The sequence below is a fragment of the Lissotriton helveticus genome, chromosome 1_1, assembly GCF_964261635.1.
Source record: "Lissotriton helveticus chromosome 1_1, aLisHel1.1, whole genome shotgun sequence".
Taxonomy (NCBI): Eukaryota; Metazoa; Chordata; class Amphibia; order Caudata; family Salamandridae; genus Lissotriton; species Lissotriton helveticus.
Window position 1 is genome coordinate 1,372,715,044 of NC_136057.1, and position 144,179 is coordinate 1,372,859,222.

The 144,179-nt window shown below is 45.3% G+C and overlaps 1 protein-coding gene across 1 annotated transcript; it reads left to right on the forward strand.

Annotated features, from left to right (window-relative positions):
- Positions 1-45,274: 45,274 nt before the first annotated feature.
- On the forward strand, positions 45,275-102,228 carry SLC16A8 (solute carrier family 16 member 8). Its single transcript, XM_078657729.1, has 4 exons — positions 45,275-45,503; positions 94,419-94,562; positions 95,362-96,231; positions 101,641-102,228. The coding sequence occupies exons 1-4, from the start codon at positions 45,275-45,277 to the stop codon at positions 102,204-102,206; spliced, it is 1,809 nt and encodes a 602-aa protein (XP_078513855.1). The 3' UTR covers positions 102,207-102,228.
- The last annotated feature ends 41,951 nt before the right edge of the window (positions 102,229-144,179 follow it).

Genomic DNA, 144,179 nt, shown 5'->3' on the forward strand with positions numbered 1-144,179 from the left:
TTCAATTGTTTGAGGATTGGTTTTAAGTATAGCCTCCTTGGTATAAGATAAAAAGGGCAGATAAATAAAAAGTGTGCCAGATCTTGCGGAGACTTTTCGTCGCAGCCGCAAGGTGGCAACACTTGGCCTCGACGGGCCCCTCTAGGTGTGGCCAATAGAAGATGAGATAAATCAAGACGAAACCTCGAAAGCAGAAAGCGATCATAGCCCGTCATGGGCCATGACAGGTACGGTTCCATTTGCAAACTGGTTTTTAATAGCATATGTTTCAGGACACTGTCTTTTTTTAATTCAGTCTCCTCACGGGCTAAACACCTAGAGGCTAAGAAGGTCTTCTTTACATAGACGACGTCAGATTTAGTAATTCGGTCTGGAGATGCGAAAAGGTCTGGGCGTCCTAGATCAGATAAACATTTACTGATATATCTGAGCCAGGGAACCCTAAGACCATTTTCCCATAATAATGCTTCTTTCAGAATTTGTTGGGTAAGGGGTATTTCAGTATTTGTCCAACATTTCAGCCAACAGAGTATGGGGTTAACGGCTATTCTGTCGCTCAAGTAGGGCATACCCAATTCTTCATGAACAGAGAAATTACCTGTGCCCATTGGTACCCTCAAAACCTGTTTTAAAAAGCTATTTTCTGCGACCTCTAGCCCTTTAAGGGAAGTGAACCCCCATAGGTCGCTTCCATAGCATGCAATAGATACACTTTTTGCTTGGTAGAGTTGGAGCAATGCGGCCACTGGGCTATTTCCCATTTTTCTGGCGAAATCATGTATTGCTGCATTGGCCCTAATTACCTCACCGGTTTTCCTCTGTAATGCTGGTCCCCAATTCAGCGGATGGTCAAAAAGGACTCCCAAATAAGAAAATGTCTTTGCAGCGGGGATTTTCTCTCCATTAATGTAAAAGGAGTTTGGCTTTTTACACCCCAGGCCTACCTTCATGACATAGGATTTTGAGTTGTTAATACTCAGATCCCGCGACTCCATAAAATCATGAAACGCTTGTAACAAAATTTGTAGGCCTGTTGCAGTCCTGGATATCAGGACTGCATCGTCCGCATAAAGCAGTACCGGCAGTCCTTTCCTCCCAACATAGGGGTAATCAACTCCAGTGCTCAGAAGACACTCCTCAAGATCATTGATATACAAGTTAAACAGGAATGGGGCTAGGATACACCCTTGGCGAACGCCCCGGTGTATTCCAAAGTTCCTAGTCACTTTCATGTCTTGTGTATATCTGACATTTGCTCTTGTATCAGAGTGCAAGTCTGCTAAAAAATTAATTAGGTTTTGTTCTATACCCATTTTCGCCAGGACATCCCATAGTCTACCTCGGTCCACACAGTCGAAAGCCGACGATAGATCCATGAATGCCATGTGAATTGTACCTTTCTTGGCCATGGTATATTTCCCCAGGATCATATATAGGTTCAGACACTGGGTGATTGTTGAATGACCTGGCCTGAATCCATATTGGATTGGGGAAATGACATTTTTTTCATCTGCCCAGGCTGTTAATCTATTTAAAATTACACCCCCAACTACTTTAGCTACAGAATTAATTAAAGATATGGGCCTGTAGCAAAGTGGACTATTGCGGTCTCCTTTTTTAAATATGGGAACTATAGTGGAAGTTCCCCACGATTTGGGACAACCAGAGGCTGCCGCAGCGTTAATTACTGCAGTAAGGACTGGAGCCCATAGTGTTGGACGTGATTTGAAGAGATCTGGGGGGAGGCCATCAGGGCCAGGAGCCTTATTACAGGCTAGGTCTTGAATACCTTTTTCTACCTCATTTGTTGAAAATTGTAAAAAGTTCTCCATAGGAGTAATAGAATTATACACTGCCTGCGGCTTGTCACTTTTAAAAATAGTGCTAAAATGAATGACCCAGTCTTCTTCTGGGATGTTTGTGCCAAGGACTGTATTGCTTGGGTCGTCAAACAGAGGTTTGTTAATGATTTCCCAAAACCTTGCGCTATTGCCCAAGGTATTGGGATCCAAGAGGGACTCCCAGGTTTTTACCTTTATCTATTTTTTCCGTAGAGCAATAGCTTTTTTATATAGTGCACGCATGGCCTTAATACATACCAGATCTCTAGGTCTGGCTTTTAACGCTGTCTTGAGATCTCTGTTTGCTTTAGTGCAAGAATGGTCGAACCACTTTGGGTTCTTTCCAGCTTGCCCATTTGCTGGTAACGTCAGCAGGGACCCCACCTTATCTGTGATCCCCTCAAAGGCAGACAAAGTTTGGCCGGGAGATGATGTAGGAGACAAACAAATTGAGAGATCAGAACTGCAAAGATTGGTTATCAAGTTATATAGATTATCACAGTCCACCATTGTCCATTTTAGTCGACGTTTTCCATTAATGCACTTTGTAGATCCCCGGCCCTCGCTGCGTTTACGTAAGTCAAAAATGCCACCGCCCAAGACGATGGAAATCGGGTTATGATCACTAAGGGCATTTAATTGAATGCGAAAGTCCGAGGCAAAGTTAGCAAGGTCCGTAGATATCAAAATGTGGTCTATGTACGAGCCATTTATATTGCCTTTATATGTGGGAACTTGAAAGAGAATGTGCTCCGCCGTCATGGACATTGCAGAAAATAAGTTGTTTTTATCCATCAAATTGTTGAGCAGAGTTCCACGCCTGGAGTGGTCAAAGTGAAAACCGTTTAATCTGTTGCACCCTAGGTGTCCCATGGGCATCTCTCCTGGGTTCCCACATGGGTGGGCATTGAAATCACCGGCAATCAACAGTTTAGTCGACAGAGACCTTTCGTTATCTATAAGGGAGTCACTCAGGTTTGATAGATTGCATTCTCCGGACTGATTTACTGCGTTGTAAAAATTAATCAAGGTCAAAGTATATTTACCCCTTTTCAAGTCGAGAACTTGAATATTCCTATTTCATGTATATCGAATGTTTTATGGTGGGTAAGAGCCAGACTTATATATATTGCCAGGCCCCCTCTTGCTCTTCCACTGTTAGAGGGTTCAGCAGGGGTAAAAAAACATTGATATCCCTCGATGTGAGCAGTGTTACTATCTACCAGCCATGTTTCTTGCAGGCATATTATTGCATGTTGTTTGACAAAAGACAACCAGGAGGAGTCACAGACTTTGTCAGCCAGGCCTGCCGTATTCCAAGAAACCAGACTTGTGTTACAGGAGGAGCTGATATCTACTTCAGACTCGATGGCCATGATAACAGGATTGGCAGTTTTCAGATGGATAGTCTCTAGTCACTTGGCTACATGATCTTCAGTGAGGTTATGCTTAAATTCTGTATTAGTTGGATCACGAATAGGAGCCTCTAGATGGTATGCGAATAATTCGGTTCTAATTTGTAGAGGTGGGCTCGCTGATAGAGTACTTGTTTCTGGGCCCATCTGTTCGAGCAGTGAAAGACTCTCTATGATTTTAATGGCATTTGGATCCTTTGTGCCATCAATTTTGTCCGATGTTATCTCATGGTTGGCCTTGTCTTTGTATACAGAGGGGGTTCGTGGTTCGAATAGTCAATCAACCCCCTCCAAGTCGCACTGCTCATAGAAAGCGTTAAATCTATTTGAGATTGGGACGTTGTACTGATTATTCATAAATGAAGAAAGGGGATATTCCTGTTGGGGTACCTGGTATATACCTTCCCTCCCTGTATTGTAGTCAGTATAATTGCCTATGGTGTCCCAATTATAATGTTGGTTATTTTGAGGATAAAGCTCTCTCTGTTCCCCTAGAGAATGTAAAAACCTAGTATTTGACCCACGGCCATTAGAGGGATAGAAATATCTGAGATCCATTATGCGGATCAGACTGTTTATGGAACTGTCCCTCCAACTGGTAATGTAGCTTGCCACACGAGGGTTTTTAAATGTGACAATAATACAATCTCCTTCGGTGGACTTAAATCTATATCCCACCCAATCTACCCTCCTAACATGGGCTATACGACCGTCAAGATGTGGAGGAAGCGGTCTGTGTGTGGTTAGCCAATGGCTCACCTTGTTTTTTAATTCCCCATGTGTTTCTATTTTCTCCTTGCTCAACTTTGGGACGCCTATCATAACTATTGTAAATGGATGAGACTCAGGGGAAAGGTTAGTGTAAATTGTTTTTTTTGCGGGTTTCAGATTGGTTTTTTCTAGGAGATCGTTTGTAGGCATGTTTTTTAAAGCTATGTGCCCTGGGGGTCCATGCTGGACAACATGTTTTTCCGTGCTTAAGCCCTCTGCCGCCCATTCACTCTCGTCGATTTCAACTAGGAGGGACTCGGGATCAGCAATTGGATCTAAAACTATTGCAGCTGCAGTGTTATTTGATGCATTTAAATTTGCATTAGCGACATTTGGGGCTAAATCTATCAAAGGAAGGAGTGAGGGCTGTTTCTTATTGTCATTATGGGGGGAATTTTTAGGATAGACACTTTTATTATTAATCGATTTTGATAAACATTTGACTGATTTCTCTTTTGTTGATAGTGATCTAAGTGACTCTAGCACTAGGGCTATGTTCTTATTTTGTGTAGCCTCAGATTTCTCGAAAGATTCTTCCAGTTTAATTAATCTTTCTCGTATGGGTAACAAGAGAGACCTTATTAACTGGTCTAGTTGTGACAGAAGTATATTGTCGCCACTTACAGTTGAGAGATCAGTCTGACTCGACTGATCTATATTGCCAAGTGTATTAACTGGCTGTTTAAGTTCCATCAAGCTAGATAGTGATGTACTCTGATGGGTAAGTGTCTTATTTATCTGCTTGGTCAATCTAAAGGTAGACCAAATGTCCTTCCCTGACAACTTATATTTACAGGGAAAGTAATCTGCTTGGTTTTAATTTTTTCCTGTATCGACTTTTTGGTTTAGTTGACAAGCTGTCTTTTCCTTTTTCGCCCTCTGCGGAATTTAACGATGGTAAACCCTCCAGACGTTCCGCACACAGTGAGTTTGTAAGCGTAGTTTTGGGGGAAGATGAAAACGTCAATTGTACCTGTGGGCTGTAGGTCAGTGGTTTACTACCTACCCCACTATTGCAAATTATTGGTATACTTGTGTCTGCAGTCAATGTTTCTCTAGGTTGAGTACTTGGCAGTCCTGTGAAGGATTCCATTAGAAGCGAGTCCTGTGAATTTATTGTGATATCGAGAGTATTAATAGCAGCAGTGGTATGTAATGATAGGTCAGGAAAACATAGGTTGGGGGTTAATGAGAGGCGTCTCTCTGTGTTTTGAATTGCGTCTGCCACTACGCCTATAGTTTTTTGCAGCATTTTGTCTATTGCAGTAAAAGTAGGAAGGGGTGTGGTGGGGACCACTTTATTCCTTGTGGAGGATCTGGTAGCAATGGGAGTTTTTTTCACTTTCGTCATAATGTAATGTATTCTCCTAGAAGTTTTAAGTACATATATATAAAATTAGTTCCAGTACCTTGGCTCTGTATCTTAAATGTCAAGAAGTAAGGGATATGACGCTAATCAAATGGCCAAGGAATCAAAAGTGAATGAATAAATACCTTACGTCATATGTGATAAGGCGCTGGACCGAGTCGAAAGGGGGGTGGCCCGTCCCGTCCTCCTTGGGCCTCTGAGGGCCACAGAGGGCCCGCCCTTTGCCCGGGCTTAGCCCCGGGCTCTCCCGCGCGCTCCCGCGACGCTGGGGGCTCAGTGTCTTTAAGGCCCCTCCTGGCGCTCAAGGCGCATCAGGGCAGCGCGCAGCCGCAAAGGCTGCCGGGATACGTAGTCCCGGGGCGGCGGCGTGGTTTGTGGCGGTGGCGGTAGCTTGCAGCGCTCCTGCGCCCGTCCTGCAGCCAATGTGGCTCATGGATGGTGCAGGGCAATCTCTCTCCTCGTGACCCTGGTAAGTTTTAGGCACTCCCCCGCTCCACCGAGGGCTCAGTGTCTTTAAGGCCCCTCCTGGCGCTCAAGGCGCGTCAGGGCAGCGCGCCGCCGCAAAGGCTGCCGGGATACGTAGTCCCGGGGCGGCGGCGCGGTTTGTGGCGGTAGCTTGCAGCGCTCCCGCGCTCGTCCTGTAGCCAATGTGGCTCGTGGATGGTGCAGGGCAATCTCTCTCCTCGTGACGCTGGTAAGTTTTAGGCACTCCCCCGCTCCACCGAGGGCTCAGTGTCTTTAAGGCCCCTCCTGGCGCTCAAGGCGCGTCAGGGCAGCGCGCCGCCGCAAAGGCTGACGGGATACGTAGTCCCGGGGCGGCGGCGCGGTTTGTGGCGGTGGCGGTAGCTTGCAGCGCTCCTGCGCTCGTCCTGTAGTCAATGTGGCTCGTGGATGGTGCAGGGCAATCTCTCTCCTCGTGACCCTGGTAAGTTTTAGGCACTCCCCCGCTCCACCGAGGGCTCAGTGTCTTTAAGGCCCCTCCTGGCGTTCAAGGCGCGTCAGGGCAGCGCGCCGCCGCAAAGGCTGCCGGGATACGTAGTCCCGGGGCGGCGGCGCGGTTTGTGGTGGTGGCGGTAGCTTGCAGCGCTCCTGCGCTCGTCCTGTAGTTAATGTGGCTCGTGGATGGTGCAGGGCAATCTCTCTCCTCGTGACCCTGGTAAGTTTTAGTCACTTCTGTAGTGTTTTTATCGAAATAACGGATATATATTTATTCCCCCTGTAATGCAGGGCTCTTGCGTGGAAATATTTTTTCGGGGCCCGTAGTTGTGATCTTTTAATACACCAGCACAGCACTAGCTTTTGATAATTGTTAAACTTTTATTAATAAGCATCGACAAAGCCAATAGCCGTCCCCGACATTCAACGCCAGGCAGTCGCAGAGTTGCAGTGCATTTCTGCTCTGTCTCTGCCATATAGTGACTTCTCAGCCTTGATTGATAGCCGGCCAATGAGAGAGACTCTGAAGTCCGATAGACATGTTTTGTCGTTTTCATGCCCAGAGTTCATTTCCACATATGTTAAAAGGGGGAAGCGATTTGTGGTTCCATGCAGCACCTACACTGGACAGAAATTAATGCTTCACGAAGGAAAAAAACAACAATGCCATTTACAATGCCAACGGCTCAAAATAATGTCATTGCGAGACCTATTGCATTGTAAATGCTTGATCCTTTTCTGTGTGCTTGTATTGTCTTCCCCACCCTATTGCTCCGCCTCAAGCGTTGGTCTGCGCAGTCCTATAATGAAGCAGTCCATAACATTGCAGGAGTCCTATAATGAAGCATGCCACAATTCGTTGTGGGTGAGGGCAGTTTTTACAAGTATTGCTACACCTTTATCTTAGATTATCACTTAATAAAATGTGTGACTTCAGTAGCCTTACTTCTTTCTATGTGTTGATATGGCTGTTATGGACATGATGGGAGCATTCGATTGCGTTGCCCATTCTAAGCTGTGAACCGTTATGGAAGAAATGGGAACCGATATAAAGATGATTAATTTTATTTGTGGGATGTACGCTGAGGCTACCGCTTGTGTCAGGTATGGCATAGAGGGTGCGTACACGAGACACTTTAACATCACTCAGGGAGTAAGACTGGGATGCGTCCTTGCCCCTTTTTGTATTCGCCATAGAGCGGGCCCTATATGGATCCACTAGGGACGTTCCCATTGTCAACTCATCCCGTATTTCCATCCTGCTTTATGCAGATGATGCAGTGCTGTTGACACATACTGGCAACGCACTTCAAAACATTAGGGGAGTATACAACCTTTATGAGGAACTTGGCCCTAAAACTAAACAAATCAAAGTCCTTTTTTCTCGTGGCAGGCAAAAAGTTCAAGAAATATCCTAATATGCACCCTGAAGTCCGAATGCATGAGGTCGTGGATACTTTTAATTATCTGGGGGTCACCTTTGATAGGGAAAATAATTGGCAAAGTATGGTAATTAATAGGGCTATGCAAATGGAAAGAACTATCTGAGGGCTTTTTAGCTTTGTAAAAAAGCTTGGATCAAAACCAATCGACACTATAAAAAAGATTTGCCAGGAAAAGGTAGTGTCAGTCGCAATGTATGGAGCAGTTTTATGGGGTCCAATCGATATATCTAGGCTCCACGTTTTAGAGGACAGCTTTCTGAGGAGACTGGATTCTCTTCCACAAACTTATTCCTCATATAATGTCCACTGCAAACTTCAGCTTGCCTATGTCATGGACCAGATCTGAATTGCGAGCATCCTACTATGGCATTCAGTCTGGAAAAAAGAACCACTTAAATTAACCAGGGACATCGTAAAAGATTGCCTGAAACTAGATGGGGCATTAAGAATACGTTGGTTAAAATATACACAAAACCCAATTTAGAAGCTATCACCCTCGGGAATCTGTTTAAGACCCTGAATCATGCGTGACACTCCCCAAGACGGAGTTGAAATATAAACTATTGGACAGATTGATCAGAATAGATGGGAGAGGAACCGCAAAAGGTTTACGGTTAAGCAATACCTTTTCAAACAAACATAGATAATTCTGTGTTCTCATATTTAACACCAGTTTCCAACTATCAACACAGATATGCATTACTGCAATTCCGGTTGCAACATATTCCCTTGATGTTAGGCCACCCAGCCAACATATATTCTATCTATGCCCTCTCACCTTGTCCATATGGTGGTCAATCTCCCTTAAACAACCTCCTTTTCTTGTTCTTTCGTAACATATATGCGGACGAAAGGAACATATATATTTTGATACTGATGGGTAAACTTAATTTTAGCCAATGCTGCCCAGCGTTGTATTACCTCCAATCATTATCACACCCCTTTGTCTGTTATTCTGTAGCCTCATTCCTCCTGTCTGCCATAAGAAGAAGGAAATTAACAGTACATTAACTGTACAAGGATGACTGGTTGTTAACACATAGAGAGATGGAAAATGTAAAGGATGAACGTCCTAATGATGAGATCTATTTTATTGTTTGTATGATTTTACCACTTTTAACGCTTTTGTATATTCCTTGTTATTTTTAATATTACAATTTCAATTGATTGATTGTTTTTAGAATACGTTTTATGCCATATGTAGTGGTGAAATAAAGTTGTTATAATAATAATAATAATACTGCATTTTATAGAGCGCGAACAGCTACCTCACTAGGAGGTGTCCCCGCGCTAAAAGAACACCAAATGACCTAGAGAACGGGGGAGTGAGAGTTAGCGTGGTTGGTTGAAAAGCCAGGTCTTTAGCAGCTTCTTGAAGCAAGGTTCTGAGGGGGCTTGTTGGATTGCTGGTGGTAGTGCGTTCCATAGTGAGGTAACATTTGCCGAAAAGGATCGACCTCCTAGTCGAGCCCTTCTAGTTTGTGGGACAGTCAGTTGAACACGGCAATTGGAGCGCAACGCTCGGGCTTGGGAGTATCCCGGGAGCCGGCTTTTCAGGTACTCTGGGCAAGAGCCATGCAGCGATCTGAAGGCCAGCGTAAGTGCCTTAAATTTAATTCTGCTGGCAACTGGAAGCCAATGCAATGATCGTAAATGCGGAGAGACTGACTGCTTAAAAGGGATTCGCAGCAGCAGTCTCGCAGCTTCGTTTTGGACTCCCTGAAGTTTTTGTGTCAAGTATTTTGGTTGCCCTAGATATAGTCCGTTGGCGTAATCCAGCCTAGATGTAACAGTGGCATGGATTACTGATTTTCGGCAACTCTCCGGGAGGAGTCTCAGGATCTTGCGGAGGTTCCTCAGTTTACTCAAGCAACAGCCGGCAACCTGTTGGATGTGCGAGGTAAAGGACAAGCTATCGTCCCACCTCACTCCCAAATTTTTTGCCATACTACTGGGTAAGGGGGCTTGGCCCATCTCAGTAGGCCACCAAAGTTCTGAGGGAGGAGTGGGGCCTTTGCCAAAAAAGATTACTTCAGTCTTATTGGCATTTAATTTTAATTTGTTCATGTTCATCCAACAGGCTATATCTTGGAGACGTTGTTACAAAATAAGGGTTGACCCAATGGTGCTGGGACCTGGGTATTCAATGTTGTGTATAAAGTGGTCCCAGTCAAGAAAAGCTTCTGAACGCACAATTTTGTACAGTATATATAATAACTTTTCAGGACAAAATATTCTGAGCGATGTTATTTAATATACATCCTCAAATGTAGATCAGTTATCATAGCAATCAACAAGAACAATAATAAACATATAATCTTACTGCCCAAAGGGGGGGCGTGGGAAAGGAAGGACAGGTGAGGGAATGGACCGTGATCAGGATAGAAAAAGAATTAGGTAAGTTGTAAAGTAAATAACACGTGGTCTTATGTACATTTGAAGTTCAGTACCACATTGACCTATATACATCGTCATTCAAATAATTATACATTTGATATTCCTATCCCAAAAGTAGACTAACACAGCCACTTAATGTTCTGTTGTCAGATGGGTAGAAACCAAGAGAAAAGTGTGTCGACGTTTCGACCCCAAGGGGATGTGGGCTAAGTCCTGCCCTACTGCGGGGTCTTCTTCAGGACAGGTGAGGGGCGGGGTACCAGGGTGGTGAAGAAGGGCACCTAAGAATTAAAACAAACTAATCAATTTAAGAAAATCTAATTGTAATCCTAATATGTGCAGTGATAGTCACATCATATTACCTAAAAGCCACAGTCTATATCACGTGGCACCGTCTCCGGTAAATGATGGGCCGGAAGGCTCCAATAAAGAGGGAGAGCGCATAAACCTAAAAAGGAATTAGGCTACAGTTAGAAATGTGGGCAAATACAAAAGGCGTCCCACACTACAATTAATCATATTCATACAACATGCTTGAATTACAAAGCATCCAAACATACCCAGCCGGGTTAAAAACAGGGGAATTTTGTTATGTCGTACGTAGGAGGGTTAACCAACCAAAGGCTCACCGGGATAGAACCACATCGAATCGCCACATTCCAAACACCACACGGACGTGGAATCTGTGACCCTCCTACTCAGTCGTAGAGGGAAACTGAATTCACCAAGGAACTGTGGATCCTAGTCCACCTCACAGGCAAACGGGGTGTTGCTACTGGAATATACCTTGTGTTATCAATTCCATACAGCCATATCAGTAGTGGGATCTATGACCGTCCCTACCGATCTCTAAGGAAAATGGAGTTTTTTTGAACAAAAAGCGATATCAATCTCCACAATTGCTGTATATTACGTAATTACCTAAAGTTCATGAACTCGAACGGCCTTCAAGCGATGAATTCAGTGGGTAATCGTTTCCAGGATATACTTTATGGAATATCATTTGGCCTGTAAGGGATGGAGTAAGGGATTCAATTACGATAAAGTAAAGTGAAGCCCAGAGGAACCTCCATCTCTACAGACTATGTGGAATTTACCTGTGATGACGGGCAACTACAGGTGTGGAAATTGTAAAGCTTGTCCCATGGGTCTACAAACAAAACAGTTTGTTTACAAACATCACAGCATAAACCTGAAAACATTCACGAATTGCAATACAAACAATGTTATTTACTGTATTCTCTGCCCATGTGGCCTAGCCTACATAGGACAAACACAGCAGAAAGTCAAGGCACGCATCCTACAGCATCAGAGTAGGATCAGATGTGAGGTCATTGGGGCACCACTGGTAGACCACTACAGAAGGGCAGGCCACACTGTGGAAGAGATACAATGGGTGGTCCTCGAGAGAGTATCCCTAGGACCCAGGGGTGGTAACATCAGTGCCATTCTTGACCTAAGGGAAAGTAAATGGATGAACCGGCTAGATACTATACAACATGGGTTAAATGAACATGATACCAGCTATGCTCAGTTAGCATGTTTACACTAACTGTTTCCATGATATGCATATATCTTTCCCGGATGTATCCTCTCTTCTTTAGATGCTGTATAGAAGAATAGAATGACAATGTTTACCGGATGTATCTTCTTTTTTAGATTCTGTATAGAAGAATAGAATGATAATGTTTACAAATGTTTTTATGAAATGTCCCTCCTTCTTCTTTGTTCTGTTTGACTAGAATGGAGGAGTTGATTTGTAATATGTATCAATCTAATTGGTGTAACCTGACACAATGTGACGTTGGTACTACGAATACCTAGTATATATTATATGGTACTATAGTGTCCTTCATGAAAATGATTGCAACATATGCATTACACCGTCGGCCCTTGAATGTCATCCCTCAAGGTTCCCAATAACGTTTCATTAGCACTATATACAGTCACACAACCCTCTATGTCCAGGAAAACTGCATAGTTACCTAACAATGAAAGTAAACAAAATTTGTGATGTGTCAATCTTTTATAATAAATACGGGTGGCAATGCACAGACAATCTGTCTGATAAATTCCGCCTCATATTTACTCAAAAAGATCTGAGTTCCATGTAAAACACCGCCTCTCTTTTTTATCGATGGTGTGGGCCTCTCTTGAGCCGGCCCCGAAACTACAAGTCAATAGTCTCTTTTCTAAAACTACCAAAGATCTGCCATTGGCTGAATGAAGTGTAGCCATCCAGCTGCTGCACCAACACGCGCACGCCAGCTTTAAACAACCGCTATGCGGTGACCGCGGTTTTCATTTGATGTGAAGAAAGCCGGCAAGTCACTATGCCATAATTTCCCGAGATCTGTGATTTGGAATCAGACTCGTCTGATGGTGGAAGGTGACTTTGAATGCAAGCGTCTTAACTTGTTGTGGTAAGACAGGCAGATACACTGTTCGTGAAGGTTATTTGTTTTTTTGATTTATTCCTCTGGGCTTCACTTTACTTTATCGTAATTGAATCCCTTACTCCATCCCTTACAGGCCAAATGATATTCCATAAAGTATATCCTGGAAACGATTACCCGCTGAATTCATCGCTTGAAGGCCGTTCGAGTTCATGAACTTTAGGTAATTACGTAATATACAGCAATTGTGGAGATTGATATCGCTTTTTGTTCAAAAAAATTCCATTTTCCTTAGAGATCGGTAGGGACGGTCATAGATCCCACTACTGATATGGCTGTATGGAATTGATAACACAAGGTATATTCCAGTAGCAACACCCCGTTTGCCTGTGAGGTGGACTAGGATCCACAGTTCCTTGGTGAATTCAGTTTCCCTCTACGACTGAGTAGGAGGGTCACAGATTCCACGTCCGTGTGGTGTTTGGAATGTGGCGATTCGATGTGGTTCTATCCCGGTGAGCCTTTGGTTGGTTAACCCTCCTACGTACGACATAACAAAATTCCCCTGTTTTTAACCCGGCTGGGTATGTTTGGATGCTTTGTAAATCAAGCATGTTGTATGAATATGATTCATTGTAGTGTGGGACGCCTTTTGTATTTGCCCACATTTCTAACTGTAGCCTAATTCCTTTTTAGGTTTATGCGCTCTCCCTCTTTATTGGAGCCTTCCGGCCCATCATTTACCGGAGACGGTGCCACGTGATATAGACTGTGGCTTTTAGGTAATATGATGTGACTATCACTGCACATATTAGGATTACAATTAGATTTTCTTAAATTGATTAGTTTGTTTTAATTCTTAGGTGCCCTTCTTCACCACCCTGGTACCCCGCCCCTCACCTGTCCTGAAGAAGACCCCGCAGTAGGGTAGGACTTAGCCCACATCCCCTTGGGGTCGAAACGTCGACACACTTTTCTCTTGGTTTCTACCCATCTGACAACAGAACATTAAGTGGCTGTGTTAGTCTACTTTTGGGATAGGAATATCAAATGTATAATTATTTGAATGACGATGTATATAGGTCAATGTGGTACTGAACTTCAAATGTACATAAGACCACGTGTTATTTACTTTACAACCTACCTAATTCTTTTTCTATCCTGATCACGGTCCCTTCCCTCACCTGTCCTTCCTTTCCCACGCCCCCCCTTTGGGCAGTAAGATTATATGTTTATTATTGTTCTTGTTGATTGCTATGATAACTGATCTACATTTGAGGATGTATATTAAATAACATCGCTCAGAATATTTTGTCCTGAAAAGTTATTATATATACTGTACAAAATTGTGCGTTCAGAAGCTTGTCTTGACTGGGACCACTTTATACACAACATATATCTTGGAGACAGCCTTTGAAGTTAGAGAAGGACTCCTGCGACACCTCCGAATACGGGAATACCAACTGGGTGTCATCGGCATATGAAATTGCCTTGACACCCCAGTTGGCAATCAACGTAAAGAGAGGGGCAAGGTAGACGTTGAACAAAAGGGGGCTGAGTGCCGACCCTTGCGGGACTCCGCAACTGATGACTTTAGGCGCTGAAGAGGCCGTCCCAAGTTCCACCTTCTGTGTTCTCTGGGACAGATAGGAATGTATCCATCCCAGTGCTTTGTCACGGATAACTATCTCGGCCAGACGTCTCAGTAGTCTGGCGTGGTCCACCGTGTCGAAGGCGGCCGACAGATCCAGGAGTACCAGCATAGCTGAGTTACCTGCATCCATCGACCACCTTACTGACTGACTAACACTCTCCCTCAAAAATCCACACAACCCACATTAAGAAAGAAACATCCCTAAAAAACCGAAGTTAAGAGGAGTTAATGTTGGCTTATATGTTAACAGTGGCTTTGCCATACAAACTACAAAATCATGAAATTCATGAGTTAATTCACCTTCATGTCCCAACCGCAGTGTACTAGGTCAAACTTAGCTCAAATCTTTAGGATACAGTCTTCACAACATTACACTACTTTTAAACAGGTAGTGCACTATAAAACATCACTACCTATACCATATGCCAGCACTCCCGTCACATATCTATCTTTCTATATACATACATATACACATATATACACACACACATTATCTACATCATCACACCTACCATATATTGATGTAAACCCACCTTTATATGTGCATCCACACACCATCATATGACCATCCGTCGAGTATCATATATAGGGCTCCCGGTTTTATGGTATTTATTTTTTTGCCATTTCCGTCTGTATTTATCCATATTTCTTTTTTGGACATTTTTTCTGTATTTATCCACATTTATTTTTCCCACAAGTAAAAGACGACGCTGCAGCTAGTATTTTTCCACATTTATGTAAATTGACAATGCACACATGCACTTGTTTGTTATTGGTCAACACAATACAATACGTTCTTCTGAAAACTTTGCCATTCGCAGAATGTCCCAAATACGCCTAAAAGTGCTATCAAAAGTCATTTGTCTCAGAGCCTTGCAGTTTCTGCTTCGACACAGAGTGCCACATTCTCTCCAACACTGAACACTATACTGCCCCACTGAGAGAAACTCACACTGCCTTCAGATACAACCCAATTGTGCCCCACTATAAACACCTGGAAGCAACTCAATTCAAATTATGCACTAGACAAGAGTAATTTGCTGCCGGAAAAAGCATGTCTGTATGTGCCCTGCACTGCTTTCTAAACTGCATGTTATCATTTTTTAATTGTGAAAAAACTAATATCCCTAATAAAGGCCCACAGTGCAGAAATTGGAGCGGGAGGGGAGCAGGCCGAGTTCACGTGGTGACAGCTCTGCACTTCCTTCCAGAGCTGGGGCGTTGGGGGTGCACCGAAACCGTAAGCAAAAAACCTCCCCCCTTGGACAGAGGGAAGCTAGCCGGTCACGAAAGGCAATCACTCCATGAGAAGTGCGAATGGGGCTGATTTTACTGTCTCCCCGATTAAGGTTTAGACAGAGGTGTCAAGTTGAATTGTTAAATGCGTGATTGATGCAGTATCGCACCAGGAGGGAGACGGGAGGGGGGAATCTAGCACCAGCCCCGACTGGAGCATGCCCCAATTCTTGTTCACATTCAAACATTCTTAAATATACAGCAGGCCCGTTAACATTAAAATATAATCCTGCTGTGATTTAAAATAAGTTACGCTATTGAGCATCATAGTTTAGGACTGAGCCTTTTCTAACATTGAAATATATATTATTTCACTACTCTCCCCTTACGTACATTGTATTGAAGGCATTGACAAAAATACAGTTAGTGGGCGTTTGTTAATGCTTTATTTATTTGGACTGCACGAAAGGTGTTATGATAACATGCACATGATGTGCCCTACTTCATGTTGATAATTTTACAAACAACCCGCGCCCGATGCACTCAGCAAATTTCCGAACGCTTTGGGGCTTAGGGGGCTCTGAGCTCTGACTGTGCTCCACTCTGCCCTGACTCTTCCCTCACAGGAACTGGATGCGACATACTAATTAATCATTTTCTTTGGTAAAAACACCAGAGTACTTCACTGGTCTTTAAAAGACCATTCACTTCTTAACGAGGCCTTGTTGTTTCTTGCATGGCTTTGTATAACCCCATAAATACTGATAACACCAGATGCGATCTGTGAGGAATCACCATACCTGTTTTGCAACTCTGCTGGAGCAGGACAGCGCCACAAAATGTGCTTGTATTTTCCCGTTTTTACATATAAAAACAGACAAAGGAAAACTTGTTTTCCGTCTGTATTTATATGTAAAAATCCGTTTAAACGGTAAACCGGGAGCCCTAATCATATATGACCACACACCCATTATAAGTCTGCAAAGCCACCAGTTTACAACCACACATACCTCATCAGACACCCACCTATATACGTCCATACAAACACGCAAGTGCCAATATACTTACCTTCATACATTCAAACACCCAGTGTAGTACAAACTCACCATCATACACCCACACAGCTCCCTTCATATTCCAACTCATAACCAACAAGCACCCACCCAGCTACCAATAACCAGTGGTCTACTTTGTGACTCCAATAACTTATTCACACCATCACAAATTCTTTTACACACCTACGAACAATCAATGATTCTCTCAAACACATCTTATTTGAAGCTTTCTGAAGTACTAACTCACTATTGAACATTCAGACATCTGCTATAAAACACCCATTATCAAATGCCAACACACCGAAGATCATGCAGTGACATAGCCACCAAGTCAAAGTCAAGTCAAAATAACCTTTATTCGGATATTACATTATCCATAAAAGTGTGCACGTAATTACATACATGGTCAAATGCAAGATCACCATTAAGACAGCGACAATATATACATAGGGCATATATTTAACAACATATGCTAAACACGTATTTTCAAATGAACATAAAACGTACATCCTAATTATTAAACAATCTAAGTAAAAGGCGCAATGTGATAGTACCCAGGGATCAGAAGGTTAATTATTAACTATACCTCCATATTTACTACAATACTGACATATAAAGGATAATTCACATATTTACAAATAGCAGCATAGGTTTTAAAGTGCCGATATGCAAAAGTGCAGAATTCCAAAAGTGCCAGTGTGCAAAAAGTGCAAAGAGACCTCCTTCCAGTCTTGTTAAAATGGCATAGCAATATATACATAGAGCTTTTCTAACAGCATTATATTGAACACCAATTTTCTAAAGTGCATACGGCATACATCCAAGTTATAGGATTATCTTAATAAAGTGCATTGTGTAATAGCAGCCAGAGATCAAGAAATTAATTGATATCTATGTCTCTATATTACTACAGTACTGGCAAGAAAAAAGAGTGTTCATATATTTACAATAGCAACATCGACTTATAGGGGCCGATTAGGATGGCGGACGGACTTGCGTCCGTCCGCCACCCCTGAGTAGGAGGGACCGTCCGCATGGGCAGCGGCGGTCCCTCCATGGCAATTAGGATGTGACCGCCAGGGTGGCGGTCACATCCTCTATTTCTTACATTGCGGCGGGTGCAGCTTCAAGCTGCACCCGCCGCAATGTTAAAAATGCATGTGTTGCATTTACATGCACAAAGCGGCAGGCACCGCACGGTGCCTGCTGCTTTGTGTACGCAAATGCAGGGGGGTACCATAGGTACCCCCCATGTGCACCCCCCACCCCCCATTCACCCAGGGGGCCCGCAACGGGCCCCCAAAGTGAATGTCCGTATGCTTTTCCATGGCGGAAAAGCCGCCGTGGAAAAGCATATTTACACCAACATCATAATATGGCGGACGGTGTCTCATAGACACCGCCTGCCATGTTATAGCTTTTCCGCCGCGGTTGGAAGCCGACCGCGGCGGAAAAGCGGCGGACGGAATTCCAGACCCACCAGCCATCCTAATTTGGCGGTGGGTCTTTGGAGTCTCCGCCGCGGTTTTTCCGCATCCTCCAGGCCGGCGGACACTTCCGCCGGCCCGGAGGATGCGGAAAAACCGCCATCCTAATCGGCCCCATAGTGTGCAAATATGCGAATGTGCAAAGAAACATCCTCCCAGTCTGTTGGAATGACACCATTCATATAAAAATTAATTCATAGAAGTGCGCAATCGTACGTCCATTTTTAAAAAGGTACATACACAAAATGTTAATCCATCATCTTTAAGCTGTAAAACAGACTTATATGCCACATTAAAATCGTTTATGCCTTTAGCTCTAAAAAATGATATCAGGAGGGGCTTGCTGTATTTTTGATAATAGGAACAAAAGAACAAAAAATGCATTAGTGTTTGCTTTCCAGCATTCTGACACGGGCAAACCAAACTCTCGATGTTACAGTGATATCCCAAGGGAAAACACAATAAATGCGTTATAGATCCTGCTCTCAAGCGAAACAAAAGGCTACGCTCCCAGCATGTAATTTCTTTAAGGAGGTAGCCAGCTGGTGTAAGTGAGGTAAATACATTATCACCTTCTATTTGGATATAACGCTTTACAGAAGATTTCATTGATTCTGCATTGTATCTAGTTTCCCTATAATGCTTATAAAGGATGTTCCGTATTAACTTCACATTAGTCCCCTCTAGCCCATCTGGGTTATTAAATATGTGCCCGAGGTTGACTGCTGCCAGGCTTGCCTGAACTTTGGCAAGACATGGGATTTTGATACCCTGATCGCATTTTAGGCAGTCAGCCAAAATTTCTCTTGTCTGTGAAGCTTCGGGGTTTTTCCAGACCTTAATCAAGAACAGCGCAGGACGTGCCTTGATGTAATCCTCCAAATAGAACAATTTAAGTTCGTTATGGCATATAAAGGTGGAGGATGAAATTGGTAACCCCAGGAGCCTTCTGCAGAATCTATTTTCCTCTGCCTGGGTATTTTTTAGGTTTGAATATCCCCAGATTTTGGCCCCATATGTCATAACAGGGGCACATTGTATCTTATAAATTTTTAATAGGGGCTGGACCACCTCAGATCTCCTTGGCTTAGGAAGAGAAAGTACTGAGTTTATGGCCTTAATAAATTTAGTCCTGCCATATGCCAGGTGGGGGGACCAAGAGCCGTTGTCAGAGAATTGTAAGCCCAGATAGGGGAAAGTGCGAGTGCATAAAAGTGATCCCTGCTCACTAGCCAACATTTATCAATGGCCTTTAGTGATACTCCAAGAACTACGTCATACCATCATATAACATTTTAGATGGAATCAATTAATCTCTGACCCCAACTGGACCTTTAGCTGTTTCTGAGGAAGAGCAAACCTGGCCTTCGTCATTTATTATTCCTGAGTCATGTTTTCTCAAGGCCTTACCCTCTTATCTACCTTTTGCAGTAGTTATCAGTGTTATATAGATTTGTTAAACACACTTGTCACCCATGAGGGTATTCAGGCGCTGAGCAAGTAACTAGGATAAGCCTGTACCCGGCTGTGTTTTCGATGGCAGGCTACGCGTATGGTAGGGTGTCTGTGATGCCATACAATGCAACCTCATGGCACATACCAATATCTGCTGTGAGATCCACACATTGTAATTATGTTTATATAACGTTTCTGACCCCTGACAAGGCACCAAATCGATGTAGGAAATAAAGAATCAAAAGGGGGAGTGAAGAGGTAGTGCTATAAAGCACTCAGGTGGGCGCACCCTCCTCCAGTTAATGGTATAAATAAACAACAAGGTCCACCTCTAGAAGGTTTCCTGTGAGCCAGAGTATATCAGGCATACACAGAAGCCGCGGATGAGGGAGGATGCGAGGACTGCTCATGAACTAATGGAAGTTCCATGTACCCCTCTTCCAGACCGGCTCATGGGGCACTGACTCCTATTTATTCCAGCCCACAACTCAGAAATACTGACAGGGCTATAACTGTTCAAAATTGAATGCCATATTGCAGTTGTATTATAATCTATATTCTATTCACTTGTATATACACATAGCACACATTGTTGCCAACCTTAGTGAGTGACAGAGGGGTCTGACCCCGTCCTGACGAAGAGGCAGTCAGCCTCGAAACATGTAGACAACACCAGGAGAACTAGCCCATTGTTAAGTTAGATTGTCTCCGCCACACTATTTTTAACGATACCAGCCTATGACTAATAAATAATTTTTTGCTTTCATAAGGCCAGGTATTCTTTTAAATCTCACTTTTCCATATCACTCCTGACCCTACTCACACTCACTCAATACACTTCACATAGCACTTACAATATCTAAGTGCTCCAGCGTAGTCGCTAGTCGTAGCACGCCCCGTCCCGCAGCGGGGCGGGAAGACCCCGATGATGAAGCATGACACCAAGGGCCCTTTTGGTGTGTGAGGGTTATTTTAACAAATACTGTGTATGCCTGATATACTCTGGCTCACAGGAAACCTTCTAGAGGTGGACCTTGTTGTTTATTTATACCATTAACTGGAGGAGGGTGCGCCCACCTGAGTGCTTTCTAGCACTACCTCTTCACTCCCCCTTTTGATTGTTTATTTACCAAATCAAATTAGCCAACAGATTGCTCGCAATACCAAGGTAGGGATGGGGGCTTTGTAGGAAGAATTATGAATTGCAGGGTGGTCCCTGTAGGAAGATGTTTGGTGACAGACGCGAGTGACCATTGATGCTCATATGTTGTCTTAGGTCGCTGCATATAAGTGTGTGATGGAGGAAGAGAAGCGAGAGATAGAAAGCATGTAATTTACATTAGGTCATCAGTGACAGAGAAGTAGGACACTGCTATCATAGCCTATACTTCCTATATTCGTCCCAAAGCAACAGGTGAGGGACTTGTAGGCATGGACTGTACATAGAACCGTAGAGTGAAACCAACAGGCATGTGGATGCGAAATGTAATCCTAAGAGGGGCAATCCTCAGCAGTGCCCTGGTTTAAGGCAGCCAGGATAAGGGTTTGGCAGGTCCGTCTAAGAACGAAAGAGGAGAAGCACCTGGCAAACCCTACTCACAGGAATCCTGGCTCAGTGCCCAACAAGACCTGCTTAGGAGTGACTTAGAAGAGTACCTTGGTTGCAAACAGCCGGAGTAATGCCCAGTCGGGAGCACGAGGAGTCACAGGAGAGCAGCCCACAAGCCTTCACACCCTACACGTTCGTGGGATTGGCACCCTGCAGGCTAAACTGCAACTTATACAGAATACAGCTGCACAGCTAATTTATCATCTTCCCACACAGTCTTCATCTGCCCCTATCTTAAAAACCTTGCGTTGGCTTCCCATTAGGAAACGGGCAATCTTTAAGCTATGTTGCCTGACTCATAAGGCATTAAACAAGGCCCTTCCTGCCTATCTTCATTCTAGACGTTGCCGTTATCAGCCCACCAGACTGCTAAGGTCCACAAATAAAGCCCTTCTTCAGATCCCACGTACACGCACCTCCAGATTTGGTGGCAGATCCTTCTCGCATCTGGTCCCTTTTCATTGGAACAAACTTCCTTTTCATATCTGCTCTGATTTCACGAAATCCAAGACGCTGATGTTCTAAAGTGCACTAGTTCCTGAACAGTTAAAACCGGGATACTCCTTCAGGAGTGAGTTGCACGATATACCAAGTATAAATAGCATAACATAACATGCAGTGGATACAGTATTCATCATAAATGATGCAATGTGTCCATTAATGCTAAAGAGTAACATTCAGGCTTGCAGCTATAGTGAATGGTCTTTAAAAGCTACCCAGAAGTGTTGCATCAGTACTGTTACATCCTCTGTCATTCTTGTTTGTCAATCGGAGCGTCTATTTGTAACTGTATTGTCTAAATAAACTCAAAAAAGATATAGAGGGGGGGGGGGGAGCTACCCAGAAGCGATAGCGCGGCAATCCACAGCCGTGCACTGGTTTGTGATCCATGGATTATAGGCCATAGGCATGAAAGCCCACAAGGAATTTAAATCATGGGCACTCTCAAACGTTTCCCGGGCCGCAAAGTTTGGTCTACAGTGTGACCGAGGTCTGCACTGATGCCAGCGGGGGTGTAAAGTGGGTGTAGGGGAAGCAGAGCATGTATATCTAGTCGCGGTCTTTAAAAATTAAAGTTTTTCCTAAAGTTAAGGGCATAGCTACTTCCTTTCCCTAACTGCAACTAACCTTTAAATAAGTGCTTGCTGTATATTTAACATTTTTTTCCATGTTAGTGCTGAGTCGAGTAATCAGCAGCCCCAGTGCTGCTGCTGCCCAGGGGGCCGCATGTACAGGTCAGGAGGGCCACATGTAAAGGTCAGGAGGTCCGCATGCGGCCCCCGGGCCGTACTTTGAGTATTACTGATTTAGATAAACACGTATCAAAGTAAAAACTAAAGCAGCCCTGGCTTGATGACATAATTCGAGAAATAGCATTCACCCCTGTGGAGTCCATGAAAGAGTGGCTGAGGCAAGACCCAGGAAAACCTTAGGTGCCATAGCATTGGGTCTATAGCGCCACCAAGATGTGAATGAGGGAGACCAAAAGGACTACCAACGGAACCTCAGTAGAGGTGATGGTGCAACCCAAAAACACTTCAGGAAAGGGTCTATTTTGTACCCACAAGGTGGTGGAGGCAAGACCCAAAGAATAGGATACGTGAGTGGGTGTAGGAAGTCCCTGAGGTGCAGAGGTCACAGCTGTTACAACAGACACCTCAGTAACAGGCCCAAACATGGAAGCCACCAAAGGAAGACAGCCGCCCGTCCTTCACCTGGGCTGATCTCCCTGGGACCAGGAGTTAAACAGAGGAAGGCTCAGTATAAGGAGGGAGGCGAGAATACACTAGAAGATGGCCTCCGTGTAGCTCAGGGCCTGAGTCAGGGAGAGAAACAGATGGTCAGAGCCAACACAAGAGAGACGCTTGAAACACATGAAAATATGGCAGTATCAACCCAGAACCTAGTTCCCTCTCCGTTTGGCTTGTAAGGGCGGGGGTGAATGTAAAACAGCACACATACACAAACACAAATAGAGGTACACTATATGATGAGATATTATCAAAAACAAAGGAGCACTGTGAATGAGGTTTGAGATAAATGCATTATAAAATATAAAAGCAACAGGGGCACCATACAAATAAAATTGGTTTTCCGGAATAAATCAGTCTCCTCTAGACAGAGCAGAAGAGGAACCTTGAAGGACCCAACCACCCGAGAACGGTCCGCTGTGCCCTGGGCAGGTGGTCCATTCAAGGAGGGCCATAGAGTGGTATGAAGGCCCAGAAGAGGAAAAATCTGACCAGACCGGAGGTGAACTTCGGGTTGGGGGGAGAGGTGGGAACAAAGGATAGAATGTGATGGACAAATAAAGAGAGGAAGGATTTGCACAGACTCACACGGCTCCTGATCAAAGGCCGGAGCCAGGATGAGACGTGATTGGATAAAGATAAGGAATATGAACCAGCATGGGTTTAAGCATGTTAGTTTATGTCAAAATAATCTGCAGAGCTGCTTTAAGCCAGCAAAAAGCACCTGGATTCGGAAAATACAGTGGGTATTTTACTTACTTTGACTTCATAGCAACTTTTGTTATGGTTTGTTAAATGGTCCCTACTGCCAAATGAAGTTCCCATGCCACGCTACACATATTAGTACTTCTGAACTAGTCAGAAACCAGTGATCCATTTGTTAAAGGGACAGTATGTAGACGGTATGTTACTTGAGGCTCAATAAGCCAGTTTCTTTCTTTTCCTGTGGTAGGGCCGATTACAAGTGGAATACAATTTGTCTGGGTAATTCTGTAGGTCACAGTGTAGGAATAGTGCATATTCCACCAGGCTGAAACTGAGGTGCACTGGTGCGGCTGTGAGTGGATCCCAGTAGTTTTGAACATATGTGTAAATAAGGCAGGGCTGAGGTGCACTGGTGCTGCTGCGTGTGGATCCCAGGCTTGAACAGGTATATGCAATATCAGGCAGGGCTGAGGTGCACTGGTGTGGCTGTAATTGGATCCTAGTTTTGCACCGGTCTATGTGATATAAGGCATAGCTGAGGTGCAGAGGTGAGGCTGTGTGCGGATCTCAGTTTTGAACAGGTGAACTGACAGAGCTGACAGAGCTGATAGAGCCCGGGGCGGGGCCGAGCGTCCAGATCTCTCCAGGTCTCAACGGTGTGAAGTGCAGGGCGGCGGCGGCCCCAGACGAGAACGCGACCTGTGCAGTTACAGGCCCACCAACGACCTGCGGAGTAGAGGAGATCGGGGGATCGGACCGAGGTGGACCAGAGTGGGAGGAGAGAACCACTGACGGCGCTCCGAAGCGCCAGCGGCGCACCAGCACCGAAGCGGCTCGAGGCGCCGGAGAGGAGCCCCAGGATCTGGCGGACACCGAGGAAGGAGACAGACGGTTCGGGCGGCGGCCTCTGACAGAGGGACGGTGAGAGGGGCGCCTGGGTACGGGGAAGGGGGTGGTGGTGATTTGAGCGGTCAGCGCTGCCATTCCCCGCCCGGGTGACCCCCTCCAAGGAGCCCTGCGCCATCGAAGAGTGCCCACTCAACCATTTGTCTTACGCCTAGAGGGATTTTTGGCCCCTCTACACAGCCCACAAACTCGTCAGGTAACACGTGGGGCAACCCAAAACAAATACCCCTCCCGGGAAGGCGGAATAATTCCCGCCCCAAGACAAGGAAATGGCTTTCAAGAAACTGAGGTCACGAACCATTTTTATGAAACGAATGGGAACTGAAGAGGCAATTAGGAAGTCCACCAATAAAGCGGTGAAAAGTGGACGGATAATAAGGACCCCAGCAATAACCAACTATTTTTCCACACTTACCACCAATGACCTAATAGAAAGTCAACCGCTAATCGAAGGAATCAAACCCGAGATGAAGGAGGGTGGAGAAAACATATCGGGAGCCTCACAGTACCAAACAGGTGATCAAAACCTAACAAACCCAGAATTTGATCCTGAACAAAAAATCAGTCCATCAATAATAGAGGAATCCCCCATGGACTCCGACTTATTCGGCCCAATTACCTCTAGTCCATTAAACATCCAACGCAGTACTGACTGTAACAACTCATGTATAGAAATAATCGTCATGGAGGACGATAAGAAGCCCGAAACGCAAATAAGGCCTGAGGAGACACTTACCAGCATACTACAAAAATCCCTGGTTGATCTACTCACCAGACCTCCACTTGTTTAAATCTTCCAGCTTAACTAATCACAACACACCAGTGTCTAAGTCACTTCTCATCCTGCAAGAAATCTTAGAGTCTGTTCTTTCATTCTTAGGCCACATTCTGGAGAATTCAGATCAAACCCTAGATGTCCAAATAGGAATCCTAAAATTCCTAGTAGAAGAAAAAAGAAAAAAAGACCACACCGAGTCCATAACAACACAAGAAACCCCAGTAACTACTCAAGAGGCAACAAGCAATAACAACATCAACAACACGCTACAGGACCAGGGAAAAAGCGACATCGGTACTCAAACAAAAGGAACATCAAACAAGGGATCTCAGAATAACCACCAGGAGACAATCACATATTCTCTAAAGAAACTCTTCAGCGAAGACGCAATTAACGTTCACAACCAATATCCCATCTTTGCAAACACCAAAAACAACCCAACAACATCCAACTCGGTGACTGATCTAGAAAAGAAGGCTAACACCATTCTCGACGGAAAACAAGCGAGGGACACACAAAAAAACAAGAAGAATCAAGAAGGAGCCTGGAAAAAAAGAGGAAAACCGCAAAGAAGAATCAAAAAGAAGAAAGCGCGTAGACTCAAATTTCAAAAAGCAATAACCCCCCCTGCATCCCAGCACGAGGACGAAGACAGCACGAAAACACTGACTCCCATCAAGGGAACAAATCGAAACGCGGCAGCAAACGCAGACATAAACATTTTTCAACAAAATACCATTTTAAATCCAAGAGCCGAAAAATTTCACCCCAATCAAACAACCCCAGGGACAAGGGAGCCCTTCAAAGGGCCAGAAGATTATGACAAAAAAGCCCCATCCGGGGAAGAAACTCTGACAAAATATTTACAAATAACAGGGCTTTTTCCCACAGATAGTGTCCCACTAAATCGAGGTAGATTAGTCAATCTATTCCAACGTATTACTTCGTTACACACTTTAACAAGTAAAGAAATTGACTTAGTAATATTCCCAGATAAAGAAAACACCAAAACCGCGGTGGTAGTATTCTGGTCACCGGTGTTACCAGGGATCATTTTAAGAGAACAGGAAACCTTACAAAAATTTGGCTATGATCTGATCCCAACACAGGAAATCACAGTCAACAATCCGAAAAAATGGATTAAAGGAGCCTTATGGGTAAACCCCCATATTCACACCAAAAGTACCAATAGCACTGATGACTCAATAACTAACTCAAACCCAAATCAAAATCTAAGGATTTCAGTAAAGAACAGAGAAAGAGAAGTTTGGAGCCAAGACGCGGAAGCAAAGGAAGCAGCAAAAATACTTCAGTCATGGTCATGGATTTCTGAGTCACTGAACGGAGGGAAAAGTGCGAAGTATTCAACCCAGTCCGTTTAGCAACGGCCTTTCGATATCATCTTGGAACATGGCAGGGAAAACCATAGATAAAATGACGGAAGTCACAAAAAATCAACTGGATATACTGGCATTACAGGAAACCTGGTCATTAAAAACTTTTAACCAGGATGGTTATTTTGTTTACGACACCCCTGCACAGGAAGCCAAACGGGGACACGCAAAGGGAGGGATAGCTATCCTACTAAGGGATGAGTATCTCTGGGCCCAAGAGATTCTTGACACCAATTCTAAGCAATTCCAGTGTATAAAGATCAGGATGGAGACTCATTCCTCAGACCCACAAAAAGGTCTACTACTTTTTAACGTATATGGCCCCCCAGGATCAAAGAACGACATCCAATTTGAGGAAACCCTTGACGCCATTCAGCAAATAATCGAGGCCCAATCTTACCCACCATACCTTATCATGGGTGATCTCAACGGTAAAATATCAAATACCGAAATCTCCAACTGGGCGAACTGGTATAAAGATGAAGCTCTAGAAATACCGGTGCCGACATTCCCGATCAGAAGCAGGTCCGATAAAAGGGGGAAAATGCTACTAGGGTCACTTCCAACACTAAACGGAATTATATTGAACGGGAATGTGGAGGGAGACATCCCTGCATCCCACACAAGACAGGGAAATGGCACCCCTTCAATCCTAGATTACATGATCAGTAGCATGGAGGTGTTTGAGACCGCTTCACATCTTCGCACCTACTTCTCTGAAGAGAGTGACCATGCAATCCTGCTACTACACATGCAATGGAAAATAAGCACCTGCTCACCTAGTCAAATCATGTATAAACATAGCACAGTAGAGTCAAAAATAAACCAAAGACGGATCTACTGGAACTCAACCACGTTAGACAAAATAACAACCTTAATTGACACAAACCATCTTCTATCCATGGAATACTCCGCTGACCTAATAACGAACTTTGAATCCCTTATCGAGAATCTAAAGCAAGTCTTTCAAAACAAATTGCAACAAGCTGCACCAGTAATAAACAAAAACAGAAATTAAATCTTGAATTCTGCAACTGCAAAAAGACTAAACAAACTTATTAGAGCCCAATACGTGGACCGCACAATTCCAAGGCAGGCAGAAATTAATAAACTGAAAAATCAACTCAAGCGGGAAAGGCGTTGTCTAAAAAGAATAGCGCAGGACAAAAATTGGATCGATTTACAAATTGCGGCAAAAAGCGCAACCAACGATCATACTGGTCATTAATTGAAAAGGAAACCGGGACAAAAAAGGCCCTGCATTCCATCCCAGTCCCACCCCAAGACTGGGAAATCTACCTGACAGCTTTATACAAAGAAAACACGAGTATCGAAGCGGCCGAAAACACAGGGAACAATAGTGAAGGAAACAACGTTCCGATCGGACACGCTTCTCCGTTCTCAATAGAAATGCATATTCGAAAGGCGAGATCTACAGGAGCCTCCGGCCCAGACCAAATACCAATCAAGGTCCTACAGACAGACCCAAAGGGTTGGAGTAAGTTGCTCTCTCCCCTCTTTAACTACATCCTTAAAACAGGAATAGTGCCAAAATCCTGGAAGGGGAGTATTATAATACCGATCTTTAAAAAAGGATCAAGACATCAGGCTGGCAACTATCGCCAAATAGCATTACTAGATGCTACGGGGAAAATCTTTGCCGCTGAAGTGTTGGACCAACTCAAAAACTGGGCATTTTCACAGGATCTAATTCCCCTATATCAGGCTGGTTTCAGGCCAAAGCACTCGGTTATTGATAACATCGCGATATTACAAACAATCCTCGACAAATATGTAGTGGGAAAATCCCAACCGGTATATGCAGCCTTTATCGATTTTTCTACTGCATTTGATCGAGTAGACAGACCATCTCTCTGGAAAAAACTGAGGAAGCTAAGAATTCCCGAACAATTATTGAAAATCATAATTACACTACATTCGCACACGTGGTGCCAAGTGCAAATGGGGCGCGATAAGGGCCTGACCAACATAATTCCAACAGCAAATGGACTAAAGCAAGGGTGTCTCTTAGCCCCCTTGTTATTCTCACTATACCTTAGTGATTTGCCTCAGCATCTGCAACAAGTGCCCAGTCTGCCACCAAAGATCGCTGCCCAAAACGTTCACGTCCTCTTATACGCAGACGATATTGTAGTGTTAGATCTTACGCCCTTTGCTCTGCAAAGACTTTTAGACACTTTGAACAAATACGCTCAGGAAAACTTTTTAATTCCAAATCTCACAAAGACAAAAATAGTTTCCTTCTCAGGAAGAAAAAGAAGTACCAAATTTCGCTGGAGACTCGGCGCTGGAACAATAGAAGAGACAGACGAATACACCTACTTGGGTAGGATTTTTACTAAGACATTAAAAAACAATTCACATGTTAACAACCTGACAAAGAAATCTGAGGTACATGCTGGAGCCCTTCAAAGACTATACACGGCTTCAGGTAACAGACATTTTTCATCCCTTCTCAAAGTTTACAGTACAAAGATACCTCCAGTTCTATCATTTGCTTTGGAACACATCCCAATAAAACAGTGGTCATTTCTGGACCAAAAAGAAGGGAAGATATTGAGGAAAATGCTGAAGGTATCACAATCCATTCCAGTGCAAGCTCTCCGCCTCGAATTCTCAATCACCAGTTCATTTTCAAGAGCCATTGCAAACGTCATCAGGTGGGCATATAACCTGCTGCACGCAAAGGACGGAACCCTCCGCTCGCTGCTCAAGGCCGAGACCTTCGGCTGTGATGCTTCGAAACAAGTATTCCTCAGCAACATGTCCACCGCATTTAAACTAGCTGAGATCAATGTTAACCTGCTGCTTACATGGACTCCATCACAACTGAAACTATTTTTAAAATGTCTAACCCCCAGACTCAGTTACGATCTCGATTTTTCACACTGCGCCAAACTGTCTCTGTATAAAAACTTTGCGGAAACAATTGCACCTAAGCAAGTGCAACAATACATAGACTTTAATCTTTCGCACGGCGCTAGGAGAACCATCACCCTGTTACGGCTTGGCATTCTACCAACACTAACTCTAACATCAAGATGGAATTTAAATGGTTCTTCATTATGTAACCTCTGCTACGGAGGGGAGCAGGACATAGAACATCTTCTATTCACATGCCCAAATCCAAAACTAGTGGCAGCGAGGACAAAACATCTGAATCATATATATATTAACTGCCGTATCACTACTGTAAAGGACTTGATCATAGTATGTAAATATCCCCTCAACACATTAGTTTGTTTTAACTTTTATAAATTTTTAAAACCTTTTTTAGCTTTGTATTCGTATGAAATTCTAAAAGTATCTGTAATTGAACTTTATCGTATAAAATTTGTGGTCCTCAGTAGAGTACCAAAACAAATAAAATAAACTTGAAACTTGAACAGGTGTATGTAATAAAAGGCAGGGCTGAGGTGCACAGGTTAGGCTGTGTGCGGATCTCAGTTTTGAACAGGTGTATGTGATATAAGGCAGGGTTGAGGTGCACCGGTGGGGATGTATGTGGATCTCAGTTTTGAACAGGTGTATATGATATAAGGCAGGGTTGAGGTGCACCGGTGGGGATGTGTGCGGATCTCAGTTTTGAACAGGTGTATGTGATAAAAAGCAGGGTTGAGGTGCACCAGTGGGGATGTATGTGGATCTCAGTTTTGAACAGGTGTATGTGATATAAGGCAGGGTTGAGGTGCACCGGTGGTGATGTGTGTGGATCTCAGTTTTGAACAGGTGTATGTGAGAAAAGGCAGGGTTGAGGTGCACCAGTGGGGAAGTGTGTGGATCCCAGTTTTGAACAGGTGTGTATGTGATATAAGGCAGGAGTGAGGTGCACCATTGGGGCTGGGCGTGGATCCCAGTTTTTAACAGGACAGGGGTATGTGATATAAGGCAGGGCTGAGGTGCACCGGTGGGGCTGGGTGTAGATCCTGGTTTTGAACAGGGGTATGTGATATAAGGAAGGGCTGATGTGCACCGTTGGGGCAGGGCGTGGATGCCAGTTTTGAACAGGGGGTATGTGATATAAGGCAGGGCTGAGATGCACCGTTGGGGCTGGGTGTGGATTCCAGTTTTGAACAGGGGTATGTGATATAAGGCAGGGCTGTGGTGCACTGGTACGGCAGTGATTGGATCCTAGTTTTGAACAGGTCTATATGATATAAGGTATGGCTGAGGTGCACAGGTGAGGCTGTGCGCGTATCTCAGTTTTGAACAGGTGTATGTGATAAAAAGCAGGGTTGAGGTGCACCTGTGGTGATGTTTGCGGATCTCAGTTTTGAACAGGTGTATGTGATAAAAGGCAGGGTTGAGGTGCACCAGTGGGGATGTGTGTGGATCCCAGTTTTGAACAGGTTTTTGTGATATAAGGCAGGGCTGAGGTGCACAGGTGCGGCTGAGTGTGGATCCTAGTTTTGAACAGGTGTTTGTGATATAAGGCAGGGCTGAGGTGCACTAGTGCGGCAGTGATCGGATCCTAGTTTTGAACAGGTATATGTGATATAAGGCAGGGCTCTGGTGCACAGGTGCGGCTGAGTGTGGATCCTAGTTTTGAACAGGTGTTTGTGATATAACGCAGGGCTGAGGTGCACTAGTGCGGCAGTGATCGGATCCTAGTTTTGAACAGGTATATGTGATATAAGGCAGGACTCTGGTGCACAGGTGAGGCTGTGTGTGGGACCCAGTTTTGTGCAGGTGTATGCGATATAAGGCAGGAGTGAGGTGCACCGGTGGGGCTGGGCGTGGAGCCCAGTTTAAAACAGGGGTATGTGATATAAGGCAAGGTTGTGGTGCACTGGTGCAGCTGCGAGTAGATCCCAGTTTTGAACAGGTGTGCATTTGATATAAGGTTTTATACAGGTGTATATGTGCTAAAAAGAAGTGCTGATGTGCATCGGTGCGACTGTGTGTGAATCCCAGGCTTGAACATCAGGTTATAATTGGGGTGTGTTGGCAGAGCTGTGCGTGTTGAAGAGCAGGAATAGCAGGGGGCACATCAGGTGAGGTTTGAGCTGCCCTGGCAGAGCTGCATGCGAGTCTCAGTGGGCTATTGGAGAAGTGGAGAGTGGAGAAGTGTGGCTCAATGGTTAGAGCGGCAGACCCTGATGCAGAGGTCTAGCCCGGGACCAGGGTTCAATTCCCCGCCTCGGCGGGTCTGGGGCTCAAAATTCCACGGACCTGATAATTCTCGCCTCGGTGCCTATTCCAATCATGGAGTCTTACTCTGCAACTCTGGGCAATAGCTTGCTTAATCTCCACAATGGAGTGGACACCTCACAGGGAAAGCCAGGATGGGTTCCACAGCGGTATTCGTACAAGCGCCTTGAGACCCTTGCGGGTGAGTAGTGCGCTATACAAGTATCAATTTTTTACTATTAGTAGGTTGTGCTGCAGGGCAAGGGTGACCTACACCAGCAGGGCCAATGTCGGATTGGTAAGGCGGACACTCGGGCAATGGCCAAGGGGGCGGTACCAAGTTCCAGCTGTGGGCCACTTTTTTGGGCAGCCTGGGCTGTATCTGTGATGTTTGGATGCCGCCAGCAGCCCAGTGGGTGCATGAGTTGTCTTTCTAGAGGGAGATGGGCCTCTATTACCTCCCTTTTACCAACGGGGCAGAGGTGTCACTCCTTTTCTCTCACTGGGTTTGGCCCATTAGTGTATGCAGATTGAGTGGGGTAGGGAGCCTGAGCCGAATTGGCCTCACTCGTATTCAGGTGTGGTTCACCAGTGTGAACTAATCTATGCCTTTATTTTATCTAAGTGGATTTATCAAAACATGCCTCTGTCAGAGACCTCACCTTCTTTTTTCCTTAAAACTTCCCTTGAAGCAGTGTTTTGCGAAAGGCAAAATGCAAATGTGGGCACTTTTTTTCTTTTTTTAAAGCAGATTTATATAGCGCGAACTCGACCCGAAGGTATTGGAGCGCTTTACATAAGCACCGGTTCCGTTACACAAGGACACATTCATTCAGGCACCGGGAGATTAATCGATTTGCCCGAGGCTCGAACCTTGGTTTCCAGCACCATTGCCTTCGGTCTTAGCCTCTCTTCTCTTTTACCTCTGCATTACCCACCCTTCCCCTCTCTCGTCTGCCCCCACTGTTTCCTCTTCTAAACCACCTTCTTCCCTTCCTGCTCTCCCGCCTGATCCTTCCCTCCTGCAGATCCTTACCTCTTTGCCACCTTCCATTCCTTTCCTCACGACTGCCTACTCACTCACCCTTCTGCCTCTCTACCAGCCCTCCTGAACATATCTTACTTACCACGCTCTCTCCCGCCCCCCTCCTTCCATTTTTCCAGGCGCCCAGGTCATGAGAGCGCAATGAGAGGTCATGAGAGCGCGCATAGGTACTGAACGCGCATGCGCAGTGCGTGGAGAGCAGGTTCGGGCTTGGTCGGGTGGATGGCAAGGACAGCGGAACGCAACTAACAGCCTCTGCCCTGTAGGTGGCGGTGTGGTACCTCGGTGTCGCGTGCAACCCTTTATGTTTGGACATTTCTCTGTAAATATTGATTTCTGGAGAGACAGACCCATGAAGGGGGACTGTCTACTCACCTCCCCACCCCACATACCCGAATCCAGGCGATATAAGAACAACAGAGCTCCAGGTACTGGTGGACGCACGGTGCGAAACTGTAACTGGGCTAAAACAACAGTAGTAATTTGATGGCAAATACTATTATTATTTTTTGAGGGTGAAGGGAGGGGCAATGACAAGTTAGAAGAAAAAACGTGGAGGGTATGTAAAAGGGACGTGACCTGTGTAATTAAGGGTGTGGCTTTCACATGTACACTACATTTCTCAGATTCCCATACACTGCCACCCGACTGGTATTTTGGTGGCTCTCTGAGCTTTCTGATGGGGCATCCAGATATATTATAAAACAAATACACCACCTAAAACTAGCCAGGACAGTTGGCTTTGTTAGTGGTTGTTAGCTGTTTAAGGTACATGAGTAACAATGATGATGTAAATAATTAATAAACAGTTAATTGTGAGACCGTGACTCAAACATTACTGAGACTGTGACTCAAACATTACTGAGGCCTGTGGAAGGGCTGGTAGTCTTCACAGTGCCTCAACTGCTCCCTTTATGTTAACCCCATGTTAGGCAGGCATGGCCCTTTTGTCTCTACATTTACTTCAGCTGCATATCTCACACCTCATCTTCTTTTTCAGCGCTCTCCTCTCTCCTGAATGCACGTCCTCACATCTCCTTCACTCCGTCTCCCAAACACACACAACGCACCCACTCACCTGTAAGCACTGCCTTTTCTTATACTTTCACCTTGTCAATATTTTGACAACTGCTTACTGTAGGAGAGTAGGGTCTGCTTCCTATGGTCACCCCCACTTTTTGCTGTGATTCTCTGGTTTTTCGAATTTAGTGTGGCTGTGGGCCTGCTAATCAGACCCACAGCCCAACTGTTCTCTCTCTAAATTGATACATTGTACTTTAAGTACATACCTAATTGGGAATTGGGTGACGTTTGCGAGCCCCTGTATAGTGTACCATAGGTACCCTGGGCATAGGTGCAGGGCATAGGTGCATCCAAGGCCTACCAGGGGCTTCAGCATGTATTATGCCACCCCTGGCTGGCCATCCAAACTGACACCACAGGCTGATCACTCAGCTTGGGCAAGGTGGTGTAATCACCCCATGCTTAGATATAGTATACCTATATCTACCCTTATATATAGACACATATGTACCTATAAGCCACTCCTATGGCAGGCCTTCACAATCCTGAAGGCAGAGTGCTTGGTTTTATGTGAGAGGGTGCTCTAGCATGAGCTGAGCCCTTCTGCAGCTTTCGGAACCATGTCCTTATAGCTGTTCTATGATATAGCCATACCATATACTCTTAAGTGCATTATAATCCTCGTGGTAAATGCGAACTTTGGTTTGGCTTTATCAAAACATGTCGTGTAAGGTGTCAAACACTTTGGAATACTACCCCCCGTGAGTTCTGGCGGCGGGGGTAGCATTGGATATATGATCTTACAACGCGATCAAAAAGATCGCGGTACACCACAACTTGCACTGTAGGGTGCTGGACTTAGGAATAGTAAGATTTACTATTCCAATTCCAGTCTACGTAGAGTAGTGAATGTGTTGGAATCGTAAATCTACTATTCCTTAGTCTAGAGCGCCCTCCAGCGCAAGTCGTGGTAACGACTTGCATTGTAAAAGACGCGTCGTAATGGCACCGCGGTGTTTTGACCGTGTTGTGAAGGATGTTTAAGGGGGAGAAGACATGTAGTTACTGCTTTACCCGGTTAAAGTTAAACAGAGCCTCAGCATCACAAAATGGATGCTGCTGCCACAGACACGAGTCAGACCTCCTGCAGCTGGACGAAACTCCAGCAAGAGAGAGGCCTGGACAATAGGTTTCCTGTCGAAGGAGGTGCTAGCACCTCCCCAGACAGCCTGTAGTGTATTGGGGCAGGGTGGGCTCAATGGAAAGATGCTTTTCCAGACACTGCCTGGGGCACACAAGGTGCTCCATGCATAGCCCGGTTCAAACCAGTTGCTGGGGCACTCCAGCCCCAGCTCTGGCGCGAAACTGGACAAAGAGAAAGGGGTGTAACCACCCCCTTCTCAGGGTCCACCCATAGGATGGACCTAGCAGGTAATCCAGCCCCTTAAATTAGTATAAAGATAGGAGCTGCGTCTAGAGACATTAGATTATCTTGGACTGAAACTCTGAAACTGAACTCTTGGACCTTCGACGTTCTATACCGACTAGAAGACTGAAGACATTTCCCTTGTGGTCAAGGAGTGACCACCCTGTGCAAAGAGGCACCACCAGTAACTTGCTGGTTTGCTTTGTCGACGCTCCTGTCGGATCCCGCAGACTCAGCGACTCAGGAACTAGACTTCCAGACTTCTCCGACTCCGATCGACATCCACAGCAAAGCTGAGAACCGTGGCGGACACGAGAGACGTGGGACCGGACACCCTGGACTACCGGCTCTTTGCTAAACCGTGCAGCTTCAGAGGCACCCTCGAAGATGTGCATTGGGGTTTGAGAAGCCCCAGACCCGAGTGCCATTTGCACCAAAGCTCAGCCCTCCACACTCCACGAGTGCCGCGTGGAGTGTGGAGGGCTGAGCTTCGGTGCAAATGGCGCTCGAGTCTGGGGCTTCTCAAACCCCAATGCACTTGCTCTTGCATCTCAGCTCGATGCGTCTTTCCGGTTGCTAGCCCGTTGGCTAGTTAGCCCTCCGAAGAGTTTCATGTGAAACTACACTGCTTGCCTGGTTGCTCCGGGCTTGCCCCAGCTTCCCTGCGAAAGAGAAGCTCCCCAGACCTTGCTGGTCTGACCTGAAGCCAATCTTCCCTTCCTGCGTGGATTGCGTTTGCCAAGGCTTGTTGGGTCCAATCTTGATACCGACACCGCAGTCAACTAGATCCTTTGTGGGACAGCTCGAATCCAGCTCCTGGTTGTCGTTGACGCCTCCTGGTTCTCGTGACTGCAGAGACTAGCTTCACCTCTTCACCTGATTGCATCTCGACATCGTCTGGTTCCTTCCTGGTTCCTTCCTGATCACTGGCTAGTGACCCAGACTCTGTCCCCTCTGCTTTCAGGTTCTTCTCACCTTCGATCCACCCTTGAATCCACCCGGACACTTTTCTCCTGGTCGCCTGCAGCACTTCTTTGCAGCTCTACATAGTAAACAGCGACGAAATCCCCAACACGAAAGAACACCTATGCACCCGGTTTCCCTGGGTGAGCTAACTCGAGTACTCAGGTTCTCCCATGGGTGTTGACTTTCGAAGTGTCCTAGTTTAAAAGGGTTTTACCGTAGTCCATCCGGAAGTGTCCTTTATCTACTACTTTGTTACGTTCCCATTATAACTCTATGGTAACTCGCGACTGTGTTTAGACACTGCACGCGTCTCCCGTGGGCCTCCTACTTCCAATCCTTTGGTTGTCCAGTGTAGCCCGAGCTATTCCATAGGCTCTAGGCCTATTCACCATTCCTGAAGTGGTTCTTATAGCACTTACTTAGTATATGGTTCGTGAGGCCCCTAGGGCAGAATTGTATTTGTGCAACTTAAAGTATGCTTAATGAGTGACTTGTAATGTATCTCGATCTCTGACCTCATAAAGAGTTCAGAGGGTTTGTGTTAGTAATAAATACATATATATTTTATATATACCTTGTGTGGTGTCCTTTCATTTGGTATTCAAGGGATTATAATTGGTAAAACAGCCTGCTTCACATGCTCTCTGAAGTTTTAGACTAAGACTGCTGGTCCATGCTACCACTAGGATAGCTGATCTATAAGGTTGACTTTACAACCACCATCATAAGGGTCGTTTAGACTGGTGCAAGGTGCCCACTAGAATAGTGGACATGATATACCAGGTTAACTTCTCACACTTACCTCCTTCACACACATTAGCACCGAATTGAAACTGGAGTATGTGACTATTGCTCTGCAGAGAGGCCAAGGATGGGATGAGCCTGTAGTCTGAGCCCCTTTCTGACCCACTGGCAAGCACTGGGAGAAACTCGCACTGCATTCAGCCTCAGCTGCAGAGCGCCCAATCGTATTCTGTAATAAACACCAGGAGGCGACTTAGTTCAAAATAAGAAATATACTACAGTAATATGCTACACGAAAAATAAATACAGAAACACAACAGGCTTAGGGAATTCAAGAATAAATAAAATGTGAAATTTAAACAGGATCTAAATTGCCTGATTACTTTAGCGGCTTTTACATTCATAGTGTTAAGGACATGAATGAATGTAATGTCTGTTTTTAGTTACTCTTGAGACTGCAAACTGGAGGGACCCCAGCCTACTTAAAGCCGGGGGAGGGGGCTCCAGAAAGGGGAGACATTGGACTCTCTCACATAGGCTAACCATGGCCTCGAACGAACACAAGAAAGTGGAATCCATGGAGGTGAGATACCAGACATGGGAGCAACAGTCACATTGGAGGAGGGCAAACAATACGGAGACGGGAGTAAGAAGCTGGCGCTCAAACCTAGACAGTTGACAGAACAATGACTTTAAGTTTAAGATAGTCTTAATTACATCTATGGCCCAGCCTACAACCAGGCCGGAAAATTGCAATCCATGTGCCAACCACTGTTTGTGCAAGGATCAAATTAATAAGTTGGGCAGTTTACAGTACATAGTAATTAGTGGGTGTTATAAAATCCGCACTTCCGCAATTTTCTCCTGGTACATATTGGCAGGTCAAAGTACCCTATATTTACTTGGGCAAAACACATGGAAAGTCCCAGACATGCACATTGTGGTGCAAATGTGCATGTTATGTCCTTGTTTGAATGGATTAACTTGTAATAGGTGATATTTATTGCACCCAATTTATAGCGAACTCTGGAGTGTCTGATTTTTTAGGATATGATAAATATTGCATCCCCTCTTAGGCACTGGTAAACAGTGCATGTTCTCAGACACTCCAGAAGCAGTGGCGGCTGGCAGGGAACGGAGGTGGCGGAGGACAAAATATAATAAATAAAAAAACGTACCTCCTCACAGCCGCCGGCCGCTGTCTCTCCTCCGTCGTTGCTTAGACCCGGAAGGCGAAAGCACACAATCTCCCCCTATGCCAATCACAATGCTGCAATGCAGCATTGTGACTGGTCTGAGCGCCATGGTTTGGCGCTCAGACGGGGACTGGGAGCATGTCATGTTCCCCACCAGGCTGTCTATTTCAGCCTGGTGGGGCACACGCAAAGTGTGCTAGACTGTTTGGCCCAAGATGGCCGACCAAACTGTCATGCGCACTTGGAGTGTGCAAATCACTCCTCCCAGGCAGTGACATCTGTCCCGCCCACCCTAACCCATCCCTGTAGCTACAAAAAAATAATATGATAATAATTATGCTATTACCATTTTAATTTTCTTTTTTCCTGCTCTGAGAGCAGTAGGGCGACACTTCTCCACCTTAGTGGAGGAGCCGCCCCTGTCCAAAAGAGATCAATCCAGAGCGGATGAAATTGATCAAGTTCCCTCCTCCAGCTCACATGCACAAAGAGAGCATCCAGAAACCAGAATGCAACAAAAGAACAGCAACAAATCCAGGAACGGAACAGAATGGGTTTGTTTACAAATCATGACAGATCACATGAAAAAGAACACAGAAGCATGCATCAGATTTTGGAAACAGTAATAAGGGCAGAAACATTTGCAGAGGATTCCCCAGTCCTTGCCTCTGAGACACAGGATGACAATATATTAAAACATGCATTCACTGCACTGCTATGTATGTAAATAAAACCGGACAGATGGGTCGGCTAATCCACTTTGCTTTCCTCAGAACGGGTCTTATCAATTAGAGGATAATCTGGTTAACACACTCATTTAACCATGTGTGCTAGGGTGATAGGCAGCGATCCAGATCCTTTGAATTCCTGGAATGCGTGAGAGTCGAACATATGTAGATATGGTCAGCTAAGATCGTTATTTAAAAGCAAAACAGTTCCATAACTTTAATAAAGGCTATTTTATCTGTACTGTACTAGTTAGGCATCAAAAAAACAACCAAAATGATTTTTGTGCAACGCTCTATTATGTTTAGGCCAGGGTGTGAAATTCCGCTCTACTCGCGGAGTTAGCAGAGTTTTTCCCAAAACGCACTCCGCGTAGCGTCCGGAGTTCCAAAAATTTTGTCCTCACTTGCCAACGTTAAATTGGCGAGCGCGAGTGAGAAAAATCTTACTCCACACCACCTCCCTGTGAGATTTTTTTAAGCTGGCAGTCGTGGGTGGTTGTTACCGCTCACACTGAGAAAACTTCCGTTCGCATTGAGGAAGCTGCCACTCGAGTAGAACATCTACTCAAGCGGCAGAAAGAAGCAACGCCCTCTTGTGCTACGTGTGGTGCCTTTCGTGCTGATTTTACAGCGCAGTACAAACACCCAGTGTTAAAAATCAGCTCAAATGGTGTGACCTAACACACTCCACCGCTTGCAGAACTCCGCGTAGTGCTGCAGTTTTTTGGTCACTTCGCATAGGTCTGCGTAGCTTAACTCCACCCAGGACGGCCTTATTTGTTTTGAATTCTTATGATTTACATATATTGAGCTAGTGCCGTTCATGGCGCACTTACTGTTTTATGTTTGTACTTTGAGGTACTTTGGATCTGTCTCCTTCAGCCATTGGCTTAGTTTGCTCTGGAACCAACAGCCACTGAGACAATGTCAGTCACATCTTGGTCAGCCCACAGGATTATTTTAGTCTCAACTTCTTTTTTATTGGCTGTTTGGATGTGACCTTCCTCTGCAACTGGAATGCATTTGGGACTAACTTACATTTGAAACCATTTGGAGGGCGGCACTGCAGCATTGAGAAGCAAGCACTGGCAAAAGCATCTAAAAAAGAAACAAGCATTGCCAAAGACTGTAAGTATCACCTTTTGGGGTCTACTGCCTTTGCGCCAGTCGGTTTTAGGCAAGCTACACAGCATTCTCGATACATGGCTAAAGAATTAAAAAAAAAATTTGAAGCAGCTGCCCACGTCATTTTGTAGACGGGTGCACCACGCACCTACAAAATAATGTTTTTTTTGTTTATTAGTTACCGATCCGAGTTTGATCTGTAAGTAAAAAGAAAAAATAGTATAAAACTATGTGGGGGCTGAAGCAACACAGAGAGTGCAGGTGGGAGAAAAGGGAACTGGCAAGAGAACAATATGGACCTGGCAAGGAGAAGTACACAAGCTGGAAAGAACACCACATAGTGGAAACCCATGCACTCTCCTGGAGTGCTTAAAGAAAAAAAAATTGTGCTTGAAAAGCAAGCAGTTTCAGGACAAAAGTAGTGCATTACCCATCGGGCAGACAAACAAAAGAAAAGAAATGAAAGCCCAAGCTAATGAATAAGAAGCAAGCAAAGGACAATAAAGCCAGCCAATGGTAAGCATTAGGCAGGCTCTGAGCCCACTGTAAGATAATAATACGTCTCGCAAAAGACAACGTATGCAGTGTCTGTATGGTAGGGTTTGTAGGAAAGTGGGTTTCTGTTGCAGTAACCCCCCCACACACACTTTTCCCCATATTTCTGATGCACTTTGACTTGATGTGCCCTGGGTCCCTGCCAATCAGATTCCCAGGGCCTATGTTCTTTCCCAAAACTGTACATTTGTACCCACAATTGACACCTCTCTGGCCACATGTAAGTCCCCTGTAAAAGGTACCAAAGGCACTGTGATCAGAGAAGGCCTCTAAGGGCTGCAGCCCTTAGGGGCCCTGCACCTTAACGCCCACACACTGCCATTGCAGGCTGCTTGTTTTGTTGCAGAGAAATGTGAAGAGTCGACATGGCACACAGCCCTTTGTGCCATGCCTACCCCCCACTGCCTATGGTATAGATTAGTCACCCCTCTAGCTGGGTGCACTATACCACTGTTGATGGTACAGTTGCATGTGAACTGTACCCCTACAGTGTCTAAGTCCATTCTTAGACATTGTAAGCACAGTAAAGACATAAAGAGGATATGGTCTGGGAGTTTGTAATTATGAACTCCACAGCACCATCATTGCTTTACTGAATTCTGGGACGTTTGGTAGCAAACTTCTCAGCATAATAACCCCACATTGATGTAAGTGTGAGATTTATTATACAAAGCACTCAGAGGGCATCTTAGAGATGCCCCCTGAAAAACAACCAGTCTCTGGTGGGTTTTCTGACTGGTAAACACCAACCTGCCACCACGAGACAAGTTGCTGTGCCCTTGGGGTGGGAACCTTTGCTCCCTGAGCCCAGAAACACAGCCTTTACTGGGTGGAGGTGTTCACACCAACCTCAGGTCAGGAAGAGCCAACTGTGGCCGGGTTGCTTCAAAGGCCTTGCCGCCTTTGCAGCGCGAGCCCCAGCCTCTCCCACTATCAAGAGCAGGCCCCCTTCCTGTCACACCCCCTTTTTGGCGGGAAGACAGGCGGGAAAAATGATAACAGCAAAGAAGGTGTGCCCAACTCTGCCAACCCCACATCTCAGGTAGGGGAGGCGAGGTGAAGCTCACTCTTCAGAGCCTGCCATCTTGCAGATGGCAGGCACTCTCCAATCCAGTTTACGGATTGTGCGCACTCCCCAAAAGTGGGGTGAGCACACCAAGGGTGTTGTCACCCTAATGTCAGTAGCCCATTGCTACTACCTCAAGACCTCTAACACGCCCCCTAAATGCAGTATTTAGGGGGCACCCCTGAACCTAGGAGGCAGATTCCAGCAACCTACGAAGAAGAAGAATGGAAGAAGTCGCACAGCAGAGGAGACTACAGAGAAGAACTGACTTGGTCCCAGCCCTACTGGCCTGTCTGTGGTTTCCAGAGATCCTGCGCCAAAAGTCGACCTATCATCCTGCAGCCAGTGACCTCCAACAGCCCTGGGAGGACTGACAGCCTTCAACAAAGGCCGGACCGCCTTCGATTAGCAGCTGTGTTTAAAAGAATCTCCAAAGACACCTGGAACCACCACTGCACCCGTCGCCGATGGCCTGAGTCCAGTTGGCCCACCAGTCCCAGGGAGGTCCCCCAGCGCTTCAGAGTCCGAGTCCACCGTGGGTTGACCCCTCCAGGATTCCCCGACGTCACTTGCAGCCTCTGAACGGAGACCCCCCCAACTGCGAGTGGCCTGGTAAGGTGAAATCCAACTTCAAAAGGCACCCCTGCATCCGGCCGCCCTGCACCCAGGAGAAGGTGACCTGAGGTGCACCTAAGACCCCGAGCCCTCCAACTTACCTGCCCCGATATTGGTTTCTCGCCCGTATGACTTCGTGGACCGAGCCTGAAGCCAAAATCGGCAACCCCCATAGGATTGCATTGGGCTCCTGACCCCTCCTTAGCACCTTGCACACATCCGCCCCTGCACCGCTTTTGGTTTGGACATGGTGCTGATCTGGGACCCCCTTTGCCCTAACCTTAACCATAGGAGCTTGGTTCTCAAAACCGAGTGGCCTGCCCATGAGCAGCCCCCAACCAAGGTGCCCCCTAGCCCCTTTGGCTAACATTGGCATACTGTACTCTGCACCCAGCCGCCCTAGTGCCGCTGGTGGTGCAATATGAGTACCTACCTGGACCTTGGGGAATCTTAGTCCTAACCCCCAAAACTCCCACTTGTAAGATGTTTACTTACCTGTAAAACTGGTAACCATTTTTTTCCCATAGGAACCTATATTATGAGATTTTGGGCCTAAAATGTTCTAAGTGTTGAACTGTTGTTTTGTATGGGAATAACAATAACTATAATTCAAGCAAGAAAAGTCTTACTTACAGTGTATCGTAAGATCCTTCGGTATGGTCTCTAGACATACCACCCCCAGTACTCAATGTAATCAAAAAATATCCTAAAAGTAATTACGGTGTAATTGAGACTGCTTTTTAAAAAGATTCCAACCTGTAACAATTGCAAATCCATCCTCATTTGCATTTCTGCATAAAGGTTTACAATTGAAAGTATATTTACCTACCTGTACTAAGTCCAGCTTGGTTCTAAAAATAAAATACAAATAAACCTTTTTTATACTTACCCAATTGGTCTGGATTCTGTCTCTGAGTGTGTGTAATCATTCCTTGAGTGAGTGAATACAATAAATGCTTAACACACCCACTGGATAATCCTAACTGCTTGCCCACACTACCACAAAGAGAGCTGTTAGTACTTACCTAATTTAGCCTCTGCTATACCTCTGGGGACTCCCTGGACTCTGTGCACACTATACCTTACTTTGGTAGAGTATATACAGAGAAAGATTACTACATGGTTGTTTTATTTTTGTAGTATGCACATTTCAGATGCTTTTGTCAACGCTAAAGTAGCAATTGTTTCTGCAGCATCCATCTTTCAGATGCTTTTATCTGCATTTTAATGCAATAGGTTTGGTCTAAATATGGCATATGGACGTCTGAGCACCACGCACTACACACGGCAAACCTGTTGGCTTTGTTGACCTTTGTTATCACTTGCCAACCTACTCTGGCTAGGTTACTAGATTGAAATAAGTGCCCCACTGTCAGTCAACTTAAGTAATTTGTTTAATCAACTGTGTGTATATATATTAACACACAGAGTTGAGGCCTCAACTAAAAGAAAGTCTGATTAAAAAAAATATTTGGTTAGGCTATTTTTGAGTCTACTTTCCAGCTTAAGTTGTTCTAGGCCACCAATCGAACAGAAGGCGGTTTTCCGCCCGTGGCATCGAGCTATATGGTGTTATCACTTACTCAGGGGCCATTACAGAACTTAGGGCTTGATTCTGCGGTGGGGCCCAACAGAAAATCTGATTTGAGTAGGGAAATCTAGATCCATAGGAGATGGCATTGCAAAAAAATTTCTACTTTACCCTAAGGAGGAGGAAAATTCACCTGATGCAGTCTTCTTCGTAATAAGTCAAAATCAGGCTTCTCTCGCACACTTTTATCGCTTATTCTTTTAAATCCAGCCTCCACTCCACTCTTGATTTCATTAAGAGCATCATTTTCATTATATGTGCATCTGTATATCCTGCTGACTGTAATAACATTTGTCAATTTGTTTTAATAGCGGCTTAAAACACTACTGCAAACTTAGCAATATTACACCAGTACATGTATTTGAAACGCACTGTTCACAATACTGAGCACACGTTGTTGTATATCTAAGGTGTTTCGCCTTGCAGGGCTACACAATTGAGAGTGTGGGAGAAAAAGTCAAACACAATACAGATGTTTTGTGAGAGAGGGGTGAGAGTAAGAGAGGGGCATTAGATAGTTTGGACTCCACCTCTTCTTCCTTCTCTCTCACTCTTTGTCCCTCTCTGAAAGGGAGAGAGGGGCAGACATGAAGTGAAAGAAAAACAACAGCAGATCAGATGGGGGAGCAAAAGCTTTAGACGAAGGGACAGTCTTGGACAGATGGCTAAAGGACAGGGAATCCCTTATCGGTGTGCTCTTCAGGATTATCCTGGGGGCTCCCTCCTACCTCCCTACTCGCCACAACACTCAGTCACACACGTAGTCTCTCCCCCCGCCCATGAAAGCTACTTATCATCTGTGAGCCTGTGCATGCAGGCTCAGCAAATGTGTCTGAGCTGCAAACTGGAGGGAAGGCTGTACTGAGAGCTTTCACCTCTGAGGCCTGCAGTGAAAGAGCACATGAGAAGTGACCGCTGGCCCCTACTAGAGAGGGCCACCAACTCCAACATACAGCATCCTGAAGGGATAATCGATCCAATGCTTCTTCGATATATACTGGATTTGGATTAAACACCAACCCTGGCAAAGACTTCCCTTGCAACAGAACCAGGAGAGCCCGAGGGGTCAGAGCGAAGGTCAGGATGGGCATGCGGGCCACCTGGGGACCATCTTAAGACCAGAAAGTGCAAATTGAAGAACTACAGAGGACCTAAAGCAGGCGCACTGAAGAAGTAAAACTCGCCTCCCAATCAGGTGCAGGATTTTCAGCAAACGAAACCTCGAAATGCAAGTCAACATTAGTTTCCGGTATCCAGGATAGACCTACTAAATCGTGCATTTTCAACCTGAAGGGACACTTGGTGTGATCTTGGGGCATTCAGCTTTCCACTTGGATCAAACACTGGTTCTGCAAGCTGTGATTTATATACACCTTGGCCAACCACAGACTTCAGCCTGGTTCTCTCAGCGTTGTAACCGACCACGCCTTGTGGGCACCTCTCATGGGCTTCACAGACCCAGGAAATGCAGCGGCTGCGATGGTGGTCCCGCCCCCGGACGGTGGCTGGGGCTGGATGGTATTGCTGGGCTGCTTCATCATCACTGGCTTCTCTTACGCCTTCCCCAAGGCGGTTAGCGTTTACTTCAAGGAGCTGATGCGCGACTTTGGTGTGGGGTACAGCGACACGGCGTGGATCTCATCCATCATGTTGGCCATGCTCTACGGCACAGGTGAGGCGCAAAACCCATCCCAGGGTCCACGACCCAGCCCGTGACATTGGGTCCCACCAGCACCAACAGTTATACTCACATTGTAAACAGAGAAGGGCTTGTACTCACTATCCAACAACATCTGTTCCCTAATGAGAAGCTCTCTCCCATGAAAAGCACTGAAGACCCTGCTGAGAAGTGTAGGTGTTGTACTGGCCAAATTTAAGAAGTACAGGCATTCAGTACCTGCACATTTAAAGCACTGGTGATGCTTTTCATGTATGGTGCTAGGTGGGGCCAGGCCCAGCCTCTCAAGGGCATGCCTGGGTGGCTGTTAACTCTGGGAACAGTAATTGGGCACTGGACAGAAATCCCTGCTTAGGACCAGCCTCTCCTGTGCAAGAAGCATCCATCCCAAGCCAGGCCTTCATTTCTCAAAACGAAATGAAGGAGCTTTTGTGTTTATCCAAAGATTGGCCAACATATACATATGTGGGCGGTGTTTGACATCAAGACCTTGGCGAACGTTGGCCTAGGCCTGCGGCGAACATTTCCTTATGAATTTATTTCCTGGCACAATAAGGAATGGTGGCAAATGTTGAAAAGAGGGGGTGGAAGTTGTCGAAACTTTCAGAAATGAGACATCTGTGTCTGAAAGGAGGCGCCCGTTAACAACAAACGGCCGACCTTTGCAGGTGTGACCTGAAGGTCACAGGTTCGAATCCTAGCAGGGTGAAGTCACATCCATTGAGCACCCTTAAACCTGGTGATAGTAATACTTGTGACATGTATCTATACGAAATGCTTTAACAAGCGCTATGTTAAAAGGTTAGTAAAATGAGCTTGTGGGGGTCGTACAGTTTCTCTCTATGCTGAATACAAAAGATGCCGGCCGTTTCTTACTTCACAAAAGCCTAACCCTACAGCAAAAACAATCGACTTAACGTGCATGAGTTTAATTCCAGGCCAGCGTTTAAATATAAGATTTCACAACAGTAAAAGAAAAAAAAGTATTCCTCCTTTTTGACCTGAAATGTTGGAGGGTGTGATCTCATGGGTTGGTAACAAGACTTGTATCATATGATGTGAGCTTGTACCTAATGCTATAATGCTTCTAGGAGCTATTCTAAGTTTTAAGTTAGACTTGTACTTCCACCCTCCTAATAACTGGGAATACGTTTCTGCGTGGCACTCAAGTAACCCCGGGTAAGGAGATGCGATAGGTGTCTTATGGTACCCAAAGGGAGGTACTCCAGCGTACGCAGACCATCACTTACTCCCAGGGCGCCGAGAAGGGTCAATCTGAGTGTCAGGTACCCTAGGGCAGAGGGATATCTAGCCATGGGCGGATGTGTACTCTGAGAAGTAGATACCCCAGAGCAGGAAGAGGTTATACCTTCACCAGGCACACGGAGGCTAAGTGCCCCCGGGGCACCTAGCTGGGCAGATGCTCCTAGAGGTCTAGTAAGGTGGCTACACCAGGCCACGAGTAGGCGAGACCAGATCACCAAGCAGGTACCTCTTTGTACCTCAAGGCACTGAGGGTGTGCTGTACTCACAGGTCGTCCAGAGGGCAGCTGCCCTCATTGAATCCAGGGGACAGGTAACCCAGGGCATCTGAAATATGAGGAACCATCTGGAGCACTGGTAGGGCAAGAGCCCCGGCACACAGAGGCGAGTGGCACTAGGGGAAGAGAGGCATGGGTATCTTCAGTACACTGAGATCAAGAGTCACAGAGAGGTTCTATACGCCCCGGGCACGCAAGCAGCAGGTGCCCTACAGACACTACCCCTGGAGTATCAAGAGACTCCAGTACCACTGGGCACTAAGATTGGAATATCCTAGGAGTCCGGGAAGGAAAGGTACTCGCAGGCACTGAGACCCACCTAAAGTACTATCCTGGGCCACTGCAAACGGCAACCTGACGGGCCAGTGTCTATATCACCTACAATGACTTATAAGTTGGTGGAGGGTGGCAGTGAGGGAATCTGAGGAGGAGGTAATGGGGTGGTGGGAACTACAGAGAAATGAGGGGCACTGGTGGAGGGTGGGAGTTAGGGAATCCGATGAGGGGGTCATGGGGTGGGGGAGAACTACAGAGAGATGAGGGGCACTGGTGCAGGGTGGCAGTGAGGGAATCTGAGGAAGAGGTCATGGGGTGTGGGGAGCTACGGAGAGATGAGAGGCACTGGTGGAGGGTGTTAGTTAGGGAGTCTGAGGAAGAGGCCATGAGGAGGAGTGGCTACGGAGCGATGAGGGGCGCTGGTGGAGGGTGGCAGTAAGGGAATCTGAGGAGGAGGTTTTGGGGTGTGGGGGAGCTACGGAGAGATGAGGGGCACAGATGGAGGGTGTTAGTTAGGCAGTCTGAGGAAGAGGCCATGAGGAGGAGTGGATACGGAGCGATGAGGGGCGCTGGTGGAGGGTGGCAGTAAGGGAATCCGATGAGGGGGTCATGGGGTGTGGGGGAGTTACGGAGAGATGAGGGGCACTGGTGGAGGGTGTTAGTTAGGGAATCTGAGGAGGAGGCTGTCGTATACTCGACGGTCAGTAATCACTCGGGACACAGTTTGGGTAGGTGCACAGATGCTTCTTTATTTCGGTTGCTCATCAGTCTGTCATGGCACGTCTGTCCTCGTCCTGCTGCATAATGCCCTTTCCTGTCCCCCGACAGGAAGTGGTGTCCGGTGACCTGGTCACCACCCTGTGACCCACAGGGTCCTAGTGTCCAGCGTCTATCGTCATCTGTCCTGGTCATCACATCTCCCCCCTTGTTACAACAAATGCTTTCCCCATGCACAAGTCCTTGCCCACACTGTAGGACGCCTGTGAGGCAGTGCGGGGGGGGGGGGGAAGGGGGAAGGGGGAAGGGGGAAGGGGGAAGAGAGAGAGAGAGAGAGAGAGAGAGAGAGCGAGAGAGAGAGCGAGAGAGCGAGAGAGAGCGAGAGAGAGCGAGAGAGAGCGAGAGAGAGCGAGAGAGAGCGAGAGAGAGAGAGAGAGAGAGAGAGAGAGAGAGAGAGAGAGAGAGAGAGAGAGAGAGAGAGAGCTCTACATTTCTTCTAGCAGTCTCTTTGTCTTCTTGCATTCTCTTCTTGGTCTTTGTTCTCCGCTCTGGTCCTCCACCTTCTTCTTTGTGTGTTGTCACTTCTCCGTTTGTTCCTTGCTCTCTTTCCTCCACTTCCGCTGTTGTTATTGCTCTTTCTTCTTCTTCCATTTTGAGCTCCTTGAAATGTGAGCTGTTTCTTGTTATCTTCCGATTGTCTGAGGCCGCGGTCACCATTGACCCTTTTACTCCAGTTACTACCAGCGGCTCCTTTGAAAAAGGGCTGTCGGATTTTCTTTGCTGTGTTTGCTTCACTATTACTATGTCTCCTTCTTTTAGTTGGTGTTCAGCTGCATGTCTCTTTTTGTCAGCATATTCCTTCATTTTCTTTTTCTCTTTGGTATCTCTTTCTGCGATTTCTTGTCTGTTAGTGTCTGCTGTGGCTTCTCTCTGTGGTAGCCTCGTCTTGCTTGTTCTTCCTAGCACCAGTTCTGCTGGGCATTTGCCCGTGGTGCTGTGAGGGGTGTTCCTATAGTCTCGTAGTACTTGACACAGCGCTTGTCCAATGGAGATCTGTGTCAATTATGCTCGCTGGATGGCCCTTTTGATGGTCCCCATAAATCTTTCTGCCATTCCGTTGGCTTGTGGCCACAGTGGGGTTATTTTCCTGTGTTTGATCCCCAGGTAGTCCATGAACCTGCGGAACTCTTCTCCTGAAAATGGAGGGCCATTGTCTGTTTTCAGTGTTTGTGGTGAGCCCCAGGCAGCAAATATGTCGTCCAGCACTGGTAAAGTTGCGTTTGCCGATGTCACTTCCCTCACTATTGGAAATCTTGAAAATTCGTCAATGACTACCAACAGGTATTTTCCAGTCTCCAGTGGCCCATAGAAGTCTGCCGCTAGTTCAGTCCATACTGCCAATGGCAGTTCCGACATCCTCAGCGGTGTGGGCTTACTGGATGATCCTGTTACTTGACAGGTGGGACATTGTGACACTTCTTCCTCTACCATGCTGTCTAGTCCTGGGAACCACACCCTTTCTCTCAGCATCTTCTTTGTCGCTACTATTCCTCTATGCGACTCGTGTGCTATCTTAACTGTTCTTTTCCGTAGTCGAAGTGGTATTACAATCCTTGAACCTCTCATCAGAACTCCGTTCTCTGTCTCCGACAATTCTTCGCCTATCTTTTTGAACGCCAATAGTTCTTCTTTGTCAACTCCTTCTTCTGTGATGGTGTTGTTATTAATGTGTCTCCATCTCTGTAGCCTCACTATCGTTCCTATTGTCTTCATGGTCGGATCTCTTTTTGTCTCTTGTTCCAGTTCTTCACTTGTTATTGACGCTGGAGTGTTTTGTTTCACTATGAAATTGAGGTATTCTTCTGCCATTGTGGTACTATTACTCCGGTGCGGGAGCGGGTGTCGCGACATGTAGTCTGCTGGATTTTGGTCTTTGCCTGGTTTGTGTATTATTTTGAAGTTATAGTCCATCAACCTTATTCCCCACCTTTCTATTCTCGGTGGTATTTTCGCCTTTGGGTTGCCATAGATAGTCACTAGCGCTTGGTGGTCTGTCACTATTGTGAACGGTTTTCCATATATGAACATGTGGTAGTGCTCACATGCCCATACCACCGCCAAGCTCTCCTTTTCTGGTTGAGAGTAGGCTCTCTCAACATCGGATAGGCTTTTGCTTCCGTATGCTACTATTTGTCGAGGTGAGTCTTTCCCAGGTTTGTGTTGTGCTAGTATTGCGCCCAGGCCTACCGGGCTGGCGTCTACTGTTAGTTCTGTGCATAGGTTTGGGTCAAAGTATGCTAGGTGGTCGACTGCTGTCACTGAGGCTCTTATCTCTTCAAACGCTTTTGTGCACTCTGTGGTCCATTCAAATGGCTGCCCCTGTTTTGTCAGTTCTCTCAAGGGTGTGCTCACTGTCGCGAAGTCTTTTATGTACCTCGCGCAGTAGCTGGCAAGGCCAAGAAACGAGCGCACGTCGGCGGCGTTTTTAGGTTCACTCGCTTTTTCGAGCGTGTCTATCTTACTCTTGTCAGGCCTCATTCCTTTCCGTGAGAATATGTGTCCAAAAAACACTAGTTCTTCTCTCCCCAGCTCGCATTTCTTCTCGTTTACTGTCAGGCCCACCTCTACTAGCCGTGAACATACTTCCCTCAGTGCCGTGTCATGCTCCCCGTCTGACTTCCCAAAGACCAGGATGTCATCACTGTAGTTTAGACTGTTCGTTATCGGTCTTATTATCTGCCTGATCGTTTCTTGGAATATTTCTGCTGCTGAGGATATTCCAAAACTCAGCCTTTTGTAGCGAAACAGTCCAAGGTGCGTTGAGAAGGTCGTTATGTATCTGGATTGTTCATCTAGCTCCAATTGATGATATCCCTTGCACAGGTCTAGTTTGGAAAATGTTCTCATTCCTGTCAGGCAGCTTATCATGTCATCCAGGTGTGGCCCTGGGTGCCTTTCTCTTTCGATGGCTGTGTTCGGTATTCTCATGTCCACGCAGATCCTTATTTGTGTAGTGTCTTTCTTTGGTACAGCCACTATTGGGGACACCCATGGCGTTGGTCCTTCTGCAGGCTCAATGATGTCCTGGGCCAGTAACGCCTTTATTTCTTCCTCTACTTGAGGTTGTAGATGTATTGGTACCCTTCGGTGGTGCTGTGCAACTGGCCTGACAGCCTCATTTATGTGTAATGTTATTTGTTTTCCTTTAAGTTTTCCTAGGCCTTCCGTTATCTTCGGGAACTCCTGTAGTATGCTCTCTTTTTCCGACATGTGATACATCATTTTCAGTAGTCCCATTACTTTTGCTGTTACGTTGCTTAGTAGACATGGTGCTGGAATGTCCCCTCGTAACACATGTATTTCTTCTACGACAGTTTTGCCGTTGTGCGTCATGGTGTCCGTGAATTTTCCCATGTTAGTTACAGGATTTTGCGCACCCCATGTAAATACTCTTACACTTGATGGTTGTAGCGGCGGCTTCTTCTTCATCTTGTCGTATTCAGTGGCACACATGATGTTGCACGTGGCTCCGCTGTCCAGTACAAATTTTGTTTGATGTGACCCTACTTCAATTGTCACCCAGTCCGTCTTCTTTATTGACTTCCTGTCTATTAGCCTGATATGTTCTTCTTCATGCCCTTCATCCGTGGTCATGAGATATAGTCGTTCTACTTTTCTTGTTATGTCTTCCTCTTCTTCTTCTGATTCCCCCGACGAGCTCCTCTCCGTCGCGTCCATGTGCCTTACATGTTTAGTTGTTGTTGTTCTTGGTTTTCCTGGCCTGCCACGTTCACTTTTGAATTGTCCACCTTGGCACATAGTGGCAAAGTGATTGCTTCTGTTGCATTTTCTGCACGTTTGGCCAAATGCTGGGCATGGACCTCGGTGAGGGAATTCCAGGCCGCATCTGTAGCATTGGGAACTTTGTTTCTTCGCCGCTTGTTCCTTGTGTCCTCCTTTCCAGTTCCCTTTTCTGCCGGTGTCTGTCATCCTATGGATTTGTTCTCCCTTTCGATCCATCTGCTTCGCTTGTGTCATCGCTCTTGCTTCTGCCCTCGCAAGGTCAAGAATTTTCTCCAAGGTGATCGGTTCTTTTAGCAGTCTTGTGCGAAATTCCGTGTCCCGGCACCCTTCTATCAGTTTGAGACGAAGTGCCTGTTCGTTGTTGTACTTTTCAAATTCGCAATATGCTACTAGCTTTCTCAGCCTCGTTGCGAAGTCATCCATTGACTCTTCCGGCTGTTGGTATGCCATGTGGAAAGAATATCTCTCAAAATCGACGTTTCTTTGCGGGTCAAACTTGGCCGTCAGACACTTTTTTAATTTGTCATAGGTTTCTAATTCACTCGGTGGTAGTGTTATGAGGAGGTCCTCCACCTCATCCCCCACTAAGTTTAGCAGTAGATCCAACTTCTTCTCATTTACAACGTCAGTCGCCTTCAGGTATCGTTCAAATTTTATGATCCACTTTTCCCACCGGATGCCCACTTGTGGCTCCGATACGACGAAAGGCACTGGTCTGCGGAAGTGTGCATTCTGCGATTTCATGTCTGGCATGTTCTTTAGACTCTTTTATTTCTTGGTATTTCTTTTGATACCTCCTTTATTCTGTCTTTATTATTCTTCTTTGTGTGGTGACACTTTTGTCCCCTTCCTTTTTTTTTTTTGATTTCTTACAGTCTTTCTTTTATTTTCTCTCTTTGTTTACTCTTTATTTTCTGTGCTTTGTCTTTGTCTGCGCTTTTATGTCCTTTTTCTTTGTAATCGGCGCTTTTCCTTCGTTTTTCGATCTTTTCCTGACTTTCAGATGGCCGCCCAACTTTCCTGCTTCCTTATTGGCCCTCGCGCCTGACTTTAAGATGGCCGCCGAGACTCTCGCGAGACTTCTTGGCCAATCCGGGCGCTGCCTGACTTCAAGATGGCCGCCGCGCTTATTCTTCTTTTTGATTGGCTCCCACGCCTGGCCCCAATATGGCCGCCGAGACTCTCGCGAGAGCTCGCGCTGGCTTTGGGCTCTTCAAACTTCGCGCTCTTCGCGCTAGCGCTTAGCGCTTACCGGCTTTACTGTTCTTTTCTTTTGCGGCGGTCGGGGTAGGCTCCCACGTCGCTGCTGATGGCTGGACGGCGCTTCACTCTTCCCTCTTCTTCTTGGCCGCAACGCGATCCAGGGTGGGCTCCTGGTTTTAAAATCGCGATTTCTGGATTCCTGCACGCAGGGACCGGATCCGTCCTTCGTCGCCAGATGTCGTATACTCGACGGTCAGTAATCACTCGGGACACAGTTTGGGTAGGTGCACAGATGCTTCTTTATTTCGGTTGCTCATCAGTCTGTCATGGCACGTCTGTCCTCGTCCTCGTCCTGCTGCATAATGCCCTTTCCTGTCCCCCGACAGGAAGTGGTGTCTGGTGACCTGGTCACCACCCTGTGACCCACAGGGTCCTAGTGTCCAGCGTCTATCGTCATCTGTCCTGGTCATCACAGAGGCCATGAGGGGAGTGGCTACAGAGCGATGAGGGGCGCTGGTGGAGGGTGGCAGTAAGGGAATCTGAGGAGGAGGTTTTGGGGTGTGGGGGAGCTACGGAGAGATGAGGGGCCCAGATGGAGGGTGGTAGTTAGGGAGTCTGAGGAAGAGGCCATGAGGAGGAGTGGCTACGGAGCGATGAGGGGCACTGGTGGAGGGTGTTAGTTAGGGAGTCTGAGGAAGAGGTCATGGGGTGTGGGGAGCTACGGAGAGATGAGGGGCACTGGTGGAGGGTGTTAGTTAGGGAGTCTGAGGAGGAGGCCATGAGGGGAGTGGCTATGGAGCGATGAGGGGCGCTGGTGGAAGGTGGCAGTAAGGGAATCTGAGGAGGAGGTTTTGGGGTGTGGGGGAGCTACGGAGAGATGAGGGGCACTGGTGGAGGGTGTTAGTTAGGGAGACTGAGGAGGCCATGAGGGGGAGTGGCTACGGAGCGATGAGGGGCGCTGGTGGAGGGTGGCAGTAAGGGAATCTGAGGAGGAGGTTTTGGGGTGTGGGGGAGCTACGGAGAGATGAGGGGCACTGGTGGAGGGTGTTAGTTAGGGAGTCTGAGGAAGAGGCCATGAGGAGGAGTGGCTACGGAGCGATGAGGGGCGCTGGTGGAGGGTGGCAGTAAGGGAATCCGATGAGGGGGTCATGGGGTGTGGGGGAGTTACGGAGAGATGAGGGGCACTGGTGGAGGGTGTTAGTTAGGGAATCTGAGGAGGAGGCCATGAGGGGAGTGGCTACGGAGCGATGAGGGGCGCTGGTGGAGGGTGGCAGTAAGGGAATCTGAGGAGGAGGTTTTGGGGTGTGGGGGAGCTACGGAGAGATGAGGGGCACAGATGGAGGGTGGTAGTTAGGGAGTCTGAGGAGGAGTGGCAAGGGAGAAATGAAGGGCACTGTTGAAGAGTGGTAGTTGAGTTATCTACTGTGAAAGAGGTAAAAAAAGATGTCAAAAAGACTTTTGCTCCAGCACTAAAGCTGGCCGATTAGGACAACTGTGGAGCATACTTTAACATGCATGCTAATTACATTTACTGCTATATTCAATGTTTCAAGTTTGAAAGTAATTTTACTATTGTTTTTTACTGGGAATAATGAAAGTGGAACTGAATGGTGGCTGATATGGTCAGCTGTGAGATAAGGTGTAATTTAGAGGGGTGGTAGAAAAGTGGATAATCAAGCCTGTAAGGGAGTGCGCCGCAGAGTCAGGGGTCAGGTGGAGGTAGTAGTGAAGAGGGTTTCTCCCTGAAGGCTCGCACAGAGGGAGCCCGAGTAGTGTCATTTGCTTGATACTCCCACCTTAGAAACCTCCTCTTCCCATTAAAGGGACATTACATGGAAGAAAAGCACTTTTTGAGAGTGATAACATTTAGAAAGAGACTTGGAAAAGAGTGCGTTTTACTGTGCCTTGTAAGACTAAGGAGAGAAAGGAGGGCCCAGAAGCAGGCCTGGCTAGATATATAAGCAATAAATCGGGCCACCCACCCAAATAAATATTCCTGGAGCCGGGCCTACTGGTAACCCTGGGGCATCGAGAGGCAGGAACTTGTAGGTTACCCAGTGGGCAGGTGCCCCAGAGGCACAAGGAAAGTCCAGTTCCCTTGGTACTACCGGAGGAGTATGTATCCCTGCGGTTACCATCCATATGATAGAGGGTTCCTCTAAGACTTCCACTGAGGATCCTGGCGCCCAAGTGTGCCTCCTTGCACACCAGTATGAGCGATCTACATGTCTTCTCACATGCAGCATGGGAACATGTACCTGCAGCACTTTCCCTGCCCATGATGGCGGGCGTGGCCTATGCAGGTGGCTGGCTCACCTAGCACCTCCATATTGTTATATTGATGAGAGTATTTCCCTCGGAATGAACACGAGGAGGTGCTTTAGGTTGGTGGTCAGCAAGCTCCCTGACATGCTTTCAATGGTCCCTCTCCTAGGCTTGAAGGGTAGGGCTGTTTTGATATGTTTTTGGAGAAGAAATAAGGACTCCCTGTTTATGAACTCCTCACTTTCTTTGGCCTGCCTGACAAGGGTGGCAGTTTTCAGTAGTACAGGTGCAGGTATTGTATGCAGGTAAAATAAAACTACGTTAGTTGTGTTGGTAGACATTGTTCTCTCCTGCATTCCATATCTTGTGAAAACAAAGCAGCCCCCTTCCACATGAGCCAGCCGAAACGTTCATGTAGCTGACTGGCGCTGCCACATAACCTCCCCTCTGGCACAAGGGCCGGACTGGGACCCAAAACCGGCCCTGGCAAAGTGCTCGGCCGGCCCCTCCCGGGTGGGTGGGGGGGGGTTGGAGGTGCGACCGCATCCTTTGCCAGGGCCGGTTTTCGCCCGATTTTATTACAGGACCGTACAAAAACGGCTCCCAGGGGCCCAAAACTGGCCCCCACCCATGCGGCCCACCGGGGGATTGCCCGGTGCCCGCAACGGCCAGTCCGGGCCTGATGGAGAGCACGGGCGTCCACAGACATTTTTTCAAGGGGGCTGCATCATTTTAACATTATCGTTCCTCTGCCCCTTTTTGACAATGTCAAAGGGCAGGGGCATAGTCATTAAAGGGCAAGTGAAAAATCCGGGGCAGGGGAGGGGATGGCCCCCTTACCCTCCCCCGCAGACACCCATGATTGTGAGGTGGAAAGTACCAGGCTTTGCCATTAGTGCATAGATCTAGGATAGTGGCTACGACACCTACCTTCAGGAGCCTTTAGGCCTGATACGATCATCAGTAGAGTGTGGGCATGTGAAGTACAACACCCTTGTTCCAAAAGAAATGAGAGGACATCCAGTTGTAGTGATAAGTGTACAGTGGAGTACTGGTCGATAGCCCATCCCAGACCTGCACGGCCCCTGCCATTGCCTATATTCAAACATTTGAGACAAATGAGTTTCAATTTTCTGACCTACGAGTAGATGACCAGAATATGCACTAGATGTTAATCTATAATAGATTCAAGTTTGTTATCAGACCATCTCTTTTTATATGGCTCCTACAACCTCCGTGGATGTAGATACCTGAAGGCACCGCACCCAGTTTGAATCAGAGAATCTCCGTCTGATGCAGTTACCAAGAAAACAAGCACTTACCTCTATTTTTCCACCGTGGGTATCATCAGCAAACTCAGAAACAGTAAAATACATCGGCATTTATGTTTCTGCACAATTCATTATTTTTACATCCCTTTTTTAAGAGACAAAAAGCTATGTCCCTTCAGTATTATTGGTTCTGATGACTTTTGTGTTCCCGCTGCAGATTCTACACCTTTGACTCTTTTGGGTAGATGCATCATTGTTGCCGTCTGCGATTCCTAAATTGCGAAAATTAAGGAATCGCAATTTAGAAATCGCAAACGGCAATGCATGAACAATTCGCATTTATTCTTGCGATTCGGTATTTTTCCTTAATTGCGATTCACAATTTGCGAATCGCAATTAAGGAAAACCCTTCCCATTGACTCCTATGGGCCAAAAGGCCCATAGGAATTAATGGGAAGGCAATCACATTTTGCGAATTTCAAATTGCAATTCGCAAAATGTGAATATAATTTCAAGGGTGCAGGGGGGGTCCAAAGAACCCCTCCCTGCACCCCTGAAATGTAACTTTAAATAAAAAAATACACACACACATGCCCCAAGGGTATGTGTGTGTGTAAATTCAAACTTCCAAAAATGCAATTTGTGCATATTTGATAGTTTTAGGTAAATTAGCATGAAGTTCAATTTCATGCTATTTTACCCCTTCCAAACTGCGAATTCGCAATTTAAAAATAATCATGCATTGCATTTAAGAAATCTCTAATTGCGATTTCTTAAATGCAATCGCAATTTTAGAAATCGCAACATGGTTGCGATTCCTAAAATTGCGAAATGCATGATGCATTCCAAATTAGTCAATTGCATTCGCAAACGGCCGAAAAATGCGATTCGCACCGTTTGCGAATGCAATTCTGTTTGATGCATCTAGGCATTTATCTTTGCAAACTTCCCAGCTACACGAGGCACAGTTAGAGTTTGACAATGGCCTGTCACAGTGACATCTTGTCCATAAATGGTGTCCCTTTTAGTTTCCAGCCTTTTACTCTGAGAAGATCCAAAATATGCTAAAGGAGGGGGTGAATGATGAAGAATGTGTAGAGATAACGAAGTATGCATTATAACCAGCGCCATTGAAGGGATGCAACTTTTATTCGTTTAATATATTCTATTACCTCTATGTATTCTTTAGCTTTAAAAGATCCCCCTGCAATATCTAGTAATTTAGATCGAAGATTCCTTATAGTAAAAAATATAGGAGATCTTCCTGACAGCATGCCGAATACCTGGTCTTTCAAACAAAGCATCAGTCACAGCGTCTGACTCCAGGCAACCATGTTTCACAAAACTGAGACAGAAACGCCAATTGGTGGTCTACAAATTTCCAGCAAAAGCTCCCCTCTTAAGAAAGCAGCAGTGACTGCTTTACTGCTGCTAGAATGTGCTGATATTTTACAAGGTGGACTTCGGTTGCTGCCTCAAAGAACCCCCTAACGCAGGGCACTGTTGTGCTTAATATCAGCTTTTTGTAATGAACACACCTTTGGAATCACTTCCATAAGTTACTCAAGGGCTGTGGATCAAATTTAGGAAATGACCGCGCAGGGCAGCATGTCGCGTCACCTTGCTGCGCTAAGTGATAGGGAAAGGGCAGGAATGCGATGTACTTATTAATATATTGCGCAATCCTGTCATTTCCCAGCGCTGCAAACAAATCCACGAGCCAATATCTTAACTCTTCAAGACTTCAGACCACAAACCACACAGTGGAGAAGGCTCCTCTTACATGAAGACATCTGATGCCTGAGCGCATCTGCTTCAAAACTGCTATCACCCATCAGATGATCAGCTTGACAGTAGCTAGCGCCTGGCAGGGGTAGTGGACAGCATTCCCGGTGGGTGGATGAGAGGGGGCATTGGGGCAAATGATATAACATTTCATGATGGTGGAGGAAGCGTGGATGGTCCTTGGGCCAGGAGGAGATGGTTCAAATGCAGGGGCGGCTCCTCTGCAAGGGAGCGTGGCCCCACTGCTTTTTAGCAGTGCCTAAAAGAAAAAATAGAATGATAACAATACAATCAATTTCTTTTATTTTTCTCTGCTGAAGCCAGGTTTGGGCAGGCAGGCATTGGCTGTTGTCGCAGTCAGTAGGGAAGGAGTGGTGAGCGCACTTAAGCGTGCACGAAGATTTGGCCGGACGTCTTGGGCTGGCCAAACAGTCATGCGCACTTAGCAAGTTCTCCACCCACTGTATTGCACAGCCTGGGTGGGGAAAATGCACAGGCTCCTACACCGCTCAGACCAATCACAACGCTGCAGTCATGATGGTAACAGCAGCGGTGGGATTGGCTACAGGAGTCTGGGAGCCTGTGTGCTTTCGGTTCACAGAAGGAGAGGAAGAAGGAGAGCCGACCGGCAGGTAAGTAATCTTTTATTTTTTAACACCCTCACCCTCCTCCACAGCCTGGGAGCAGCCACCACTGTTCAAACGTAGTAACAAAAGGAGTATATATATCAATCCTATACATAGGTTAAAACACAGTAGAATTCAATGGCTAATTTACAAAGAGGTATTTATGCTTAAAGCATTAGGCTAACAGTATAAAGTTATTGCGTAAAATAGGGGCTGAAGTTCTCCTAAAGCATTAAAAAAATATACCAGAGAATATCCCAATTCCTTTACTATAGAAATGGTTATGGCCCCTTTGAGAGAAATAAGGGCTCTCAAATGGCTTGCTTAAACTTCATCAACTTGCAACAATCTTGTTTCATGGTCTGCTGGAATCATCAGATGTTTGTGTGGAGGGTCTAAATCAATGTTTTTGCTTCAATTGTGTAATTGGATGTGCTTGGTTTGGTGTGCATTCTCAAACTCCAATCAGCCACCAGTCATTTTGAGAAATACCGTTATTTTGCTGCACAAGTTTCAAAATCTCTTCATTAAAGAGGTATCTTGTACTATAGCTGACAGCAGGCCGCTCTATTTTAGCTTCCAAAGCATCTCTCTTTATTTTGGTCTGATTGGGAATGTATATGTTGCCATCCATTCTCTTTAACAGTCTTTCCAGTATGTTTGCTGCACATATGAGCTGATAATCTCTCTATCTCTCTTAACAGTTCCTTAACAACAGATTTGCCCTTATGCCACGGCAGCCTCTTTTCAATTCCAGCCATTATAAAGCCTGGTCATGAATACAGAATGCCATTAAAACGCTGATTTGCGGTATCTAAAAGGAAGCTAAAAAATAGGGTGACCAACTGGCATGGGTGCAAATTCAGGACAGTGAGTGCAAAAATTTAGGAAAAAGGGGCAAAATTCTGGACAAAAATTCAGGTCAGAAGGACAGAATTCAGGACGAAAATTCGGGACAAAAGTTACGTTTTGCATACATATCAGAGGAAGTTGCGCAATAGGGCATAAGTAGATCGACAGCCAACACAAGCACAAGTCAAAATAAGTTTATTTTAGGTTGAGAGACCCTTGCACTCACTGTAAAACTGTTGTGTATGCAAGGGAAACACACCTGCGTGTGCATATTAAATAAAAAAGTGAAGAAAAAGATCAAAGCAAAGGCTTCTCAGATCTTACATGTCCCCCCCCCTCCCCCACTGAAAAAAATCGCTGGATCCGAATTGCTGTTACTGGGCAGAGAGGCCCATTAGCATTCTGTACGTGATAATTGGCCAACATACAGAATGATAAAGGGCCTGATAGCAGTCTGTGCCAGGTCGGGGAGGGGCTGCTGCAGGCCACAGATCACAGCAGGAGCGTGAGCTGGCCCCTGCAGTGAGAGTTACAAGCTGCTTGTAGGGGGCAGCTCACGCCAATGTCTGAAATTACGGACAAAAGGTGTCTGTGGAAGAAACCCTTATGGACAATGGACAAGAGGCCCAAATTACGGGCAGTCTGTGAAATTTACGGACGGTTGGTCACCCTACTAAAACACCCTAAAAACAGGGCTTAATTTGTAATAAAATACATGTCGGGCCCTCGAAAGGAGGCACTCACAGTGCCCCTGCCGGTGCTGCCAAAACTATTAACCCTCACACTCAAAGGTGTGACAATACCAGGCGCTCGAAGCTGTAAGAATCTCTTGGGCGGCAGGTAGGAGTCATTTTTAATGTATAATTAGTAATAAACATCTGTTGCTGTGCTCATCTCTAAATTAGACACCATGTGTCGGACTGTCATATGTACCAGTGTTGACAATTAAGTGCTGGTGCGGAGCACAGGAAACCACCGGTTCAAATTAAGTACTGCCTGTAAGATATCGAAATCTATACCTTTAAGTATTAATTTATCTTAAATGAATATCCTAAAAACAAAAGAATGACCACACACAACTGTAGGGCTAAAGCAAGCACAGGTTTGAAGCCTCTGCTACAATCTTGTCCCTCTTTTAATACCCGAAAAGATGCACCGTGGAAAAGCATTGCTCATACTGCTGCATGGCAAACTGAGAGGTAGGGGCACATTTTGAGCATGTAGTTATAAGAATGGAATCAGTATCTTTGACAATCTAGTGTCATAAGCAAGGACCTGCCTGCCCACCAAATTTCTTAAATAATCCGGCCATCTGACTCCAGGGGGCATTCTGTATGCCACATGTATCTGAGCCTCCCTTAACGAGATTGAATTAGAATATGCAGAACAGTTTACCTCACCAGGAAAGGTGCAAGGATGTTCAGACTTCCAGGCAAAATTTGTTTTGAGGCTGGGGTGCTCCTCCTCCACCTACAAAACAGCATTTTTTCAGATGTCTTCTTGTAGTTATGGATGTATCGAAACTGAATCTGGCATCTTACACCACCTGCAAGTCAAATAGTATTCTCTTGAATTATTTAGTTGTATCCAGCTAGCGTTTGCCCTTTAAGGTACCACATCCCTCCAAGGAGAAGACATCATGTAACATTATCAAACAACAAGAAAATATTTTTAAAATAATGGATGCAGAAAAACAAACTGCAAAGCAGCACCACGGAGGCATGTAGAACCCAATGCAAATGCTTCAGCCTTGTTATTTTACTCCAATAAACACGGCTTACCCATGCGGCAAGTGACTGGTAAAATCCAACTGGCACAGCCAAAGCACAGCACAAAACACAAAACACACTGATATATCTCCAGGAGCGAAGGTAGACTGCAGAGAAGATCCTATATAGATACACAGTGTACATTGAACACTTAGTCATGGCTTTTTAGTCAACAGCATGTGCATTCAGGAGCTTGTCCAGAAACAATTTGGGGATAGGATGTAGCCTAACGGTTAGGGCGGTCGATCTCTAATCTGGGGAACTGGGTTTGAGTCTCGGCAAGGACGCTCAACATCCTGTGATTCTGGGCAAATAACTTAATCTCCCCGTGCCTACAAGAAATTAATATGTCCTTGTGTAACACAACCGGTGCTCATGTAAAATGTTCTGATACCGTCGGGTCAAGTTCGCACTATACAAAGCTACGAAAAAAATAATAATCATTTGTCTGCCTTTGGCCATCCCTAGTGAACTCAAGACCACCCTGGACCCACTCAGACATCCATGGACCAGCTCTAATAGATTATCAGTATCCCCTCAGAGATCTTAATGCCAGCTGGCTTTCAGACACCCCTAGTTGGCATTAAGAAACCTCGAAAGAAACCCTGGGTCTAGGAATCAGATGAATGCTAATGGGGCATCCACTTTATAGGACGGTTTCCCTCACCCATACGAAGATGCCACGCTTCATCATAGGGTAACCCCCTTGCACTATGAGCCTAGAACCAGTGCAGGCTACAAACCCCTCTCTGAGAGGGAGGAGCTCAGGGATGTTTTATTTTGTCTGACAGAAGTACACTAATTTCCTTAAGTGAAATAGGTGTGGTGAGGGGCACAAAGCTAAACATAAATGTGAATTAAAACTAGTTCAGAGGTACCCAATCTGTTTTATTCAGGCGTCCCCAGACAAGGATTAAAAACAAGCTATAACAGGAGGGGATTGAACTTGTCATAGGGGTTCAAATTTGCCATAGGTCGACACGTTTCAGTCTAGTACCATCGAAAGAGGTGTGCGGGCATTCTTCGGGACCTTGTGGTTGTTACTACCATGTGTGTGTAACCAATTTGTGGTGTCTGACAAAAGAAATTATTAAATACAAAACTAGTGGTTGGAGTGGGAACAATCGGTCAGTGATCCATTGTTCTGAATTGTCTGAAAAGAGACAACATGTTTCGAAAGTCAAACATATCGTGTGAAAGAGGAAACAACCATAGCATTCACACAAAAAGGGTTTTAACAGTAATATCTTGGAACCCATAATAGTTAGCATAGGTTTCTGGGGACCAATACATCAAAAAGGCTAAATATAATCAATTGGGATGTATTACCTTACCTGCAAAAGTCAGGCAACCTATCCCAACTTAACCTTGGCGCAAACACTCAAGGTGGCAACGGGTTCTACAAGATTAAGACAATAGATGCACGTCAAAAACTCGAGAGACAAACTCATTATAAACCATACAACAATAGGTTTGTTTCATGTCTGAAACAAGGGGTAGGTAAACTTGATGTATCCAAATCAGTGAACCTAAGACACTGCATGTTAACATAGTAGTCAGTACCCTGAGTATCTAAGGTATAACTGAATCGGTGTTGTAAAAAAATAGGTAGTATCTAGAGTGTAGCTGACTTGATCTTGAATAACAAACACATCAGCAGGAAAAACCTATACGACAGAAGCTGAGGATATGTGCTTATTTTCACTAATGTGGCTTAGGCATATTGTAATATACCCAAACACTGGTTGCTGATTTTGTTTTTGTGGTTTCTTTTGCCCGAATCGGAGTATGCAAGTAAGTGAACCAGGGGTCATGTTAGATGCCGGGGGAATTTTCACCTGGTTGCTGGTGCCTGCTGCCTACATCGACAGACATAACAAAGCATCAAAGAATGCCCTGGTTTCCAGAACGCGACCGTAGGCTTAAGGTGAAAACATCTGACCAATGGTTTTTATTAATTAATGTTGACACGCGAGCAGCAGGGGCGGCTGGTGACATTTGAAAGTGGTGAGGCGTAAAAGTTCAGGATGAGCGGCATGTAGCGAGCCTTCTAATTACACTTCCACCACATCCATCCATCCTGAATCCATGACATCCATCCATCCTGCATCAATGACATTCATCCATCCATCCTGCATCCATGATTCATCCATCCATCCTGCATCTATGACATTCATCCATCCATCATCAATGATATTCATCCATCCATCCTGCATCCATGATTTATCCATCCATCCTGCATCTATGACATTCATCCATCCATCCTGAATCCATGATATTCATCCATCCATCCTGCATCTATGACATTCATCCATCCATCCTGAATCCATGATTCATCCATCCATCCTGAATCCATGACATTCATCCATCCATCCTGCATCTATGACATTCATCCATCTATCCTGCATCCATGACATCCATCCATCCATCCTGCATCCATGACATTCATCCATCCATCCTGCATCCATGACATTACTCCATCCATCCTGCATCTATGACATTCATCCATCCATCCTGAATTCATTCATCCATCCATCCTGCAACAATGACATTCATCCATCCATCCTGCATCCATGATTCATCCATCCATCTATCCATCCATCCTGAATCAATGACATTCATCCATCCTGAATCCATGACATTCATCCATCCATCCTGAATCAATGACATTCATCCATCCATCCTGCATCCATGACATTCATCCATCCACCTGCATCCATGACGTTCACCCATCCACCTGCAGCCATGAATTCAAACTATCCTACATGACATTCATCCATCTACCCTTCATCAATAGAATTCAATTAATTAATTCTCGCAGCCACCAGGACCACCCCCCCTCTCCCTCCCCCCATCCACCAGTATCCCCGGCAGGTTGCTGTGCCTGATATCCACCAGCGGGTGCCGCAGTGTATTTGTATTTTTCATGTCATAAAAATAAGCTATGGTTACTTTAAAACCAAACAGTGGCCCTAACATTCCGTGCCCCCACCTTCCTACTTGCCCCAATGTATCCTTATATTTGAGACTACTCGCTTTGCATATCTCTGCTTTCATTATGTAAAGCGATTCGGGGCCCCTCAGGCCAGGTTTATGTCCTGCAAATGCCTAAAAGATACTTATTGGATAGGTGGACACTTCAGTTCGTGGATTTATTGCTGAAACAATAGCCCTGGTACCAGCCAATCAAACCGCAGAGAGAACAGCTCGCCAGCTGTGAAACCCCAGGTGCAGATAGTTCTTGTCAGTGCTGATGTAACCATAGAAACGCAGCCTTCCCGCGCTCTGATGTTAAGGCAATAAATTCCACGTTACATCACAGGAGGGTCTGTGGTTTTTTAAACAATTATGGTTATACATGAACGGTCCCCTTCTTTACCCTTAACCCTCCTCGCAGTGGGACATTTTGTGTGATGAGGGAGCGCAGCGCCTCCACACACAGACGGGAGGCAGGATAAAAAGAGCTCACTTTTATTACCAAAGGTACAGCCCCTCTAAGCCAATCCTGGCGCTGCCAGCAGCGCCAGGGCATGGCTATTCTAAGCCCGTAGCACGCCCATTAGGATCCTTATGGGCATGCGCAAACAGGTCAAAACACAAGTGCGCATGAGTGGGCACGGTGTGAAAATTCGCCCTCCGTTCCCACTCATGCGCACTTGTGTTGTGCTGCTGCCTGTTGCCCCCCACTGGTCTGACAATCATGTCAGTCAACATGACACGGACCGCCCACCCACTTCGGGGTGGGCGGTCCGGCGTCATGTTGACTGGCATGATTGTCAGTTCTCCCTCGGCGTCTTTGAACTTAAGTAAACTGAGAGTTTACTTAAGTTCAAAGAAGCCGAGAGAGCTGCGGGCGGGGGGGCTACGTCCCCACGCCCCAATGGACGCACCACGCCTGGCGAGGAGAGAGTATCCGCCTCCGTGTGTACTAAACTGCGGGTGGGCTTTCTATTTACAAGAGTTCTTGAATTCCCTTGTAGTTTAATCACGATGCCAGGCGGCGTGGATTGCGGGCAGAAGAAGTTGAGTCGTGGCTCGGAGCCGAGTTTGTTATGTGATTTTCCAAAGTCGAGTTTAGCGCTTCAGGTGACTCGACTCACCCTCATTTCCGGCTCAGCCGAGTGACCCATCCGAGAACTACAAAGAAGATGGGAAACGTAGTTCTCGATTAATTCCTTCTCATAGGTGATCCAAAGTTGAACAAGCATTTACAATGCAACGGTTTCGCCTTTTCAAAAGTTAGAGCTATTGGCATTGTAAATGACAACATTTTTATTTATGTGTTGGTTTTGAAAACAGATAAATAAATGGCATTGTCATTTACATTGCCAATAGCTTAATCTCTCGCAAATGTGAGACCTATTTTACCCTACTGGACGAGCTCAGCAGACAGCAATTACTACCACACACACCCCCCCAGAGCCACAGACACCCAGAGCCACACACACACAGCCAGCCACACACACCCAGAGCCACACACACACACACCCAGAGCCAAACATACACACCCAGAGCCACACACACACACACACACACCCAGAGCCACACACACACACACACACACCCAGAGCCACACACACACACACACCCAGAGCCACACACACACACACACACACCCAGAGCCACACACACACACACACACACCCAGAGCCACACACACACACACACACCCAGAGCCACACACACACACCCAGAGCCACACACACACACCCAGAGCCACACAGACCCAGAGCCACACACACCAGGCCAGGGGGCAGGGAGGCAAGCACAGCCAGGGGGCAGGTAAGCAAGCACAGCCAGGGGGCAGGGAAGCAAGCACAGGCAGGTTGCAGGGGAGCAAGCACAGCCAGGGGCAGGGGAACCAGGGGGCGGGGGAGCAAGCACAGCCAGGGGGTGGGGAAGCAAGCACAGCCAGGGGGCAGGGAAGCAAGCACGGGCAGGGAAGCAAGCACAGCCAGGGGACAGGGAAGCAAGCACAGCATGGGGGCAGGGAAGCAAGCACACTAGTCACTAGTAGGTTTCAAAAGAGATCCTGGGCTGCACAATTTTGAGATCATGTATTTGTGCAACAGCTGGCCGGAGATCCCTACTGGAATACTGGGAGAGGTCATGAACCCTCTGCCTACTCAGAAACGCAGATAAGGAGCAAGATTAAACTTTCAAGCAGGATGAAACAGAAAGCATGATGATCAACGCATAACCAGTGCTGCTGCCACAGCCAGAGTTAAAAAACCATAAAGAATGTCGCTACGACGCTTGGACAGAGAGCAGACACCTACTGCAAGTCTGCAACTTTGGATCAACTGGCCTGCAGTGCCAGGGTCTCTCGTGAGCAAAAAGCATACCGGGCTCCTGTTATTTAATAATTAAATCGCACACCGGGCGGAGAAGAGCTGCGGCAGAGGGAAGGGGGGGAGAGGGAGGGAGGCGAAGCGAGAGCGCAGCCAGAGTTAAAAAAACTTAAAGAATGTCGCTACGACGCTTGGACAGAAAACTGACACCTACTGCAAGTCTGCAACTTTGGATCAACTGGCCTGCAGTGCCAGGGTCTCTCGTGAGCAAAAAGCATACCGGGCTCCTGTTATTTAATAATTAAATCGCACACCGGGCGGAGAAGAGCTGCGGCAGAGGGAGGGGGGGAGGGGGAGGGAGGCAAAGCGAGAGCGCAGCCAGAGTTAAAAAAACTTAAAGAATGTCGCTACGACGCTTGGACAGAAAACTGACACCTACTGCAAGTCTGCAACTTTGGATCAACTGGCCTGCAGTGCCAGGGTCTCTTGTGAGCAAAAAGCATACCGGGCTCCTGTTATTTAATAATTAAATCGCGCACCAGGTGGAGAAAAGCTGCGGCAGAGGGAGGGGGGGGGGAGGGGGAGGGGGAGGGAGGCGAAGCGAGAGCGCAGCCAGAGTTAAAAAACCGTGAAGAATGTCGCTACGACGCTTGGACAGAAAACTGACACCTACTGCAAGTCTGCAACTTTGGATCAACTGGCCTGCAGTGCCAGGGTCTCTCGTGAGCAAAAAGCATACCGGGCTCCTGTTATTTAATAATTAAATCGCACACCGGGCGGAGAAGAGCTGCGGCAGAGGGAGGGGGGGAGGGGGAGGGAGGCAAAGCGAGAGCGCAGCCAGAGTTAAAAAAACTTAAAGAATGTCGCTACGACGCTTGGACAGAAAACTGACACCTACTGCAAGTCTGCAACTTTGGATCAACTGGCCTGCAGTGCCAGGGTCTCTTGTGAGCAAAAAGCATACCGGGCTCCTGTTATTTAATAATTAAATCGCGCACCAGGTGGAGAAAAGCTGCGGCAGAGGGAGGGGGGGGGGAGGGGGAGGGGGAGGGAGGCGAAGCGAGAGCGCAGCCAGAGTTAAAAAACCGTGAAGAATGTCGCTACGACGCTTGGACAGAAAACTGACACCTACTGCAAGTCTGCAACTTTGGATCAACTGGCCTGCAGTGCCAGGGTCTCTCGTGAGCAAAAAGCATACCGGGCTCCAGTTATTTAATAATTAAATTGCGCACCAGGCGGAGAAGAGCTGCGGCAGAGGGAAGGGGGGGGAGGGAGGCGAAGCGAGAGCGGGACGGAGAAGAGCTGCGGGGAGGAGAGCTGCGGGCAGAGGGAAGGGGGGCAACGCACGACAACAAACCGAGACCACAAGACAAACAGATGACAAAAAGAAGCCACGGACGACGATACACAGAGACGACGGTACACCCAGAGGACGGTACACGGAGACGACAGGAAACGAGATAGACATACAAAGTCAATACATTAAAAAAAGTAGTACAAAATGCTGCTTACCTGCTAGCAAATCAAGGAAAGTGAAATCGCGCAGCCCACCCCTGCAAAGCACACGTTGGAAATGACAAAAAACATGCCGAGACAAAAAAAAAAACAACCGCCCACCGCCGCATGACGTACGAAAAGAGGCAGAGAGCGAAAAAATCACCGGAACGCCCACAAATCTGTTCCCACAATGACTGACGCATCTCTCTTCCAATGGCTGGCCTCTATTTATGGAGCTAGCCAATGGAAGAGACAGGCCGGACAAAGCCCCGTACTGCTTAACAAAAGATTTAGCCTGCGCGAACACTGCTGCGCAGTGGACGCCAGGCGAAACCTAAAAACCAGAGAATCCAGACCTACGGGCCTCATATGTGGCTAGTTGAAAAGTACAGCAAAAAGTAATACATTTCAAAAGCTGTTGTTTGCGTTTTCTTGTAAGAAAAGGTGTTTGAGGTTCCTTCCAAGAAAAAATTGTGGCCCCATGTATATAGTCATATTGCCACACAAACGAAGGAAGAGAGAGGGTTATTTCAGTGTGGGGAACCTCCCTCTAAAGGCATTATGTGTGGTCTGGGACTCCACTGCTCATGGTGTGTACACATCTTGGAGGGGGAGCTAGTCATGTATTACACTCATACTCCATACGTACCCACCCAAATTCTTAGGTGTTTGAAAAAAGGGGGTGGGCTAGCTCAGATCTTTGAGAGGGAGGCACAGGGGAGTGCGTTTGACACGGTCTGCCACCGCACCCTAGTGAAGCGCCTCAGCAACATCGGAATCCGAGAGGAAGCACTGGAGTGGATCATCTCGTTCCTCACCGGAAGAACCCAGAGAGTCCGCCTTCCTCCGTTCAGATCCGAGGCCACCGAAGTCATCTGCGGCGTACCACAAGGATCTTCTCTCAGCCCGACCCTCTTCAATGTCTACATGAGCCCCCTCGCAGCCATCGCATGCCAACACCACCTCAACATTATCTCCTACGCCGATGACACCCAACTGATCCTCTCCCTCACCAATGATCCCACCACCACCAGAGCCAACCTACACGAAGGGATGAAAGATGTCGCCGACTGGATGAGGAACAGCTGCCTTAAACTGAACTCAGACAAGACGGAAGTCCTCATCCTGGGATCATCACCCTCCCCCTGGGACGACTCCTGGTGGCCCCCGGCCCTGGGCACCGCCCCCAAACCAATGGACCACGCACGCAATCTGGGCTTCATCCTGGACTCTTCCCTGTCAATGAGCAGACAAGTCAACGCCGTTTCTTCCTCGTGCTTCAACACCCTGCGCATGCTCCGCAAGATCTTCAGATGGATCCCCACTGAAACCAGGAAGACCGTCACCCAGGCACTCGTCACCAGCCGACTGGACTATGGGAACGCCCTCTACGCCGGAACAACAGCCAAACTCCAGAGAAGACTCCAACGCATCCAAAACGCCTCCGCACGACTCATCCTGGACATCCCCCGACACAGCCACATCACCGGACACCTGAGAGAACTGCACTGGCTCCCCGTCAGCAAGAGAATCACGTTCAGACTCCTCACCCACGCACACAAGGCTCTACACGACCTGGGCCCCAAGTACCTCAACGACCGCATGACCTTCTACACGCCCACCCTCCAGCTACGATTGACCAGCCACGCCCTCGCCACCGTACCACGCATCTGCAGAGCCACCGCCGGGGGAAGATCCTTCTCCTACCTGGCAGCCAAGACTTGGAACTCCCTCCACATTCACCTTCGACGTACCCAAGACCATCTCTCCTTCAGGAAGCAACTCAAGACCTGGCTGTTCGAGCAGTGACACACCCCTCTCCCCCAGCACCTTGAGACCCTCCCGGGTGAGTAGCGCGCTATATAAATGCCGTGATTGATTGATTGATTGATTGATTGAGGGGATCTCATCGTTCAAGCAATCTTTGTCACTATTTAGTCTGAAGACCCATTTCTGTTCACTTCTAAACAGGTACTGGGTCATATTTGGAATAGATACAGGGATGTTTCGTTTGTCTAATACAGTCCATGTTAGATTGTCGGCCTGGTGACCCCTCTCTAGAAAGGGTGCAGTCAGTTTTGTAGCTTGTTTGCTGCACCTAAGGTGGAGAGGTGTGGAGGTGGAGAGGTGTGACGCAGTGGCAAGGGCAGCTGACTTCGAAGCACAGGGCTCACGGTTCGATCCCCGGCTCCGGCGGCAGCTCAGTTCAGCACCATGTGATTCTGGGCAATAACTCATTTAATTTCCACAATGGCCCCCTGCGCCTTGAGATCGGTAAGAGTGAGTAGTTCGCGCTTTACAAATACCAGATCTGTTTTTTTTTTTACCTAATGGTGCTCTTATGTTCCATTATCCTGATTTTGACCTTATGTGTCGTCATCCTAATATATCTTAACCCACAGGGACATGTAATCAAGTATATCACCCGTTCACTTTTGCAATTAGTGAACGGGCGATATACTAAATAGTAATAAACATTGCTTGAACGATGAGATCCCCTGGGCCTCACTCTCAAAGACCTGAGCTAGCCCACCCCTTTTGTTCCACTTCCTAGCACACTGACATCCTGTGTTTTTGTCATGCTTGTAAGTATAGCCTGCAGAAACCTCCATGTGTATGCATGAGAGGGCTAGAATGACAGAGGCCTTTGGGATCTATTTTGTATACCCGAGGCCTGGCTTTTGCACAAGATGGAGGTGAAGTTGTCTTCCCAGACAGTGGAAGAGTACTGCTAACATTCCTGAAGATTGAGGGAGGAAACCTAGACAGTGAATGGAGGAGAGTGCACACAGGACTCCATTAGAAATTCTATTAGGCCTTTTGCTTGGAAAGGAGCTTCTGACTAGTCTTCCTGAACACTGCCGTTTGGTGAATGGTAGAGGTAAGGGTGGGACTGTAGACTCTGTTGTGCAAGGTGAGTGGAACCTTTAGGTAAGGCTTGCCCTTTTGGCTTTCCCAAAGTAACACCTTCAGTTGACTGTCAGTCAGGCTCTGAAATCCGACATCTCTTTGTTCCTCTGTTGTGGGTGTGCTAGGCTAGAAACTACCTTGGTGTGAGAAGCATCACTTGATACAAAGGCTGTGTCTGGAAAAAAAGTGTGGAGATGAAACTTGAAAGGAGAAATACCTCAAACCGGTTCTGACAATGGATACACATCTATGATTTTGGTGTACAAAAGTGGGACCTCACTACCCCGCTTGTTGTTCCATATTCTCTATGTCCAAGACAGGAAGTGTTTCACAGAGTATGGCCAGCCAGCATCCCAGCAGTGAAGGAACATACCTGGGACTGGATCTCTCTTTAAAATAGCTATGTACCTGTCCTAGAGCACCTAGAGGCCTTCCTGCTTCCTGAGAGGGAAGGAGCCTGTCTAACCCTGCAGGAGGAGTGTCTGCCAGGTAGGGGAGAGGTGCAGCATGTCCCAAGGGTCTGTTGGTGCACCCACCAGAGAGGCACTAGGGAGAGCAGTCTGTGGACCCCACTGTATGTGGGTTTGTAGCGTCTCCACATCAGTTCAACCGCAACGATCACCATTGCTAAGGCCAGTCAGGGCTGTGATCGCGTGTCAGAAGTAACTGCCCTGGGCATAGCCGCATCGGTCCAGAGTAGCCAGCAGGTGCATGGGCGTATCTGCCCAGTGTATTTGGCCTATGTGTGGCTGTATCTATTGGCCCATGCAAGGCCACATCTACCCACATCATGAAGAGTCTGAAGAGCCAGCACCTGTTACCATCACCAAAACCCCCACCTGCTGCAACATCCAAAAGAGGTCTGACTGGTACTGCGATGACCCAGGAGTGCCAACGCAGCACCTGCTGGGCGCACTGCTGGAGTGCAAGCCCAGCGGACATAGTGGAGGATATGAAGGAAGCTGCCAGTTAGTGCACCACCTCTCAAGAGAGTGGGTGCAAATGCACAGGAGGAAGCAAGCCAATGTGGTTGGAGTTAAAACTGAGACTAAGCAGTAAAGACTGAGCACAGTAATCTCAGGAGTGATAACTGCACCTGAGATATAATTTCACTAATACCTCTTACCCCAAAGAGTGGCAGGTCACTTTGACCTGAGGGAGGGGACCAGGGGAATGATCATGGGCGATACTAGATAGAGGCAAGCACTGCCTAAAGGTGTCCAAGGATGCTAAATTACATAGTATCTACTTTGAAAGCATTAAAGTACTTTTTCTTTCTTAATAGGGAATCACTGGACCTGCCATTCATTTATTGTGCTTTTGTGTGATTGTTGAGCTCTGAACTCGAACACTCCGACACTACTGTTCTGAGAAGCCTGTGACTGCTTGCCATCGCTGCCACTGAGAGTCAAGTGTGGAAGGGAGTGTACTTCGGTTGCAGAGCCATAGTAGGATGGGCCCAGGGGCATCAGAGGCAAACAACATTCGCCCCCACAGTCGAAGCTCACTAGTCCCTTTCTTCCCCATGGCACCCTGAATGGGATCTGATAAGTAGTTATTATGGGTTAGAGCTATGCATGGAAGGAAAGTAGGAGGAATTTGTGTGCAGAGAAAACATGCTGGAAATCACTTAATGATTCTAGACTCATTTGTTAGACTTACTCGAGGCCCAAAAACGTGTAATTGCACAGTGCAGGGACAGAAATGCCAGCCTAAAATGTAATTCTGCCCTATATTCAGGGCACTGGAATTATGCGATTCTGAGGCAAAGGTATTTTCTGCCTAATTATGGATTTGCCACATTTTCCACATGATCCATCATTTGCTGCATAATCTGCAGGTTTAACAAAAAAATTGTTTCTAGCTCAAACAGATCAAAATTTACTAAAAACGCGTTCACACGTGCTGCCGTGCAGTGGAAGGTCCTTCGCAAAGGTTGATTGGCCACCTATCAGTTGCTTGTAACAGTATTTGGATATGGAACCGGTATCAATGAAGTGAAACCTATACCCAGGCAATATTAACATGTAAAAATAACAAAACACACATTTATGAAAAACCTATGTTTAAAGGTGAACTTTAAAAAAAACTGTCATCATGATTATTTGTACGTGTGCCCCTGAAACTAGGCATTTTGTCATCAACAATATCCAGGGCCCTAGAGTCTTTATGTTCTGTTACTTAGAGATCTTGTTTCACAGCAACAGAAATTGGATTCTTCAAAGGTACCTTAAGACCCAGCAGCTAAATTAAACGACTACATCTATCGCCTCCTTCTTGGAGTGAAGGCCCATTATGGAGATGCTCACAATATACAAAAGCAATAGTGTTTCCGCTACTACCTATGGCTCCAGTATCTGGGGTTATACTGATTATCAGCCTCTCCAAAGACGGAAAATCCAGTAGCCAGAAGATTGCTTGCATATATCTGCCATAAGAATTAGGCCTTCCCCATAATGAGGATATAATTTGATCAAGGCATATCAGTGGTTGATTTGTAAAAAAAAACATAAGTGCCGGGGCTCTCGTTAGGAAGCAGCTTCGACCAGCCCATTTCTCCTATTAGCGCTGCCTAACACAGAACCAAAAAACCTTACAAGTGGGGGCAGGATGTGACGTAATGGTCAGAGCTGCTGACTTCAGAGCTGGGGAACCAAGTTAGAGTCTCAGCGTCAGTTCAACATCCTGTGATTCTGGGCGAACCACCTAATCTCCCTGTGCCTACCATAAATGAATGTGTCCTTAACTGGTGCTCATGCACCTGTGTTGATGATTAAGTGCCGGTGCTGAGCATGGGGAACTACCGGCTAAAATTAAGAACTGAGGCCTATGCACTTTGGAATTCCATTTGGATGAAACCTGCAGTCACTTTCAATAGGGTGTCAAAAACGGACTGCCTCTTCCTTGAGTTTCCATACAAAGTTCCTTGTCTAGAATTTATTAGATCTGGTCATAACACCCTAGGCATAAGCCTTGGTATCACTGAGGGTAATATTTCCACCATTCTTACAAAAATCGAACTTAGCCATAAATTGAATGGCTTGGCATGGGAAACAAAGAAACATTGGGAAATGGCTAAGAAAACCGCCACAGCCCACGCGCTAGACTCAATAGGTGAAGGTATCCAATTTTATCTTCTATATGTTTTAACTAGTCATCATTATGTTATTCTAAATCCTTTCTAATTAAGTACTGTACACTTTTTGGTGGCATATCCAAAAACTGGTCAATGATTCAAAGGAAATAAGGTCTTCCCTTGTGATAGACTTTCTGTACAAAGCACTTTGGTTTTATATACATTTTATAGACTATCAAGAGAACGTTTTTATAAAAACAGCACCTGTTAGGTTTTACAAGGTGTAGACCTGCTCCTATGTTCTTACAACCTTTTACAACAGTATCTATTTGTTCAGTTGTTTTATGCTTTGTAAATAATGGTGTGAGAACTAGGGAAACAGAGCCTAACATGCATGTAGAGATCGTATCAAAATACAATTCTGTTTTAATTTTTATTTTTATCGGGCATGGCTTATGAATTGGTGTTCAAGTAAGGGCTCTTTATAGGTTTTTAATGTCTTTTTAATATTTTATGGTTGTGCTCCACAAACCAAATAAAGATTGATTTGAATTGACAAAATAATTAATACTATCAGAAAATGTGCATAATAAGCCGCATAATTTGTGGTTTCTTGCTGAATAATTTAATCAACCTTGCTGCACAATTTAGTCCTACCCTGCAGCATACTTCCTGCGCCCTGCCTATATTCCCATGTCCCTTGCACCTTGCAGTTTGTCATTGAACCTTAGCAAACTGGTGACACAACATCCAGTCGAATTGACCATATCAAGATATCTCTCCCATGCACAGCTAGCTAGGCAGAAAGTTTTGAAATTGTGTTACTGATAGTGTCTCATATTTGCTTTCAGAATAAGTTGATTTTCCTGGTACCTGCTATTTTTATATACATAGCACTTTATCTTGACGAGTTCTTATCAGCAACAAGATTTGATGCTTCAAGGTCTTTCTCCATAGATAGTCTATGAAGTTTGAATGACTTTTGATGGTGTTTACATACTTTCTATCCTATGACAAGGTGTTTAATTATAACCTATTATACTTTTTGTATAAATTATATGTATGCAACTGTAATGCATATTTACTTTCTGTGATGCACTTTGTAAATATTCTGATCTAAAATATTTTTTTTCTACTGTGATTGTTCTGGGTTCCACAAAGCTATGTGGAATTTTCTTACCAAAAGCCCCTTGCGCTCAGATGCCAAAAAACCTGCTACCCATCTCATTATGGAGATCTCTTCCAACACCTGTACCAGACAGCCCAGAAGAGTTAAATCTTGTCATGGCAATAGATTTTTATCATATATCAACCTTCCTAAATTCTAGCAGAGGTCCTTTCTGAAAGTCCTAATAAACAATCGGCCTGTGAATTTTTTAAGTGCAAAACTGCAAATCAGAATACAAGTGGCAGTGTTTAGGACACAAGTGGCAGTTCATTCTATGTGGGTGATCAATAACTGTTTCAGGTAGACCTTTTGGGCAGTTTTTGAGTGCACAACTACAAATCTGTGCATGAGAGGCAGTCTTTTAACGGGAGCGACCAGAAATCAACTTGAAATTACATTTTCAAGTTGAATTTTTATTCAAATGAGCATTTGAATAAATGTTGGACCCGATAAATGATATTCTTGTGGTTGCATCAGGTTCATCTTTGGCAGAGTTAATGAAAATCTCAAATTATGCTATAGGGGCAGCAAGTTACAGCTTATGTGAAAAATATTCTTTAAAAGTCATTTGGTCTCCATCTGATCTTCCAACGCCGAAATACGAGTCTCCGCCTCAGCCATTCTTTCTGTAAAGTCATTACAAGTTTTAGCAAGCCGTCTGACCGTACTCTGTAGCTTCCTGCAGGCCGTATGTGTTTTTGAGTGCTCTGCTCGCGTTTCCGTTCTATGCTCTGATATACACCTATAGATTGCGTCCAGTGATATTTCTCCTTGTATTTCCTCCACCCTGCCCCCAGCTGCTTGATCAGAGAGGTTCAGTCGATCTGGCGTCATCTCGCCTGTGGAGAATTCCCACTCAGGAATCTCCGTTACATCGATATCAGACCCTCCTTCCTTAATCAACTTCCGTACTGTGAGTGTTTCCATGCTTGCGATTCCTCGAGGAAGGTTTTCCGACTCATTGCCCATGTTTATAGGGGAGCTTCCTGAGGACCCATTTTCCCGCAGCTGGATGTCCTCCTCATCCGACTCATCTGAGTGTTCAGAAAGAGAGTAAAACTTGCTCTCCTTGCTACTGATCCTACTGATAACTTCAGTTCTATCATCACTTATGGCACCTTCTCCCTCTATTGCAACTTATTTTCCTTTCCTAACTCCTATGGTACTAGTGGAGGGAGTCTGGTCTTTTCTTGTGGCCTCCGTTACATGAATAATGTCCTCAAGATTGATTGCAGGTCCCTCAACTCCTGTATATAGGCCCTCCAAAGCAGGGACAGTCTTTAATGATACTATCGATTTCTTGCTGGCCCCCACTTGAAAGATTTGCGGGATCTTAGCAGTTGTCTGGGTATGACCCTTACTTTGTGTATTATCCTCCTTTTCCTATTCTCCCACAGGCTCTTTTAAGCCTTTCCCAGCTAACGGAGCTCGCGTTACAATTATCGTTTCCCCGCTTACCCTTGTCTTCACACCACGACCCGTTTTTGGTGGCATTGTTAACTGTCTATTTCAATAATTCACGTGATTTCTGCCACAAGAACTCAGCAGCCGTTCCTATAGTCCATAATAACCCCCAGACTGGCCTCTATAAGTGTACTATGTGAGCCAGCCAAGCACGTTTGCATATAACTCAAAAAGTGCTCAAGTCTTCACCATAGTGTAGCTCACCGCGAGCTTTGCCGATTAGAGTGCTGGTTTACTGACCGCAAGTATCAGGATAGGATAGCAGCAGTCCACTGAAGTCACTCGCCCACGCTGGTTGTAGATGCAGTACACATGTAAGAAAAGTCTTCCCCTGCTGGGGTGTTATCACCGGTTCCTTGCTGACTGTAATCACTCACCGGATCGGGAGCCTCATCCTTCGGTCCTTATTTCTATGTTTCCAACGTCTGCCGGTCACACTGCCAAACCGCCTCTCCGCCGCCTCTCTGCCAGCATTAACCTCTCAGCCAGCCCCAGAGAGTCCCTCCTCTCAACCGCTGGGAATCAACCTCCACCAACAGGTCTGCACTCTGGCCACGTCAGCATCCAGCGCAGTTGAGCTAATTGTCTACTGCCTGCCGCCTGCTGTTGCGGTGCTACAGCTGTTAATTTTCTTCAGCAATCCTGCCACGAACTTCGGTTTTCCACTGTGGTAATTTCTCCCGACGTTAGGATCAGCGGTGCCTCATTCTTCCCGCTGCCGTGATATTCCCCTCCCAATCGAACCAGCAGGGACAGGTGAGCAGTTAGGGAGCAGCTCACACGTCCACTCCGTGGACACCATCTTGCCTCCCACCCACTTTTGGTGACACAAAAAGACCTTGTAGTGGAGATAAAGGCTAATAAAGATGATGTACATAACAAACTTGTTGATATGGAAAAAAGACTGCGCCGCAACAACAACCTTCGGATTTTGGGGGTGCTGGAAGGGGTGGAGGGAGAAGATGTTCGTAAATTTGTGATTGAAATGTTTGAGGAAGCGCTCCCTGAACTTAAAGAATGGAATTGGACAACAGAAGTGCAAAGAGCACACAGACTCCCCTTTCGGCAACGGATAGTCAAAAATGGTCAACCGGCACAGCAACCACGGGCGATCCTGATTTCATTAAATAATTTCTTGGCTCGACAGGCACTATACGATTTGGCACATCTGGATAGGAAAAGAACTGGGAAGGGGACACAGTTTTTTGTCAGACCGGACTACTGCCATGCTACAGTGACTAAAAAAGGTGGCAGATGCGCCAATTGATTTTGCAGAGTCACGGGCTAGTAGATGGATGGGCTGTGGTGAATCATGGAGAGTCAGGAAATCCGGGATATACGTTTTATTCAGTTCCCCACAATAAATTAGTTTGGTTGGATTATGTGTTTTTGTCTCGGTCACTCACTGTAGGTGCAAAGATGCAGGTATGGCAACGAATTACGTCGGACCATGGCCCCGTAGTATTAGACCGTACTAATCTGAGCCAAGTAAGGGAAAGCCGGTCATTTACTTTCAATAAGAAGCTTCTAGGAGATGGTCATTATATTGAGCATATTAAAACATGGGCAAAACTATTCCTGGACAGCAATAGAGGTTCGACTGCCCAGCCAATGGTATGGGATGCACTGAAAGCGGGGCTGAGAGGTGAAACACTTAGCTATGGATGGGCCAAGCAAAGACAACAGAAGGAGTGTATGTTGGGTCTTCTCGAGGAGTTAAAGATAGCGGAGCATGAACTCATACAAGTGGTGAGAGATAAAGAGGACACTAAGGAGACACAAACCAAAATAGCATGCTGCAAGGCTAAGATTAATGGGATCTGGTGTCATGAAATAGCGGCCCAATATAAAACGCATCAAGAGGAAAGGTCTGAATATGGGGAGGCCACTGGCCGTTGTTTGGCCCAAAGGCTGCAGGGCAGGCAAGCGGCCCAGAAAATTGAATTATTGGAAGATGGGAAGGGGGGTATGGCTGAAACTAAGTAAAGAATATTGGAGGTGTTTCATTCCTTTTATAAAGAGCTATATACACAATAATCAGTGGAGCAGGCCAGTATAGAGAAATGTTTGCATACACTGGATCTAACAGGGCTTGGACAAGAAGAGCGTGAAGTGCTAGAAGCCCCGATCATAATGTCAAAGCTTGAGTAAGCATTGGGTTCATTATCCAGGGTAAAGCGGCAGGACCAGATAAGCTCCCATTGGAGATATATTGTATACTTTTTCAAACTATAAAAGAAGATATGCTGGCTACATTTCTTGAGGCTCAAGTTGGTAATCCACCACCCTCTGGGGATGATGCCAATATTGTGGTTTTTAAAAAGAAAGACAAATCTGCGAGACTCCCCGGTTCGTACAGGCCCATATCACTGATAAATGCAGATGGTAAGCTATACTCAAAAATGCTTGCAGCTAGGCTGGCTCAAGTTATTGCTCCTTTGGTCTCTAGGCAACAACATGGCTTTATACCGGGCATGAGCATGGTTAATCACTTACATAGAGTGATTGCAATGATAGACTATGCTAAAGTACAGCAAAAAAAATTAGGCATAATCCTCTTAGACGCTGAAAAAGCGTTTGACCCTGTGTCATGGTCTTTTTTGTGACCTGTCATGCTCAAAATGGGTTTGGGACCCGCTACATTAAGTCTATACAAACCATGTATAAAAGTGCTCGAGCGAAAATATGTACAATTGGTAAAGAGTCACCCCCGGTATACATTAGCAGGGGAACAAGGCAGGGGTGTCCTTGTTTGCCCATGCTTTTTGCTATCTACATTAACCCATTGTTGCTTTTGTTGGAAACAAACAAAGGGATTAAGTCAATGAAGTGTGGACATTATCAAGTGCATGTCTTAGCTTATGCCGACGACATAGCGGTAGTAACATCTGATCCAGAGCAAGCGGTCAGGGAGATTGAGAACTTGACTCAGAAATTCGGGGAAGTGGCTGGGTATAAGCTGAATGTTTCTAAAACACAGATTGTTTGTACTGAAGGTCTTTGTCCTGGAGAAGGATGGGTTACGGCCGAAGCCAGGTATCTGGGAATAAAAATTAGGATGTCACTTCATGCTGTAGTGGAAGTCATTTGGGCAGATATAGCAGAAATTGGATAGGGTTGAATGTCTGCATCTGTCAATGGTTGGGAGATGTAATGTGCTCAAAATGTGTGTACTCCCTAAGGCAATGTATTATTTCAGGGCGATTCCGTTGGAACGGACACGTTTACAACTTTCGAAATGACAATCTATTTGTGATAGGTTTATTTGGGAACAAAAGAAAACTCGATGGGCCACGAAGTATATGACGCTCCCTTTAGAGCGTGGGGGATGGGCAGTACCTAATTTTACACTTTATTATTTAGCCAACCTCCTACAAAATATGTGGTATCTTGAGACTGGAGAGGAAGCTCAATTAGCAGAAGCACCTAATGTATATCAAATGCTGATGAGGACACAGGCCAGCGAGGCTTTATTAACATTTTTGGAACCTAGCTATTTTAAAAGAACGTGATTTAAGGTCATGAGCACAGCATATAAAGCGTGGAGGATAATATGTAGAACTGCTTCAATAACCCGAATAAATTATTATACACCTCTGAATTCCACAGATATATTTCCCACTATTTTTTGGGATACGAAGATGGGCAGCTGGCGAGATAAGGGGATTAGACATTTAGGCGATATTTATTGTGGTGGGCTACTCGCTTCCTTCTCCGACTTAACTGAACAGTATAACTTGCCTAAAAATTACTTCTTTCAATTTTTACAGATCCGAGATTTTTTAAGTAAACCTTATAGAAAGATTGAGATTGGTCCCAACACTTTAGTAGAGGCAGTCAAAAAAAGAGCTAAGATAGGGACATTATATGGAATATTGATTGAAGCTCAACCGGATGATATAGAGAACCAAGATGCTAAGTGGAGGGAACGATTTGGGACTACAGACACATATGTGCAGCAATCAATAGATATGGCAGCTAAAGTCATTTTGACAGTGAATTTACGTACTCAACATTACAAAACTCTGTTTAACTTGTATCACAACCCCCCAGTAAAAATTATGAAGTGGGGGGGGGGGGTCCCATGATGGAAAATGTTTCAGGTCAGACTGAAAAAGCGTATATTATACATATATTCTATGAATGTACAGTGTTAACTCAGTTTAGAAACCATATTGTGCAGTTCTTAACGGAGATTACAGGGGTTGATGTATGTCTATCTAGAGAGGTAATGCTAGCAGGAGTGGGTGGGGGTACTCAGACTGTACTGGCTTGCTATCCATTCAGGTACCTTATATTTATGGCTGCTGCTGTAGCTCAATTATGTGTTGCCTCTGTGTGGCTTCAGTCCAAAGCCCCATCATTTGAGATGTGGCGAGCAAAGTTCTATAATGTATTTAACTTGGAATATAGCTTGTATTGTACAAAATCATTAAAGAAGAAAACACTGGGGGCACAAATTTGGGGACCCATGCTACATCATATGGAGAAGTCGTTGTGACTAGAAATGTATTATTTACTTTTTATAGTTTAAGTTAATGTCTGCATTAAGTAGTTTGAATAACTGATAGTGTATGTATTACATGCTATGAATTGAACAATAAAGAATAAAAAAAATTTAAAAAAGTCATTTGGTCCAGATATCTGCGTCTTTTGCAAGAATCATTGTGCAGCAACCAATATTAGCACCTTTGAGAACACGAGGGGCCGATATAAGGTGAAAAGCAGATTCCTTAGTTAAAATTGCGCGTCTTCTCACTTGAACATAGATACATTGCAAGCTAACAAAACTGGAACATGAAAGCACGTGAAACAGACGCTGCTGTTGTTCTGCCTGAATTGCCCTCGCTACTGGAGTAGCTCATCACCCTCCATACCTGCTGCTCGACTTGGCAGGAAATCATCTAATCACCTCGTGGCCGCAGAGGAGGGAGAGGCGCCGGCCCCGGGACTGCGAGGACCAGCATACAACACCTTCAGCTGGTCCTCTTCCCGCGTGAGCCGCGCCCCCTCCCAGTGACACGCCTCCAGCCAGCGCCAATAACTTCTCGCGGCCCCCGCTTCGCGGGAGCCGCTCGTGAAACAGACGCTGCTGTTGTTCTGCCTGAATTGCCCTCGCTACTGGAGTAGCTCATCACCCTCCATACCTGCTGCTGGACTTGGCAGGAAATCATCTAATCACCTCGTGGCCGCAGAGGAGGGAGAGGCGCCGGCCCCGGGACTGCGAGGACCAGCATACAACACCTTCAGCCTGGTCCTCTTCCCGCGTGAGCCGCGCCCCATCCCAGTGCCACGCCCCCATAACTGGAAACACTACTTAACTAAACCCTATAACGCGCATCGCAGGACGCGCGCGGGTCGGAGCACGGGGCGAAGCCCGGGCTAAGGGCGGGCCGTCTGTGGCCGTCCGGGGACGTACAAGGACGGGACGGGCCACCCCATTAACATCTGCGCCCAAAATCCACACCTACAGTGTAGTCTTGTGATAAGGACCCCTAACCATATAAATGCGGTAAGTGTACAACAAAGCAAGGTGACGAGTGATAGAGAATCGTGCTGAATCTCTAATAGCAACAATAAAGCGATCCTCTGGGGAGACCTGCATCACTAACATCACTAGGTCTCCGATAGGAAAGTGAAATGGGATTTAAAAAATTACGCTCTCGCACTATATTCATGAAGCGAATGGGCACTGAGGAAGCAGTCAGGAAATCCTCAGATAAAGCAATAAAAGACGGCCGGATTACTCGGACCCCGGCTATTAGCAACTACTTCTCTGCTCTAACATCTAAAAGGGAACTAGATATGAATATCCCGGAAATAGAAAATATCCTTAATCCACACACAAGTATAGGGGAACACATGTGCTCATCATCGATACCTCATGTAACTCAAAATTTAAGTGCTGTGGACCCTGATAACAACTCCAACTATTCTTCACATGATCTACAATCCCAGGACCATGAAGCGATTCTCTTAAAATCCTCAATTCCTATAAGAGGTTGTGGGAGCCTACACAAATCTGAGGATATAAGTGCAAAAAATCTGAAGCCAATCGAAAACAATTCTGATTTAAAGTTATCTAATAGTCTCTCGAAAAAATCATTAAAACAAGCTCTTGAACTTGATTCCTCTTTGGATCCTTTCATAATCAAAAACAATAATTTTGCTAATAGTGCAACACCAATGTCAAAGGCTCTATTTTCCCTACAAGAAATATTGGAATCGGTTCTCTCATTTTTAAGAAATATTCTAGAAAATTCCGACCAAACTCTGGATGTCCAAATCGGTATACTAAAGTTTCTAGTAGAAGAAAAAAGGAAAAAAGAGACCTTCGCAGCGGCGGAAAATCAACTAACCGCTAACACTAAGCAAGTGCAAAAGAATCAATCTATCAATAATGTACAAAAACTAACAAAACGTGATATTAGTACTCAGACACCAGAAATAGTACAAACAGAAACACAAAAAAGGGAAAAGTTGGAAACTCAAAATGAATCTATATTATACTCCTTAAAAAAGTTATTTAGAGAAAAACCTTTAAAAAATGTAAAACAATATCCAATTTTTTCAAAACCGACCCAAACTGATATGCACAAAAACGATTCTGTCCAATACGATCAGGACATCTGTACTAAAAATACATCTGAAACTGTAAAAGGAGAAATAATTAATAAAAATATGGAAATTAAGCAAGAAGGAGGAAAAAAAAAAGGAGGAAAAAACCATTAAGAAGGATTCACAAAAAGAAAACCCGCAAGCTTACATTTCAAAAATCTATCACACCTCAAAAACAACGAGAGGAACAAGATGACAAAACTATAAAGCCTTACTCAACAAAAAAAGTTGAAACCATTGAGAGAAACATTGTAGAGAAAATACAAATACTGAACCCAAGAGCAGATGAATACCTTCCGTCCAGGATACCTATAAAGACAGGACACAGAAATATAGGGGTCAGAGAAGGCGATGACAAGTATTCTCAATGTGGTGAAAAGACACAGTCTAAACTATTACAATTCGAAGAACTTTTTCCAACTGATAATGTTCCGCTCAATAGAGGTAGGATAATCAATCTTCTGCAACACATATGGCCTCTACAATCATTGACCAGTAATGAAATAGATTTAGTGACTTTCCCCAAAAAAGATAATATCAAAATAGCGATGGTAACATTTTGGTCATCAGTTCTTCCTGGGATCATTCTAAACGAAAAAGAGATACTTCATAAATGTGGATATGATGTAATTGAAAAATCGGAACCCAAGGAAAACAAAACTTATAAAATGTTTAATGATCATACGCGACCAATTTCTAGCACGCAATCCAAAAATCCTTTTAGAATTTCTTCTGCACCAGGAGATTCAGGATCAAGTTACTCAGGATCTACATATCCAGGGGAGGATACTTTGAAAATTCAACTGAATAACGGGGAAAGGGCAGTCTGGTACCGAGATTCAAAAGAGAAGGAAGTCACCGACACTGAAAAGTCCTGGTCTTGGGTATCGGAGACACTGAATAGCAATAAAACCTTTACTTGCCTGCAACACCCTGTTTAACAATGGATTAAAGATAACATCTTGGAATATGGCTGGAAAAACTAAAACCAAAATGATTGCAGCCACGAATAACCAGCCTGATATCTTGTCTCTGCAAGAAACTTGGGCAACCGAACCCTTCTCCCAGAAAGGCTACTATGTTTACGATATACCAGCAAAAGCAACTAACCGGGGCCATGCTAAAGGTGGTTTGGCAATTCTATTGAGGGAAGAATATTTGTGGGCCCAGGAGATTGTTGAAACCAACCTCGATAACTTACAGTGCATTAAGATTTCCTTAAAATCGCATAATACTGCCTCACAAAATGCAATTCTGCTTTTCAACATCTATGCCCCTCCTGGTAAAAAGCAAGGTACCCTATTTGTAGATATCATGGAAACCATTACGGAGATAATAGAAGACCAACTTCATCTGTCTTATATAATTATGGGCGACCTTAACGGAAAAATTTCCAACTCCGAAATAAGAAAGTGGGAAAATATATATAAAGAAGAATCACTGGAAATTACAACTCCACAGTTCCCTAAAGGTATTCATTCAGATAAAAGAGGTAAAATGTTACTATCAGCATTGCCTAACATAAATGGGGTAATCTTGAACGGTAATGTCGAAGGAGATACTCCGGCATCGTACACTAGACGGGGAAATGGGTCCTTTTCTATTATAGACTATATCATCTGTACTATGGACTTACTGGAAACAGTTACGTATTTGCACTCTAATTTTACAGCAGATAGTGATCATGCATTGATGCATTTAACCACCTGCTGGTTGGCAAACCCTACAGCTGCAGGACAGATCATCTTTTTGTAGAAATACAATCTTGGTACAAAGTGAACAGAGACGTATCTTCTGGAATTCAACAACTATGGACAAAATATCAGCTCTGATCAAATATTCTCAATTTTTAAAGAAAACATACTCAGATGACCCAATAGCAAACTTTGAGTACATAATCAAGGAACTAAAAGACGTACTATTAAATATGTTTCAACAGGGTACAACAGGAAACAAAAAGAAGAAAAATAAAAATAATATCTGGAATTCAATAACTAAGAAAAAGCTCAATAAATTGATACGTGCTCAATATGCGTATTTTTCTCCTTCAAAATAGAAAGAAATCAATAAACTAAAAAATCAATTGAGAAGAGAGAAACTTAGCTATAAAAAAATATTACAAGATCGGAATTGGGTCGACATCCAAATAGCAGCAAAAAATATAATCAGCGCAAATATTGGTCCCTAATCGCTAAAATAACTGGAACAAAAAAGAAATTACAAGCCATACCGGTTCCACCAAAAGATTGGGAAACTTATTTGACTGATCTTTATAAAGCAAATCTGACTATACTAGATGAAAAAAGCGCCGATAACATCATGGAAAAGCATAATTCATAAATTTCTAAAATCACGGCAATATCTGTAGAAACATATATTCGAAAAGCAAGAAACACTGGTGCCTCCGGCCCAGATCAAACATCCATCAAGGTCTTGCATGCAGACCCCAAGGAGTGGAGTCAGATGCTATCACCACTCTTCAATCACATCTTCAAGACTGGACAAGTACCAAAATCATGGCAGGGGAGTATCATCATTCCCATACACAAAAAGGGGAGTAAAAACATAGCAGGAAATTACCGTCAAATAGCACTGATGGATGCCACCGGAATTTTTTTTGCCGCAGAGGTATTACAACGATTGAAAGATTGGGCCTTCTCACTGGGTCTAATACCTATGTTTCAAGCTGGCTTTAGACCCAAACACTCTGTTACTGACAATATTGCAATCATCCAGGTTATCCTTGATAAATACGTAACACGGAAAACTCAGGCTGTATACGCAGCATTCATAGACTATTCTACTGCGTTTGACCGTGTCGATCGACCAACACTATGGAATAAATTAAGGTGTCTTGGTATACCAGAACAATTGCTACAGGTCATAGTAAGCCTCCATACCAACACCTGGTGTCAAGTACAAATGGGGGGCGAAAAAGGTTTAACGAAAATAATAAATACAGCTAACGGTCTTAAACAAGGGTGTCTTTTGGCCCCTATACTATTCTCCCTATATCTCAGTGACTTACCATATCAGCTACAACAGGGCTCAAGTTTGCCTCCCAAAATCGATAAACAAAGTATTCATGCGTTGCTTTACGCTGATGATATAGTGATGTTAGATCTCACTCCTTTTGGACTGCAAAAACTACTAGACATCCTACACAAATATTCAAAAGAAATTTTTTTAATCCCCAATATAAAGAAAACAAAAATTGTAGCCTTTTCTGGTAGGAAACAAAGTGCTAAATACAACTGGAGGCTCGGCGGAGAAAAGATTGACGAAGTTGATGAATATATATACCTTGGCAGGATTCTCTCAAAGAACTTAAAAAATACAAAACATATAAATAACTTAATAAAGAAATCCGATCTACATGCTGGAGCACTTTCTAGACTCTATAGTGCTACTGGTAATAGGCATTTTTCCTCACTGTTAAAAATATACAGAGTGAAGATCCCTCCTGTTCTATCCTATGCGACGGAATATATCCCTATAAAGCAGTGGGATTATATGGATCGCAAAGAAGGAAAAATCCTAAAAAGAATTATGAAGGTCTCAGACTCTATACCAGTTCAAGCGTTAAGATTAGAATTTTCCATCACAAGTTCTTATGCTACGGCCGTGGCTAATGTTATTAGGTGGGCCTACAACCTCCTCCATGCAAAAGAGGGAACATTAAGATTCCTGCTGAAAAACGAAACTTTCGATTCAGAAGCCGCAAAACAAACTGTTCTAGGGAATATGACTGCTGTATTTCGAATGGCTAAAATCTGTCCGGACATTTTGCTTTCCTGGTCTGTATCACAACTGAAACTTTTTTTTAAATGTTTTACCCCAAAATTGAGCTATGAACTCGATCTTGCACATTGTAATAAACTATTTACCTACAAACCTTTCATAGAATTACTGGAGTACAAACAAATCCAGCCATACATTGGGTTTTCCCTTACGCATAGCGCAAGGAGGGCTATCACAATGTTACGACTAGGCATATTACCTGTGCAATCTTTTAAATCAAGATGGTCACCCGGAGGATCCTCACTATGTTCTCTTTGCCAAGGGGGTAATCAGACTATCGAGCATTTACTATTTGTATGCCCTAGTCCTAACGTAACAATGGCACGCGCAAGATATCTTGATCCTATATATCGCACTTGCAGAATTACAACGGTAAAAGAACTAACAACAGTGCGTAAACAGCCACCAAATGAACTCGTATGCTATAATTTTTATAAATTTTTAAAATCTTTGTTATTTCTATATTGATTAGTGATGCAATTTTTCTTTTATTGATTGTTTAATGTTACATTTGTGGTCCTCTGTCGAGTACCAATACAAATAAAAATCTTTTTTTTTTTTTTGATGAAAGCAATCATCTTGCCCAGTCTCTTTGCAGCACTGCTTCAGTTTGTTCTAAAGACACAGTTCTGCACCTGGCCATTCTTATGTATTTTTTGAGCGATCTCACATCTTTTAGGGACCTCAGGCTTAATATCCTCTTTCTGGCATACAAAAAAGTACCTGAGAAAAAACTCCCATTCCATTTTATCAGCAGCACACTCTTCTCTAGTTCACAGGTGTAACATTTGTGACAGCTTTCAGTGACCTCCTGCAGTGAGATGTTTTAGGGGTGAGGGAATTCTCTTCAATGGGAATCTGTACCTCTTCTTTAATATCTGAGGAACCCTTTCCTATTTCTAGAGTTGTGTGACTTAAAGAACTTCTCAAAGCAGCTTTGCCGGACCACCTAATCACCATAGTCAAAGCCTGAGATGCCATTTTCTGCTTCACTATCACTCTGCCCCATATAGTATCTTATCTGGAGCTTCTGATGCCTCACAGGTGGGCGAAGTGACTTCAGAACTGCTGATCAAGCCCTCATAATCTAGAATCTGGATGGAGGTACGACCAGCACCCTGGAAACCCAGGCTCCACACTGGCACCTCTGAAGGGCCTCCTAGACACCACCGCACCACACATCTCTTCTCGGGCGTGAAGAAATATGGTCACTTCATCCCCATACTGATGGTACTCCATTTACTCCCCTTGTTGGATCGCACCATCTTTAAAACCAGTGGCATCATTTATAAAGCCATCATTACCAGCACGTCGCTTATCTTGCATTCAGTCTCATCATCTTTTGTGGTTCCCGGAAGACCCATACTGAAGACTAAGAAATGAAAAAATGCAAACAACAATAGAAGGCAGCAAGCCTTTTTGCATCTATTCACATCTATGCACCCAGGAGCTGGAACAACTTCCCTGTATCCACCAGGACCACCCTAACGCTGCTTCAATTGAGGAAAGCGATGAAGACACACCTCTTCAAAGAATACTGCATCAGAATGTATTAAGAGTCCATAACGCCGCTACCTCAACTGTCACTCATTGGTTTTATGATTGTCTTTGACCCTGTACAGAAGGTCGCTGCCTTTGTCTAGGTTTGTGCTATAGAAATACCACATACATACATACATTTGCCTTCACAGTAGGCATGGAGGCATTACTTCCTACTCAGTCCAATCCAATGTCTTCAACATAAGTGAAAAGCCTGTTTGCCTGAATGCATGTCACCAAAGAAACTTCTACCACCAAGGTGTAAGTCAGGAGGTAAATCAGACAACCGAAGGAGGCAGTCTCATTATTGATGATGTGGTGATCCTCCTCCTAGCACAAGAATCATCCGAGTCTGGGCCCGATGAATCAAATGTTTTAATCAGTCATGACTAGTGGCAAAGCTTCCACCTCCGCCACATGGATATGGTCAATCGCCTTCTCCATTAAGTGCCACAGCAGGCATCGGTACGTGACGAAACGTCTTGACCACATTGAAAGAGTTCAAGGCTTATAAGCCTGAGGCAAAAACCTATTCACAGACTATCAAGAGGCAAAGGTGGAAAAGCATTGGGCATCCCCCTTGCATCAACATCTATCAAAGGGTTCACCGAATATGATGGTCAAGTTAAAAAGATCTTCCAACAGAGGTCTGTGTTTCCTCAGTATGGTTATAGAGATCCCCAAAGTCGAAGGTGACTTCTTACAAATATCTGCAATTGGATTAATAAATGCCTCAACAAATGGGAGGATAGGTGCCTTATCTTTTGGTACTTTCTGTCGAACATGTGTCACAGTGTTATGAACATTGACTTCCTCCAGGTTCAGTGGCCACAACCACACAGAGGAAGATGCCCTGCTTTAAAGAGCTACACAAGAACCTTGATGGAGTTGTGGGACAACCTATGAAGTGATCAGCCCTTTGGTATACCGTAGGATCTCTTTGCAGTCATACTCTGCCCCCAGTTCAGTCATCCCCATTACCTGCTCGTTATCACCTTCAGACGGTCGGAGCACCCGGATCCATTATCCACCAGGCATATCCTATAAGTTGTTCCCCTTGGGTGATGAGTGAGGCCTACACTCAAAAGGTGCTGGGTGATGCGCATGACATTTGGCCATGGAATATGCTGCCACCGCAGTCGCCTGGTAATGACCTTTGACGGTGCTGACTTTTTACTCTTTCAAAGCATCACCTTCATGCTTGTCTTGCACCCCCGCCACCTGATCAGCACGAGCTTCATCTTTTCCCAGGTATAATGGGTACAGGGCCTGGCAACAACAGCCTCAAGATATTGAGAAGAGGGCTTTCAGCCATTAACTGTTTTCAGTTTTGATCCCCCTTACACTTTGAGGACACCATTCACCATGCCCCAAGTGTATTGATGGTAGGGCTTTGTCTCCAGCCACAAGCTGCATGGAGTACCTTAGCCACCCCTGTACACCATAGGCACTGCTCCCAGCAGGCTTACCAGGCACTGAAAGCATATGTTCTCACTCAGTGATCTCTGGGCATGACCTTTTTTAGAATCCGCAGATTTCAACTATATACACATTTTTGGGTCGCCTAAGTTTAGCAATGGTCGGAAATGGCTCAGATGAGTGCACACACTTTGTTTTAAAGTCCCTAAAATGGAGACTCTCCTTTTTTAGAAATCACATTTTCTATCCCTGAGAGATGTGATCTAACTTGCACTATGGTTTGGCTGTACCCAGCATGTCCCGCATCCCAAAACAATTCCTGAGTGCTTGAGAAAACAATTACTGAGTGCCTGGGTTATAGTTGAGAGGTAATCGAATACCCTCAAGATGAGTGAAGGAAGTACTAAATACAAAACAGAATTTCTGCGAACATGGGGTTAATAGTGCCTGCAGGGTCATCTCCAGATTGAGCATATCCTGCATAAAATGTAGGCTCTTCTGTCAAAAATCAACTTTAAATCATGTCCCAGTTCTTTGCAAAACAAAACGGGTGTGGCGAGAAACCTTTATGAGAGGAGCAGGCTATGTAACTAAGAGCACAACCTGAGATGTGAAATAGAATCCTGTGCTTGACAAGTTCATAAATGGAGCCTTACTGGACAAATCAAAATCAAAAATAAAGAGCAGCAGGAAATGTTAATTAACAGTTGAAATAGGACTTTTATCCTTGGTCAAAAGCAGTAACAAAGTTGGGAAACTAAATTGAAACCTAAGAAACATAACTTGCCAATTCAGCTTGAATGAAACAGTGCTTTTACAACACTGTTTTTACAACGACCGCGTTGTTAGTACGCAATATCTTTACATCGCAAGTCATAAGAACGACTTGCTGTAGGGGGCGCTAAGGTATTGGATATGAAATCCAACACCTTCCGTGCTATCGCGCAAACTGGAGTAGGAATAGTAAATAATACTATCCCTAAGTCCAGCGCGCCCCCTAAAGCAAGTCGTAATGACTTGTGATGTAAGGGTATTGCATACTAACAACACGGTTGTTGTAGCGGCCGCGTTGTAATAGCATGCGATGTAACATGCTATATTCACGTTTTAAGTACTGAAACACCAAAGATAAACTGGAGTATCCGCCATGTTGCCTAGTCCTCGTGTCACAAAGGGGTCTTCAAATAACATTTCCCTAAAGCAGTAACATGTTTCAGGGAGGCAGTTTTTTTTTCCTTCAGCCAGTAAATGACAAACAAAAGAAGAAGGCTACATTGGGCCCTGACTCAGTTCCTATTTTTAGGGCTTGTCTTAGCCAAGACCTTTTGATTTTACTAAAATTATATGAATAATATACTTATAGGGGCTTTCAGCCAACCCGCTTCGTCCATTGGTCTGTTGTGTAATTCAAACTTTTCTTCCACCCACTACAGCACACAACTTGTGGAAATGGGTCAACGCAACTCAGCCAATGGCTAACTTCCCTGTGAGTAAAATTTGTCTTCCCTTTCACATGGAACACCACCACACACAAAGTAGTTCTCTTACATTCCAGGGACCTCTGTGGCAATGTGTGCTTTTTGCGGCCAAAAATATTTTTATTTTTTAGATTGATGAGGGCTTGAAAGCTTCCCCAACAAATACCATTCTAAAACAAATAACTGACACAGGCTAAGGGCTGGAGTCCAACACAAGACTTATTTGCTTTGCCATTTCTTGTTTTGGTTTGCCTGTGCCCAGACCTTGCTCCATTTAGAGTACTGCCCGAGTTGCTTTATTTTGTCTGGCTTCTGCTCACAACAGTATCCTGATGGGATTTTTATGGTTGTAATATCAATACAAAAAAGCCACAGAAAAGAGAGGAGGGAAGGACTGTCCTGTTTGTAAGGAAAGGGGCTGATGTAGTGGATTGTGCCATCACATAAACGTTCTCAATACCAGTTGTCAGTGTGTGCTTGTGGGTAGATTTGATGAATGCATGGTTGTGGAGGCGAAGTATGTTGGTGGAGGTGTTGACAGTGTTTTTGCTTCATATATAAGCACTCTGGGACTAGTCGTCACTATGTACAAATGGGAAAAAAACATGACAGCTACGTAGTACTGGCGGCAGAGTACATTGCTGTTTGTGTCGTTGGAGTGTTGGTGTGTGAGTATTTTAGCTTGCGTGTACTGCGGCCACTCATTGCTGCATATGGATGGCAGCATCCAACATGTGCATATACTTGGCGTCCTCGACCTGGTACATTAGGATGCTGGTCCAGTGCACAGAAATGGACTGGTGTTAGGAGTGGGAGAACTGGCCTGCGTTGTTGTTTGAACGTTTGTTATGAGTCGTTTCCATCAGCATTGTGTTCAAGAGATGGTCTATCTGATGTTCAGCAGCATCCAGAGGAGCAGGAGCTTTGTGCAGATTCCGGTGGTTTGGTGTCTCGATCTTGGGCAGGTTGGTTTGGCTAACTGGTGCGGATTGGTTTCGGGAGTTGTGGATTGTTGGGATGCACCTTTGAGTGTTTATGACTGGGTTGTCCATCAGGCCGCATGTGTTGTTGCTTGTGGAAGAGGAAGAAGAGGTGGGAGTTTGTCTTGTTGTTTCTGAATTATTGTTGCATCCGTTTGACATTTGTAATTTGAAGGGGGGGGTGTCGTGGTGTAGCTTGACTCGGTTGTCCAGAAAGGAAAGGGGATGATGTAATGGCTTGGTATGGCTGTGTGTGTGGGGGCAGAATGGGAATGCTGTATAATGTTAAATATGGAGCAGTAAGTGTGTGATGAGACGTGGGATCTTGGGTCTGTGTGCTGGGGATAGCCTGGCAGGTAACTAGTGATGGAAGGAGGATGGATTCCTGATAGGAGCTGTAAGGCTGTGTCTGCATGTACCTAAGAGGGAATAAAGAACTTACTCCCTACCTCAGTAACTCCAGACTCATCTGTATGGAGACCCTATCCTTCCATCTATAAAATGCTGATGTGCTGAGTGTATTTGTGGTCTGCACTGTTCTGATGTGCTGTGTGGGAGACAACAATGCTCAGATGCGTTGTGAGGGCAGGGCTACAGCACTGAGATGGTGTGTGTTTGGTGTTTGTGTTTGCAGTGTCATGATGGCCTACATGTGTGAGATCTACAGAGCCCTGATCTGTGACTGTGCATGTAGCAGTGCCCTGGTGTGCTGAATTATGTGGGATATGCATGCTCTTTTTGCTGTGTGGTGTAATATCCAGTGATAAAAGTGGGTGGGATCAGAGGGGCACGACGTGCCCGTACTTTTTTAATTTAAGGAAAACAGTCCCCTTACTTTCTGTGAAAAGTTAACCGTCCCGGGACAGTTAATTCAGAGAGCTGAAATGCTTAAGCTGAAGGGTAAGGCAGGGAATCTTCTGTGCTGTGAAACCAAAGGTGGGCAAAGAGTTAAACAAGCCTTCTTGCCAGGGTGTCTGCTGCCTGAAAGAAATGTAAATGTGCACAACTGGTTAATCTGCAAATGTAAAGGGTGTTTGGCTTTGATTAATGGAATCACCTGATGCTTCCTGATGACACAGATTTATTGTTTTTGAGTGGTATTGGAAAGGAGTATCCAGCTAAACTGTGAAGTGTGTGCTTTTTAAAGGGATGTAACACAGGCCCTTGTGCCGCAGGGGCCCGTGTTATCCCCTATCTATTCCCCCCTGCTCTAATCAGGGTTCACTTCCATGTCTCTCTGGTTACAGACACAGACCTCTGCAGTGCATTACTTAATCGAGGTTTCATAAAGTTCGAAAGTGCATTTACCACTGATTAGCCTACCTTGCATTTATTTGAAGTTTAAGCTGTGTGTTATTTTATATATACATACCTGAAGGTGAAAGACCGAAAAAAGATACAGAATATTTAGATTTTTTTTAGCCATTCCTTTGACCATACCCCACGCTTACTCGCCCGCCATGCCCCCATTGTGCACAGTATCAAAGTTCCCTTGCTTGTTTTAATGCAGTTCGACGGCTGGTAATATCCTGGTTAACATTACCCTCTCCCACCCACAGGCCCTGTTTCCAGTATCCTGGTGAACAAGTATGGATGCCGCCCAGTCATGCTGGTGGGGGGACTGCTGGCCTCTTCTGGCATGATCCTGGCCTCCTTTGCCACCAACATTCTACAACTGTACCTGACGGCCGGCATGTTAACAGGTTGGTGCTTGTAGGGAGGTGACGCATTAGAGGGACACGTCAAGGGCACGGTAGCACTGCCACAATGGACAACAGACCCAAGCCTAGTGGATATATTAGGGCATCGCCCCCAGCATTCCCCTTCCAAGCTGCAATTGTCTCATGCACTAGATGAAGTCTGCTGTAGAGCAGAGGCTATTACCCGATAATATTGATTCTTGGGTACCTTGCTCTCAAATAGGGAGTAAACGTGACACCATGAGCGCCTGCACACACGATTGGCATCCACACAGCATCTCACTCAATTATCTAGAGCCTCTAGCCCTCACGAAGGAAGCCCTTGCAAAATCTCACTCTCCCCCGGGAGCACCGGCTTTATACACCACACAGGGAGCCAAGCATCTCACCCTAGAAAGAAGAGCCTCACTGTGTGAGCACCGATTCACCCTCACAGGGGGAGCACCAGCATTTCACCCTCCTGCAAGGAAGACTATCACCCAAAAACGAGTCTAAGCATTTTACCCTCACACAGGGAGCTTAAACATCCTAACACAACCAGCTTGGGGGTCTTAACCTCACATAAAGACCCATGTGCCCCACCCTCACACAAAGTGTACAATTGTTCCACCATCGCCAAGAGGCTGAGCATTCCATGCGGATCCAGGCAGCATACGCGCCTGACCACCGCACGCATGGAGCATGGGCATCTTGGTGTGACAATCTGAACCATGGTAGTGTAGAGCGTCAAAGGCAAAAGCTAATGTATGTTTCATTTGTCTTCCCTCCATCTGTTACCCATCCCATCTATTTCCATTTTCAGGGCTGGGCCTGGCTCTCAACTTCCAGCCATCGCTCATCATGCTCGGCGCTTACTTCGACAAGAGAAGACCCTTGGCCAACGGGCTGGCAGCGGCCGGGAGCCCAGTCTTCCTATCGACCCTCTCTCCTCTGAACCAGGTCCTGCTGGAGACCTTTGGCTGGAGAGGTGGCTTCTTGATCATGGGGGGGCTACTGCTGAACTGCTGCGCATGCGGGGCCCTGATGAGGCCCCTAGTAAACCAGAAGGGGGTAAATAAAAAGTGTGAAGCCAAGAAGATGCAGGCCATCGGAAGGGCAGAAGAAGGTATAGCTATCGACAACAAGGCCGACCTCAACAACAAGGACATTCTTGATGACAAAGGCTGCCTTAACAGTAAAGTCAAGAAGTCCAAGAAGCTTCTGGACTTATCCATCTTCTCCAACAAAGGTTTTGTCATCTACACCATCGCCAAGTTTTGCCTTGTCCTGGGACTTTTTGCACCTCCCATTCTCCTGGTGAACTACGCCAAGGACATGGGAGTGCCTGATGGCGATGCCGCCTTTCTGCTGTCGATCATTGGCTTTGTCGACATTGTGGCACGGCCATCTTGTGGAGTGCTCGCAGGACTACCCCAGGTGAGGCCACGCGTGGCCTACTTCTTCAGCCTTGCAATCCTCTTCAATGGACTGACGGATCTATGTGGTGCCAGGGCTGTTGACTATAGGGGACTGGTGGCCTTCTGTGTCTTCTTTGGGGTCTCCTATGGTATGGTGGGGGCCCTACAGTTCGAGGTGCTCATGGCGACCGTGGGGCCCCAGGCGTTCTCGAGCGCCATTGGTCTGGTGCTGCTCTTCGAGGCTGTGGCTGTTCTCATCGGGCCTCCTTCCGCAGGTACAGTAAACCAAGGTTCTACAATATGATTCTGCCTGGTTTATGGAGGGTTCACTGCTCACATAACCTATATGCAGCAAGGGAAGTAGAGGTTGGATGCTACCAGTCAATTTTAGAAACAATGGCTCTTCGGTCTGCCCTTATCAAAGGGTTTGGATTAAAAGAATCAATTACTACTCGAGGCCCTCTGGCCCCTTTTGCAATGCAGAAAATCTAATTTTTCATGGTCCAAGCAAAATCGTAGGACTATGAGAGACTTGGCGTCCATTATCATGCAAATAAAGTGGCCTAGCCTAAAGAGTTTGCAGGAGTAGTCCTGACACCCTGCTGCCCACACGGGTGTGGATACCCCAGCACTGCCTGCCTTTCATATACGAAAAGAAATGGTGATAGAACTTACAATAGCAATTATTCTCATAGTAGTAGTAGTAGATAAGCTGTATTCGATAAAAAGTTTATCATAAAAATATAACATATAAAATCCAAATTGTATAAACATTGATCCTTTAAAAGCCATCATAATATACATTAATTCAGAGCCATTAAAAAACTACAATATATACAGCTAAAAAAATATACAAGTGGAAATCCATTATCACAAGGCTAGAAGGAAGAATAGCAGCTTTAACATTATTAATCTTTTAGGAGGATAATTTAGTCAAATCTATCACCCAATGTCTGTCAAATTTTAAGACCTATTGCATTCTTGCCTGAAACTTTGTTTGTAACAACCAGGCGCATCCCAGATATTTGGCTACTCCACATATCAATGTCAAAGAGGAAGTATCAGTTTTCAGGATGCGTAATGCAGCACAATAATTCATAAGGCCTAACGTTTTACAGACTGGATTAAGCCATTTAATTCTGGCCTTCCCGTAAGCCGGGCATGCTAGAAAAAAGTGGGCAATAGACTCAATGGGAAGGGCACAACTTGGGCAAGGGGCTGGCACTGAATTTGGCCCCTTCCATGATGCTATCACATTGTTAAGTGGCAGGGTCCCTAATCTCATCTTCATGTATAGGGCCCTGTCCCTGGGAACCTGTATGAAATCAAGATAGGGTTCTAATCTGCAGATGTTTTGTGTTCAAAGAACCCTTCAGTAAGTTTCCCAGCTTTTAAATTGGATAGATCACGCATCTGCACCCAATCCCAATAGGCACACTTTAGATCCTGCTTAGATGGTGGGATCTGTCTAGCCCATGCCTCGCTAAATCCAATATCAACAATGAGCTGCTTAAGGTCTACTATCCATTTTATTCTGCTCCCTGTGTCGACTGACATCAACTCATCGAGGGCAGCAGCATATTTGGACAGCTCAGTGGTCCTTCCTAAGTGCGCCCAGAAAAGCAGGGGGCATAGACGTGCGATATCTCGAATAGTCCCCCTTCCCATGTCATAGAATAAGGGCTTCAAGGGAGTAGAGGTGGGAAATGAAGTGAGGTCTCTTAAAAACTTGTTTTCAGACTTAGCTAACTCGCTAGTGTTCTCCATACCCCAGAGTTCTGCCCCGTAAAGGTCCGAAGGTAAAGCTTTACCATCATAAATGACGAGCGCCGGGGCGATTGGCCTGCTCGCAGACAGATGTTGTTCTCTGACGATCGCCCCAGACACCCTTTTATGATTTAAAAGCATCTTGTCCAAATGGGAAATCCATTTCATGTTTTTCGAGACCCGGATTCCCAGATATTCAAAGGACTCAACCACATCCAGGGGAGCACCATTTAGAGTGATGTTGTTTCTAAAGCGTTTGGAGGGGTTGATAGTCATTAATTTGGTTTTACTTGTGTTGATTGTCAACCCCTGATCGTTACAAAATGAGCTAAATCTATTTAAAAACTTTTGGAGGCCGCCGGGTGACTTGGAGATCAAGAGAGTATCGTCGGCAAACAAGAGGGTAGGTGTTTCCTCCCCCGCCAAAGTGGGAGCGTCTGTTGGCTCCCCATTAAGGTGCTCCACCACCCCATTAATAAATAGTGAAAACAGGGTGGGGGCAAACACGCATCCCTGGCGTACCCCCCTGCTTACCACGATCCTCTCTGTCACCTCCCCTTGGGATCCCCACCTAATTCTTGCATAATTGCCATTATGCATCCTTTTTAGAAAATCAAGAATATAGTACAACTTTACAGGCTACTGCGTGTTATGGAATGAGGTTACGGAAAAGTAAGAAAAAAACAGATTTGCAGCAAATGCGTATTAAAAGTGTCAGAACTGTCTGCCTTAGGGTGGTCTTCCCCCAAACGTTTTGCCCTACTCCTCCATATTTTTCTGATCTCGTTTTGTTGGACTTAATAAGTGCAGAAATACAGTTAATTTCAAATCTTAGCAAAAACAGAAGGAATGAGTTGGAAAACGGTAAGGAAAAATCACTACAGGAATGTTGTTTAGAGGAAGCAATCGGAGCAAAGGAAGAGGAGTGAGTGCAGGAATCAAACATTAGAACTTGGGGTGCTGTGAGAATTAGATGGGGGCATGAGGAGGTCAGCAAAAGGTACCTTTGCAATATACATTGGGTCAGTGCTTAATTTCAGCCAGTGGTTTCCGGTGTTCGGCACTGGCACTTAATAGACATCACCACACTTATGACAGTCTGCCACATGGTGGTGCTGCTCATCTAATTTAGAGATGAGCAGAACAAAGGTTGTTTGTGAATACAATATACATTAAAAACATACTAAAACTTGCCTCCCCAGCCATTTCTTTAGCTTTGGAGACCTGGAATAGTTTGAACTGTTGCACTTGCAGGTGAGAGAGATGATTAGTAGCTGTGCCTGTGACGTAAATCGCAGCAATGACGGGGCAATGGGTGGTGCAAGCGGCAGTGGTTTCCTGGTCAGGGCCCTGGCACTTATTATTTTACAAATTAAGGCTGCATTGGGTGAGGAGTATATTAAGTGTAAGTGAAGTACATCATGTGTGCCAGTGGTTGTAGGCGGGCCCACCGGCACTCATATATGGGGACCAAGACAGAGATCCACAACAAATAAGAGAAAGGCAGAAAAGGAAGGAGGAGGAAGAGAAAGAAAGAAAAAACAATTACAATTAGAGAACCCAGGGTTGAAAAAGAAGCTGCAGGAGTTAGATAAAGATAGAGGTAGCCTAGGGCAGAGGAAGAGGATTGAGATTAAATCAAACCTAGGCGGCAGTGGTAGTAGAACCCCGGTGGCTAGCTTCTACGAAAACTTTGGGCATATGCACTTATTTCTTTTATAAATGACTCACTGCATGAGAGAAAGTGATGGCTGCACTGGGAAAGTATAAAACCTATTTTACTGTCTTTCAAAAAGAGTTGCCTCACGGTTAAGCTGCAGAAGGTGATGCAAAATATTAAATGAAAGAGGCCTACACAATTACTCTGAAACAATGCTAGTGAATAAGATAAGCTTTAAAACTGTTTCTCTCCTGTTGTCGTCTGATTTGTTAGGTCCAGCCTACTATATAGTCCATGTGCTGACTGTTGCGAGGCATACTGTAGCATAACAACTCCTCCACCCACCCCCTCCTTCTCTCTCCCTGTTGTTTCTTTCCTCGCCCCTGCCCTCCTTGTTGCTTCCCCCATCTCTAACACGTGTTGCTTTTGTGTTCCTCACACCCCGTGTTGCTTCACCATCCCCACGCTCTCCTGTATTGTTACAGCGTCCTCCGTGTCGCTTCCACATTCCCCTACCTTACTCCATGTTGCTCTCGCCCCCCTCAATGTTCACCCTTAAAAAAATGCTTTTGCATCTTTTACTTTCCTTTTAGTGACTGATCCAACTCAGATCAGTAACAAAAAAGAAAAAAAGCACCCCCGTCATTTTGTAGAGGTGCGTCACATGGTGCGTGGCTACAAACTATCAAGGGTGGCTGCGTCAACTTTTTTTAATTTTTACTTTAGCCATGCTGCACAGTATCTGGGATGCTGTGCAGCATGGCTGAAAACCATTGGCAAAGCCAATAAGCAACAGAGGCAAGACTTATTGGCTTTGCCAGTGCTTGTTTCACTAGATACAGAGAAGACCCTGGGCAGCAAAGGGTAGTGGCAAGAACCAAGGGTTAGGCCTTATGCAGACATGACCACTACAGAGCTGCAAAAAGCGCTTATACGGACGTGTGCAAAAGTCGTAGGAGAGAGTTCTAATACAAATGCAGTTTCACAGCTCTACATAACAATAGTGGAAAAGAAAAAAGAACTTAAATGGGGGAGAAAGACAAACCATAAAACAAGAAAAGCAAGTCAATTAAAATGCTTCTTAGTGTAAATTACCGGCTGAATCGACCTGTGGTTATTTCCATTTAAAGCAAGTGAAAAAGGGCTGGCATGGTATGGGATGGGGCTGCATTTCTGCAAAGGCCAAGATCTCACATGTGTGGGGAAAAAGCCACGAAGCATAAAGCTCCCCCTTTCATATGTATTAAAAGTAATTCCCTCAAAGTGGCCAAATTAACATGTAATGTTGTGATTGGCCAGCTGGGAGCAAAGGAGGTAGAAAGATATGTTTGGCACAAAAAAATTATTTTGGGCACTAAATAGGTATACAGATACGAGAGTGAGTAGATAAGTAGAAGATGGAGGACTGGCTATGGAGGGAAGTTACTGCCCTGTATTTGTAGTTTTATAACTTGACACAAATTATTATTCACATGTTGTGTATTTCCCCCAATCCATTGACCATAATGAGATGTAAAACTTGTTTTTCTACCAACACAAAACTTTTTTTTTTACTCCAACATGGTTTTGTCCGAACCCAGGCCCATCATGGCGAGTTACGATAGTACTATTGTCAAGATGCGGTAAAGGGACCGGAGAGTCCACATGCAAAAAAAAAAAAGTCATATCTTCCCCCAAAATTGTCGCTTTCCATCTTGCTTCCACATGGGTGCCAAAACAAGACTAGCACAGGGTGTGGTATTCATGTTCCAAATCAGGAGGCAAAAAAGGCGGGAATTTGTTTTTGAGGATCACACAAATACCAGACCTAAGGGGTTCTCCAAGGAAGGCAATAAAAAGGGCTAGAAGGGGTGAGTACTCATGAAGGGGTGAGTACTCATAAATGGGGCGCTGGTGTGGCTGACAGATCAAAGAGGGCTCTGTCTAGAAGAAAAGCAAGGCTTAGTTGGGCACAGAGACTGGTGCCGCCTTATTTCTAGATCAATAACACTGCAGGTCATCAGGTAACCCATCCCAATAGAGATGCTTCACCCCTAAATAATGGTACCAAACTTCCCTTTCGCACCAAGACACAGACGTTCTTAAGTAATCTGTGGACAATGTGATGTAACGCAACAACTTCTCATCTTGATAATGGAGTAAATAATGGTTCCACTTAGGAAGAAGTTGCTTAGGAAGCAAGCTGACCACAGGTTCTGCTTCTTCTAAATAACCTCTTTAGTGTTTACATGCAATAACTGTGTTTTTTCAATTTCAGGGCGACTAGTGGACGCCTTCAAGAACTATGAGCTCATCTTCTACATGTCAGGGGCGGAGATCGTCTTCTCTTCCCTTTTTCTGGCTGTTTCCACGTTCTACCTCCTTAGGACAGAACTGCCGGAGCTTCCGCAGCCGGCGGTGGATGGCGGGGAAAACGCCAATGAGGAGCCAGAGCCTCATGAAGCAGATGGAGGCATCGGAGTGGACATCCTTCCCATTGGGCCAGATGTGCCCCGGCAGAGTCTGGTGGAGGCAAACCAATCCCAGCCTAGCCCGACCCAATACAACTCAGTCCAACACAACCCAGAGCAGCAAGGCCCGGAAGACAAAATAGACATTAACGAAGTGGAGGAGTCAACAGTGGAAGAAAAGGAAGAGGAAGAGGAGAAGAAGGAGGAGCAGGAGGAGGAGCAGCAGCAGGAAGAGGGGGAGCAGGAAGAGGAGGCGCAGGAAGGGGAGGAGTCTGGGGAAGGGGTTAGCAATAGCCACTCCACAGAGACTGAGAGCGACAGCAGTGGAAGCGACGTAAACTCAGACGAAACCGTGGAAAAAGAACGATTTTAGCGGGAAGCGGCAACAGCTGGGACTATATTAACACATATGTACATTTTCACTTTGGACGGGGCTGGTGTGTAACCCCTGTGGGACCAGAAGTGGGAGAACTTATCAGGGAGGGTCCGGGCTTTCGGGTACTGTGTGGAAACCAGGCAGCAGGGAGACTTGAGTGCCCTGCTCACAAGAAACAAAAGACATGTACAAAGTCTGCATTTAAGATTTATTATGGAGAAGTTTTCCATTGAAAAATAGACGTCTTTCAAGTATATAGCACATGATTTCACGAGATTGTTTTGTTTTTGCTGGTTACATTAAATTGTTTTTCTCCCCTAAGTTTGGAGGGAAGAGGATGTACTTATTTTGACTGTCTGTATAAGTATTTCCTATGCCACAGAATTCGCACCAAGAGGAAGGGGAACATTTTATAGCCAATATTTTTTTAACCAAGGGTTTATCATGATGTGCTGCACGGCTCTGCATAGCTAGTGCCTGCTTTTATGGGCTTGCAGTACGTAAAGTGAATTCATTGAACCTATGTGCTTGCAGTACGTAAAGTGAATTCATTGAACCTATGTGCTTGCAGTACGTAAAGTGAATTCATTGAACCCATGTGATTGCAGTTTGTAAAGTGAATTCATTGAACCCATGTGATTGCAGTTTGTAAAGTGAATTCATTGAACCCATGTGCTTGCAGTACGTAAAGTGAATTCATTGAACCGATGTGCTTGCAGTACGTAAAGTGAATTCATTGAACCGATGTGCTTGCAGTACGTAAAGTGAATTCATTGAACCCATGTGCTTGCAGTATGTAAAGTGAATTAATTGAACCCATGTGTTTCAGTACTTAAAGTGAATTAATTGAACCGATGTGCTTGCAGTACGTAAAGTGAATTAATTGAACCTATTTGCTTGCAGTACGTAAAGTGAATTCATTGAACCCATGTGCTTGCAGTACGTAAAGTGAATCAATTGAACCCATGTGCTTGCAGAACGTAAAGTGAATTCATTGAACCTATTTGCTTGCAGTACGTAAAGTGAATTCATTGAACCCATGTGCTTGCAGTACGTAAAGTGAATTCATTGAACCTATTTTCTTGCAGTACGTAAAGTGAATTCATTGAACCCATGTGCTTGCAGTACATAAAGTGAATTAATTGAACCTATGTGCTTGCAGTATGTAAAGTGAATTCATTGAACCCACGTGCTTGCAGTATGTAAAGTGAATTCATTGAACCGATGTGCTTGCAGTACGTAAAGTGAATTCATTGAACCCATGTGCTTGCAGTATGTAAAGTGAATTCATTGAACCCACGTGCTTGCAGTACGTAAAGTGAATTCATTGAACCGATGTGCTTGCAGTACGTAAAGTGAATTCATTGAACCCATGTGCTTGCAGTATGTAAAGTGAATTCATTGAACCCATGTGTTTCAGTACTTAAAGTGAATTAATTGAACCGATGTGCTTGCAGTACGTAAAGTGAATTAATTGAACCTATTTGCTTGCAGTACGTAAAGTGAATTCATTGAACCCATGTGCTTGCAGTACGTAAAGTGAATCAATTGAACCCATGTGCTTGCAGAACGTAAAGTGAATTCATTGAACCTATTTGCTTGCAGTACGTAAAGTGAATTCATTGAACCCATGTGCTTGCAGTACGTAAAGTGAATTCATTGAACCTATTTTCTTGCAGTACGTAAAGTGAATTCATTGAACCCATGTGCTTGCAGTACATAAAGTGAATTAATTGAACCTATGTGCTTGCAGTATGTAAAGTGAATTCATTGAACCCACGTGCTTGCAGTATGTAAAGTGAATCAATTGAACCCATGTGCTGGCAGTATGTAAAGTGAATTCATCGAACCCAACATTTCTCTAAATCAGTGCATTTGTTTAAGACAGAACAGCTCAGAAACAGAAAGAGACAAACCTTGCTGACTGTTTCCAATAGTAGTGCCAGAAAATCAAGCTCTAACTCAGAGAAATATCAGGTTAAAGGAATGCACATTCCACGCTCCGGGAATGCACTTTAAGCCCTCGGCTCTGCGCTGAGCCAGCGCAGCCCACGTTGATACAGCCCCAGGAGCACCTCATGTATGACAACAGGATGTTGCTTGCTGGGCCATTCTACAGTTGGACTACAGAAACCCTGATTTGTTCGGGAGCGAGAACTCGAACACAAAGCTGGCACAGTACCAGACTGCACACTCTGTAGTGTGCTTTGTAATATATTTACAAAGCACTCAGTCAGTCTGTCAAATAACTTTATTCGGTTTGTTTGTACAAAACCCTCAAAGTATACAAAGATAAAAACTGACTACAAAGCACTCATTTACATTATATCTTCATCATAAAACTTTATTTTCGATCACAAAGATCCTATAAAGTACATCTCAATACATACATATACATACAACATCCTAAATGAATAATGTAAAATCGCAAATTTACCTTCTAGCTAACACGGAGGCAAGTAAACAGTTAGCAAGGGGGGACAGCGTTACTTGTTAGGACAAGAACCTAATAAAAACAAATATTCACATGTAGACGTAAAAATACAACAAACAGACAATTCATTACAAATATTAAAAAAATAAAACACAATGAAAAAGAAGGCAGAAGGCAATACTAAATGGACATCCATCCATTATATCACACATTGTTACAGTTTACGGCACAGGATGAGAGAGGGATTAGCCCCAAATCATGCCATTCTTTGGTCAGGTGCCAGAGCTGGGATTACAAACAAGGACATTGAGTTACAAGGTGAGCATTTTAGCCACTAGACAGCCTCTTCTCCAAGTTTGTATACAAACCTCATAAGGATTGAGCTTCTCTCACTAACAAACCAGGCCCGGAACCAATCCCTAACACAATATAGCTACACACCTCACAGCCCTACTGACCACTTCTCTTAAGGGCTGAGGCGGACTTAGGTTACTTGAGGTCGTACTCTCATATGGGGCGGGCTCTGTGGACACAGCATGCTAGGAAGGTGGATTACCTGAGGTTTCTGTCCTGCAGCCGGGGGTCTGTCTCCAGAGGATTAAGCCAGCAGATTCCCTTCTGAGCTCTTGGAGACGTGCGCCATTGCAACACCTCGTCGACATGCTACTAAGCCCCTATTAAGAGCCCCACCCCATCCCCTCTCAGCTTTGACAGACAGCTGCCGTTCCATCGTGGCTAGCTGATGCCCCAGTGCGGGTGCAGTTCTGGAAAGGGCCACAGACACACTATTCATAGTTTCAGAAAGATGATCTCCCAGGAAGAGTGATAGCCTGGCAGGTACACAAGAAAGCCATAGATGCTGGGGCTCATAGCAGCCAGAGATCCGAGTACAGAACATCCGGGAGGGACTATGGCTTTCCGTCATTGTGTTCTCTCTGATACTGATAAACTGTACAACTTCCCCTCACCTGTGCGAGATCCCTTGAGGACTAAGTTTACTCTGAGTCGCGGGGTTGGAGGTAAGTTTACTCAGACTGTGGCACTAACAAACGGTGTATGGATTACCCGTGTTCCAGGCAAAATAGCATTTTGCCTGCTGAAGCACACATACTATAGCCAAAAAGGAAATTGTCAGACTTTTACAGTAATTTGGAACAAACACTAGAAGTCGCCCTAAGGATGCTGCCATACCTTGCCGTCACCTTGCTGAAAGCCTAGTTCAATGTAACGTGTGGCAGAGTGGGACTGGCCTATACATCAAGCAGGCCATGCCAGAAGGGATATTACGACAGGTCAGTGTGTGGGACTTTTTTGTGGTTGTTTGTGAACCTGTTTATGGTCTGATGGGTTGGTTTTTACTGTTGATTTCTCTCATATTGCCATAAACATTACTTGCAACAGTGCAAATGCATGCAGTCTCCCACTCCTTGGAAAACGTCTATACAGATTGCCTTCACGAGTTCATAACTGCCCCGATTTCCAAATATGGGCCACTTTCTTTAGCTTTCTGATTTGCTAATGGGGGCCACTTTTAGTTAGGTGTCCAGGCCTATATTCTGTTCCAGGCGATCCCAACATGCGGCACTCTGAAGACACCTTAACTCAAATTGAAAGAGAAGTCTAAGAGAGCAGTTTGGAGCATGCTTTAGGCGAGGGCACTCTTCTACAGTGGGTTAGCAAGAACAACAGTCTCTCTACGGGACCAGAGAGCCTGAGGATGTGTGTGACAAGAAACGTCAACCAGTAAAAACTGCCATTATTCTTAATTGGGAAGTGTGTCCATATGTGTTGAGGTTGCTTACCACAGAAGAACAAGCCTCTCAATCATAACCTCTTTTTAGTTCTCATCTACCAGGCAGATTTTAACCTTCTGTAGGCAAAAGCATCTTATGGACCACACCAAGAACTTATAGTGCGCGTAGAGTTCACCCATTACGTAACAGTGGGTTGGCTTTATTGTCACTCATTTGCCTGCTTCCTATCCAATGTCTTGCCTTTCTCTTCTTGTGTTAGTCCGTCCCCTGGAGCATAGACTCTTTGCCATCCTTCTAAATGGCTGACTTGGATCCTTCTCCTGCAGTTCTTATTACATTTTTTGGCAGGTCTGATAGCTCCCGTTTGCTACAGGGCTGCTCTGCTTTTACAAATGCATTTTGCATGAGTGAAAATGCATCTTTTATTTACCACTCCAAGTGGCATTTGCCATCTAGGATTGGTAAATAAAAATAAAATGCAGTCCACATCATTTGCTGTCATCACGCATGCGTGTGCCTACTGAATGAGGTGCCTCAGCTAAGCAACAAAACGAGGCGGACAAACTAACTAGGCTTCTAAAGAAGCACATTAGAACGGAACTCCACGGCCACTTTCTACTCAGGCATTTAAAAGCAGGCACCATCCCCTGGGGCCTACAGGTTAAGAACATTCCGGTTATTTTCATAGAGGACACCGAGTACAAGAAAGGGTTCAGTCAAATCAATACTAAATGTAGTAGAGATTTAATGGTACATACCATTGAAACTGCCCAACGCATTTGCAGCCAGGAAGAAAAGGAGATAGAAGATTTGATTAAAACCATTAATGATAACCAGACCACGACTGAAGCTAAGGCATTACTTGACAAAATTGAAATGGAAATTGCCACTTTTAAAGATTATACTTTGAATACAAAATCAGCTCAGTTTGATAAAGATTCTAAATCCTTCCAGCTAGATCGGGTTTATCCTTTTCTAAAAGAGGATTTCTACACTTCTGGTGAGTCACGAGGGGCCCTAAATACGTTCCAGGGTAGATCTAAAAATAGGTTTCTGACCTTTTCAGACACTACTTCCTCTGATTCTTCCACAGACTCCAGGCAGTCCAACTTCAATAAACGAGGCGCTACTAGTGGGCCGGCCCCTTTTTTGTCCAGGGGCGGCCAGACGCGGCCTCGCTTCAAGCAACCATGGCAAATGCGAACTCGCAACAAAAATTACAACAACAATTGAACTTGTCCACTATAGTGAATCTCTCCAATAAGGAACTATCTAGGGATGAGGAAATGCTTCTTCACCTGGGCCTCAAGTTTGTTCCCGCTACAAGAACTGATTTCACGAAACTAAAATTAGAAGCACTTGACTTCTGCCGCAAGGTAAGGTTGAAAGCTTATTTCGCGGGAGCCGAAATGACGTCACCACAGGAAACTACTGGACTCAGAGTGAAGTCACGGTTTACTCCAACCTCAAACATCCCCAAACAGATCATTGCTTTTGAGCAAGCTGTACTGTCTTCCCTGACCAAACTTGAGAAGCAAAATAGTTTTGTCAATAAAAACATTAGCAAAGGTGTACAAAAAGCTATTGGTGATTTGAAATCTGACACGTCAATAGTAATAAAACAAGCGGATAAGGGCGGGGCAGTGGTTCTTTGGCCGCGCCCTATGTACCTTGCTGAAGGTCTAGTACATGTGAACAACAGGGATTGGTACAGACCGTCAAAAGAAGATCCCATCCATGCAATTCAGGATAAAATATCCAGAATTACAAAGGAAGGTTTGGACGAAGGTTTTTTAGGGTCCAAAGAGCACGAATTTTTGAATAAAAAAATGCCGAGAACTCCTATTCTCTACTTTTTGCCGAAGATTCATAAGAACGAAAAGGCACCCCCTGGCAGACCCATTGTCTCGGGTTGCGACTCTGTGCTCGAACCCATATCGAAATATATCGATTTCTTTCTAAAACCATGTATAGCACAAGTCCGTTCGCATCTCAGTGATACAACAGCCTTCATCAAAAAGATCGAGGGGCGCGCATTCAATGATCAGACAGACTTGATGGTGACATTGGATGTCGCCTCACTCTATACCCAAATACCACAGGATGAAGCCTTAGAGGTCATTGAACTCTACTTAGAACAAAGGGAGAGGCCCCACCGGGTGCCAACAAACTTCATTGTGGCATTGGCTGAGATTACTCTTCGTAGCAACTATTTTAAATTCGAGAATAACTTCTTTATTCAAATCAAAGGGACAGCCATGGGTTGTCCCTATGCGCCGGAGCTGGCCGTGCTCTATATGGCACAGTACGAGGAGAGATTTGTCTTGAATGGCAACCCCTTCTCAGGGCATATCATTCAGTGGCTAAGATATATCGATGACGTCTGGCTCCTGTGGCAGGGGAGCCAGGCGGAACTCGAGCAGTTCCATGTATGGCTGAACTCTAGGCACCCAGACATCCAATTCACGCTGAACCACAGTCCAAAAGAAATGACTTTCCTTGACGTCACTGTAGGCTCCAGCGAAGCTAAGTTAACGACCTCCTTGCATAAGAAGGAAACTGACCGTAATACAATTTTGCATTACACTAGTTCACATCCCCAATCATTAAAAAACAATCTGCCCTATGGGCAATTATTGAGGATCAGGCGTAATTGCACTAATTTATGCGATTTTGACTGCCACGCCGCAAGATTCTGCAGTGAGATGGCAGAGAGAGGATACCCGAAGAAACTGTTGAAACACTCGAGAAACAGGGCCAAATTCACTCCAAGAGAGACACTATTCAAAAAGAAAGAAAAGAAAGATTTGGAACAATTGGTTTGCGTTACAACATTTGGCCAACACACGAACCAATTTAAGAATATAATTCGGAAGAATTGGCATCTACTCGAGACTTTGGAGCACCCCCTCTCTAAACCCATCTTCGCTATGCGTAAGAACAGAAGCATAGGGCAACAATTGATCAAAGCGGACAGTCACATCCCAGCACCCAAGAGTGACCTTGTCGCACAGTGGAAGCTGAAACCAATAAGCGGGCACCACAAATGTGGCAACTGTGTGTCGTGCTCCAGTACGCTGGAAGGCGACACATTCACGAATAATGGCATCAGATGGAAGCATGAATGCTTCACGAATTGCAAAACTCGCAATGTCGTCTATGCGGTGGTTTGCCCTTGCAACAGAGTATATATAGGCAAAACTAACCAGCCTATTAATGTCCGGATCACCCAGCACCGATCCCGTCTTAAGAAAAAAGTCTTGACCGCCCCTATGGTGGAACACTTCATCGGTAATGGCCATTCTGAGAATGACTTTAAATGGACCACATTGGCATGGATCGACCCTAAACACTTTCAAGATGTGGACGCAATGCTGTTGCGTAAGGAGGCATATTTAATCCTCAAGTTTGATAGCGTCAACAAGGGTCTGAATAGTTTGAGTGAAATAAACAGGGCTTAAACATCCTCCCTGTTTTTCCAAAAACTCCATGCCCCAGAATGCATCATAATTTTTCTTAAAAGCACTTGCCTTAATTTTTCTTAAAAGCACTTGCCTTGTTTTTTAAACTACAGGTCCCACAAGGCATTTTAATCTGTTGTTCAATTCTGATTGGCCGTTCATGAATCACATGATCCAAACTTGTGACTGCCAGGGACATTCACATCCCTGTGTTTGCCTGTTTGGAGCAAGCAGTTTTTGCAGAGGTTCATGAAATTTTCGAGGTAAGACTGGAGCCCCCCGGGACTTGGAACTGCTATTAGTGCAGATTGAAAGCATACATGACAGCGCATCAACGCGCTAATCTGTCCTTGCTTGCTTACTCCCACAGATCAACTAAACGTCCTACTGTGTGAAAAACTCGGCCCCAGAGTCAGAATCCCCTTTTTGCGGCCACCGCGAACCGGTGTCTAAGTAAGTGTAGCTTTTGAGGTAATTATTTCCCAGCGGTGCACCAGAGTGTCACCGCATTAGGAGCCAACTAAAACGCGCTGTGTTTACTTGTTCTAGGAAATCTAATGAGCTGAATTTTAAACGTCTAAAGATACCGCACAGGCTGGCAACATCTGGGTTAGGAGTCAGAACCCCCCCCTGCGGTCACCGCGGTCTGGTGTCCAAGTAAGTCGATCACTTGTTGAGATGACCACTAGTGTTTCACAAGTGTGTCACCGACTGAGCAATTGACTAAATTCCGCCTTCTGTACTTACTTTCAGAAATTAAATAAAGCAGAATTCTAAGTGCTTTTGAACACCGCACAGGTTGGCAAAGACCCATGTAGAACGCAGGTAATCAATTTCAGTACAATCACGACGCGCACGTAAGGTCCCCCTCTACCCCGCTGGACTTGACTTACCTTTTACTCTGTTGCAGCGTAAACCCTACAACATAGACGACATTCCTATAGAACACAGGAGTAACTGTGGGCAGGAATTACACAAGGTACGCAGTATTCCGTCACTCGCATTGTTCTGAGAGCAGTGGCTTGAGGACCCACTTTTTAGTAAACAAATTGTTTTTTTCTTCTTTTCAAACAGTTCCCATGGACTAGATTCATACTGCCCTGACGAGAATCCTGCAAGTCTTTTATCAGGATTCGAAACGCGTCGGCACCCCCCCTTTTTTTCACGTTCACTGGCCAGTTGGCCAATGTTATTGATGCGGAAATGGGCAATATTCCTGATATTTAATTGATTGTTTCTTGTTCAGGTCATGGTAGTTGAATTGGTTGAAAACATTCTTTTTCCTTTCCATTTATAATGGTTGGCTAAATCATTTTTCAAATGTATAAGGTTTTGTGGTCCATGCTTCATAAATGTATGTATGGTGATATTTTCTCATGGTAAAAGTACCCCTTGTTTTTTGTCATAATGTTCGATACATGTTGGTATAATAGTTTCCTTGTTGTATAATGTCTAACACATGTTTTTTCACTGTATATATGCATAAACTGTTTTTCTGAAATTGTGTATGGCTAAGACTTGAGGTTGATGGTGGCCTTTTCTCTGCCTTTTCTGAATATCCCCCCTTTTTTGTAAATTGAGTAACAATTGAAAACATAAACTGTTTTTGGGTAAACTAATAAACTGTGGTTTACTTGTACATAAATCAGTGTGTACTCTAAGTAGCTCGGAGGCATAGGCAATTGTTTCTGTTCATATTAGTGTGGCCCTGCCTACCCTCCTTCCCTTTTGGGCCCAGCCACCCTTGTTTTTTCTACTGAATGAGGTGGCCACAAGATGTCATGACATATAAGTGCGCATGCACGTGACATATCAGTTTGTTTTGATTCTTTTTTTGTCTTGGCGATGCTGGACAGAGGTGGCAAAAAGAATTTTGCAGATAAAACACTGACAAAACCAAAAGGTCACAAAGATGAGACCAACTGGCTTTGCTAAAGCGAGTTTTATACAGAGCTATACCAATTTTTGCAATAACTAGATGCTTTAAAGGTGAAGATACATGCAGATACTGGCTACCAAGATCTCTAGAGTTTCTTTATGAACATACAAGGCGGAAACAAAAAAAACTCAAGCCTCATATTTCGAGGGAAAGATCTCCCTCGTAGACAACTCCCCCAGGGAAATCTTTTGGATTGCCAAAAAAATATTAAAAGTCCCAGATCCACCCACGATCCCTGACCTCTCAGGATGTCGATGCAATAACCTGGCACAATTTTCCTTTTCTAAAGTAGAAAACATCCTCAAGGTTCTTCCTGTGAAAAACCATGTCTTTTTAACCAATGTCACAAAACCCTGCCTAGCCGAGAATGCCCCTCGTTTGGAGATTTTCGCCCCCCTTACTTTGAAGTCACTCAAACCCATTTAGCCTCTGTGAAAAGTGAGTCGCCACTTGACCCTGCTCTACTTAACATCTTGAAAATGGCAGCATCCACCATCGCCCCTTCATCCTCAATGTAATCAACGCTTCCCTCTCCTCTGGCCTGGTTCCCCCCCCCCTCTTCCCCCTCCCCCCGAGTGGAAAAGAGCAATGGTTAAAGCACTTATAAACAAACCCCATTTGGATCCCACTGACTTGATCAATTGCCGGCCCATCTTGCTCCTCCTTGCAAAGAAATATGTTAATGGCACTCTCTCTGCATTTCTTGAGTCCCACGATCTGCTCCACCCGTCACAAACAGGTTTCCGTCCTCGACAAGGAACCGAAACCACTTTGATAGCGTTGGTGGAGGAAACAAGAAAGATCCTTGACACACAAGGCACATCTGCCATTATCCTCCTTGACCTTAGTGCGGCTTTTGACATGGTGAACCATCAAATCCTGGTTCATCGTCTCAGGAATGTGGGAGTGTCAGGCCGCGCTCTCACCTGGCTGTAATCCTTCTTGGAAGGAAGGTTTTATCAAGTGTTTGAAGATGATGTCACCTCAGACCCCGACCCCTTGCAGTGCGGAGTTCCTCAGGGCTCCTCCCTGAGCCCTACCCTTTTTAATGTTTATATGTCTCCCCTAGCGGACATTGTTGCCCACTATGGGATCCACATTTTGTCTTACGCCGATGACACGCAGCAGGTCGTAGCACTGAACCAACCTGACCAGTCACCCACTGACCTCCACTCATGTTTAGAGGAAGTGGCCAAGTGGATGAGCCTTCCCCATTTGAGACTCAACGGCGACAAAACCGAGCTGATGATGTTGGGTAATTGTTAGACCTGGCACCATTGGTGTGGGTCTACCTTCCATTTTTGCTGTTGCCTCATTTTTTTTGCTGGTATTAGATGCTTTGGGCACTTTGCCACTGCTATCCAGTGCCACAGTGCAAGTGCTCCCTATTGTAAATTGATGTATGGATTAGTGATTCCATGTTTGGCTATTTTGGTTTACCTGTCAGACCCTAGTCTAGTGCACTAAGTGTGCCAGGGCGTGTAATCCAAATGCTGCTGGGGGGCCTGCAGCACTGGTTGGGCCACCCACAGAAGCAGCCTTGTAAAAGGTGTCTAAGGTCTGCCATTGCAGAGCCTGCGTGCAGTCTGGTACTGTCATGCTGACTGGGCAAGTGCACCCACTTCCCAGTCCCTAAACCTTCCCTTTTCTTCATATCAGTCACCCCTATGGTAGGCCCAAGGGCAGGGTGCATTGTAAGTATAAGGTAGGACAAGCCCTGATGTGTATGGCATGTCCTAATAGTGAATTACAGCCATTTTCGTTTTTCACTATTGCAAGGCTACCTGTTCTCCATAGGCCAGAATGGGCTGTTAGAGCTCTTACATTTTATAATCCTAACTGTCTCAGAGAACATGGCAGAATTTCGAGTTTAGTATGCCTAAACTCAGAATAATAAAATACATCTTTTAGTAAAGTTTATTTTAATATTCTGTGTTTGGAAATACCACTTTTAGAAAGTAGGTATTTGCTTGTCTAACCATTCAAACCTGCCTCTACTAGTTTGTGTATTCCTATGTCTGGTTTTGTGAGTGACAGGGCTGGGGAATTCCAGGAGACAGGCTGAGTCACCCAGTGGTGAATAGAGAGATCTGCATCTAGATGGGAGGGAGGAGTTGCACCTGAACCTTGAATAGGGCTGTGTCTGCCTTCCACAATGCTGGCTCCACCCCCTGGGGAGCGGCTGATGTCTCTGCCCTGCACACTGAAAGAAGAGAAGGAGTCCTGTAAACAAAGTGCTCCAGGACTGTACTTGCCTTCCACAATGCTGGCTCCACCTACTGTGGGGCATCTGATGTGCATGCCCTGCACTGTGAAAGGAAAGGAGAAGTCTGGTAAACAGAGTGCTTCAGAACTGGTTTGGACTGGGCAAAGGCCCCTCTCCCCTCAGAGAACAAAGGATTTTGGGGTATAAATATTGGGACCCTGATCCCATGAAATTAGTTCACTTCGGACTACAAGAAGAAACCTTTACTGAGGAGAGGAACCTTAAGAAACTGAGAAGAGACTATTCCCAAGCTGAAGGGCTGCTTGGGGGATTGGCCTGCAGTGGTTGCCTTACTGCCAAAGGAAGGAAAAATGAACTTTGTGTACTTTGCTTTCAACTTGTGAAGTGTTAGAAATGGGGATCGCTAGTTGGCAGTGACTGGCCACAGTCCAAGTAGAGACTCTTCTTCCTAAATCAGAGTAAGGGGGCTACACCCTTTGATAACCCCTGCTCCACCCTGTGGTAACGTAGCACGAGCAGCTAGGCTCATCTCAGAGGCAGTGTGTAAAGCATTTATGATCAAACACAGTAACACAGTGAAGGACACTACAAAGGGACACCACACAAGTAGTTATAAAAAATAAGTATCTTTATATATAGACTTAACACTAGACCAATAACGGTAAAAAGCCACAATACTGGAAAATGGGGGTACTCTTGAAAAGCTGGAAAAAGAGTTCAAAGTGTTCAAATAGGGGTTCAGTTCAAAGCAGTGGTCTCTGCGACCCTTTTACTTACAAAGTACCTGGATTTCGTAGCAAAACCAACAAAATGTTGCAAAGGAGCTGCAGCGATGATTTTCCCCATGCTAGGCCGGCGATGCGTTGAATCCTTGCCGCAAGGGAGGATGATGCCCGGGCTGCGGGTGCATGAGGGACAAAGCAACAGATTTCTTCACGCTAGGCCAGCGATTCGCTGAATCCTCGCCGTGAGGGAGGATGATGCGCTGATCCTGTTGCGTGTGCGATCTTGTTGTGATGAAAGAAAATGGCGCTCCGCGAGGGAGCGACGATCCGGGTGCGATGCGAGGAAAATGGCGGATGCTCGGCGTCCGCGCTGCGATGACCTCAATGCGATGATCCGGGGTCAACGAGCCTTCGAAAAGCCTGGAAACATGCGATGCGATGATCTCTGGGGTTAGCGAGCACTTTGGGGCCTGCAAGCGTGCGAGGTGATGATCTTTGGTTTGCGAGCGCTCTGCGGCAGCAGCACGTGGATTTTTCTTACGCTCTTCAGCTGCGGCGGCTCACAAACGGCATTAGCGACGATTTTCAGCTCTCTCTTCTCTGTAGTAGAACTAGAGGCCATGGAACTCACAGGCGCCACACCTGCAGATAGAAATCCTCGCTGGGAGGAATCAGGAGGCTGATGGAGGAGTCAGATATGCCTGTGACTCCAGCAGGAGGCTAGCTCTCTTCTAGCCCTTGGGTGATTGCTTAGAAAAATAAAAGTTTCTCAAAAGTTCTTTTCCCTCTTCTTCCAAGTCCAAGGGGAATTACTGCAGGCCAGTCCAAGAAACAGCACACAAGCACAAGGACAGTCTCCTCCTGCAGATTCCTTCAGTAACACGGACAGAGGTTCCTCTTGACATCTAGGAGCAATACAAAATTCAGGGGTTTAAGCACAGATAGTTATACCCCAAAAGTCTTTGTTCTCAGAAGTCTCTAGTCACTGAACCCAGCCAGAACCAGTTCTGCTCAGGCCTGGAGCACTTTGTTTACCAGGCTGCATCCTTCCTTTCAGAAAGAGGGGGTCTGCCATCAGATGCACAGTAAGAGGTGGAGCCAGCATTCACATTGCCAGGCACAGCCCTATTCAGGACAAGGAGCTACCCCTCCCCAGTACTCAATGCAGAAGTCTCTATTCAACCCAGGTCTGACTCAGGCTGCCTTGCCCCTCTAAACCCAGACAGCCAATACACATAACAGCAGAGCACACTGGAGGCTTAGGCAAGAAAATACCTGTAAGTGGTATTTCCAAACACAGAATATTAAAACCAACTTCACTAAAAGATGCATTTTATTATTCTGAGCTCAGGCATACTAAATTCGAATTTCTACCATGTTCCCTGAGTCAGATAGGACTATAAGATGTAACAGCCAGTCAGCCCATTCTAGCCTATGGAGAACAGGTAGCCTTGCAGTAGTGAAAAACAAAATGGAGGGGGATTTACTACCAGGACATGCTACGCATATCAAGCCATGTCCTACCTTACGCACACAATGCACCTACCCTAGGGGTGACGGTCATGAGGCTAAGTGAAGGGTCAGGGGCTGGGAAGTGTGGGCACTCACCAGCCAAGATGGCAGTTCTGGACTGCGCACAGACACTGCAGTGGCAGGTCTGAGGTACACTTTACAAGCTACTTATGTGGGTGGCGCAAACCAGCGCTGCAGGCCCACCAGCAGCATTTGGGTTACCAGCCCTGGGCACACACAGGCCACGCTACTAGGGACTAACAAGTAAACCAAATAAGCCAATCAGGGATATACCAATTCACAAACATATTTACACAGGGAGCATTTGCGCTGTGGCACTGAATGGCAGTGGCACAGCGCCCAGAGCATCTAATACCAGCAAAAACAGAGGAGGCAACAGCGAAAAATGGAAGGGAGACCCACGCCAATGGTGCCAGGTCTAACATGAAGGATCTCCAAGGTCTTGGAAAAGAGCTTGCCTCCTGCTGAAGTCTCAGGGATAACAGACTTCACCTCCCAGCTCCCCAGAGTTCTTTTGGAAGTGCCTGCTGCTGTTTTGGGCCTTCTGAGGAACTGCGTGTTGCAAGGAGCTGGAAGCGCGACTCAAAGAGAAGAAGCGTGCCGCCGTCGCTGTGCCTGCTGTCGCAACTCCGAAGGAGGGTGTCGCCACTGGAACCGTCGCACTGCACCGCATCGGAGTGAAGCGCGCCGCAACGAAGAGGAAGCGTGTCGCTGACGCTGCTGCTGCCGTTGCAACTCCGAAGGAGGGTGTCCCCGCTGGAGCTGTCGCACTGCACCGCATCAGGAGAAGAATCTCGCAACGAGGTCGGAGCGTGTCGCCGTCGCTGTGCCTGCCGTCGCAACTCCGAAGGAGGATGTCGCCGCTGGAACTGTCGCATTGCACCGCATCGACCAAGAGCACCTTGCATCCCCAAGAAGCGCTCCGCCGTCTGAGCTGCTGCTGTCACTTCTTGGATGTCGCCGATGTAGCTGTCGCATCGAGCAGAAGCTTCACGCATCGTGGGAGAAGAGCGTCGCCACAGGAGCTGTTGCCGTCGCATCGTAAGGGTGTCGCTGCTGCAGACTACGCATCGAGCCCAGAGTTTCTCGCATTCCCGAGAAGCGTGCCACATCTGGAAGATCTTCACGTTTTTATTTCTTTGTATCTGAACTTTGCCACATTTCCCATCACTGCGACATTGCTTGTCGTGGAAGCACAACGCAACTTAAGGTACAGTGACGCAGAGTGTCGCATCTAAGAACTGAACTGAACTAAGCTTAAATCTATCATCTTAAAGTAATCATAGTGTGTATTTTTGTTGTTTATGTTCTTGTGGTAACTCTATATAAAGTCTACTTATTTTTTATATAAAACCTGTGTGATGTCCATTTGTAGTGTTGTCACTGGGTTACTGTATGTGGTCACAACTGCTTAACTTAAATCGCATCTGAAATAAGCCTTGACTGCTCGCGCCACGCAGCCTAGAGGGTGAGCAAGGGTTATTTAAGAAGTGTAATCCCCTTGTCCTGACTAGAGGAGAGGGTCCCTATTTGTCACAAGGACCTACCTGTGCCAACTAGAGACCCCCAAATCTAACAGTAATCATCTTAGTACCAACATGAACGCTTTCTGGCCAGCCGGCATGGGGACGGCCTGGTCCCTAAACCAGAAATAAAAAGCCTTGGAATTTGGTTAGACCAAGACCTTTCCTTCAAAACTCAAGCTAGAAAGACAGTTGCTTCTTGCTACGGCCTGCTTAAAATGATTCGGAAAGTAATTCCCTTACTTACATTTCCAGCAAGAAAGACATTGATTCAGGCACTGATCCTTTCTATGATAGATTTTGGTAGTGCCCTCTATCTGGGGTCACCCAATGCGGTGATTAAGAGAATTCAGATTGTCCAGAACGCGACGGCATGATTGCTTACCGGCACTAGCCATCGCTGTTCTGCACCGCCCGCAATTTGCTCCATGCACAGGCTTCCAGTGCCGGAAGGAGTCTACTTCAAGGCCCTCTGCGTGGCCCACAAGTCCCTAGAAGTGAACGGTCCCCCATCATCAAAGATCTGATTCATCTGAATAAAGCCTGCAAAAACCTTGACTCAGATTCACTCCACCTAGCGGAAGTCCCTAGAATCAAGAGAGCCAGAAGTGGGGGCAGGCTCTTTTGGTACAGTACCTCCAAACTTTGGAACACTCTCCCACTTCACCTCCGTAGAGCACCCAACCATCTTACTTTCCGTAGGCATCTGAAGACCTGGCTCTTCCCTTAATCTCTGGTTCCTCTCACTCTGGTTTGATCAGTGCTGGGTCACTACCGGGTAGCCATGCGCTCTACAAGAACCCTTTTTCATTTCATCTCCACAATGGCCCCCCTGCGCCTTGATACCCTTAGGGATGATACGTTTGGGCTTTACAAATGTGGAATTATTATTATTATTATTTGCTTTCTCTTAGCACACAATTCATAAAGGGGGTGGTGATGGACAGAGTATCTGAATTAAGCAGAACACTCCTACCCAGTCCAAAGATCAGGGCTTGATCCATCACCGTTTTTTAGCTCACTACACCATCCCAGCTCAGAACCTGGCTACATGCAAATTAGTCTGACCCTGGCCCAGTGCATCATGGGAACAGGGCAGACCAAACTACCAAGCCAATTCTTTACTGGAAAGGAAACAAGCTTCCGACACTCTGTTCATCACCACCCCCTTTTCTGAATCATTTTGTCCACCATAAGCGTGGAAGGGTATACTCAGACATGAGTCCCTTGCTCACTGCTCCATCAGGATTCAAGCAAGCCGGGCCGACGACGCCTGAAATGGCAGAAACCGGTCCCCGGAAGCTTGTCTCCTTTCTGGTGAAGAATTGGCTTGGTAGTTTGGTCTGCCCTGTTCCCATGATGCACTGGGCCAGGGACAGACTAATTTGCATATAGCCAGGTTCTGAGCTGGGATGGGGCAGTGAGCTAAATAACGGTGATGGATCAAGCCCTGATCTTTGGACTGGGTAAGAGTGGTCTGCTTAATTCAGACACTCTGTTCATCACCACCCCCTTTTCTGAATCATTTTGTCCACCATAAGCGTGGAAGGGTATACTCAGACATGAGTCCCTTGCTCACTGCTCCATCAGGATTCAAGCAAGCCGGGCCGACGACGCCTGAAATGGCAGAAACCGGTCCCCGGAAGCTTGTCTCCTTTCTGGTGAAGAATTGGCTTGGTAGTTTGGTCTGCCCTGTTCCCATGATGCACTGGGCCAGGGACAGACTAATTTGCATATAGCCAGGTTCTGAGCTGGGATGGGGCAGTGAGCTAAATAACGGTGATGGATCAAGCCCTGATCTTTGGACTGGGTAAGAGTGGTCTGCTTAATTCAGACACTCTGTTCATCACCACCCCCTTTTCTGAATCATTTTGTCCACCATAAGCGTGGAAGGGTATACTCAGACATGAGTCCCTTGCTCACTGCTCCATCAGGATTCAAGCAAGCCGGGCCGACGACGCCTGAAATGGCAGAAACCGGTCCCCGGAAGCTTGTCTCCTTTCTGGTGAAGAATTGGCTTGGTAGTTTGGTCTGCCCTGTTCCCATGATGCACTGGGCCAGGGACAGACTAATTTGCATATAGCCAGGTTCTGAGCTGGGATGGGGCAGTGAGCTAAATAACGGTGATGGATCAAGCCCTGATCTTTGGACTGGGTAAGAGTGGTCTGCTTAATTCAGACACTCTGTTCATCACCACCCCCTTTTCTGAATCATTTTGTCCACCATAAGCGTGGAAGGGTATACTCAGACATGAGTCCCTTGCTCACTGCTCCATCAGGATTCAAGCAAGCCGGGCCGACGACGCCTGAAATGGCAGAAACCGGTCTCCGGAAGCTTGTCTCCTTTCTGGTGAAGAATTGGCTTGGTAGTTTGGTCTGCCCTGTTCCCATGATGCACTGGGCCAGGGACAGACTAATTTGCATATAGCCAGGTTCTGAGCTGAGATGGGGCAGTGAGCTAAATAACGGTGATGGATCAAGCCCTGATCTTTGGACTGGGTAAGAGTGGTCTGCCTAATTCAGACACTCTGTTCATCACCACCCCCTTTTCTGAATCATTTTGTCCACCATAAGCGTGGAAGGGTATACTCAGACATGAGTCCCTTGCTCACTGCTCCATCAGGATTCAAGCAAGCCGAGCCGACAACGCCTGAAATGGCAGAAACCGGTCCCCGGAAGCTTGTCTCCTTTCTGGTGAAGAATTGGCTTGGTAGTTTGGTCTGCCCTGTTCCCATGATGCACTGGGCCAGGGACAGACTAATTTGCATATAGCCAGGTTCTGAGCTGGGATGGGGCAGTGAGCTAAATAACGGTGATGGATCAAGCCCTGATCTTTGGACTGGGTAAGAGTGGTCTGCTTAATTCAGACACTCTGTTCATCACCACCCCCTTTTCTGAATCATTTTGTCCACCATAAGCGTGGAAGGGTATACTCAGACATGAGTCCCTTGCTCACTGCTCCATCAGGATTCAAGCAAGCCGGGCCGACGACGCCTGAAATGGCAGAAACCGGTCCCCGGAAGCTTGTCTCCTTTCTGGTGAAGAATTGGCTTGGTAGTTTGGTCTGCCCTGTTCCCATGATGCACTGGGCCAGGGACAGACTAATTTGCATATAGCCAGGTTCTGAGCTGGGATGGGGCAGTGAGCTAAATAACGGTGATGGATCAAGCCCTGATCTTTGGACTGGGTAAGAGTGGTCTGCTTAATTCAGACACTCTGTTCATCACCACCCCCTTTTCTGAATCATTCTCTTAGCACACAGGCACACACCTCATCACAATCTCCCTATCCACCCGAATAAATACACAAGGCTACACCTCTCGCTTACCGGAAATTTAGTTTGTCTCATTATACCAGACCTCTCACAGAGCACATGAATCTCTCACTAGCCACATTGACATCATGCTAAGATACACATCTGCTTACCAGAAACAACTACAGCACCAGACTTACCACACAGAGAAGCACCGCTCACTCGCCACAGTGACACACCCTTTCAACACAAGTGAGTTACCACAGACTTGCCTCAGTTACTGACTTTGAGAAATTTCACCACAGAGACACACCTCCCACCTCATTGACACTCTACACCAAACCACATCAACAGTTACACGTAAACCATCTCTCACTTACCACAAAGTCACTCCCCTATCAACACACAGCAAAAGCTATTACAGATACATCTCACACTTATAGCAGGGACTCATTGCACTACAGATGTGAAATAGACAGACGCTATTACAGACCTATCTCAGAATTATAGCAGCCAGACACTGCACCACAAATTTAAAATACATAGACGTGATTCTTGCTCACCACAGGCCCTCTCTATTCACACACTTCAATGCCTCTCGTCTCATCATACGCAAAAGTGCCTTTGGTACCACTGACACTGCCTTGTTAAAACACCAGACCTATCACAGACTTAAGATCCCCTCTAACTTACCACATTAAAATTATACCAACACTTCTAACTTACCAGACACAAGCCCCTTCCCACAAATCACTGCATCACAAGCATGCCACTCAGACACACTTTTGACTTACCACCAGGGCACAAGTCCTAAAAAAAGAAGTGGGGGGCGCTGACGTCATGACAGGAAGTGACGTCACGAAAGGCGGCTTGCATCATCAGACTCATTGCCTCCCCTCGCTCACCCCTTAGATGCGATTGCATCAGAGAAGCCAGCGTGTGAGCAGCGTTCTGAATGAGCTCCGATCTCGCCCCAGAGAGGCCAAAGAGTGAATGTGTGGCTCCATTTGCTCCAGTTATCAAGCACCCGGTAAAATAAGTGGGGGGACGCCGTCCACCCGCGTGGTACCCGACTCGAGCCCTGCTTACCACACGCAAAGTACAGACTCGCCTCTCACCAGAAAATGCAGACATCCCATCCATCGTACTTACCAAAACCGGACACTTCTTAAAATATACCTTAATTTTCACATAGCATACACTTACACATCCCTCAATAACCACCATGCAAACCCCACCAATGCGCTTCATCACAAACACACACCTCACTAACGAGGCACTGACTATTACACCCCAAGAACTACACACTTCTCAATGTTAATAGACAACACCACAAACACACACAACGCGTTAGCTCACGGGGCTTCAGCCCCCCCGCCCCCCCCCCGAAATTTGGTTCTAGTTGCCCGCCTGAAACTTACATACCACATTCAACCCCCACAAACATGTAGGCGCGCTGCACATGCACTCAAACGCGTGCCACAAAGAACCGGGCTTGGACAAACGACTCCATAATCATTGCAGACAAAAACACCGCACCCAAAACAAACGGACAATATAGAGACACCAGCGGAACACGCACACAACACAGACACTTTCCTTGAAAAACAAAGTTACCACACACGAGGAACACCCGTAACATGTTTATTCTATTCGAAGGCGACTCCTGTAAAACCGGAAGACTTTCTTTATTCCATTAAAAGATGAAACGTTGTATTCTTCCAAGGTGTCTGCAACGTAATTTACATTTTGTCCGCAATCTCGGTTTCGTCTACTGGGAGACGCATACGACCGCCTCTTTTACTTCACTTCTGGCGGCTCTGTTAAGAAATGCATCATTTCTCCATGCGAACTGTACGGAAAGTTTTAATAGGTCAAGTCTCTGTCTCTGTATTTTCTGTAATCTACCGTTCGCTCAAACAACTGTTAAATATGCTGGAGATGAATCCATTATCCATGCAGGCCTTGCTTCACGTACAACGAGACGAATCGCTTCTCACACCAGCAACCCGGGGTATGTATGGCCCTGCCGCGCCGATCAATCGTGCCAAAGGCGCTTGTTTCTGATATTACGAGATAGAGATAAAATGACGAGTTTGTACCTCCCGCCCACAGAGATCCTGGTGTTCATCTTTTTGCGTGGAGAGAATCTGCCACCCTGTGGCAGCGCTGGAGAATGCACTCAGCACAGACTGATCCGTCGCAAGAAGGTAAGGAAGGGCATGGAGTTGGTAGGGGGAGGGATTACGAATCATTCTTTGTTTTAGGAATCATTACTTATTCCTTGCATCACGTTGCAACAAACTGCAACATGATGTAAGGAATAATTAACCTCTGTCATAACTGATCGCTCGAGCAGCATTCCACACCAGAGGTATTCGCCCACAGTGCTACTTTAAACAAAGATCTGCCATTTGCAAGTCAGACTGGGTCCTGCCCCTATGGGAGCAGTCCAACCTGAGCTGCCAGGCCAGCTGCCTCCAGCAGGGATCACAAGCAAACCCAGACTTCTTTCTGCCTGTTTGGGCCTCGTCAGCAGTGTCCAGCGTGAGTCTTATGGTACTGTGAGCACGAGGACATACTAGTTGCACTTACTATGTCTGATGCATCAAATAAACTCCTGGCTTGAATTAACCTCACCCACCGACAGTCTCTGGGGCTGCATTCCAGGTCATTGTTTTTCGGCCATTGAGGCACTCTAGACAGAGAGCAGCCATAGGGAACTAAGGCGTGGCCCTGCTCTAGTAGGAACAGTCCAGCGCAAACTGCCAAGCCAGGTCCCTTCAAGACAGAATCAAAAGCAACCCCAGACCAGTTTTGGCCTTCTTGAGTCTCATCAGTGAAGTATAGCTTGGGGCACACGGGACAGAACCTACTGTAGCAAATACAGCGAAGAAAGGAATGCTTATATTCATTTAAGCCACTAAGTGATTGCTTGGGCCACATTGCACTCAGTTGTTTTTTTCCCTCTGCGCAACTCTAGAGAGACCAGCAATATGCAAATTCCTACTGGTCCAGCCCCTACAGGAACGGCCCAGTCTGAACTGATAGACCAGGTCTCCTTCAAACAGGATCTAAAGCAACCCAGAGCGGTTTTTGCTTCTACAGGCCTCATCAGTGAGAGTCTGCTTGAGTCCTATGGGACTGAGAGCATGGGGCCTATTTCGGGGCATTTTCTTTGCATTCAGAACGTCCAGTGCATCAAACAACATAGTGAGGGAATGAATGCTTAAATTAATGTCAGCCACTTGAAATTGCTCAGGCCGTTTTGTAGTTTATCGCTTTTTGTAGACTGCTGCTCTAGATCAAGACCAATCATATGTAAGCCCGCTTGGTTGTACTACCACAGAAACATTATAGTCCAAACATTCAAGCTATGTCCCCTCCAATAGGTCACAAGTAACCTCGGACTCATGTTGGCCTACTTGAGGCCCCTCAGCATGATTAATGGCCTTTCAGCTCATGCTGATCTGTGTTTAAGGAGGAAGAGGAATGATTTGTATATGGCTGGTCTCTGTGTAGAATGGCAAACTGGGTGAAAAATGATGGACTGGAATGTAGCCTGGGTAGCTATCAATGGCTGAGCATTATTCAATTATTTATCACTTTGAAGTGTTGCTGTAGGGAGGGATCGGTACAGGCCTGCTTCCAAAAGTGCAATATCATATGGTAGACAGAATCATACGCATGGCTTCGGCAAAGTCAGTAGCATGCCACCAGACTCACCTCCAAAAATGAAGTAGGGAAGGGCTGTGCTGTTAGAGTCAATCATGTGTCAAACTAATCTATGAAAGGTTGCGCCAAACCCGGGCAGAGTCAAAACCAAGCTAGCCCTGCTTATCAAAGGCTGGCAGAGATGCGGTGGATTCTGTCACATTCCTAACGCCCCTCTGACAGGTCTGCGTGTGCTAGAGCACAGTCAGCCACATGTCAGGATCAATCTTAAAGGTCACATGGTTGGAACCAAGTCATTCAAAAGTTGGGCTCACTCTAGAAAGGTGACGGGTAGGGCTGAGGAAGTCTCATCCACATGTCGGAGTCATCTCTGAAGGGCAGCAAGGTTGGGAAAGAATCAGGCTCACTTTTAAAAGGACAGAAGAGCTGAAGCAGTCAGTATCACTGAAAGTCAAGCACTGAAAAAACACAGAGTACATCTCGGTAAGCTCCGTGCCAGGGTTAGCTCTAAAATCAGGTAGGGTTGGAGAAGACTTTCAAGAAATCTCCCTAATGTCACTGGGAGGATTATTTGGCAATCAAGAACATGGACAAATATATCATGCAACAGAAGCCTGAACAAAAACCAGTTACAGTACCCCATTTCAAGTCTAAACCCAAAGCTCCCAATTGTGAAGTTCCTCAAGGGTCATTGCTGTCCTCCCCTATATTCAGTATCTATATGCGCCCTCGGGTCAATGCTGTCCTCGCCTTTATTCAGTATTTATATGCGCCCTCTGACCCATCTTCTAAATAAAGTTCAAGCAAGATTTTACATGCATGCTGATGATACCCTATTGATCTTTAGGTTTTACCGCATCTCTCAGAAATCCTCTTCAGTAGAAGAAAGTTTATGCATGATCCCTTGGTGGATGTCCGATTTATTTTTAAAATGGATCCCCTCCAAAACTAAGCTTCAAATTACCCCTGGGGTGACCACTGCCCAAGAGATTTACAATGGGCATCTAGCATACACCAACCTCCTAGTCCAGCCCCAGATATCCATAATCTAAGCATCTAACTCATCAATAATCTGTCTCTCGAGACGCAGGTACCAATGGGTTCCGAGTTCATGTTTCTTTCATTTGAGGAGTCTACATTCCATTTTCCCTTTATCCGGGACCTGCAAGCGCCTGTATACCCTATCGGGTGATTAGCCGCGCTTTATAAATCCTGATTGATTAATTTTACACCCCTGTGATGAATGCCTTAGTAAAATCTTGACTGATCTATTACAGAGCCATTCATCTTTTACTCCAGAAAAAATCTTGAAATACATGCAGTTGATATAAAATGCAGCTGCCTGCTTAACTCGCAGCATATCTAGATCAGTCAATATTTCCCCTACTTTAAGATAATTGTACTGGCTGCCTATACATGGAAGAGGGTCACCTTCAGGGTGATGGTTAGCCTCCACAGATTTGCTTATCAGGTTTTCCCAAACATCATGACCTCTAAGCGTGTTTGCTACAAACCTTCAATATTATTAATATCTACTCTCTTGTACTTGTTGTCAATACCAGGTGCCAAAACAGTCACTTTTGGGGACAGATCACTGTCATTTGCTGCTGTAGAAACTTGTATCTGGTTGTTTTTTTTTGCAGGTTTGTATAGTACAAACTCAACCCGAAGGTAATGGAGTGCTTTACATGAGCACCAGTTACGCTACACATTCATTTTTGGTAGGCACGGGAAGATTAAGTGATTTACCCAGAATCACAGGAAGTTGACGTAATGCGGAGATGCGAACCTGGTTCCCCAACGCCAAAGTGGGCAGCTCTGGCCATTACGCCACATCCACATCTGTCATTGCCCTTACAAATGGAATCTTTTCTGAGTCCTATAGAAAACCATTCAAACAGATTTATTTCATCACTAATAGGCAATGTCATTTGCTTTTGTTTTGTTATTCAGAACCATGAAACAACCGTACATGTAGGCTCTATAAATAACGTTAACATAAAACGTGAGGTAGGGGCAGGAGTCAGGGTGGTGTAGGGAAGAGGCGAGAGAACAACTACTTGAAATTGTGACAAAAGGCTTCTTCTTGTTGTAAGACTCTGGGGTGGTGAAGTAGGACATTTCCTAGTAGGCCGCCATTGAGTAGCCCAATTAAGAGGTGTCGTTTCAGTTCTTTTTGGGAGTGAAGGGGTGAACCGGATCTCTGGTTAGATGTTCCAAATTCAGGATGCATAGTTCACGAAGGCCTTTCGTCCAGTCTTTTCGTTTTTGCATTTCTTGTTTTCTCCTTTGGTGGTTTCTAGACTCTGAGGTTTGTGCTGGCTTCCTGGGATGGTTAGTTTTTCTGCCAGGTAGGGTGATACACTGGATGTTATAGCCTTGAAAGTGTTAACGCAGGTCTTAAAGACAATGTAAGCACCGGAGAGGCGTAGGCTGAAAGATTTTGTCGCAAGGCCACAGGCATGCAGAGAAGGAAAGCCGACAGCAACTGAGGAGCGCGTTAATATCCATTAATGAAGACACACATGACCAGGCTTGCAAGCATGCCCTGGGGAGCTGGAGAGAACTGTATAATTTCTAGGAACATTTCAATCCATTTCCACTGATTCATTTTGCAATGATTTCAATTTCCCTCTTTCCCTTGGTGAGTCAAGTGTTCCCACCAGTCTTCAGAGCAGCAGGGTCTGTGGTTAAATACCACAAGCCATGGGAGAGAGAGCACGAGAGAGACGATGAACTTGCTGAGGATTACAGAGAGTCAGAAGAGAGCAGGACATAGGTGCGGCTACTTTTACTACAGGGAACGAGGGCAGATGTACCTTTCTGCAACAACAGTCCTCTGAAATGTGGCTCTTCTGCTGGTTCCTGCTATTTGTATGTCAGACGATGGATCTTGGCATTATTTCACAACCCCATTTTAACACAGTGGCCATTTTGTTCGGGATCTGAAGGGGCGGAAACCGGCAAGACTTCTAAATTATTTTGTAAGGACTGGAAGTGCTATTTATGTTTTTACCTGTAGCAGAGGCAGAACGGTCTACACCAGTGGTATTCAGTCCTTTTTAATGCTGTGTCTCCCTCCTTTAAAAACAATTTGGACAGGCTCTCCACAATGTCGAACATATTTTACCACAATAACTCAGTAAAAGTTGCAGCTCTAAACATATTTAACAATACATTGTAGGTATTGTAATTGCAACTATATTGCAGTTATTACCCCTGACGAGGCGTCAAAGCGTTTTTTTGCGAGTAGCAAGCTACTCCAGAACCGAAAAGGATTAGTGGTGAATTAGTATTGGGAAATATGAAATTAATTTGAGCTGTGGACATGTTAGTCTGTTATTTGGATTGAAAAGGATAGTGGCGGAATAAAAGAGGGCAGGGTTTGCATTTATATAGTGTTTGCTACCCCTGATGAGGTGTTGAAGCGCTTTTGGCGAGTAGCACGCTACTCCGGAACCCAAAAAGGATTAGTGATGAATTAGTATAGGGAAATATTAAATTAATTTGAGCGGTGGATATGTTAGTCCCTTTTACCTTGTAAAATGAAATCAAATATATGGTTACCAACATGTTATTGGCAGGCTGCTCTCTCTAAAGTGAAAAAAGTAACCCCCACCCTCTGACACCTAATCCCACTCTGGAAATTAGTGACAAAATATGTTACGATGGAATGGACCATTGCAGAGTGGCTCAGTGCCACTCCGTTATTCCACTAAAAACAGAGCCCTGTTTTCAACACGATACTCCTCTTGGAAAGTGCCTGGCACCCCTCCTGAGATCAAGTCAGACCCCGGGGGGGAGGGGGAGGCCTTGCCCCCGCAGTTGAAGACCTCCGCTGTACAACAATGGAGTTGACACAGTTATAACCATGATAGTAACATTATAGTTGTGGGCCAGTGCCAAGGTATTGACTCACATACTTCAAACTGAGTAGTATGTGTTGTTTAAAATAATAAAATCACTACAAAGGCTGTATTGTCAGGGACAGTTCATCATCTCAGGTGACTTTAATATCAATTTATGTAATATCCCAGGGAACCTGAACAAAAAGGAAATCAACTTTAGACAACGGTTTGAAACACTAGGATTGACTCATCTTAATGGAAACACAAAAGAGGATTCACCAGCAACAATTACCTTTTTAAGCGGGACCAAAAGTTCGACTATACCTAAGTGAGTGAAACTGTAGCGCGACAGACGCAAACATTCCAAATCGTGTCACGTATAGAGAGCGATCACATGCCACAAACCTTGCAATTGGAGCAATTTACAGTCAGGCTGACAGCAAATAAAACTCTACTCTCCATGCTACATGCCTACAATTTAAAAAGATTGAAATGGTGAGGAACGGGGATTGAGAAGGTAATGGCTGAAGTATATCGCAAAGCGGGCACGAGTGAAGGAAGTTTAGAAAAATTAGGAAGTTGAGAGCCACCTCAAGTCGGGAAGGGCGAGAGATTAAGAGCTTGGGAAAATCTAACGGGAGCCCTAATGGAAAGCTTCGCAGACAACAAGAGCCAATATCCCTCTTAGCATCACAGGAAGCCCATTTGGACAAGCAGGCACCATCCCTGGTTCAGTCATGAACTACGTAAGCAGAAAAGCCTAATAGTGTGCAAAATAAGAGCTCTCTCAAACCAGTTAAAAATGAGGGAAAAACAGACAAAAGTGAGCTTAAAAAATTAAGAAAGCAAAACAAGAAAAACTGTTGAACAGCCAAAACCAGATACTGCGTTGCAATATGGAATAAACTTCTTCTGGCAAGTATACAACGGAACGGAAAACGCTTCTGGTATCAGATAAATTCACTGACACTTGGGAAAAATAGACAACAAAACGCAGGGATAAATGAGGATACATGGGTAGCACACATAATGAGCATGTATAAAGAACCAAAGCTCAAACCAACACCAATCAGTCAAATAGCAAAAAAGGACAGCAGGAGGAGCGCAGAACAAAAAACAGAGATTCTCCCTGGGGTCATCAACTTGAATACCAAACATATCGCCCTTCAACACAAAAACTCAGATGAATTAATGGAAGTAAGTCAATTACTAAAAATGATAAAGAAACAAATTTAGAGGGTGCACCAGGCCCCAATGAAATCCCCAATGCCCTTTTCAGGGGAGACACTTCATTGGGCCCTTTACTTTACTCCACTCTTCAACGAGCTGTTCATTACAAACGGAATTCCAGAATCATGGAGGGGAAGTAATATCCAGCCAATTTCTAAAGTGGTAAACTCAACGAAGCCAATAAACTACAGATTGATCGCTTTAATTGACGTTGAAGCAAAGTTATATGCAAGCTGCTTGCTAACCCAATTATAAAAATGGTCAGACAATTACAGCTGCATCCCAAGACCTCAAACAGGGTTTTGGGCCGGAGCAAGCACCTTAACAAACCTAACGGCACTAACATTGTTAGCCGAAAAAGCCAAATTTAAGAACACCCGCTTGTCGCCTGTTTTGTGGACCTTAAGCAAGATTTGATAGCGTGCATCGTAAACGTCGATGGGAAAAACTGGACAGCTGGAGCATCCCTAGAAAGTTATTAAATGCCATCAGAGAATTATATTTGTGCATCGGGTAAAGTTACGAGATGGCCGGTGGATAACAAAGAAAATATACACCCAAAATGGTCTGAAACAGGGGTGCCTGTTAGCTCCAACTCTTTTCAATCTGTATATATCTGATCTTGAAAACGCTCTCCTGGAAATAAATAGTCATCCCCCACTGATAGTTAATGAGGAAATCAGGTGCCTTCAGTACGCCGACGATCTAGTACTACTAAATAAAAAAATCTGAGTAGTATGTAATACACGCGATTGTTCACCTGGTGATAACTAGCCTCAAAAGCTTTCCCCTTTAAGAAAGCCTCAGAGGTCCACAAAGATCTGCCTTCTCTCAGAGCGTTCAACCTATATAGGACACAAAGATTGCACAGCCAATGCTTGGTGATCAAAACCAATAGCTAGCAGGACAACCACTTGATTAGCAGGGAAATCAGAAATAACTTTAGGTAAAAGCAAATTTGTTCTAAATAAACCCATGTTGAAAACTGTAAAAAGCCTGTCAGCAGATAGTTCCCTTGAAATATCTATATTAGGATCCTGGGCACAAGCAAGCTGGCTGACTGGAAGGAATTTTCTTTTCAAATCTTCTAGAAAAGGGTGGATGGCTTGAACTTTGGAAAGAAAGCCAATTAGGCATTTTGGGATTGGTCCAAGGGGGGTAAATGAATACCCAGTTCAGTGCTGACACCGAACTGCTCACCTCACCAAGTGTAAGAGACAACACCAAACATGCAAACACAGTGTGTTCTATGGACCACCTAAAAACAAACAATGCAGGGCTTGCCAACAGAAGAGCATGAAATTCATTAATCCCTCCGACTGGACCAATGGTCACCTTAATACAACTTATACAAAACAATTGGTGGCTATCCCCACCGTAATTGCACATCCAATATTAACACTTATTAGGGATGTAGTATTATGCACAATATCTTTTCATTTGAAATGGAGGTGCTGTTGTGGTAGTGAAACACCCCGCCACCTGCGGTGCCTACCTGCCTAGGACAGCATCTTTGCCAGAAACTATGCAAAAATGATAAGTACAGAAACTCTGTGTACAACTTTTTGTGTATAATTTTTTAAGTGCATTTACAACTTTGTGTATAATTTTTTTATGTAGAATTTTTAAGTATATTCTCCGTGTGCATTCGCACATTTTTTAACTGTTTTCTACGGCACTAATACGTTTTTATGAATGTATAACTGACTGAATAAATTGTACAATTTTCTATACATCATTCTAAAAGTGTTTTTTTATGATTGTTTTTGTGATAATTATTTTCCTCTAAATACTGTGAGTTATTATGCGTGTGGTGATGGCATTTAAAGGGTAGCTTCAATTTGCAGTAGGTTTTTCCCAATTTAAGGGTTTTTCTAGGGACCTTTGTACTCTTTTCCAAGCAAAAACAGACTCAATAATCCACAATAGGAAGGTTGTCGGATGTACTTAATCAACAGAGACCACAAACAGCAGCACTCCCCTCGTTGATAATGCAAAAATACATTGCTGGAGAAGATCCAGACTTTTTTTTGGGAAATTTTGAACGGATGGCAAGGTCAGCTGCTTGGCCTGTCGAAAAATGGGGGCAATATCTTGGAACACTACTCTCTGGGGAACTTCAGGCAGCCTACCAAGCAGCCAACCCCCTTGGCTTTACGCCTTATGAAGAGGTTAAGAAAAGCATCCTTGAAAGACTAGGAGCAGATGATGAAATGTATTAGATCCGTCTACGTCAGATAAAAGAAGGAGCTCAAGAAACACCAAGAGCCTTGTATTTCCGAGTGAAAGACTTGGCTGACCGATGCTTGAAACCCTCAGCTTCAACAAATGAAAAAATAGTAGAGAAGATTTATTTGGAACATTATCTTTCTTCCCTACACCCTCCTATACAGGTATCGGTCCGACAGCATTCACAAATGACCATGAAAGAGCAGTGGAAATAGCAAGTGCCTACTACCGGGCACAAGAGATACCAAAGGGTAGAAATTAGGCGAATTGGAAACCTTCGGTGGGGGGTCCCAACCAAGAGCCAAAAGAGTGCACCTCCCCCCAAAAAAACGGAATCTGTTACCTTGATGCCAGGCCTGGTCCGCAATGTTTTCTTTCATTGTGGGTTATTTGGACACCTTGCACGCACATGCCCCCATAAGGAGTAACAGATGGATGTGGGCATAACAAAATTGTTGTATGCGCACATGAAGGCTCGAGACCTCGGTACCATCACCAAATTACAGTCAATGGAGAACCCAGGGAAGCTCTAATAGACACCGGATGTATACAGAGTGTCATGCAACCTCAAGCTGTCCCTGGGGGTGTGAGAACCATGAACGATATGGTAAACATCCAGTGTGTGCATGGGTACAACAAAAGATATCCTACCACTGAAGAGCAGATCCAACATGAAGCTACAAGAAAACTAGTTCCCATGAGGGCGGGACTGATACCAAAACTGCCAGAACCCTTGGTATTGGGCAGAGACTATCCACATATGGACAGCTTATTGCAGTAAACCTGGAAAGAGGAAGAGGAATGGAGAAAGACAGCTCCTTTTTCTCAGGAACAAAACGACGAGTGGCCGATAGGCAAACCACGGAAAAGCCGTAGACAGAAGAAGGTAGAAAAGAAAGAATGGAACTTTCTAGCCCATAGTCATTTGTTGGGGGGATCATTTTGGAGAGGAAAAGACAGAAAAGGTTATTCTATAGAGGTTAAATTGGCCTGGGATTTATGAGCAGATACGAAGATATTGTAGAGAGTGTCAAATTTGCCCATAAAATAGTAGGAGTCTGCCTCTAGGGTCCCATTAAAACCACTCCCTATAATAGAAGAGCCCTTCTCAAGGGTAGGCATGGATATAATTGGTCCACTCCTTCCTTCCTGTAGAGGATGTCGATACGTCCTTGTCCTGGGCGACTATGCACCCAGGTTTCCGAGGCAGTAGCCCTGAGACAGCCCAATGCTATCCAAATAGCCAAGGCTATGATTAACATTTTCTCCCGAGCAGGGTTCCTACGGGAGATTGTGACTGATCAGGGTACACCTTTTGTTTCCAAACTACTGAGACAAGTCTGCCATCAGTTAAATATAAAACAAATCAGGACATCTGCTTATTATCCACAGACAAACAGTTTAGTGGAAAGATATAATGCCACACTAAAAACAACACTAAAGAAATTGTTAGAATTAGAAACGCTAAAGTGGGAGGATATGTTACCTCTCGCCCTTTTTGCTATGCGTTGCAAGCACAAAAAGCACTGAAAACTCCCCCTTTGAATTATTGTATGGATGACAACCTCGTACTTTGTTAGACTTGCTTACAGAGGAGTGGTAAGAGGAAAAAGAGATAGGAAAACCTTTACCTGAGTATGTGTTTACCCTAATAAATCAGTCAGGTCAGATCCGAGAAATTGTAAAAGCACACTTAGAACAAGCCCAGATCACCTAAAAGAGTCAGTACAACAAAAAGGCCAAAGAAAAAACCCTTGGCGTATGAGATTTGGTCTTGCTTACGTTGCCCACCTCTGATAATAAGTAACTAGGACAATGGCAGGCCAATTTCGGGTGATAGAATAAGTAACCCCGGTCACCTACCGGCTGGAAAGGGATCCAGAAAAGAAAACAAATACTCAGATTTCCCACATTAATCTGTTAAAAAAGTGGGAAGGAGCCAAGCCGGCTTTGTTAAGTAGCAATGGGGATCCCTCGCCCTTATATCTACAGAGTATAGATCCAGATCTGCCAGACCACCAGAAACAAGAAGTAAACTCCTGTCGGTGTTTTCTCTAAATCCAGGGAGAACATTGATTATAGACCCTTCCAGGAAAAACAATCAAACTACACCCCAATAGAATACCAGAGAAGCGTGGAGAAGCGTGGCTCAATGGTTAGAGCGGCAGACCCTGATGCAGAGGTCTGACCCGGGACCAGGGTTCAATTCCCGCCTCTGCGGCTCTTGAACTCAATCTCCCCGGACCTGATAATTCTCGCCTCGGTGCCTAGTCTAATCATGGGTACCACTCTGTGACTCTGGGCAATAGCTGGCTTAATCTCCACAACGGACCCAGCAGCGCTTGGATGCCTGGCTTCACCTTGGGGGTGCCCAGGAGTGGACATTTCACATGGAAAAGCCAGGAAGGGTTCCACAGGGGTATGAGTGCAGCACCGGGACGCTCCGTTGCGTGGGCAGCCGTGCGCTTTACAAATACAACACATTTACATTTACAGAGTCCAGGCGAGAGGCGTTGGAGAACGAAATCCAACTGATGCTTAAAATGGGGGTCATTGAACCTTCCACTAGTGAATGGAATTTTCCAATCGTTATCGTTCCCAAACCAGAAGGGTCTATCAGATTCTGCATTGATTTTCGTGAGGTGAAAACAATATCAAAATTCGGTTTGCACCCACTCCAACGAATGAATGAGATTATAGAAAGATTGGGTGAGGTCTAATATATCAGCACTTTAGATCTATGCAAAAGTTATTGGCAAGTGCCCCAACGGGAGCAAGACAGGGAAAAAACAGCATTTTCTACACCTGGGGGGGTTGTACCATTTTACAGTGTTACCTTTTGGACTACATGGGGCCCCCACGACCTTCAAAGTCTCATGAATACAATACTAAGGCCATGTAGGAAAGTTGCAGCCGCCTATATAGATGATGTAATTATTCATAGTCCATCTTGGGAACAACATTTATTGCATCTGAGGAAAGTTATTCTAGCCTTGCAGGAAGGAGGACTATTAACCCAAAGAAAAGTCATATAGCCGCAAAATCGGTCACATATCTGGGGTACCTTTCTAGGGGAAGGTTGTATAAAGCCCCAACATGAAAAGGTTGCAGCAATAATGGAACTACCCTTTCCCAAAACAAAGAAGGACCTAAGACCCTTCCAAGGCGTCTTAGGTTTGTTGCAGGGATTCTGCTCGAACACAGAACTGTGCACAGAGACTTGGGACCTCAGTGAATTAGGGTGTGCCATAACTCACCTTAGTACCCAAAATTACCTACCAGACGAGCATCAGTGTCACATTGGCTCTTCCAAAACACCAATGATTACCCAGAACATGCGACTTAGGTTACCTCAGGCAATGTGGAAAACATGAACACTCTTTTGTTATACTCTAATATCAGTCAAAAACAGGGAGTAAAAGAAGACACGTGCAAGTTTGAAATATTTATTTCTAACGCCATGTTCTCATGGCCAGCATCTTAGCTAATACAAGCAGACATATTATTAGAAACAAGATTGTCAGCATAGTTACTATTCCATAAAATACAAAGGGAGAAAGCATGTTATAATGCTAAATGGAAACAGGTTTAAAATATACCTATATTTCACCCTACCTTGCTAGTAGGTCATTTTATATCTACAGAAGGTCTCTTGGGATTACATAGGCGGACCCATACCTCTGGTGTTAGCAGAAATGGATCACATCAAAGTCTGCACAAGCTCTCAGCATACGAATGTTCTCCAAGTGTGTGTGATCATGCCTACGCAGTGCATTATTAAACGCGCCAATATCAGAGGTGGCCACAGCTGCATATGTGTTATGTCTAGAACGTGCGCTGATCAGTCCGAACAACAACCACAGTGTTGAAATATCCTTGAAGGCCTCGGCACTCACGGTTCAGACTAAGCTTACCAAGCAGGGCTACTAATGTAGAAAAATATGTTATTCTCGTGTGAAGCAAAACACTCTGCTAAACTGTAAACATTTAATAAAGTGCGTGCCGTGTGCAATAGGCATCAGAAAGGAAATATGGCGTTTAAACTTCTAATAAGCTCATGTCAATTTAACACTGTGTGAATGCAAGGCTCAGCCCCACGACAGGTTATTACAGACGGTTCATCCCAAACTTTCCACAAATAGTAGCCCCTCTGACAGATTTGTTACCGAATGATAGAAAAACCGAACAAGAACTAAAGAATCTTTCGTCAGCAACCCTATGCGCCTTCCATCAACTCTAAACGCGTTCTTACATCCAAACCAGTCCTTCTCAGCCCAAATTATAGCAAGACATTCATTTTACAAACGGACGCGTCAGAACAAGGTTTAGGGGCAGTTCTCTCCCAAACAGATAAACAAGGAAACGATCGGCCAGTAACATATATAATTAGATATATATATAGTATTTAGTTTAGTTGTATATATACATATTTGTGTATTTGTTTTCTTTCTCTCCTTTGTGCACTAAACCTCCCCTCTTTTCCTCACTCCCCCCCCCATCAGAGGGTTAGATGCTATAAAAGATAATTATCCAAAGAAAAGGGATTTCTTTTTTGTGCCATGTACGCCCAGGTGTGGTGACGTTCACTTTTATTACTTCACCAATTGGACAGAACCCAATACTTACCTCCATTTTCCTTGTGTTTGCTCCTGGTAATCCGGGGACGACGCACCCTTGGGGACCGAACTTGAAACCTAAGAAAAGGACAAGAAGAAGGAGTGAAGAAGCCTGGGCGAATCCGGAACAGATAACAGAACCAAAACAATAATTTTGTTATGCTTTGCCCAGATTTATATTTTTGTTGCATTGACTTCCAAAATGAACGCCAACATTAACCTCTTCCCTACGGCACAAATTCCGCCGCAGTACTGGACATCCCAATCGCGAGCGTGGTCGTGCCGGCTCCCGGCCGTCAAGAGCACACACCCACCATGACTAATGACGGCCGGGAGCAGTCACAAGCATGGAAGAGGTTAAGAAGCACATACGGCCCCCCCTGATTTATTTTCCGCCCATCCCTCACAGTGCATTTATCATATTAAGGAATCATGTAGTTATATGTCAGTTGTACCATTTGACTTTATGAAAATCAGTATGTGGGCATATATATGCAAGTGCATTTTAGATAATTCTATGTATACATCCCATGGTGCGATGTGATGTTTGGACATATCTGTCCACAAATGAAGGTCATGGGGATTTGGATGGTATAAACGACTAGAACTATCCATGACACAGGGAACAAGGGAATGGGTATGCTAAGAAAATTCAATGTGGATTTAGATATATGTGCAGACTGCAAAAGATTAGGGCAGGCAGGGGTTGGTAACATGTCCGGCACAGGGCCATGTTCTACCCAAAATTGGTGGTTGACCTGTCCCCATGTCGAGGGCTTGACATGCCCACACCTGGAGGTTTTGGCATGTGCATACACACAAAAGGAGAAGGGATGTTGGTGTGCCGATGCACAGGGGGGCATACGGTTAACGTGCATGTGAAGTGGGGTGGATTAGCTGGAAACATCTAAGGACAACAGGGTATCTTTGTATTGGGATATGCGGTCATATGTCCACGTGCAGTTACCCACATCAATGCACTGGATAGCAAACGGGGTCATGAGTGAGTGTGCAGGGCCGGGTTCAACATTATCAAACCAGACACTCCTTTTGTATGTAGAAGTAAACGAAAGCAAGTGCAGGATAGTACATTCCTTATATCCATGGAACAGCCCGTTTGCTCTGTTACTTTTTTATGAAATGCAAGGCATAAGATGAAAATAATTTGAAGTTTTATCCAGAGCACTGCAATAGGTACCGCATACTACAGAAATAGAAAGAGAAAGAATTGTCCTTCTAAAAAGCCTACAAACAATTATTATTTTGGACCAGCGGAGGAGATCGTCATTAATGCTACCCCATTCTGTGACTACTATTTCTGTGATCTAGCTATGCAGGAAATGCATTTGCTACATGGTCAACATACTTTTCGAAAGAAGAATAAATGAATACTGTTTGACCAACTACATTCTTTATTTTGAAATATTGTAGTCAGTAAGTAACATTTCTTTATTCAGTTCTTTTCAAACCATAAAACTATGCAGAAAAATAAATAAGACATGAGTATTTATACTCACATTACAAAAAAGATAAAAGACATGTTAATATATAAAATCCAGTTAGACATTCCCCAAACTCCTGAGATTCTTGAAAACATTTAAAAAACTTGCTATATTAAAAATTATAAATTTATCTGAACGCATCTATAAAAATATAAGTGTGGGTCCTACTTGAGAGAATCACTTGTCCTTCAATAGCAGGATAACAAAAGCTCTCCTAGGCTCACTAAAAAATAAACTACAAAACATAACCCAATGTAGTGTGTCCTGCGGAGACACATGGTCGCAGCCGCAGGGAGGCAAGATCATAGCATCTCTGGGAGAGCGAACAACAAGTGCAAGAGACTTAGGGCCTGATTTACATCTTGGCAGAAGGGTTACTTCATCACAACGGTGACGGATATCCCGTCCGCCGAAATATAAATCCCATTATATCCTATGGGATTTATATTTCGGCAGATGGGATATACGTCACTGTTGTGACGGATAAACCGGTCCGCCAAGATCTAAATCAGGCCCTTAGTCTAAACCTGGTGAGCAGAAAACGATCTGTATTGTTTTTAACAAGGCGAGATAGGGCTTCATCATCTAGGTCGTTGTCAACACCATGTACCCCGGAATCGTGGGTTTCGCCAATACAATCTCCTCTCTATACATGGATCTCTGTTCTAAAAAGTTGTCCTTCACCCACTTTCTATCAGTTTTGCAAATGTTCTCAAAGTTGTTAAAAAAACTCCCCTTTCCCTAAATACAGGAAAGTATCCTTAATATGTTTGATTCAATGGATTTTAAGAGCATGAACAAACAAAAGACAATCCTTAAAAATAAATCTATTCAGACTGAGTTCCTCCTTGGTCCACTATTAAATCCAACCCATCAAAGGGCGGAGAGCTAATAAGTCACTCGGGTAACTAACTCCCAACTCTTCGTGAAAACACAAGGGCAGGGTACTTTGGGAGATGCATAATAACCACTACAGAAATCTATTTACAGTAATCTGAAAATGGCTAGCTGCCACATAGCTCAAGATGTCACTTCCATATGCAACCTTGTAGATGCACTTGGCTTGGTAGATCTTCACCAAGGCCTTAAGGGGTTTACTACCCAGTCTAGATGCAAAGTTGAAGACTGCAACAACAGATATAGTAAACTCTTCATTCTTAGCTACCACTAGGGATTTGCATTTTATGTGGGAATCAACCATGACTCCCAGATATGGGAAAGCCTTGACCTTGGAAATGGTGTGATTGCAAACACTAAAAGTTTGCATCTTAGTCGAATTGGGAACGACCACCATCAAAAAGGACTTAGTAAAATTGACTGTCAAGTCAAGACTACACCTAAAGGCTGCAAAGGTACTCAGTAGGGTTTGCAATCCCCCTAGCAGTCCTTGCCATCAAAACCACGTCATCTGCTTAAAGCAATATGGGGAGCGCACAGGATCCTAAGTGTGGGCAATCAACCATAGCCGCCAACAAGGCCTGTTCACGGCCATTAATATAAAGGGAGAATAAAAAAATGGGTCAATATGCACCTTTGACGGACACCTCTTCCGTCTTTAAAATGATCAGTGTGTGCAATTTGACTGGAATACCTGACTGACGCTGAAGTGTGCGGTCCAGCAAAATGTGGAGCGTGGAGGTCCAGCAAATAGTAAACAATGCTTGGGTCCACACCCAACCCAAGAAGGATACCCCACAATATGTCTCAGTTTACCCCGTCGAAGGCCGATGTAAGGGCCATAAAGGCCAGATGAATAGATTTGGTATGAGCAGCTGTGTATTTGTTGATAACCAGGTACAGGTTCAGACACTGGTCAATGGTGGACTTCCCTTGTCTGAAACCATACTGCAGGTCTAAAATTATGTTATTCTCCTCTGCCCAGCTGGATAGTCTTGCCAACAATACTCGCCCCAGAACCTTTACGACTGAGTCAATAAGGGGCTGGTGGCTGTTGGGGTCCTGTGTTCGACCTCTTGGCCACAGGTTCAAATCCCAGTGGGTTCACTCAGCCTTTCATCCTTCTGAGGTCGATAAAATGAGTTCCATTGAGTTGGGTAACAATAAACATCTGTTATTCAGCTCCAAGAGACCCTTGGGTGAACGTGCGCTTTACAAATACACAAGTTATGTTATATATGTCTGTAACATTGTGGGTTGCCCGAATCACCCGTTTTGAAAACAGGAACTATAACTGAGGTGGACCGTGAAAGAGGGGACCCTCCCTGACTGCCGCATTTAGAATCAGAGTCAATACTGGGTCCTATACTATAGCATCACTAAGGTAAAAATCTGGGGGAATTCTGGTCGGATCAAGAGCCTTTTTGCTTGCGAGACCTAAAATTTCCAGGGTGCCTTCCTCTAAGTTGAATTCCAGATTTAACCTCACTGAAATGGGCAGCTCTAGCACAACTGCTCCAGCTTGGGGCAAATATTTATATATACCTTCAAAATGAGAGAACCATTGGTTAGGAGAATTATGATGGCATAAGGCAACACCATTGGTTGTGCAAAATATGGCTGGTTAACAATGCACCAAAAAGTCAAACTACTTATCTAAGTGCTCGCTTGCACTAAGTCATGCAAAGCTTGTGCCCTCATGGCATCCTTGCACCTTTTTAGCTCACAATTATAATTCAAACGACAAGTTGCAACAAGCCCTCTGTCCCTAGGGCTCGCTTATAACGCACTCTCTAGGATCCGTAAGGCCTTGGAACGTCTAAAATCAAACCATCTTGGGGTGGGGTGAGTTGTTTGCTAGAAGGTGTAAGAGCGCTACTACCTTATTGGAATTATTCCCAAAGGCAACTAGGAACGTCTGGTCACTAGCAGAGGAATCTAGGCAATTTGCAAAATCATGCATACAGCTATGAAACAAAGTTTGTTTAAAGCGTTCAGGCTGTGCCATTGGTCACCTTAAGCACCTTCCCTGATTAGTTGGAGAATAGTCTCCTAATGGCCCCTGGCTTCTAGTTAAAATGGGACACCGCCAGCTCAGGGTAAGGGAAACAAGATTGTGATCACCTAAAAAACTATTACATATATTAAAGCTAGATATCAGTAAGAAAAAAAGGGGCGGAAAAAAAAAAAAAATCTATAATAATGGAACGCTCTTCAGCTGCAGCGGCTCACAAATGGCGTTAGCGACGTTTTTCAGCTCTCTCTTCTCTGTAGTAGAACTAGAGGCCATGGAACTCACAGGGGCCACATCTGCAGATAGAAATCCTCGCTGGGAGGAATCAGGAGGCTGATGGAGGAGTCAGATATGCCTGTGACTCCAGCAGGAGGCTAGCTCTCTTCTAGCCCTTGGGTGATTGCTTAAAAAAATAAAAGTCTCTCAAAAGTCCTTTTCCCTCTTCTTCCAAGTACAAGAGGAATTACTGCAGGCCAGTCCAAGAAACAGCACACAAGCACAAGGACAGTCTCCTCCTGCAGATTCCTTCAGTAACACGGACAGAGGTTCCTCTTGACATCCAGGAGCAATACAAAATTCAGGGGTTTGGGCACAGATATTTATACCCCAAAAGTCTTTGTTCTCAGAAGTCTCTAGTCACTGAACCCAGCCAGAACCAGTTCTGCTCAGGCCTGGAGCACTTTCTTTACCAGGCTGCGTACTTCCTTTCAGAAAGAGGGGGTCTGCCATCAGATGCACAGTAAGAGGTGGAGCCAGCATTCACCTTGCCAGGCACAGCCCTATTCAGGACAAGGAGCTACCCCTCCCCAGTACTCAATGCAGATCTCTCTATTCAACCCAGGTCTGACTCAGCATGCCTTGCCCCTCTAAACCCAGACAGCCAATACACATAATAGCAGAGCACACTGGAGGCTTAGGCAAGAAAATACCCGTAAGTGGTATTTTCAAACACAGAATATTAAAACCAACTTCACTAAAAGATGCATTTTATTATTCTGAGCTCAGGCATACTAAATTTGAATTTCTACCATGTTCCCTGAGTCAGATAGGACTATAAGATGTAATAGCCAGTCTGCCCATTCTAGCCTATGGAGAACAGGTAGCCTTGCAGTAGTGAAAAACAAAATGGAGGGGGATTCACTACCAGGACATGCTACGCATATCAAGCCATGTCCTACCTTACGCACACAATGCACCTACCCTAGGGGTGACTGTCATGAGGCTAAGGGAAGGGTCAGGGGCTGGGAAGTGTGGGCACTTTACAGCCAAGAAGGCAGTTCTGGACTGCACGCAGACACTGCAGTGGCAGGTCTGAGGTACACTTTACAAGCTACTTCTGTGGGTGGCGCAAACCAGCGCTGCAGGCCCACCAGCAGCATTTGGGTTACCAGCCCTGGGCACACACAGGCCACGCCACTAGGGACCAACAGATAAACCAAATAAGCCAATCAGGGATATACCAATTCACAAACATATTTACACAGGGAGCATTTGCGCTGTGGCACTGAATGGCAGTGGCACAGTGCCCAGAGCATCTAATACCAGCAAAAACAGAGGAGGCAACAGCAAAAAATGGAAGGGAGACCCACGCCAATGGTGCCAGGTCTAACATGAAGGATCTCCAAGGGCTTGGAAAAGAGCTTGCCTCCTGCTGAAGTCTCAGGGACAACAGACTTCACCCCCCAGCTCCCCAGTGTTGCAAGGAGCTGGAAGCGCGACTCAAAGAGAAGAAGCGTGCCGCCGTCGCTGTGCCTGCTGTCGCAACTCCGAAGGAGGATGTCGCCACTGGAACTGTCGCACAGCACCGCATCGGAGAGAAGCGCGCCGCAATGAAGAGGAAGCGTGTCGCTGACGCTGCCATTGCAACTCCGAAGGAGGGTGTCGCCGCTGGAGCTGTCGCACTGCACCACATCAGGAGAAGAATCTCGCAACACGGTCGGAGCGTGTCGCCGTTGCTGTGCCTGCCGTCGCAACTCCGAAGGAGGGTGTCGCCGATGGAACTGTCGCATTGCACCGCATCGACCAAGAACACCTTGCATCCCCAAGAAGCGCGCCACAGTCTGAGCTGCTGCTGTCACTTCTTGGATGTTGCCGATGTAGCTGTCGCATCGAGCGGAAGCTTCACGCATCGTGGGAGAAGAGCGTTGCCGCAGGAGCTGTTGCCGTCGCATCGTAAGGGTGTCGCTGCTGCAGTCCACGCATCGAGCCCAGAGTTTCGCGCATCCCCGAGAAGCGTGCCGCATCTGGAAGATCTTCACGTCTTTATTTCTTTGTTTCTGAACTTTGCCGCATTTCCCATCATTGCGACATTGCTTGTCGTGGAAGCGCAACGCAACTTAAGGTACAGTGACGCAGAGTGTCGCATCTAAGAACTGAACTGAACTAAGCTTAAATCTACCACCTTAAAGTAATCATAGTGTGTATTTTTGTTGTTTATGTTCTTGTGGTAACTCTATATAAAGTCTACTTATTTTTTTTATATAAAACCTGTGTGGTGTCCATTTGTAGTGTTGTCACTGGGTTACTGTATGTGGTCACAACTGCTTAACTTAAATCGCATCTGAAATAAGCCTTGACTGCTCACGCCACGCAGCCTAGAGGGTTAGCAGGGGTTATTTTAGAAGTGTAATCCCCTTGTCCTGACTAGAGGAGAGGGTCCTTATTTGTCACAAGTACCTACCTGTGCCAACTAGAGACCCCCAAATCTAATAGTAATCATCTTAGTACCAACATGAACGCTCTCTGGCCAGCCGGCATGGGGATGGCCTGGTCCCTAAACCGGAAATAAAAAGTCTTGGAATTTGGTTACACCAAGACCTTTCCTTCAAAACTCAAGCTAGAAAGACAGTCGCTTCTTGCTACTGCCTGCTTAAAATGATTCAGAAAGTAATTCCCTTACTTCCATTTCCATCAAGAAAGACATTGATTCAGGCACTGATCCTTTCTATGATAGATTTTGGTAATGCCCTCTATCTGGGGTCACCCAACGCGGGGATTAAGAGACTTCAGATTGTCCAGAATGCGACGGCATGATTGCTTACCGGCACTAGCCATCGCTGTTCTGCAAAGCCCGCAATTCGCTCCCTGCACAGGCTTCCAGTGCCGGAAAGA

Excerpts from the sequence above, each read along its gene's own strand:
- SLC16A8 (XM_078657729.1), top strand. The coding sequence starts at position 45,275 with ATGGGCTTCACAGACCCAGGAAATGCAGCGGCTGCGATGGTGGTCCCG. Across the intron at positions 45,504-94,418 it reads GGCCATGCTCTACGGCACAG|GCCCTGTTTCCAGTATCCTG; the intron begins GTGAGGCGCAAA and ends TCCCACCCACAG. Across the intron at positions 96,232-101,640 it reads CATCGGGCCTCCTTCCGCAG|GGCGACTAGTGGACGCCTTC; the intron begins GTACAGTAAACC and ends TTTCAATTTCAG.